The following is a 144,179-nucleotide window of genomic DNA, read 5'->3' on the forward strand; positions in this document are numbered from 1 at the left end:
GGCATATTCTGGGGCAATGCTCCGAGTTTACCCCTGGAGCACAGAAGGCTCATGCATCAGCAGTGGTATTTGCCAGTTAACACTCTCACTGAGACTCTCCAATCCATGAACTGCTTGCTTGCTCTCCCTCCCTTCTCTCTCCCTCTACAGCTGGCTGAGATTGAGAACTGGAGGCACAAAAGGTAAAGGTCACAGGTTGGGATAAGAGCAATTTACTGGAAGCAGCAATGAGATGGGAAAATGAATAGCAATGGCAACACTACTAATGACAGAGGGTGCAAGAAAGAGGCAAAGGATTCACAGGGCAACATCTCAACAATACCTGACTGCTCCCCGCACCAAACCATGCCAACCTGGTAGGGACCCTTTCTCCTGGGAACAGACCCCCAAATCCTCCTGCCTGGGAATGACATGAGGTGGTATAGAATAATCTCCAGGTTCTATCTATGCCTCCTCTTGGCTACTGCAAAAAATTAAACCCATCCTGCTGGAAATAGGATAAAAGCTCTATCAACATATGATTTAACTTTGGGATTAGGTCTTAAAGGCAAGTTTTTGGAGAGAGTCTGCCTCTTCTTTTGTGTTATTCCAGCACTCAGCTTCATGCATCTGTGACCCCAGTGAAGTCTGGGAACAGGAGCAGCCTCTCCGCTTATTTTATCCACTCAGTAAAGTAATTATGTATCTTGAACCATGGCTCATGTTCAAGGGGTTTTTTGATCAGTACTTCTGCACATCTGTGTCAAAAGATTCTGAAATTACACTCGTTTTTTTGCTGATTGGTTTGGCTCTCAACTATCTTCATGGATACATGAAAAGGCGGGAAACAAAGGCAATTTTTTAGACTTTTCTGTGGCTCTTGAAGGTGTAGACATTCAAGCTGTTGGAGGCCTTTTAAGGTGTACTGGGAACAAAAGACCATTCCAGTAGTAGAAGATGAAAGTCGTGAGTTCTGTTTAATTTTTCCTGCTGCATCCACTCTGGGGAATTTTTAGGACCTCACTACACTTCCCATCTCCAACCTCTTATGAGAGAATGACATGCACATTGGTTTCACCAGTGACCGCATGAGACACTCTGATGTCCAGTGAGATCAGATAACATGAGAGACAGGCCAGGTGTTTCCAGAGCCTTTCATGCATCAGGATTGGAGGCAGCCAATACAAAATCCAGATTTTTGCCAAAGATGACAATAATGTACCTGATGCTGCCCATGCTGTCTACCCCTGAGACTACTCTCAAAAAGCATGGCACTGGCAGCCCTGTTAGCCTACCACATGCTGCAGCGGTGAACATAACACAGCTGAAGCAATGGCATGCAGTTCCCGATCTCCCATGGTACCAAACCCTCCAGCTTGGTTGTGAGTCCTGAGAGCATGACAGTCTCTGGCATCTCCACTGAAGCCTTTGGTTTCAAAGCTGTGTGCACACTCTGCATACTTGATCTCGCAGTAGATTACAGAGACTTCTCATGAATGTTCTATGTGTGGCCAGGAGGTTCCATGAAGATGCTGAATAATGAAGCAGACTCCAGCATGCTCTTTCCCCAGCTCTTGATTTGCCTTATCCTGTATAATACAAATGGTGGGAGACTGAGACCACAAATTTGAGAAAATATTTTGGAGATAATTTAAAAGTGGGACAAATAATGGAAAATGGTTATGATAAAAAAACCCTGAAATGTTTTGCAAAAATCAGTGCCACAGTATGAAAGGACTCACTAGAGTGCTACTCCTTCTTTGCTGAGGAACAGAAGAAAAAAATACCACCAGCTTTAGTGGGACCCAGTCTTCTGAAATAAGAGGCATTGTAGGATTTTTTTCTGGATAGACATCAGGTCTCTATCCAGGGTGTACTTCATTTGCAGAATTCTTGCAGTGGCAGAGAAATATAAAACCATATATGTGAAGGATAAAACTAGATGTCTGAGGAAAAGCCACAGTGAATGCAACAGATACTTTGCAAAAATAAGAAGTATCTGTAAGCAAGATATGCACTTTCTTCAAGACATGGAAAATAATTTCTTCAAATGCTTTTTTGACAGGCTGCAAAAGGTATATAACTCAATGACTTAACTCTGCCTTTATATTTTACTTCAAAATATCACATTTTCCTAATCACTGGCCTCAATTCTACTTTCCCTTACTCAGCAAAACAAATAAATGCATGTTTAATTTCAACCATGTGCTCAGATGCTTTGCTGGAGAAGTACAGACTGTTATCTCAAGATATGAAGAAGATATGAAGAGAGAAGCTGACCTTTGCAGGAGCTGCTGTGACACCCCAGTACTTAGAGAGCTGGCAAGTCTTATCCCACAGGCTTTTGCAGGGCTGGGAGTTTGCTCAATTACCCCATGGGAATCTCTCTGTATGTGAGGGGTCAAGCTCATCTCTTTAATAGAAAATGGGAGATGAAATGTGGCTCTCTGCCCATTTGGTTCCCGAGGGAAGCTTTTGTGCATCCTTGTTGTGTGTCCTTTGCCAGATCTTCTTCTTTTCTCTCAGCAAAGCTGTAGGTCCATGAACCTCTTGGTGATATTACATCCCTGAACTTTGCAAATGCTTTTTTTTAATTTTTTTTTTCTTTTATTATTTTTTCTTTTTTTCTTTTTTTCTTTTTCCTTGCCCAATTGTCAGGAGGAGGAATGTATACTCTAGGAGGTATGTAAAATTTTTGTAGGAAAGATAAAGGGTCAGGTGTTGCAATATATATTCTATTTAAGACTGTATTGGTAACAGGTTACTTTTAATTAAAGAACTTAAGAAAGAATGGGTAGAGGCAAGGGTCCTTAGAGGACAACTTGGTGTCACTCAAGCCTTATGTCTTCATTCTGCATCAGTAATGTGCACTGACTTCCAAAACAAAATAAACTGGTCTTCAGCCAGTGTTTTTCTCCTAATTAAATCCTCCTAATTAAATCTACAGAGTGTAGAGGCATTGTAGGATTTTTTTCAGAAATAGAATCTCCAAAGGCCTGTGCTGGGTTTCTGAAATGTTTTCATTACAGGTCATCATCTGTGTGTATGTAATTTATAAAGTCTTCTACTTTGTCAGTTGGCAAAAACTCAGGAAGGTACATGCACCCTGCCTACCCTTTCATTCACATGCATCTGGTCAAGTTCTTTCCAATTCGCCTTTTTTCCAGTGAAGATGCCACATTAATTTCTGGCTGAGGTCCTGCTACAGGTGTGAGAGAAACTCTCCCCTAAAGACATGATCTTTCTGCATTACTCAGTGCAAAAAAAAGTGCCTTTCTCTGTCCAGTGCATAAAGCACTGAAACTCCTGCAGTCAGCACTGTGAGAAGAACAAAGGTCTTGCAGTCCTTGTTCACCAGGTCCTGTCTGTGGTCAGGTGGTGGCTGTCATGCAAGAGAAGGGTTGCAGCCTTTGCGACATTACATGCCTCAAACAATGGGGCAATGTCTTTTGAGCAGAGAAGTGCATCTCCCAGAGGGGAACGTGTTTCATGCCATAGAAGATGGGAGCTTCTTACAGAGCCTTGGCTGTAGAGGTGCTCGTGTTTGCAGCTCTGGATGTTCTCTGTTCCTCAGCTCCCTAGCCAAGGGAGACTTACGAATAAACAATTAAACAATATTGTTGGGACGAATTTTCCAGGAGTTCCATAAAACAGTGTGGGCAGTTGAAAACAAAACAAGTCCTAATCCCTGGCAGGAGATGTTCAGGACTTTGGAGGATTGAACTTGAGCTGAGCCAAAATAAATCCCAAGGGGAAACAATAAGTCAGCAACCTCCATTCCAAAAAAGAGTTTCCTTAAGATTATCCACTCCTGTTTTGTCAGTGCTTTAGTGTCAAGGTCCTGAAGAAAACATTCTCTGAGGCCAGAGGTCAGAAAAGATTCTACAAAAGTAGCAGACACCTCTTCACCTCTCACAGTGTTCTGGACCACACACTACTACAAGTTATGGGCATGCCTCCAAAGAGAGGAGAGGAAACTTTGGCAACGCTGACTATACCATTCAAAACTTTGCTGCTATTACCTTAAGAAAATAAGTAGTAAATGCCCCCTCTGCAAGCTGTACAGACTGCCCCAAGCCAGTACTTTTGGAAGACTGTCTGCAACCCCATTGCAAATCCCCTCAATATGAGGGCATAGATAGTCTGTCCACAAACAAATCTGCAAAATGATGACTTTTGGTGTCAGGGAAATTTCTGTCTGTCACTGCAGACTATCCCAGAGGTGCCATTGATGCAGGGTAGTGAAAAGAAGTCAGTTTAAAACCACAGATTGGGCCTTTTAAGGCAGCTTGCAAAACCTGGCCGTTCAGTTCTCTGTAGGCTATGGGGGACCTGAGTGGTCAGGGATTAATTGGTGTAGGACAAAAAGCAGGTGAAAGAGTAACACAAAGTAACCTCCCCATCTAGTTTCAAACACAAGCATCCCAGTTTATTCAATTGCAGATTACAAATTCTGCAAATGATGGTTTCAAGTCTGAGTCTAGACATATGCTCTGAACTTTTCTGTAGCTGATAGGAATATACTGGAAAAACTCTAGAGGCGGGACAAGCAAAACTGCCCTAAAGGCATTGTTTTAAACTATAAATAGCTCCTAATGCAATGCCACAACTTTTGGATGCTTGAGTCTAGAGTTATTGCTAAGCTTTGGTACCAAAGCAATGCACACATTCATGCGTCTTCAAACAATATGTAACAAGCATGGGCTTTGTTGCTCAGAGGTTGTGCTCCCCATCAAACCTCTGACATAACCAGAGACATAGCTGTACACCATATGGTTTCAATGCAGAGTTTCACACCACAGATTTTTAATGTCTCCATATAGTTGGTTGATCTCACGGTTTGAGTATACTGTTACACAATAATTCATTACACACGAAGAATTATGTCAAAACAGCCATCCATATGAAATTACAAAATGCTGAAGAAAGAGGCTGCCAAAGATCCAAAAAAAAGAGGTGACATAACTACTTTGTGACAGAACAGAAAAAACACTTATGTATGCATTTATTTTCTTATCAGATGATTAAGTGAATCAGAAATGATATTAAGTTAATGTCAACATTTAATATTATATATTATTTAAAAAGATGTAACAAGGTCACATGCTCAAAGGCAACCTGAATTGCTGGATTTACATAGCATGATTGTATTAAAATGAAACAAAAGTAAAAAGCAAAAAGTATGAAAGAAGTCCTTAGAGCTGCTGCAGAAAATCCTGAAGGGCTGAAATTTTGTTCTTTCCAGAAAGGTACAGAAATGAGTGTGCTTGATCTCTGTGTGTCATTGTTGGCTTCACAAAAACTAGGAATATCGTAGAGACCTACTATTTCAGTTTATTTAATTCCATGAATAAAAAGATAATAATAAAAGGTAAACTGACTATTTTTAATCCTGATTTTAATGAAGATCTGAAGATGCTGAAAATGTTGGTGCAGTGCCAGAAGGGTTCTTATTTCAGCAAAAGGGACTGGTCAAGACCTGACTGTAAGGTCTTGGGGCCTAAACCTGTTGCTAATTAGAAAGAAAGTGTCTAATATTTGTTAAGAGCAAACAGGTAATTTCATGGCAAGAGTGTGAAGAGAGGTGAAAAATAACAGGGCAAGTTCCTGGTGAAAAGGAAAATGGCTGAACCCTGTGTGCACATATCAAATGAGTATCTTATTTTTTCTCTTCTCTGCTTCTTGCCTAAGGACAAAAATATTTCAATGATCCAACTAACAAGTGGATCCCTGCTGTCTTACAGTGACAAAAAACACAGACATCTTTGTCCAGATGGTCTGACTTAAAAAAAAGATAAGCCAGTCAGGGACAGTTTTTGAAGACTGTGTTGCAAAATAATCAAATTAATGTATTAAACACCTTGAGAAAATTCAGAACTGTCAAACTTCACACAGGCACTCACCATATGTTTTCAAAGGCAAAAAAAAAAAAAAAAGTGCACATATCTTCCTTCATGAAAGCCAGCAGCTTTATTGCCACCTGTCTGCATTGCACCAAGTCTGCATGAGAATGAGTCACAGCCACTCTTCTACTCCCTTTGCTTTGCACTGTGTTTCTCCTGCTCAACACAAAAATTAAACAAGAAAAGTGAAATTCAGAGATAAAAGCAAGGAGAGGCAACATATATAAAATACATGGAACAAAAACAGTCTGAAAGGGCAAATAGCAGGGCTGTCCTGTTCCACTGGGCACTGTAACATGGCAAATGGCTCAGGATTTCTATTAGTTTATTACAAGCAGACCACATGCAGGGGCTGGATCATCTATCCTGGGCAACCTGATGCTTCATGCTTTTTTGGCCTTTTTTTTGGTAAAAAGTTTTTTTTTTTCCTCTTTAGGGCTCCTCCTTTTGCTTTTGCTTTTGCTGGTGTAGTTCAGTTTCAGAAAGCAACAGGAAACATGCTAGTACATGGCATTTAACCATAGTGGAAGCTAGATCTCCACCCAAAAGATTTAGAAAGTGGCTTTTTGGCAAAATACCAGCTTTCTCAAGACATAAGTCACACCAATCTACATACTTTTCCTGCTGATATGGATGGAGCAGCATCTATGGGGAAAGAAGAAAAGGGAGAAGGCACTACTATTTCTGAGTTCTCCAAGCCTTGAAATACTATACTAAGAAAAATTTAACTGACAAAAAAAAAAAAAAAACCAACAAAAAATAAACCCAAAGGTAACCAAAACATCAAAATCCAACGTGAATTTCTATGGATCAACATGTATCTCCATGATTTCCAGATGCTGATCCATTAAAAAGCCTATGAAGACTATAGGGTGATATGTGACCAGGTGGGGCTGTGGGAAGTGGCAGGGACAACGCGAAGCCAACAGGTCAGAGACTCGTTTTTTGAGGTCCTTAGGTAGAGATGGCCCAGCTATGGATCATGAGTGACACACAGTGGAGGGGTCTCTGAGCAGAGAGGGGATGCAGCTGAATAAAATCAGAAAAGCATGCAAAAGCAGAGAAAAACCATGCTGAGCAGGACCTCTCCTCAGCAATGCACCCACATAGTGCTCCTGGGCTTTCATAAGGGGACTGTAAATAAAGGAGAAGGAAACAGAAAGGGAAGAAAACCCAACACCTTTCTCAAGGGAAATTTTAGCTGAGGAAAAACAATATAGTAAAACAGGCACTCCTCTCTTTACTCTACAGCTGAACACAAGGCAAGTTGGAGGAAAAAACCTTCCCTTTCGTGCTCCTTTAAGAGCACCAAGCACACACCTTCCAAGTTTCAGCCCTTGTGCCAACCTTTGCTATTAACCTCTCCCTGTCCAAAGTGATCTCTGAAGATCCTCCCTTGCCAGCTGTGTCCTCAGTACTCTGCTGTGTTAATTCTAGATGATTAGGCCTTAAAAACTCTGCCCAGCTGTACAGAGAAAAAAATGGAAACTCGTTTATCCCCAAACACCTCTTCATGAGGTTTCCACAGAATGTTTTCTAATAATCTGAACTGGCTTGCAGAAAATGTGACTTTCTAATTGTGTGATGGGGTTTTTCCTAGCTTTGTGAGCCAAGCTATTAAAACCACCTTTTTGCCTTCTTTTATGCTCTTTCCTTCTGTGAAAGCAAACAGGCGGTTTTTACTTTACTGCAGAACAGCTAGGAAAAGGCAGGGTAAGTTCAAAGTTAGTCAGAGTACAGATGCATTTTCCAGGGCCAGGACAGGTGGTTTTGTCATGTGGAGGAGTGTATTATCTGCTGCTCCTGTGTGCATGGCAGACACAGGGCCTCACCCATCCTGGCCCTCACTTCTGCATTGCAACTGTTTAAAAACATCTCACACTTGCTATCTCTCCATGAATCTGCAGCCATTTTTCTTCTTAATGGAAAAATATTTTACTTTTAGAACAACAGGGAGTATGAGATCAATTCTGCCTTTGATCAATGTGAGATGTACTCCACTTGCAGAACATCTCCTTTGAAATCAGCGAATCACGTCACATGCCTCAGGGGAGACAAAGAGTTACATTGTCCCACCCCAAACCCCTTGTGAAGGGCGGCCCAGGAGTTCCGATTGAGTTTGAGTCCCTGGGGGGTTTCTCTCTTGCTGTGTTTCTAGTGGTCCCTGACCCTGAACTCCACCCTCAAGGGTGGAGACCCTCAAGAGTTCTGTCTCTCAAAAACCCCTGCTTGGCCTCTGTTTGGGGCTCTCTGTTCTGGACCTGAGTTTGTTCCCATGCTGAATAAATGGTTTCATGAACTGGGAGGCTGTCTCGTTGGTGTTCCATGCTGGTCCCCAGAACCCTGTGACTTCTCTGGATGAGATCCTGAAGTCGCTGACTGCAACAATGCCATGAGCTCCAATGGAAGCAGCAATTACTTGCAAAACAGGGACTTTTGTACATGAAGTAGAATTTGAAATTAAACATAGATAATAGTTTTCATGGAGGCATTTATAAAAATGGCTTAAAAAGTTTATTAATAGGTGCTTAATAAATTGCTTTAATGACTGGTAATCAATTTTTTAGGAGTCTAAAGGGCTTTAGTTACCTTTAGCCTTTACATATTTCAGAGTTACTTGAAATCCTTCATGACACACATTGAACATGAAACATTTGAAATCTTGCATTAACCTATTATAAATCTTTTCCAACATAATTTCCATCTGAATTATAACTGAAGTTTCTCTGCAGTGCGTGATGCCCTTCCTGTCTGGTGGGTGGATATTTAAAGTCCTGTAGAATAGATCTGTGCTACTAGGATGACTTGCCTTTCCTGTATTCTTCTGCAGGATAAAACTTTAGGTTTCAAAAACTGATGAGTGACTTTGATGGGGCTGTGCTGATTAATAGGAAATGTGGTCGTAGCTCTGGAGCAGTTTTTCATTAAAAGTAATGGGAATTATTACCAAACCTGCTAATGATTTCCTATAGTTTTAATTTCAAGGCATGTGACTGCAAGGAGAGATTTGGTATGAGGTAATTTTATTTTTTCCCTTCTTTAGAGTCACTTTGGGAATAATTTTTCATCTTTGCGTATGGCTGTACCTCTGCAACGTGATAAAATTCCCATGCCAGTTCTTTGCTCAGAAAATTTATTTCTTACTAACAGGCCTCTGTGACTAGCCAAAAATTCATCCCAGGACAGTTTCATGGAAAAAGTTGCCAGCTCAAAGAATTTTGATTCATTAAACAGACTGCTGATAGGAACAGGCTGAGAATAGTCTTGAATGAGTTGTATGAAGTAATCCTCAGACTTTCCCTATGATTCAAACAGTCTCTGTTTGCACGCAGGCACTCATGCCTGCAACTACAGGAGTGACCCCATACTCTGGCAACAGGGACAAGCTGGGACTCCTTGCCCAGGTCACAGCTAACTGTCCATTCAGTCCCACTGAAATCAATAGAATTGGTGGTCACAGATCAATGGCTCTAATAAATGAGAAGATATTTATATTACCATTTATGCATCTATTTTTATTCTTGCTGCAGCATGTTTGTTAATAGCATACAGCTACAGAAGAGGAATGCTTATGCAATACAAAAGGGAGAAATTCTAATACATACAAAAAAGAGAACAAAGTACTGTGAAAAAGTGAGCGGGGGTGGGGGTGGGCGGTGGGGGGTGAGAAATGTCCAGGAAATGCAAATCTATCCTGTAGCTTTCCAAAATCATGGTAATTGCTCCCCAAAGTTCAGACTTCGATTTCTCCAGCAAGATTATTTAAAGTTGTGGAATCCGGAGAGCATCAGAAAATATCTTGACTCATTCATACCTTTGCTGATCCAAAAGACAGTTTTATAATTGAATCAGAGTCCTTGGAGGAGTAACCGTCTATTTGTTCGAAAGCATTTTAAAGAGCTTAGCAACAGAGTGAGACTGAATCTCACATATGACACTCCACACCAACAAGTATGCAGCTTGTGAGTTTAGCATGCCATTTGTCTGACAGCACAAATTTTCTGTTGCTTTAGCATGCAAGGATAGGCAGAAAAGTCTCCCAGATATTTCTTTCTGTGGGGTGGGCTCATTTAGGATAAAAACCAGTATAATTTTGCAATGATCATTGTACATATAAAATGCCATACCTTTTATTTTTTCCTGCTGGAACAAATCCTCAAAACATATCCTTTGACCCTAACTTAAGGGGTTTAAATTTGCTGCAAAAATCTTGGTGATATCCGAGGGCTCTCTGTAAAGTTAGGACTTTATGGTGCTAGGTGTTACCGAAGCATTCAGGAAATAGAATAATTTTGTCCTTATATTTATGAAAACATGCAACAGATGGGGGAAACAAGAGGCCAGAGAGAGGAAAGAGTAAACTAGGAAAATAAGCATATTTTCAGATAGACAAGTGCAGCTAATTTTTTGAGAACTGTCATTGGAAGACCACCTTCTGGAGATGTTTTTCTTGCTAGATTGCGTAAACTGTTTTTGCTCTTCTTACAGCACATGGACACAAAGAAATGCTGAGGTTGGATATTCCTGAAGAATTGTTCTAGGGACATCCAGAGCTACATATGAGAGGTTTTTTCATGAGACTAACAGTTGAGCTCAAACCAGAGGGATGTCTACCTTAAATTAAAGTTCTGGAAGATAGAAAGATTGAGTTCATCTTCAGGTTCTGCTCTTGCAGATAGTATGACCCAGAAATAGAGGAAATTTTCTAGTAAAAAATAATCTGAAGGAGTCCTGGTCAAAGCAAGTAATCAACAGGGAGTAGCAGCTGACTGGCAGAGCATCGCTAAGTTAGGAAGTACTTGGAAGATGAGGAGCATGGTAAAAGAAAAGTGAGGGGATGGAGAGGGGAAAGAGGGAAAAGCCCTGGTATGTGGCTACAGATCAGAAGCAGTCAACATCTCCAGCTGGTGGGGAATGAAGAACTCCACTTTGTTTTTAAGGAAGACACTTTTCTTGTGCAGTAGTCAAACTAAGTTTTAGCAGCCTGGAGTTATTACAGGCAGTTAGATTTTTCTAGACCACCTCTAGACTTTTATAGGATAAAGGTCACTCAATACACCATTTCTTGCGAGAATCCATCCCACAAGAATTTCCACTAATCCTTTGGCCATGACATTGCTGAAATATATATTTTCCAGCTGCAGGAAGAGACTTGTCAGTATGAGCAGCCCCAAATACTGGGATTTTTTACAGCACAGCTCACATGCCTATGGTGCTTTGTGCAGTTTCTTCAGGAGCACATGTTTTGATTCATTTTAAGATAGTTTACAAGACAGACTAGATGATTAATCTGCCTGTTCTGGATGCAGAGCTAAGTGTGCAATGACAATGGATTTCCATATTCCCATTTCACCACACAGAGATGACAGCTGTGGATGAAGAGTTCCTCCTGTTGCCGATACACAAGGTTTGATCTGTTTCTCCCAAGGTCCACAGTCATCCTGGGGGGTGGAATCAGTACAGATGTTCTGTAAAGTGCTTTGAGGCCCTCTGGCATGCAAGGACTATTCAGTGGAAGATGGCAACATTTTCTACTTGCTGCATCAATGTTTATTTTTTCCTCTCCGGTGCCTCAGGACAGATGCTTGCCTTTCCCTCTCTCAGGTCTGCTGGTAGCTCAGATTTCAGCTGGGTTCATAAGCATTTCTTTGCCGCTGGTGTTTGGGTTCTGTCAGTATAAGAGTTAAAAGCTGTTTCCATCCCATAGTAGTTGATTAATGATACTCTAAACAAACAAATTCTTTGTACTGGTTTTGCTGTTTTCCTCACCTAGTGGCATTCTAGCACCAAATTCAGAAACAGGGTAGTGCCAAATCTCATGAAAAAAGATACCTCTGAAAACATGAGGCAGTTGTTTTAAACAACTATATGAAAGAGACATTTTCATGGGTGAAAACTGTGTGCACTGGATTGGAATATCCAAAGCAGTAGTTCTCAAACTACCTTGTAGTGACACCACTGCCTGGACCAGAGAGAAAACCTTCCATCTGTGCAGGCTGTGCTTTCAGTTTCCATTTCCTCTTTATAGGTCCTACACTTCTTTTTTCCAAAAATTTCTCCCTTCCTGCTGTTAACACCTCTTCGTACTGTGAATGTTGTCATGACATCCCTTTCCTAGAGACATCATTCAGCTAAGTTCTCTCCTTACTGCAACAAGTGCTCATTCACAAAATAATAGGAAATGTAGTCAGTGCTCCTGACATGTCTGTGTTAATGTATGATGGATCATTTCTGCAAAGACCTCCAGCAGCCTGTCCTCATTCAACTGCATTATTTCTGTTTACTCTGTCAGTGTTTGCTGGTTTTTACTTAAGAGTTTGTTGAGGGCAAATCATTACAGAGCAGCTCTGGCTCCTCAGCCCTTCTGCTGCAGCTGGAGATGGGAGAGGCCCATTCTGGGATTTACAAGGGCTGGTGATGTACTGCAACCAGCCTTCTAACTCCCACAAACAATTATTGGAGGCCAGAAATTCTAGGTATTTTCTAAAGATGGCTCATCTTTATGCCTGAAGCGGTGAACATTCTTCGGCTGATTAAGATCATTCTTTTGGCCAATAAAGCATATGCCAAAAGTATTCTTCAACCAGACTCTCCTATACATTCCCTAAGCTTTCCTCTCTCCACACCACCCCATGACCTCTGTTTATAATAAACATCACAACACAGTGAGGATTTTCGCAAGAGAGTGAGGTGCCCCTCAGCAGATATACAATCTTTGGAAATGCCTCCTGAGAACAGCTCACCACATGGTCAAACTGAGGTGAAGAAGGAACTTATGTGCCAAACACCTTTATTTCTGGTTGTCCTTCTTTTCAGCTTACTTTTGGATGTCAAGTTATTTGGTAAAAAATAAATACCTTAACGAAAATTGCTGTATACCAGTGCAAAATTTATTCTAGGTGACTGGCTATCTGACTATGTAGCAGATGGAAACAGTGAATATCAAACTAAATGGTAAATAGTGTTATCCTCAGGTATTTTTTAGATTTCTAGAAGAACAATGGGTAGACACATAGTTTTGAAAAACTGAAAAGTAAATATGTTTCTATGGTTAGGTTCTGTGAACACAAGGTTTTAAAAGTCTACAATACATGAAAACAATTACAGGAAAAGCAGGTTATTCCACTTACTCTGAAACTTACCTTTGATAATACCAACAGTGCTTCTGTCTCTTGCCAAATGTGCCACCATGTTATTCCCAGTGGATGCTTGCTTCCCCAAAGAGTGTGTACCAGGGAACAGGCAGTATCCCCCCACTGGATGTTGATCACTACCTGATTTCAGAGCTCCAGCTTTTTGACAAGCACTCCTGACTCTGAAAAGTCTCCAAAATATGTATGCTGTGGATAGCCCACAATTTGTAGTGGCAGTTTTGTAGGAGATTGTGAAGTGGGGTGGAAATGTTTCTCTGAAACACATTTGCACTCTTGATTTAAGATTCTCACTGGTTATGACAAGGTTAGCACTAATTCTTTCTAAAATGATGTCGAAAGGTTTTCTTTGGAAATCTCAGCCACTGCATTTGTATTATTTCAAACTACAAACTTCATCTTTACCTTTAAAAAAACCCCAAAATATTATGAGGATAATGATTAGGATGGTAGGAAATCCAGGATCCAGGCCAACACTCACCCAGCTACTTCGAGTGATCCACAGCCATGATTGTGCCTTCCACAGCCTGATTGCTTGGTGTCACAGAGACAGCTCAGAGTCCTAATAATAGTCTTTGGTACAGGGAAACTTTGCCCTTGTCCTGAATATTGGTATGGACTTTGGCCTTTGTTTTTATTTTCATGAGTTTTCAGAGATTATATCAAAGACAGGTATAACTCCTACTTGAAAAAGTGTAGAAGGCAGTGCCCAGGTTTTGATCTTGGGCTTAGAGACATACACCTGGATTTGATTTTCTGATTGCAATAGGATCATCTGGCATTTCCAGAAAAACAAGACAAGACCATGACTGCCTGGGAAACAGTAACACCACTTCCTGTATTTCATCTCATGTGGTTCTGCAAATAGTTTAAAATACCTGTTTTCATAGGAATTTAAACCTGTGACAATTGATTTTGCCAGGGTATGTCATATGGAAAACTGTGCAAACAAGATGATGTCATTGACAAAGTAGTTCCCACCTGTGCACTGAACATTGCAATAAATTTGATGGAGAATTCATAAAATAGGAATACTATTTTTCTTCCTAAAAGGGGCCACTAGCCTGCCTGAAGAGGATTTCTTTGACCTAATGGACAAATGTGCATATAAAGTAGGAGTAGGCATGAATGGTTGGTATTGTGCATTCCAGTTAAACCTCTGGTGTTGTGCCTTCTTTTCTGCTTCCAGGGAGATGTCCAAGAATGGAGTGGATGCTGACATCCTGAGCATCCTGAACATACCATATAGACACTTGGTGTTAGGCAATATGGGAAACTCTGTGCTGGCTTCAGACACTGGAACCATTGGTGAGATTCCTGCTTCCTTCCGCGGCAGGGATATTCCCACCCAAAAGTCTCTGAAGCCAGCAAGACTTTTATTGCATCAGTTTTAGTGTCCTGCGAGAAGGTAGCAGACCTCTGAACTCAATGATCCTGCTAAACAACTTAAATGAGAAGGCTTTCATGTGCCCTGAGACCATCAGAATTTCATAATTTCAGTTATGCTAGAAGGAAATCCCTTCCAATAGTACCAGCCTTGTCTGTCTTGGATGCCTCATTCACATTCAGTTATGTTTGCACTTGCAGGGGAAAATCCTTTCTGCCTTTTGGTCTGTCTTTACAGAGAGACATAAGCACTCTGTCATGAGGCTTATTTTGAACAACTGTACTACCTTCCTTCTGAACTTAAGTGTTACAACAAAATTCAGCAGGAGAGTGTCATGTTGATTGTTTCAGCAAAACATAGCTGTGGCCATGGCCTTGGCTCTGGTGTGGGAAGCAAGGAGCACGTTTCCAGCCATCACAAAGGGAAGGAAAGAAGTAAGTCCAACTGAACTAAACACAACAGGAAATGGGCTGGCAGCTGGATGGCTTGGCCTTCATCCTTCAAAGAGTGTAGTGGAAATCAGTCCCAGTGTGCTTGCAGCTGCCACACAGAGGGTCAGTTTGACATGGTCATCAGAGCCCTTTTCCACCCCCAATTCATCTTAGTATTTATGAATGAAAATTCTTGGTTGCCCCTGGGGAATCGCCATGCTGAAAGGACCATAGCCCCAGGGGAGAAAACCAGGGAAAATCCAGGTCATGTTTTTTCATAGAGTGTTGTGGGTTCATGCTCCCATCCAGCAGCCATCTCACCCGCTAGTGAGTTTGATGCTGTAGGTCCCAGCCAAGATCCTCCATAATGGATCTCTTGTTACCTACGTCTGCTCTAACAAATGCTGCTCTGTGTTTTAGTCATATTTTGGAGCTGAATGTCTCTGCTCCCTGTTTTTCAGGCAAAATCCATTCCTTTATTTCTCTCCTCCGAAACACCACTTCAACATGACTCCACAGGCCTACATGGTCCCACTGATTTTCCATAACGCTCCTCAGCAGCTGTAAGGGTCTGGGTTTGTTTAAATGATAAAACTGCTGACTAATGCAACCCTTCCAGGTTTTCAGGAAATTCAGCCATTTCCTGATGGACTCTACTTCAGCATCCTACTTTTCAGCAGGTCCTTTGACAGCTTCCTTATTTCCAGGCCTGCAGAGAATCAAGCTTAGCAGCCCATTAGTTTTCTGTCTGTGGTTCAGCAAAGCTTAATCACAAGGCATTTTTCACCTCTTCATTTAATCCATTAATTTTCTTTTTTTTTCCTACAATTCTCCTTTTAGTTTATAATCCCTGAACATTTGGGTTTTTTTTCTTTCTTCCTTTATTACTACTTTTTGGTGTGCAACTGCATTCTTATGTAATTCTCTCTTTCTTGTCCAAACTCTCCTCCAAGAATGAGGTAAAAAGATTATCAACCAGCTCACACCCGAGTTGACACTGAGTCAGCTGGGTGACAGAGTTGTTTAACAAAGTGACTTGAGTCCTGATGTAAAAATGGCCTCATTTGCTGTTGGAAATGTTTTCACATGAATACATTAATTTATTGCTCTGGATACTGCAAAAACACATTACAAAGAGGTATTTCCCATACTGTAGAACTCATGGTGGAAGGGGAGCAGAGGGCATAAACCTAATACTCCTTACTGAAATGGAATACTTAAATACTGAGGGCTAATTGCCTAGTTGTGTGCAAAGTGTGGCAGAGACACGCATAATTTCTTTGCTTGGATTCTTGGCACAATATTTTATTCATCTGGCTGAATTTCCTCTTTCTTTTGATTATTCCTTGCATTTGTTGACCTTGTCCTGGGTCTCTGGATTAGAGGCAGACCAGAAGGGAAGGCATGGGGTGGCACAGTGTCTGGACTGCCGCATCGTATCATAGCCTTCTGCATCAGCACCAAGCCCCAGGAGAGGGGCAAGCCCTGGGACCTGAGCCACAGCCCTCCTCCAGTGCTCCACTGCTGACTGTGGGGGCAAATCCAGCCACAAATGGGCTGGGCATGATTAGAGAGGAGGAGGAGGCAGGAACCCACCCAGGCTGGTAGTAGGATTGCAGAGGCTCAGGAGCTTTATTGATGGACAATTCTTTGATGAATGACTTGATCGGCTTTGTTTTTCATTGTATGCTTGGCTTGCACACAGTGCTAACTAATGAAATTATGGGGTTTCTTACTAAAATCACATTTTAGTATGTATGTCACTGCTAGTTCATAGCAAACAACGTGGCTTCATTGTAAATGTATACGCTGTGTAATTTATTTTATTTTTTTTTTCACTCTTAATGGAAAACACACTGTTTTGTTTGGACCATCTCCAGGCGTTTCAGCTATGGAGTTACTCACTGAAGGTGAAGCATGTGGGAGGTTGCTCTAAGCAACATTACTAGTAAAGCCACTTACTCTGAATATTGGCTGCTCTTTTACTTTGTTTGGATGAAGAGCAATATTTTCAAAAGTGTCTGAGCTACTTAGGAGTCCATGGCTTACACCAGAAAAATTTCACTGGCACACGTTGGACTGGATGTGATGTTTTCCTTCAATGCTTGTAACTTCAGATAGAAATACAAGACACTGGAACAAAGGTGCCTTTTACTAATGCAGCTTTAGTTCCTGAACCAGATTAACCTGGACTGGCACAAGCAGTAGGAGACTAACACAGATATCTTGACACAAGCTGAGTTATGTCTCTTCTATCAAACTCAGTAGAATGAATGCAGCCACTCTTGCACGTATTTAAGGCACTTGTGAAGAAAACTGGTTTTGACTTTTTAAGAGCCAAATTACTCTAATAAAACTTGATGATTCTTCAGCTATGCAAATGCTTTTTGAAAATGTTAGCCTTGCAAGTAAAAGAACAGAGCACAGACATTAAGAAAAAAACCCAACAATGGTATAAAGACTTCCTTTTATACCACTGTTCATTGGAACATGAGTAGAAAAAGGAAGAACTTAAATTTTGCATAGATGACTTAGATACTTTTTCTTTCACCACTGCCTAGAGCTCACTAATGAATAAAATGTCTACCTTGGCTGTTACTGTGATGCAAGAAATTTTTAAAATGCTACTCAAATGCTAGACAGGAAGAAAATCCCACACCGTGTTTCTATGTGCAGGGTACATGCATCCTGCTGGCTGTATCTGCTGTGGGATGGATTCTGCTGCCAGAGGACAGCCTTTGTGCTAGGCAATGCAAGCCAGAGCTGTCTGCTGTTCAGTACTCACTGGAGAGGCAGGGGGGCCAGCAGGCTGCCATTTTTAACACCCCTGGAAGGATCCTCTCATATTTTCAAAGCCATATATGTTGTCTGACCTGTCCTTTTTGGCTGAGTTATAGACATGAAGCACAATTTAAGGACAGTGCAGAGGATCCCATCCTGAGTTCACTGTGTAGCACTGTGATACCTCCTGACAACAACCCTCATCCCAGACAAAATTTATATCCTTCCTCTCTGGGCCAGGTCTTGAATTCTTACAATCCATTTTGTGGTTTCATTATAACCAACCATATAGTTAATTCAGTCCCTATTTAGTGGTGCTCTATGTATCCTCACAGGGTTTCCATCTCTTTGTAAAGTCCTAGAGGCAGACAAGAGGGTAGTCCAGCTTGTCTTCATTTCATATAACTACTTGCAAACATTTTTTGCCATGTTCCTCTTGCAATGTGGCCCTGTGGCTCGCTTCTGGCTGCTGCTCTTGGTGGGGCTGCCCTGGCACAGCTGCCACCTGGGCTGACTTCACACCTCAGAGTGAAGTGACTGCCCCCTCCACAGCCCCTTTGGTCTCCCTGCTGCCCACTACACTATGCAGCCATGGCAGGAGGATGAACAAAACCTCCCTGACTGCTCCCCCTTCTCTGAGCTCACAGGGTGCAGGTCAGGTTCAGAAGCTAGGAGCATTTTCAAGCACAGTAAGCTTCCTACAGCAGGTAGGTTAAACACGATTTGCTCGAAAAAGGAAGTTGTTAGCTATGGATTGCTATTAAAAAGAAGTAATTTCTCCCTTTAGTCTTGTTCTTTGTGCTTTCCCAGGATTTTGGAAGTCTTACTTTGACTCAGGGTACGTTCTGCTTACAAAAATAGATAAGTAATGCTACCCACTGTTTTCCAGTTTTCTGCACAGAAGTAAAAAATAGAAATCAAAAAATACATCCTTCAACTACAATCCTGCAAGTTTTCATGGAGTTTGGCTAAGCAAAATCATTGCCTGTCACAATTGTGTTTTATGTGTGTCCTTAGAGTAAGTCATTAAACATGTCTGGTGTTCTCAAACTAAAAGAGACATCAAAACACAGACTGTGCATATATCCAGCTGTCAAGAAAAGATGTCTGACAGTCAAGATCTCATAGTTGCCACTCTCCTGTGCACTCTCTCTGGTAGATCAGGTGTGGATGCCTTGTGCTTTTAAGCATGTAGACTGAAAAACAACTTTTCCACTTTATAGAAAATATGCAGGCTTTTTCAGGAGCGCAAACAGGAGTGTGCATATGTCTGAATAGTATGAAAAAGGACAGATGATCTCAAGCCTAAACAACAGCTCACCTCTATCACCTCTAAGCATGTACCTGGAAAGATGTAGGAATGAAGTTTAAAAAAAAAAAAACAAAAACCAAAAAGGTCAGTCACCTTTTCAAGCCCTTAGCCCTTAACCCAGTCCAGCTCAGGAAAGTCTGTTTTCCTGATGAGTCTCTTTAAGAAACACCATATGGGTAGCCAACTTGGCTGAAGAACATTGCATTAGCTGTAGAAACATACATACGATACTGACATTTTCCCTGACACAAGAATTTCTAAACAAAATAATTGTCACTTGTTAGCATATATTTGTGGCTCAAAATCAGAGCTCACTGTGATCAGGCAGGAGAGGAGTCTGGAAGGCAGTAGCAGCTGGAGTAGCTCAAATCAGGAACATTTTTGAGTAACTCCCTTGAACTAAGGAGTGTTTACATATTTTGAAAAGCAGGATTGCAAAGAGACACTTGAGGACAAGAAGAATGTACAAACTTAAAAATCTGTGGCAGAATAAGGAGCAAAATATCCAGATATCATGAACTTTTGAAGAACAGAGAAATAGAGAAACCCCAACCTATTTCAGTGATCCTTGAAGCGTCCTTCAATCTTTTGAGTGGTAAAACACCATTTACATAAAAACAGTTTAATTTTGTGCTCAGTGTGGGTGGTAAATGGGAAGGCTTCTCCTTGTTTCAATTGGCCTTTTAATCTCTTAATAAATTAGATACACCTAAAACAACAAAGTTTTTCATCAGAAATGAAAAAAGTAATGTCATGGAAGGGGACATTCCCATTGTTCTTTCCTCTTGAACAAAAGCCACAACCGAGAATTCTTTCCTGAACTTTCTAGAAAGCCTTTGAAAGGGTTAATAAACCAAACTCTGCACAGAAGGTAGGGGAGTCTCTTCTGCATTGTCCCTTTTCACAATTTTTCACTTCCTTTTTCTCTATATATTGCATTTTTTTATTTCCCATAGAATTATAGAATAGTTCTGGTTATAAAAGATCTTTAAGACCTTCAACTGTTAACATATCAGTGTCAGGCCCAGCAGCAATCCATGATCCTAAGTGCCACATCTACGCATCTTTTAAATATCTCCAGGGATAGTGACACCCTTCAGACATCATTGATAAAGATATTAAACCAAGCTGGCTCCAAAACTGGGCCCTGGGGAACACCACTTGTGACAGGCCACCTACTGAGCTGAACTCCTTTTCCAGAACCCTGTCCTCCAGAGAATCACAAAGGAATTGCATCTGTGGTGTAAATCACCTGGCTGTCACCTTGAAGCTTGCCACAATGGTTTAGGCTTTCTGGAGGAGGCGCAGAGAAAGGCAACACAAATGGGAAACTGGAAGGACTCTGAGGGGTGCCAAGAATGTTCAGCAAGAGGTTGGGCATGCAAGGACTGGGGAAGGGAGCAGCAGATCTGTAACTGTGTGAAGCCTAAGCAGCTAAGGGGAGAAAGGCTTTAGATAAACGTGAAAGAGGGTGACTTGCACTTGCTCCGGCTGGGTCCAGCTCATGAAGGCAGTGCAGCCCACCCAGACACACCTGTTCTGAAGGGGCACAAAAAGGCACAAAGCAGGAAGGGAGTGTTGGCTCAGGCAATGCAGGGAAGCGCACTGCAGGCCCTGGGCATTGTGATCTCAAATCTGCTGGCTCTCTGCTCTCAGAGCTCCTGCTCTGTGCCTCTCCTACTGTGTGCTGAGGTTGCGAGCTGTGGCGTTGCACGTGTTGTGTATTTAATGTTAACAGATCGCCATATAAACAGTCTCGCTTTCCCAGCAAATGGTGATCCAGGGCTTAAGCATAAAATCCCAGAGGTATTGCAGCGCATTTTCATGAGATGTGATTTATTTTGCAATTGTGTGTTTTGGCTTTCTGCTCATTATGTCCAGCAATCAAGCTCTGTGGAGCTGCTTTACATCGCACATGCCATGCCATGGAAAGCCCGGCACCAAGGCATTAGTCATGAATCACCAGGATCTGGGGAGATGAAAAAACTTGAACTCTTCTCATTTTTTATTTTTGTACTTAATAATGCTTAGAGTGATTAGGAACACCAGCTTCTTTTTCTGTCATTTTGCGGAAGCAGACACCTGGCTTCCATCAGTGTGTAAGTGATTGGCTTCTCTAACAAAAGGCAGGGGGCTAATGAATCCTTTACATAAGTCCTCTTTTCTTCAAAATATGAAATAAGATTTAGCAGAAAAATAGAGTCCTAAAGAGCTATACTCAAACAGCACTGAAAGAATAATTTTATTTCACTTCTGCTTCCTTCCTATGGCTATGCAGATCTATGTGTGGACACATCCATTTCTATACATAAGCTAACCAGATTTGGTTTAGTTAACCTATGATTAAATCAAAACTGCAGACACATTGGACACATTGGAGGAGAAACATGTCCATGCGGAAAAAAAAAAAAAAAAAAAAGGAAGGTGACGAGCAAAAGGTAAAAGGACAGGGAAAGAGAGCAGAGGGAGAAAGGAAGGAATAGGAAGAGGGACAAGAAGCAGTAAGTTTGTTTTTCTGTTCAGGAAATGTTTTCTCTATAGCAACAAGATGAGGTCTGAGGTTAAATGGTGCAAATGTGGACTTCACAGAAAGGAAGGTGGGCATATAAGAATCACAATCAGGATTAAGTGATTTACTGGAAATAACCTGTCCCTTTGCTGTCCCTGTGTTTTAGCTCTATGCTATCTTCTGGAAGAGAAAAGCCTGTGCCTTGATAGAGTTTTTGATTAATTCCCCTCCACATCCAAAAATACCAGCTCTCCCGAAAAAGGGTATTTCTTTCACACTCCATATTACACATGCCATATACTTTATTGTACTAGATACAACCTCTAAACATTTACAGTAAGTGCACTTAGTAACAAAATTGTTTGCCAAAGCTCATTGGCTCTCCCAATACTTTTGAATTACAAACACGGCATTATTTAAACAGGAAAAATTAACAGAGTCCTGAGTCTCCCACATACACTTCTGGTTATCAGAATTTTATCACAGGCAAATGGGAACATTTCACGGAGGCTCTTGTTAAAATGCTGGCAGCTGGCAGTGTGTTGCATTTCCATGTACCACAGAAGACAGCAGCATAGTTTAATATCCTTGTGCTCTGTGTTTTTCTTGTGGTTTAAGTTTGTTTTGTGAGGTTTTTGTTGTATTTTTTTTGTTTTGGTTTGGGTGTTTTGTTTGTTTTCTTTAAATATCAACCTCTTTTTTTCTTCTTGATAGATTTAGAAAAGAGGAGCTGGATGAACAGCTTCTTAGAAAATCTTCTAAGAGAGAAAAATGGAAGGAAAGATAAGGGCACATTTTCCTAAGGAGCTGTGGCTGGACAGGTGTGGGTGTCAGTACCTTTTAAGCTAACTCTCTATTGGAAGTGCCCTGTCCAATCAAATAGTAAAGCCCAAACAATTTGTCTGAACAAATGAGACTGCAGTTGCAAATCCCCTCCTTGCAGACATCAGGGTATAGCACAGACTGATGCCTCAGAGCAAGAACTGGTTTGGAAGGACATGACAGGTACACTTGCAATAACAGGAAAGCCCTTAACAGGACCAGAAAAGGAAAAGCCTGTATTTACCTCTGCAGCAAGTGGAAAAAAAGACCCAGTTTGCTAAGACTGACCTCTGCCAGCTACATCCAGCCTCACAGTCAGAAGGTACCCAGAACAATGACAGGGACACGAGGGGTGGGGTCACGCCTCCACACAGGGTGGGGACAATGCCCTAGAGAAATGGCTTTCCCCACTCTGCTTTGCATCACCGTGATTCACACAGGCAGAAAGACAGACTAGGGGCTTTGCATCAAAGCCTCTCCATCTTGAGGTGTTCTTTTTAATCCTACCTAGGAAGAGCAGTCTTCAGGGTGGACTTCTATTTCTTTCACAGAAACAGCTGCATGTTTTTTGTCTGTGGATACCCACTGCAGACAGATCTGGCTGCAGCAGCTTCACAAACACAAACCCCAGATGGCTTTACAGTAGTTAAGCATGGTATCTGGTAGCATACTCCTGGGGCAACACAAAGGTCAGAAAAAGCTACAAAACCAGTTTCAGAAGCAGAGCTCACTTGAGTTTCCCCTGCTCCTGGGACCCAGACTGGCCATGGTTAAACCACTGCCCACCACACCAGTACAGATCAAAAGATAGTCCACGGAGTGACCCAGAAAGTTTCATTTCAGTGCAATCCCACACTGAGACAAATTTATGTTGATATTGAGAAGTTACTCAGCAGAGGAAGGAGAACTAAAACACTGGACATAAGACATGTCCTTTCCTCTCTGACATGCAAGTTACCCAGGCTTAATTTTCTCCATGAAGATAGCAGGCCTGCCTTTTCCTTTTTGCCAAGTGGCCCACTCCAAGCCTTTGTTGCCTGCTTGTTTAAATGCTGTTACAGCTGTGACTATCTGGCAGAGTTAAAAAACAACAATGGTGAATCTTGTGGCAACTCTGTAAAAAAACTGTTACTGGTGCACTAGGGACAGAGAGATATGTTTAATTTTAGGAATCACTGAAAAAGCCTTTTTTTGGTCTGCCCTCTCTTCTATCTGCTCAGCTTTTAGTATCTCATTCAGAAGCCTGAGCTGCCTGAAGCTGCCATGGGATGCCAGAAAACTCAGAAAAAAAAGGGTGCTGACAAGAAAACCAATGTGTCAAACATACATAGAATATATTTTCAATCTTTTATAAGAAAGTTTTTTTTTTAATAAAAAAAAGTGCTTTTTCTGACCAATGGGTTACCTAGCCTCTCTATATATGACAGCAACAGGAAATTAAAATTCAAAGGCCATCTTTTTAATTAGTTTTCATATTTATACTGCCACTGAAAATACATGAAGTAGAAAAACACATTTTCCTTGATCTGCAAATGATACTCCTTTTAATACACAGTTCCCCACCACTACAATTGCTGACACAAACACCATTACATTTGAACTTCAAGAGGATTTGCTTGGACCAGAGGCAATCAGCAACAAAAGAATTTTAATGACTGTGGGAGGATCGTTGGTATTTTAAGAAGTCTTCTAAAACCTTTTGAAGAATTTGAGATAAGTAAAAATAAGTGGGGTAATCTTTTTCCCTAAGTACATTGCACCATGTTTTCACATAGCAGAAGTGAGTTCTACAACTGCACAATGAGGCTGGAAAATCTGAATAGAAGAGCAAAACTTAAAAAAATTCTGAGATGAAAACAAATAGCTGGGAACCATTCTAAGGAACATAGCAAATAAATCCTTCTATTCCAGGCTCTGGTTTTTATTCTCTTTGCTCACTGAAGCTTTAATTTCATTAGCTTGCAAAGAACTACTCAATTCACAGATCAGATTTCTTAAGGATATATGAACAACATGTCAACAACACAAAGCACTAATCAAATTTTTATACAGCAGCCATATGCTCAGTGAGTTCCTCTAGAAGAATTGCACAAGCAATGTTCCTCCTGTTCCATTTGATCTGAAACATTGCACTTCACCTTTTAGAAGAAAATCCACCAGTTGCCAGACATGCTCCTGGATTAATATACGTGACAACTGAAGTTTAGCTGATGCTAGGAATTCAAGAGGTTCAGCCTCTTGAATTGCTGAGTGCCTCGTTGGGTTGATCAATGTACCTGGACAACAACTGCCATCTGTCACAATCACAATGACAACACAAAACTTCATTGGGCATCTGTCTTCACAAGAGGCCTCTGGACCCACCCATGTCTCAAACATGAAGCTTGAAAATACCCCTGCTTCCAAGTTATTCACTCATAGCTTCTCAAAACCCACCAGACTTCCAGCAGGTTAAACTAGGGTGACTGATTTGCTGCTATTTTGCAACACCATCCTCCCACCCTATCCAGATGAATTCAGTAAAAAGCAAGCAAACATCAGTGAAAAGAACACTTGGCAAGGGCAACCCCTCAGCCCAAAACCACCCAAAGCCTAGAATATAGTGTCTATGGTTTTCTACTTTTGTGGGGATGTTAGGGACAGGAAAAAGTGCTCTTGCTGGATCCAAGGAAGAAAGGAATTCCAAGAACTCTTGAGAAAAGGAAACTGTTTTTCAGTCAGATGTCCTCTGCCTTTGGAGGCAGTTTACCTGCACTAGTTCAAGTATCAAGCAGGCACTAAGAAAAAATTATGAGTGGATTAGCAAGCAGATGCTTTTAAATTAAAAAGCTCATGCAGCCTATTCTTCTGTTTCTCAGTACAGCTCTGTGAATAAAACCAAATCAACCTGCACATTCACTTGCTCTCCAAATACAGTCAGAAAAAAAGACCAGTTTTGTTCGAAGCAAGTGGGTATATTCAAAACCTTGGTCAACTGGCAGTCAATGTTATGTTTATTCTCTCTGCCTACTCCAACTTCTGCAGTGTCCACACAAAACTAGCTCGACAGTTCAGGTGCATTTCAGTTTTACTGAAAGCAGTGTCAAAACTCTCACTGTATTCAGAGGAGGCAGGTTTTGTTCACTTGTTTCTCTTCTCTCTCCCAGCAAGGGACTGCCTATTCTAAGCAATTTTATGTTTGGAAGCATAAAATCCAAGCATCTCCTCAAAGCAAGAGATGCTGAAAACACTGCACTTTGCTGTGTTGACCCTCTACCCTCCATTTTTTCCCTGTCCAAATGGGAGAATACCATCCCTTAAGTTACATCCCAGGATGGTACAATGAAGGATATATATTGCTGGGTTTTTTTGTCTTGTTTTGAGGGGGTTATATTTAGTGTGTGGTTTTTTTTTCTTGTCTTTTTGGTTTTTGGTTTTTTTTTTTTTTTTTTTTCTTTTGCTATAGAGACAAATTACAATGATGAAAACAGCATCAGGAATTTACTGTTGATATATATTTCACATTGTTAGGAGAACACACAGCTTCCTGGAAAGATGTCCCAAGTTTTTATCAGCAAGATCCCACCTTTGCTCACATTTACCCCTGTTAATGAGTTTTGTTTACTATCAGTGATTCTTGATATTCACATGAGTGACATTTCTCTTCAAAACAGTCTCATATGAAAATAAACACCTGTAAGCTTAGGTATTTATAACAGTGTACATGTGTGGCTACTATCTGAATAAGGTCCAGCCATTTGCAATGGATGAATACCTTGTAAAGTGTTGACTTTACAAAATAAAATTGTGTCTTGGTTCTTAGTAGCCCACTGCTTTTGAAACTTCTTTTGAAACCATCATTTGAATGGTACCCTAGAAATACTTCTCAGTGCAAAAATACAGGTGTTTTGCTTTCAATTACAAGAAAGAATCCATAAAAACATACCTTTTTTTTTTCCCCATTAAAAATGTGTATGCTTTTTGACATGAACAAGAAAACCATTCCAAGAATATGCCATAAATAAAATTTTTGCACACTAACAATCTGACTGTAGCCCTTTAAGAGCCTTAGGGATGTATCCTACTTTAAGAACTTATCCATAAAAAACTTGGTTCCCCTCACATGTTACAAATTTCATACTGCACTTCAAAGAAGAACCTTATATACATTGTGACTAAAGTACTGTTTATTTCATAATCTAAACAAACACTGGAATACAGTCTATGTTTTTCTACTTTCCGGCAGACTTTACAAAGAACTTTTTTTTTTTTTTCATGATTAAAACAATCTGCATACACACAGAACATGCATTCTCTAACGCCAATAATGAAGGTAAGAAGAGTCAGTTTCCCTCATCTTTCTGTTGCCTGTGTTAAAAAAAATACTTTTCTTTTTACTGTAGTTATGACAGTGTGGCTAAGGATACAAAGACTAGAGCACAGTTTTACTCCCTGCACAGAAAATGTTCATCACAAGCATGCTGATGTTGATACATATTACATGTCTATTAAATGATAGGCATATTTTTATCCCCTTTACTCCCTTTTTAAAAATACTAAGTGGCTACATGTAAATGCAGTGAAGCAGGTATAAGCTTAATTAATCAGAGTTGATTCAGACTGGCACCAAGATGCAGCAAAGTCCAACAAAGTCTCAGCAAGGCTTTCCATGACCTCCTCTGCAAAGCAACGATGTTCCCCTTTTTCAAAGTAGAAATCAAAGGCTTTGCAGCATGGCCAGTCCTGAGGACAGGGCAGTCTGCACTGGCATGTCAGGCCCCCTGGAAAAGATGCACTTGTAGTCCATTAGTGTTTGAGAAAACGTGAGTGGGTTACCTTCCCTAGGGCTATGCACCTGCCCCGTCCCACAGCGCTGCCTGCTGCTCTTTGTCGGGCACAGGGCTGGCTGTGGTTTCACACCACGGAGTGGTCATTGCTGTGGACGCCAGCCAAGATGGTGTGGTTGAGGGAGGATGCTGAGCGATCCGAGCCTTCGGCGGGGCCGTTGGTGCTCTCACTGCGCTGGCAGCAGAGGATCTGCTTGAACGTCGCACTCATTTCCTTGTCCCGGTAGGAGTAGATGATGGGGTTCATGGCAGAGTTGAACTCTGCCAGGAGCAGGAAGAATTTTTCATAGGCCAGGACATTGCACTGGGGACAGCAAACATCGAGGAGCAGCAAGACTAATCCTGGGGTCCAGCAGATTATGAAAGCACCTAGAAAGAGAAAGAATGGACAAAACACAAAGTCTACAAACATACTAATGCACCATTACTCATCAAAACACCACAAGAACCATCCAGACAGAAGCAGCAATGGTTAATTTGCTCTTTCAAGAGCATTGTTCCCACAATTTCTTTTCACTGACCCGATGACAGGGATGCCTTTCAAAGATCTGTAAATGGTTATGGGCAGCACATCAAAAGAGCAAGACACACCCCCAAGCCCCAGCCCCCCACCGTCTGAAACTCTGCTTGGCAAATACATTTACATTTAAAGATGATAATGAGGAACATTTTTGCCCTTCAGAAAAGTTAGAGAACTCTGACTAATCAATCTCTTGATCAGAAGAAACAATACTGCAATTTACTTCTCAAACTAATAATAACAAAGAAAACCTTTCTGTGAGTGCTGTGACTGAAGCATCAGTAATAGAAAAAGAGTGGTGCAGGCAGCAATTCTCAAGAAAAAGAAAGCCTGGGTCTTGTTAACCCATTTCAGCTCCATTATGTAATGGAAAGTCCTAAACACACATCCTTCTTCCACTCAAATGCTGTCCTTCAACGGATCTACATCTTTTCTTAGGGCTCTATTCAGTCGAAATTCAGAGGCTCATCAGGCTTCAATAGTGTCAGAGCCAAAGTCTTACACTGATTAAAATGCTTCCCCCCTTCTTTCTCTGTTTTCCAAAGCTCTGAGGAGAACAAAGCTCAGAACAAAATTCAGAGCTCAATGCAGAAATTAAATCAAATGCCTTGTACTTTATTGGGAATACTGAATTAAAGGAAGATTGCAGGGTTAGAGAGGCTTTAAATATAAGCACTGCTGGGGAAACCCTTACACACCAATCATGTCAGAACAAAGACAGGGCTCCTGAGATTTTCCAGGCTGCTTTACTGAGGTGGAAACCAATTTCTTATCATCACTGAGCAGAGTTAGCACAGGCAGCAGCAATAAGGGCTTCCCAGCAGTGAGTGCTGTTTTCAAACCGCTTCTCCTGTCACTGTGGTATTTATTTGTTTATATACTGCTCCCTTTTTTTCTTCAGTGATGGTGTCTTGCAGGACTAGCAGCTAAGTCAGTTCCCACAGCATGCAGACTTTTTGCCATGCCTGCTAAGAAGGTGCCAGCAATTTCCAGCTTGGGCAGTGCCAACTGTAAGCTGTGCAAACACCTTTCTGTTTGGACAGCAAACCCACCTAGATCAAACAGAAGATTTTTCCGAAGGGGTCTGCAAGCCTGCAATATAAGCCAGGTGACAGGCACTGGTTACCACACACACAGGCTTTTTACACACCAAAAAGCATCCCTAAACAGAATTTGCTTGCAGCTAATGGTGCCACTCAATGCCTGTCGCTTTGCTGACCAACAAAGCTTGCCAATGGAAAGAAGCTGAGGGGTGAATTACCAGCTGCCAGTAGCCATCAAGCCCTTTCACCAAATGACTTTGTCAGGGTCTCTGGCAGCAATTTGACAGCATGGGGATGAAACTCTCCCACGGTGAGGTGGTATCAAACACATGAACCCACTTCATAGCTTTTTTGTCTGGAGCTCTTTTGGATTCCAGCAGTCCTAGTTAAGAGTATTTGAAGCCCCTGCAGAAGGCTACAGGTTTTTGTCCCTTCTTTGTACCTGCTGCTGTAAAAGTAGAAAACGGTGTCTCTTTATTTGTAGTATTGTCCATGCTGATAGAATCTGCCCCCTGCAGACAAAAGCTCTGCTGACCTGGTTTTTACAGAAACCAAGTCAATAACTTGGTTCTAATTCAACCACTCACTATTGAAACTGTGCATGTTGTGTTCAGCCTCCTAGCTAGTAAGGCAGCAGTGGACTTTGTCCTAACTTAAGCATGTATTTTCTTCACTATAGGCTGCCTTGGGAGAACAACATCAGAGATGGGAATACTGCAAGTCATGGGATCTACAGGGAAGGACAAAAGACAATGACAGCATCCTCACCAGGCCTGTAGCAGCAAAGTCCAATGTGGAAACAATGGAGCTAGCAGGAAAGCTCTCACAGCATTGTTTAAAGTTGCAATTGAAAGCTTTCAATTGTCAATTTTATTTTATTAAAAATCTGTTGCTGAGGAACAACAGAACATTCTGTTGGCATAATTTTTGATACGTTAGAAACAGCAACAAGAAGCTCTATGGTGAAGCAGATAGGAATTTGCTCCTGAGAAACCCCCAAAGTCATCCACAAAAATCCACATGCAGCTCACTGCACTGAACACTTTTCTCTCTGGGCACCTCAGTATCTCAGACAGGTCTGATAACATACTTGCTGAGGCTGCACTCAGGAAAAAGTGGACTGTGGTTGAGCAACCGAGTAATTGCACTGTGCAGCTCAAGCTACACTGAAAAATGGTAAAAACAAAGGTTGCCTTTCCACTCAGCTCTGGAAGGAAATCACTATTGTGCAAGTTGTCACCCTTCTGCTCCTAGCAAAACATCCCCCTATGCTAATGGCTCTGGCACCTTATTAAGTGCTTGTAAATGGTGACACAAAAATGCCTCAGATTTGCTAATTTTTATTTAACTGTTAGTACCCTGGAAAATACTAAGAAACATCTCTCACTACAAAGGGAAACATAAATGTCAGGCTCTTAATACTTCAGATTTAGGAAACTTTACCTGTTAAACATGGAATTCTTTTTCTGGAAGGAAAACAAGGACTGAATTTTTTTTTTTTTTTTCCCTCTTACTTAGAATATTTGTTGAAGTAAACTGGAAGTGAGATTAAATTCTTCCCCTCCCAGGAATCTGTTGTGAATTGACTTCACCAAGAATGAAGATCTAAAAATACCACATTTAATAAAACAGTGACATCCAAAAGCTTCCTGCTGCCATATGCTGGAAAGCCTTAAGCATACGGCAAAATATTGATGTTTTTCTGCTCAGAACCAGAACTGAGAGCAGTCGAAAGTACAGCATTGGTAATTTCTAGGCGCATCTTAACATTTTACGAACTTGATCAAAACTAAATTACAATGACATACAAAGCAGATCTTTTGCATTCAGTGGCTTGAACCATTGTGGATATGCCACAGTCATACCACTATGGCACTAGGAGAGCCCAGCATACTTGGAAAAAAGTGCAGGCTTTATGTCCTTGGGTGGCCGAAGAGCACTGTTGCCTGGACAGAGAGTACCTTGGGATATTACCTCCAGCCCTGGCAGTCCTTCAAACGCAATGGCCACTGCAAGAAGCTAAATGAGCTCTTCAGTTGCAGCAGAAGGAACATTCCCATGGAACATGGCCAAGGTCTGTCCTGAGGGCCAGGCCACAGAGAGCTGGGTGAAGATGAAATGCCCGTCAGGCTGAGGGGTGAATGGCTAACCATTAGACAGGAAAGCTTGAGGGAACCAGAGAAATAGCACATCATAGAAGATTGAACGGTCCCTACAGACTGAGAAGCATGTTTTACAGCAGGAAATATGTATTACAAAATAGTTTTTATGGCCCAATCGAACTGTCTGATGCTGTGTGATACCTCTCATACCAATAAGAAATGAAACTCCAACTCCTTTTACATTGTCTGTCTTGCAGAGCTGTGGTACAAGTCCACTGGTGGCTCTCCAATGACCATGATATGACTACTTCACATCTGTCTTGAACCCTTGTCTGGTGCATCAGTGCAGATTATGTTTCCATGGTAGCTGGATGTTGGAAACTCTTGGGTAAACAAGACAAGGCCTCACAGCAAGGTTTGATTGCAAGAGAGTAAAAACTCATGTAGGCAGTAGGCATATGAAACCAGCCATGATAATCACACAAAAATCTGTGTGTACAAGAACAAAAGAGAAAACAACTCCAAAAACCAGAAGCAGAAAAGAAATAAGCTACACAAGAATAAACACTAATGAACTAGTCACTCATTACTAGGATACCAGACTGGATGGCTACTCATGAAACTTCTTGTGTTAGCAGACAAAGTGTTTCCTAAGCAGCACTCTTTCTTTTTTTTTTTTTTTCTTTTGTCTTTTGCGTTGGAGAGCCTATGTCTGTGTTTATTCTGCGAACATTTGTTTTCCTCCAACTCAAAAGAGCAAAATAAAAGAAGCACTTCTGCTTCTGCCAAGTCACACACTGCTGTGCTTCAGAGGCTCTAGAGGGATGTAGCTCTTGTCAATACACACCTATTCTGAGACACCCTTCTTCTCTGCCTTAACCACACTGTGTCCCTTTCATGTGCTCTCATCTATTCATCTTGTGTGTTAACTCTGATATCTGGCACGGGCTCACACTCACCCTGCAAATTCCTCAGTCTATGTGCAGAGGAAAAATATTGAAAGGGCCTCTTTTAGGGAGTGGAGAAGTAAAAAAAAGATCTCTCCTGTGTTTGCAGTTTTTTTAAGATTACAGGAATAGGATAAGGAACAAAGACAGAAAATATCAATTCCAGCTGAACTGCAGGAACATTTATAATCTGCTGCTGTTGCCCCCCTACTCTTGTCCACCCACTGTCCTCTTGAAATCCCCTCCTGCCCTCAGAATGGCACTTGTGACAGGCAGCTGCACCCCCCTTCCTCTGGGACAGCAGTGACTGAGAGAAGAGAGGGCATTGAATATCACTGCTATCACTGTTATCACAGCCACCAACAGGGAGAAGAGTCCTTCTGCACTTGGTGCAGGCTGAAAGCAATGATCTGGGAGAATGATTTGTTTTAATTAACAAAACCATAGCCAAAAAGGGCTGCAGAAGTGCCTGGCATTTTCCACATTCTGATATAATCCCACCCTCAGCAGGGAAAGCCACTTGCAATGCTAGCTGAGGTGCAAGCTCGTCAGCTGCAACACAACTGTGCTTCTTCATCTGTAAACTGTATCAATGATCCTCCTTATCACACTGAGCATTATCTTGTGCAAATCATGGACAGAGATAAGTACTGCAAGCAATAGTGCTTATTTACAGCTATGTATTGTTTTCCCTGACACATATATGACAGCATGAAATCTAAAATGAATGAATGATATAGATGCCAAAGAGCACTTATCATTCTGTAAATATAGAGAGTGTAGGAGCGATTCTTCTAATTCTAGTCTGACCTAATTTTCCCCAATTTTGACACAACATTATTACAATATAGCTACTAATAGTTCTCAGTGGATGAAAAGAATGTTGTTCTTGTTGTTTTCATTTTCTGCTAGAAATAATTAACATAGGAGTAATGTTTGCTTCCACCCATGGAATTTTTGTATGAAGAAATAAAATGTGACTACCACATTTGGATCTGATTAATAAATTTAAAATAATTGTATGCTAAATTTGGCAAATTCTGAAGAACTTTCTATATGAACGGCTTGCCTCTCCATCCACAGACTCCAAAAGATTTCAGGAGAAGGATGACAGTGAAGGAAAGTCCCTGAAAAATACCTCAGGTTGGGGAGAGCTGCCTACAGAGTACCAGTAAGAATAGCCATGTTCAAAAAGTGCTATCAGAATAGCTTCGTTTATTCAAGGTGTCTTTATTTAAGAAAGCTATATGAATTCTGAAAGAGTGAGAGATTCATAACACACTCCTGCAGTTTTTGATTAATTGTAATATGCTGCCTTCTCCTATGTGCCTCTGCAAGCCTTTAACACTATGGGTACCTTTGTGCTTCAAGCCAAATATTTATCTGGTGGGGCTGTGTGTGAAAGAAAGAGGAGACATCTCCAGAAAGAAAGAGGGGATAGCAGCATGAAACAGGAAATGAGAAACTACACAAAGGTAAATAAAATCTACATTCATATTCATGCAACACTATCTTATACCTACTTCTCTAAGACGATTTGAAGCAAGAGGATGTGAGCACATAAGAGAGAGTACACAACTAGAGAGCATATGAAAGGAGTTGGGTGACACAAGCCACCAGCTTGTCTTTCATATATGCCCCATTCCTAGGGATCTGTGTACTAGTCTGGGAGCTGAGCAGCTCTAAATGTGCAAGTTATCGATAAAACCCTATCCTCAATTTCATCAAATATCTTAACTCCATGTGAATTGTGTAACTGACAGGTTTGGGAGATTTTTCAGTCTGCTGTACCCATGGTTTGTAAAGGGATTTTAGAATAAGCTGGTTCTGCTAGTATTGCATCAGACCTCTGATTTCCTACTTTTTCCACAGCTACCTGCACATGCACAATCCAACCTCTTGCTGAATCTTGTTCTGGGAATTTCAGCTAGCAAGTTAGGCCAGACATTGTACAAAATAATGGGTGGATTGTGTAGGAACAGAGAAATCATGTCTTGCTCAAAAATGTGTTTCCTCTTCTCAGCAGGAACTCAGAATGTGTCTGCTCCAAACATCTGTCTTCACCTTTGAAGGTGCACAGAATTGTTTTGGTGTTTAAGGCATGGCTATCTTCGTCAACAAACCATCCCTTCTCTGAGGAGCCCATTTGCTTCCATCTTCAGACATTTGTCTGGTTTAAAACTTGTTAATGACTTAATGTGAAAGCAGCCTTGGGGCTCTGCATGTGTTCTGGCTGGACTGGGAGGAGCAGCAAGCCTTGACCCCAAAGAGTGAACTTCTGTGTATCTTAGCATCACTTCTTTCTGGGCCTTAATATTTAGTATTTCATGTGTGTCTGTTGATCCATCCAATCCTCATCCCTTCCTTTCATTTCAGAAAAAATAAAGTAAAACCTCTTTCTAAGGGGACACATCATCTTGACTATCAATGATATTTCTGCTGGCACCTAGACTCCTTTGCTACAGGCTGGCCTCTGCTCTACCTGTTCTCTTCCAGCACTCACATCTCCACATTGGCCCTGTCAATTCATCATTGGAACACAAATATCCTGGTGAAATCTTTAAGTCAAAGCCTTTTTTTTAAAACCACACACACTTTGGCAGCTGTACCTGCTACACAAAGGGTCAGCTGAAGAAACATCTGACCTATCATGGTTTCACAGGGAGTTGACAACAACCACTAGCCAACAATTCCATTGGCACCACTAGCAGCATGACCACCGTCTCTGAGCATGGAGATATTCAGACACAAAATGCCTACTTTGGCCAGTATGGCTGTGTCTACAGTGATCATACCTTCCTTTTTCTCAGGGTGGGCCAACACTTTTCATCCTCTTTTCCTGCTTCACTTTGCGAGTCCAGACCAGAGGTGATGAAGAGCAGTTTTCCCTCAGCCAGACTCACAAGCTGTGAGACTCTGTAATTCCCAGCTGTGGGCTGGCTCTCTGCAGCACCTTGTGCTTGCTGCCCCAAGTGCTTACTGCCATGTGCTGGAGGCAGGGTACGCTGACACTCAGACTCCTGGCTTTCCTTCTGCAGGTCCTATCTGCTGCATGTCTTCCCACCCAGACACCACCAGGCGGCCTTTCCTGGCACCAGATGTGGGTGTTTCCAATACCACATGGTCTCCAAGCACTTTCGTATCCCTGTAGCATCTAAAGCTTTGGAAGTTTGAAACAGCAGACAGAAAAGCCTGGGGATGACCAATAACAAAATAAGACTAACTGAAGAGAAATGAAACTGGGCAGTAGTAAGCCACCAGAACTGACCAGCTTATTTCATGGGTGCTCACCAAACTCTAGCCCAGGTTAACACTTGATCTAATTCCCTGCCTGGTGCTTGCAGTCTTACAAATGACTGTACTGGTTTTTGGCCAGCTGATCCAGCTGTCTTCAAGTATTCCACAGCTGACATCTCTGAAGGAGAACTCCAATGCAAATGGAGGAGACCAGGACAGTTTCTCAATTGACATCTGCAGACCTCAGGTGTTTGAATAATCCGCTTCTAGAACACACTTGTAATGGTTTTAAAGAACAACTTGAAAGAGGAATGTGAATAACGCATTCCAAAAATAAAAGCAGAATCTTAATCCTGTTGCAATTTATCTGTATCTATTTGAATCCCTCAAAACAAGAAAAATAGAATTTGCTCCTGATCTAGTAACTGCAGGAGAGAGATGGTACACTGCCCCTCTGCAAAGGGAGAAATTAAGGCTTTTATCTATAGAAAACATTTTAGACAAAAACAGGAAGTCATTAAATGCCAGTGGTCAGCATTCCAACTGATTTCTAAATTCATAAAGATATGTGAAGCTCATGTCTGAATAAAAGCTTGGCTGTTGCCAAAGGTGTCTGATAACTGATCTCTGTGTAAAGACAAACCATAGTCCTTGTGGAGTTTCTCTGCTGCCAAAAGATCTGACACACAGAGGAAATTTTGGTGTCTTTTTCAATTTTTGGGTGTTCTAGACAAGCCTTTATGCTCTGACTTGAAAACAAATACTCCAACAGTCCCAAATACGTGCTGGTAGCTTGGCTGGAAAATGAACACATAAGCCCAGCTGATAAGAGAGAGGCTCTTGGTACTGGTCTCCCTGGGTCACAGGACAAACTAAAGCAGGCAAGATATGTCTGGGGAAAACTGGAAACAAGAATCATAGAATCCTAGAAATACTTGGGTTGGAAGGGACCTTAAACACCATCCACTTCTAACCCTTTGCCATGACAAGGGATGCCACTCACCTCATCAGGTTGCACAGGGCTCTGTCCTTGGATACTTCAAGTGATGGGACAGCCACAACTTCTCTGGGCAACCTTTCAAGTGCCTCACCACCCTCATGATAAAAAAATTCTTCCTAATTTCTAATCTTAATCTACTCCTTTTCCACTGAAAGCCATTCCCACTTGTTCTGTCACTCCATGCCCTTGTAAACAGTCCTTCTTCAGTGCTCTTGAAGGTCCCTTTCTGGTACTGAGAGCTTCTTTACGTTCTTCCCAGAGCCTTTTCTTCTTCAGGCTGAACAAGCCCACTGCTCTCAGCCTCTGCTCCAGCCCTCTGATCATCTTGGCCCTCCTCTGAATCTGTTCTAATGAGTCCAAGAAACAACCTTTAGCTCATACCTGGCAACCTGTTTTCATCCCTTAGTCCAAACTATGCTGTGATTCTCTTTAGGGGTTCTGACTGCTCATCATGAATTGGGACTTCAGGTGGGGGACAGAAGTCTCCTTGACCAGCAAGAGGACTCTGTCTGAAGGGTATGGGTGAGGCTTTCAGGTCTCAGATGTGGGGCAGCTGGAGGTCACCAGGTCTCCTGAAATGTGAACATGCTTCTGCAGAAATGAAGGCTCACTGCAAGAGATGCTGTGAGGAAGGAGTAGGACAGCTGGCACCCAACAAGCAGGGCTTGCAGACTGGACTCTGTCTGCTTCTGTGAGGTATGTTTAGTGTGCTTGGGACTTGGGTGTTTTGCTGCTTTTCTAGCAGCTGCAGTTTCCAATCACAGAAAAATAATTCACAGCCATGTGGAAAAAGCCCTGTTCGGCCCACATTTCCTACAGAAATATACCTGTATAAGTCCATATACCTTCTGCAGTACTCTGATACTTTCCCAGGCATTGTCAGAATGCCATGTGCAAACCATGCAGCGTGTTTAACAGATATCAAACAACTTTGCTACGTGAGACTGTTTAATTGCATTTTCCTCTGCTATTAAAGACATTTAAGTGTTACTGGTATTATGTTTGGATAAGGCCCAGCTGCAACACAAGATTCCAAATGAAGCCTGGGTGGATGCAATTTAATATGTAAAGGACTGCCTTGATTCTTACATAAGATTAAACTAATAATATTAATAGAAAAATATTAGCCTCTGTCAGTTTCCTTAATAGGAATAAAACTCTCTCATGCTAATACCAGACCCTGAGTAAGTGAAAGTGTTACCAAGTGTTACCAGCTCCACCTCAACTGCAAGAAAACTTTGTGTGCTTTTAATTTATATAGCCATACTAACGTTAATCTGATTATAGATATCTGGTTAAGCTATGGTAGAAATCCTTTGAGGGAATTGCATTAAGATTAGTCACACAAAACAGTTTTAAGAACAGGAATCCATGCTGACATGCTGTGAATCTCTGAGAAAACGAGGAACACAAGCTCCAAAGTGAAGTGGGCAACAGGGTAAGCTCCTATGGATAAGGGAATGCCATTCTAGGATAAATCTGCTTGGAAAACTCTGCCTGTCTTTGGACAAGTTAGCACAGACAAGTTAGAAAAGCGTTTCTACTCCTCACCTGAATATAACACATCAAACTACTGCCTTAAGGCAGAATCAGTCTTGGACAGACCACATGAATGGCACTATGCTGAATTGCCTGCACACCTCACTGCTCCAGCATTGTTAAGGTCATTCAGACATTACTCAGGCTATCAGGGAGGCACCTACAAATGGCACTGCTAAAACAGAAGGTTGCAGACACGTGTGACATTGCACAGGAGAAGCACCGAGTGAAGAATCACCCATGTTTTGATTGTGGTAAGTAATACTTACAGATTATGAAAAAGGGTAAATTCTAGGTTTTGGCACTTAATTCTATGTGTACCTGTTAAAAATTATCCAGATGAGAGTGGTATCTAGGGAAGAAAAATACAGGCTTTGTTCTGCATTTCCACACTGTAAAGATGAGACATTGTTCAAAGGGATGCAGCTACCTTTTGGCTCTCACAGATTCCTCTGAATTCCTCTTTAGGATGCTTGCTGTCTTGCTGAATATAATTTCATTGTTGCAACAACAGTATTTTCGATATTTCAAATGAGAAAGTCAGTGAACAGGACTGGAAATGCTTCACTGCTGCTGATGGATTCCAGGGGCAGCTTCTCTGTAATTTTTTTTTTTTTTTTTAAATTTACCATAGCAGAATCTAGATTGATTGAAAGTTTTCATGCAAACACAGAAGAGAGCTCTAATAAAATCTAGCCTCTCTTTCAAGTTACATCATCAAGAATCAAATTGCCAAATCATGCATTATCTGAGGGGGAAAAGGTGCATCTTCAGCTACTTCTTTCTCTCAGCAGTACACACTGGTGTAAAACCATGGAAATGTAGCTACACCCTCATGACTACAAATGAGGGCATCCCAGTCTCATCTGCCTAGAGGATTAGTCATTAAAACTGTTCCTGGGTTGGACAAGTGATGTGTCTTCTCCCTGTGACTTCTCCCTTCGACTAAGCTTCCCCAAAACCACTGCATTTGTTGGAGATGTGAGCTTGATTTGGCACACAGAACAGATCCTTGTGTTTCCATTGGCTTACAGGAACACTCTTCTACCTTTGGCAGTCTGCTCTCCTGTTCTAATTTAACCTCTGCTAAGAAAAGCATAGCACCTAAAAGCACCCAAGAATAGTGCTTGGACCGTGCTAGCACCATATCCTTGGTCACTTGGCTTAAAGATTGACATATAAATAGCCTCTGAAACCACAAAAAAGCACACTATTATGCTATTTTGAAGGTTACTCAATCTGCATATTTCTGAGGATGTGACTCCTTTGACCTCTGGCAGACAGTCTGCTCTAGTGTCCCTATAAAAGACTGTAGGTTTTGGCTATATATAACAAGGGACAACAATGATGAAGTTAAAAAAAAAAAAAAGGTGCTAAGTCTCTTAACTTTTAGTTCCCTTGCTCCCACCCTCCCATGAAAGAACAACTGAACAGCAGCAGAAATCTGAAATAACTGTCTGTGACAAAACTGGGCTGACTCCCAGCCACATTCATCTCTTTCAGGGGTGTTCATGAGAAGTGCCAGACAAAGGTCATTTAGATCCAGCCCCTATCTACAATGCAAGGAAAGCAGAGGTGTTAACATTGGTGCTTTCTGGGTAGCCTGCCTTACCTGCTGCTTGGCTTTGTCCTGGGTTTTCTGCTGCTGGGCAGGAGCACCAGCTGAACTCTTGGCCTCTCTAGTGAGACTGTCAAAGGCAACAGCAATCATTCTCTTTGGTCACCTGTCTTCAGCCTAAGGGCAATGGCAACTTGTTTCTTACAGTGACACAGAGACGAGAAGCTGCTGCCAGGGCAGAGCTCATGGCTGTGCTCACACAGGGGCTCCCCATGGAGCTGACATGAATGTGCTGCTTCTGCAGGGCAAGAACTTGAAAACTCTTCCCTTTCAGCATTCTCTGCTTGCCATGGACTTCAGTCCACAAGCAATAAGGGATCTATATGCTATCCAATGTAAAATCTTTGCCAGTGGAAAATTAAACAATCTAGAATTTTTCAAAACAGAAAAGACATTTTAAGCAATTCTTTAAGATGCAGACCAAGGTGATCTGGTAAAAATGCTCATCACCATTATGTACAGCAGGGTAGAACTCTACTTTAAAAAGTTAAGTCCTAATAACAGTGCCATCACATGTGGCAGATAACAATGTACAATACAGATCACATCTATGGCTGCCAGAGACAGAAAATACTTGTGAAAGCATTTGCTTCACACGTGGAATGCCTGAAACTTCATGCAGACAATGATGAAGCATCCAGAAAGCAAGCCTAATTTATTCTGTCTCATCTGATGGCCTTTATAGCTGTCTAATCCCCTCTGACTGGTCCTGTGCCATCACCAGGCGTATCTGTGGAGCACCCTGCCCCGACCCCTCCGTGCAAACAGGCTCTAGGTGCAGGGCTGGGAGGTCTGCTCCAAGGGAGGGGACAGCATGCAAGCAGGGAGCCAGCCATCAAAGAAACTGTACTCCACTAACTCCCACAAGCAATTGCAAAAACAAACAGTTGCAGTTCGCTGCAGCTGCATTGAAAACTAGCCTCTGAAAGGAAAACAAAAGAGTCCTCCACACTCTGCGGAAACCCATAAGAAGTTTTGGCAAAGTTATCAGTCCTCAGAAGAAGGTCATATTATACCTAGGCCATATATTGTATTGTGTCCTCCTGCTTTAAACAATGCAGAGGATGCAGGATTGTGAAATAGAAAACTGAACTAAAGCAACATCAGCTGCTCTTGCATCTTGCCTGATGCAAGAGTAACCAAAGGACCAATACTGCTACCAAACCACAAAGACAATTTCCACTTGTATGACATGCAGCAGCTGCACATGTCTGCAGCTCACCTATGGGGCTGAGGAGGCAGTAAATTGACAGTCTGGCAGAAGGGGTGAAACAGGGCTGAGAGGATCAAAAAAAGACACCTCCTTAAATCCATGCTCCCAGCTTTTGTATTGCTCCATGTTAGAAAAAATGTACCACACCAAGCAGAAAGGCTGTGCCCACCAGCACTGCTCAATATTACCAGCACATGCACTGGAGGTAGAGTCTGGGGATGCAGGAAATTTGTTTTATTGCAATATTAACTAATCAAACCACTTCCACTTCCACTTCCTTCTCCAGTACAGCCCCCCACCCCACCCCACCCCCCCCCCCAAAAAAAAACCACCATAGTACCTGCGGGATCATCCTGATGTTTTAGTTCATCATTGCTCACAGTAGTTCAAGTCAGATTATTTTGGGACAGACATACTGATATATGAATCTGAAAAACTTTTCCAGAATTGTGTTTTTTGTTTTTTGTTTTTTGTTTTTTTTTTTTTAGCAGATACTTGTAGTCTTGTGCCTAAAGCAAACAGGAAACTACATGAGATAAAATGAGACCTTCCAGGCAAAAAGGCCCACCACTGAGGAATTTTTGGGTTTAAAAAAAGGAGATAAACACGCAATTAGTACATTGTAAGAAAATCGATTGCAAAATCCTTCTACTCAGCAAATTAATTGCTTCTAAGTAGTACCTCTGCTGTTTTAAATTAGATACAAAGCTTCTTCCCTTTTTCAGAAAACATTAAAACTCTCCTAACTACTCAGCAAGACACTGAAGGATACAACTCAGAGATGACTATATTTTATTTTAAAAATGTTTTAACAATGGAATATTCAAGCAACACTGAAGTAAACTCCAACACAGCAGCAGTGTGTATGGAAGATGCATAAAGAAAAAGCCCTGAGGCAAACTCAGATCAGCTTTTGCTGGACTTCATTTGAAGTTCCTGGTGATACTTGCTGGCTTCTCCTCATTTTTCTACAGAGCTCAGAGCAGCAGCCATACCAAAGTCAGGCTAGCTAAATGAAGGACAAATGCAAGGCCATTTCAGTGCTGTGAGAAAAGCTCATGCTTCCAGCTCCTTCTCTTAAACTTTATAGCCTGGAGATTGATCACAGCTGTGCCTTAAAAAATGATCTAAACCAACTACCACTGCAAGTTTTCTATCTGCTAGGCTCTAACAGTTTGAAGACCACGAGGGGAGAAAAAGAGCAGAGATTTCTCTGTCCCTGGTATGTTCTAGGAGACGCAAGCAACAAGGGATGGGCCCACTTATTTGCCCCTCAAAATAATGCACATTCAGTTTCCTTAGGCATCCAGTGACACCACAAGCATTTTACTGGCTCTGGTGTTCTTGCTGTTGTACTGCCATCCACACCCTGATATTGTAATTGTGCTCATTAATTATCTATAAGCATGAGAATACATAGCTATGAATAGACTGACCGACCGCGAATTTGTTGATTTCACAATATTTCCAGCACATATTTTCTATTGTCTGTCCTCTTGTCTTTAATTGCATTTATTAGAGAAGGCTCATTCAAGTTTCACCAGCTTGAATCCCTTTAAGAATGCAGCATCAGTGGCTAAGCTACAGGTGTGGGACAAGTAACGTGGCCTGTGCAGGACAGTTTTCACACCCTGCTACTTTAATACATGTGTGAAGCTGGCTGAGTGAGCATTTTGTGAAGCCTGCAGTGTTGGGATGCCATATGAGTCTCTTGGATTGGCGAGTTCCCTGCTCCACTACCCGAGATATAATCCTGGTTACAATCCAGCCACCTTTCCCCATCACTGACATGGCTTTCATGTGAACTTTGCTCTCCTCCCACCTGACCCATGGCTGGGGAAGCTTGCATCAGTACCTGAGGCATGGGGTTTTGTAAAACTCAAGCTATGTGTGCCTGGGGAAGGGAATGAATGAATGAGAATGGGGAGAAGCAATATTGCTGGACCCCTCTTACCCTCCCCAAACAGTAAAGTTTTGATCTAGTAAGTTATAAACAGTGCTACTCTCTCAGATGGTGCTGGATCTCATGTGTTCTCTGTCAGCCAGGGGAGCTCTCTTGAGATTAAAACTGCAGCTGTTGAAATCCACCTTTTTGATGTTCAGTGACTTTGATGTGTTCTATGTTTGTGCAATTATGCCAGCTTGTTACTGCAGTTATGGCTGTATGTTTCATTCATAAAAGGAACAAACAAAAAACCAACAAAAAAGACACTTGTAACTGATGCACAGCCTGGATGCTCTTAATCTCTTCCTTCTTATTCTGCATGACAGACAAATTCCCTTTTTCATAAAGGTTACTTTGTGCAGGAGTTCAGGGTTGATGGGAGAGGGCTGAATGCAGAGATCTCCCAAGGCTCAGTTGTGACTGTAAAAAACTGCTGCTAGTCGTGAAGTCTGAGCTGGAATGTTGCTGCAATGCACACTTTTTTGAGTGGAAAGCTCAGATGTTCACAGTAGATGGTGCAGTGCACAGGCAAGAGCAAACTCATCAATAAATAAGGAAATGAGCTGGTTTGCTAATTGCAGCAGACATTATCAGGAGGCTTTGAGAAAAGCAGTGATATGACCATATACAGGGCTGGCCATATGAGTGCTGCCCATGAGCACAGGGAAAGGGAGAGGCAGAGGTAGCAATGCCTGCAAAAACACTGCAACAGACACATGTAAAAGTTTATAGCCACAACTTAAAATTCAGAGAAATGTTGCATTGAGATGTGTCAGCCAGGTGGAAAGGGACAACTCCAAGAGCAGTTTCATGGCAGAAAGCCATATGCAACTTGCCACCTCGCTATCTTTATTCCTAGCTGTCCTTTCTCAATGTATCCAGGGATGCTCAATGGCTGTATACATCTCCTCACCCGCAGGAACATCTGTTGGGTCAAACTCAGCTGTACTAAGTGTTATACTACGGGAAATTCAGAAATCTAGTTTATGGCGTCATCACACTTTGAGTGTATATTCCATCTTGCAAGTTAATGCATTTTTGTCATCTGCATTGGTCATCTTTTGTATTTTAAATATTCACAGATGCTTTCACAGAGAGCGTATTAATCATAAGCAATCCAAGAAGAACTCACATCTCTGTTGCTCATGAAATGACACTATTTTGTACCAGGCTGTGAGAGCTACTGAAAGCCATCAAACCTTTTCATTCTGTCTGTGAGGGTTCACTGGGCACAATTTGGCTAACAGTGTATTGTATTGTTCTACCTGTGCACCTGTAATCTGAGTAGTTCTTATTGAACATGTCTGGATTTAAGAGTGCTTCATTGCCTCTGTATTTCTGCTACTTAGTGTGGAATTGTCTATGACCCAGAATCGAAGCCCATCCGCCACCAGCCCCTTTGATATCTGAGTGCCAGCTGCAACACAAGGCCGTTTATTTTCCTGCTGAATTACTCTTCATGTGTCAGAAAGGTCTGCCTTACTCTTAATATGAGAGCATCACGGAGGTGTCTTTATCAGCTCTTGAGTGCTCTGAACTCTTAAGCAAGTCCTGGAGCCAGGAGACACTGCCACAAAGAGGCAGCTGTGGTCGCAGCAACAAGGGGTCCCCTGGAAAACCCTCACACCAAGGGCACAAACTGCAATATGCATACACACCCTTTAATCCAAAAGGGTGAAAATATTCCGGCACAAGTTCTCCATCTAAATTAAAGAACAATTCATACATGAACTGAGCTACTGAATCATTAAATACTTCCAGATATTTCTACTACCGATACCTCTCACGTTGCTTCATTGTGTTTCCAAATCTACTCTAGCCTAACAACCCTTTTCACAGGTCTTTAAAAAGCTGGCAACGTGCCTGGTGTTTCCAAGAACTTGGTGTTTTATTTTTCTGAGGTGTGAGAAAAATAGATGTTTAAACAACAAAAAAGTACAATACCCATCTTCCAAATATGTGGACTTTTCTCATTTTTTTGAAAGCAGTCAGTTTGTGTCACAGAAGTGGAAGCCATGGTTTCAAGATGTGGTAACAAACATCTCTTACTATCTCAGATTTCAGCAGACACAGAAGTCCACTATAATACACTGCTGCAAAATGTTGCCTTCAAAATTGCATATATGCAGATATTTAAGCAATTCTATCAGGGTACTAGAGCCTGTGCACTGTACTAATACTACTTTCTATTAAAAAAAAATCCAACTTAACTCTTTACAATAGTATCAGAATCTTTCTGCTTGGGCTGGCATTTTTATTTGTTGTGCTTTCTGCTTTCTTACATACATCTGAGGAGATGCTCAGTGAAAATGCTGCATCTGTTAGACATTTATCTCTTCTGTTTCACAGCAACTGCAGCAAAAAGAGGCAATGAACTTAAATTTCGAATGAAAAGCATGTCAAGGCTCTCTAATAAAGCCTCTGGCAATTATAATATTTTCCTTGTTATTTTGGGGGAAATCTGTACTCAACAGTGCAATATGCCATGGAGACATCCCATAAGAGACACTTTGCAAGATTCCCTGCACTGTAGGAGTCAAGGGTAATTCTTCAAAGCCTGTGGATGCAGAGTCTGCTCTGCAACTTTGGGAAGAAAGGTGAGTTGTTTTTAAATGAAGTACACAAACTACAAAGCTTATAAATACTTTGTGGTCAAGGCCAAGTTTGAAATCTGGTTCATGTCCCTGCAAGATTTCGGCTGTGGGGAAATCCTTGTGTTTATAGAGACAAATGCAGAACTTTTGCTAAGGCCAGTTCTCTCAACTCATTTGAAATGCAGGATATTTTGGAATTTAAAGCACTGTTGTATGCACTGTATCCTAGAAAATTGGTACATCTGTGGCTGTACATCCCTCCCCATGGTAAATACTCAAACAGGTGCAATTTCCTTATGGGTCAAACCTTAACTGGTCATTATTTCTGTGCAATCTACTTTTTCAGTAACTGATGATCAATGGAGTCTTGAACTTAGGAACTGGAAGTACAAGACAACTACAAAAATAAAATAAAATAAAATACCAAAATAAAATAAAATATAAAATAGTATATTTTTTAATGTTGAGTTTCCCAGAGCATTGAGGAGAGGTTATAGCCTTGGAAAGTCATCTATCTCCTGCACCTTTAACCAGAGGATGTGTCTCAGCCCTGGTTGGTTTCTGTGAGCTCTCGTGGATGCAGAGGGAGCTACCCAAGGAAAGAAACCCAGCCCCTAGACCCCCAAAATCTCAGCAGCAATAGTAAATTGACCTGTGCCTGGCTAATGGCCAAAGACAGCAGGCTCTTTTGCATTCTGGTGCCCCCTTTTCTTGGGTCAGCACAGTCAGGGAAGCTAGGAAGCAAATGGCTGCCTACCCAGCAGGCAAAGTATTCAACACTCCTCCCACTGAGGTACTTCTCTCCTTCAATCAGAGAGATAAATCAATCAGAGGCTTAAACCGTGAACTGGCAGGGTAAAAATGGAACAGATGGGCCTGTCAGTTCACAACCTGGTTCCAATAATTCAGGAAAAAAGAATTTGTTCTTCTTTCTTACTTTATAGAGTAAATCTCTATACACTGGATATTTATGCCTATGAGAGTGGTTTGCGGGAAGGTGACCACACTTTGTTTTCTGGAAATAGGCCTGGAACTGCTTTTCTATGCCATGCCACAAGCAGGACAGTCTGGCAGCCCAGTCCAGCTCAGAGGCATGTGAGCTGGGGCCACCGGTGCTCCAGGACAGGGTGGTCTCTACTGTGAAGGCCCCAGAACATCTTTTGACACCTCAGGCTCCCAGGAATTATCTTGGCAGCTGGGCTGTCAGAGGTGCTGCTCCTCCCTGCAGCCCAACCCCTGTTGGGCATGCAGAGAAAGTTATAAATAGAGTGAAGAGATAGGAATAGAGGGAAAGAAGAGGCAGGAAGGTGAAGAATCAAAAAACAAACAAAAAAAAATTTAAATAAAAGGAAAATCTCATGGAAAACAGCATCAATCAGTACTGTGTTCTCTGGAATGCACTTAAAAGCTTGTATTTCTGGAGTGCCTGCATATGGCTTTATCCACACCTCCCACCCTACTTGCTGTGGCAAGGCCAGTGTACCTGAAAACCTTCTGCTTTATAAAAGGACTACACATGGTGAGTGCAGCACTCAGGAATTTGATGGGTGAATCGGCTGAAAGTTCATCTAAAAAATGCTATATTACTTATTTCAGGCCTTTGTTTCTCTACTTAAATTGTTCCCTCCTCCCCACAGAGTGAACCAAGCCAAGCTTTTCTGATGGAAAGACAGAAACCCACACAACTCATTTGGTGCAGAACTCTGGCTAAATAAGCAAGGATCAGGTGCAGATCATCTTCAATGAAGGACTATTTTCAGTCCCCATGGCCTAGAGGACCATTAAAGTCTATTAACCAATATGCATTCACTTTCTCTTTTTTTTTGTGTGTGTGTGACAACAGGAAAAAATTTAAGCTACAATGTACTTTGATATTACTCTCTCCTTGCTGAAGGAGGGTAAATACAAATTGCAAATGGTAGGCCAAGTGTGTTCACGAGGCTGAGTATCGGGCAACAAGCAGGCCACAAGTGATGATCCCTGGACTCCCAGCACCCTTAGAGCTGTGTCCTACAACATGACATCTATCCAGTTTCCAATTTTAGTCTGCTTAAACAAAAGTTGCAACCATTCTACAAAAACATAATAATTTTTTTTACTCTCTATATACCAAGCTTTTGCTTAGAAAATTAATCTCTAAATTACTCTTTGTACTCCTTTAGAAAAGTAAAAATTGAGCACCTTAAAGCAACATAAAACAAGGGAAAATGAGAATTATCAATGCCATATGTCAGAACAAGTTCTTTCTGAGGTTATATCAATACCAGAAGATGTGAAACAGCTCCCTCAAAACTGCTTTAAGAAGAACAAGAAAGGTACTGAATCCAGGGGAGCTTGGCAGCTTTTCCTCCTTTTAACAGCTAAATCCCCTCCCCTTTCTTTGGAAGATGACTTCTTTCATGAAGGAAGATATTTCAAAAATCCTAACTGTTCTCGCATAGCTATGGTTATATTAACAAACTTGTAATCAGATACCAAGTACTTTATTAAAACAGAAAGACCCACGTGGATAGCTCTTACTCAAATTAAAAAAAAAAGACAGAATTACTCTCTTACTCCTTTCAAGCATGTCTCAACCTTTTTTCTTTACAGTAATCTCACAGGCTTTTAATGCCAACATCAAGGAATTAATTACTTCAACCTCTGCACCACACAAGAGGCTACTCTCCTAACAGCAGCAGATGGCCACCCCCATGGCAGGTATGTCTGGGGCAGTTTTACAGACCAAGTTCTCACTCTCCCAGTTGCAAAACTTGAGATCACCCTATCCACAAACTTCAAAGCAATCATCCCTCTTTGCTGGTGGGTTTGGAAATTAAGGATTTCCACTTAGAGTGATTCTCTTTGCTCCTTTAGCATGTCACTAAATAGCGCAGACTGACGGACAACACCAGAGCACGGAAATTAAATACCTCAGATTTACAAACAATGTCATAGCTTCCAAAGTCTTATGGCCTTTCATGTAAGTTCTGAGCCCTTCCTGCTCTCTAGGCATTGATGGGGAAGGATATGTGTCCAGCAGTGGACCTGTCATGTTACACAAGCAGCACACTTGGGCATACTATCAGCATTTCTCCATATGGATAGAGGAAAATGAACTTCAGAGACATTTTCTTATTCTGAAGAAAGTATGACACAGTTTTCCCAAACGAGAACTACAAAAGGGATGGGGATCTTCTGCTGCTTCCAGCTTTGAAAAAGTGTAACAAATGTGTGAGAAAAACTTATGCTGGACTGTCTGGGGGCGGAGGGAAGGAAGGCGGAAGAAAAAAGATCTGTGAAAGAAAAAAAAGAAAAAAAAAGTAGTCCATAATTGAGCTCAGTGACAGTATCCCCATGAGTATGAAATGCAGGAATGGGAAGCTGTTCTGCTGCCACAAGAAGAAATTAAAATCGTATTTTCTTTTCACATTCAGGTTCTGAATATATTCATTAAAAAAATGCAGAAACTAAGACTTTTTGGGGAACATTCTGTTTATGCTGAGGCTAGAAGGATGGGAGCATGGCTGCTGTCTGAAAGCTATCAATCACTGCTGACTATTTCCCGCTGCACTGACTGGTTACTGTACCTCAGATGTCTCAGCAAGCTTTGCTGACAGCAGTAACCCTCTGATTTGATGTTAAGAGCCATAGTTTCATTGACACTATAAAGACAAAAATAATTTGATATTGACAATTGTTATTCTTCTGTTTCTATGGATTATCCCAGAAAGAAACAAACCCAGAATACTTAATCACACTGCTCATGTGCAATGAAGCAATGAAGAAGAAGCACCACTGCTTTTCTTGCACAAAACAGTCTGTTGTTGTTAGTGCTTTCCACTGGTGGAAACAAACAATAGTTCAGTGCCTCATTGAATGCAGTTTTACAATGAGACAAGCTGGCATTTTAACAACTGGCATTTTTGTTCACGTAATTTCTGAAGCTGAGGTCTGGCTGTAAATTTGACTTAGCACTTGAGAGGTGTTTGCTGAAACACAGGAAAGACAAATGGTATCACAAAGGTGAGAACAAAAGCCAGTGGCTGGACACAGACCTTACCCTGTACCTTCAGACTGCAAATTTAAAGAATTGCCAAGGATGTATCAGTTTAGCTGAGGGGGCAAGAAATATAAACAGGAAAGTCAGTGAACAAAGTAAGCAAAACATTTAGAAGCAAATTCAAAAATTCATGCAAGTATGTGCTTTCTAGAGGACAAAAATATTATGTTGTGGGCAGCCATTTTGTAAAAGCACTATTGTTGCCTCTTCTAAAGAAACAATGGGTTCCCATCTTCTCTTCCAAAATATTCAAAATTCTCAAATTCTGAGAGATCAGTAGGACTTGGTCATGTGCTGGCATTTTGCAGTAAGCCTTCTGTACATGCTAATTTTTAAAATTTCTTCTTGGTAACAATTTCTGCCCTGGGTATTCAGCAAAGTTTACCAAGGCCTCTGTTTTGGAGCAATTGTCCCACAAAACATGCCCATCTGCATTGTTTAGGAGAAGCCCAGGTTGATGAGTACTCACTCGTGGATGTTGCACTGTTTAGTGGAGTCTGATCTCAGAGCAAGATATGTTGCCAATTAATTTTGATTTGGTGTGGATTTTCAATAAGTGAATATCATTCCTTAGTCAGAATTTTACCTGGATTTACCTGGATCCAAGTGAAAATCTTGGATTCAATTTTTCAAGGTCAAGGTGTGCTTTCTAAATCCTAATATTAAATTAAAGGTAAATAAAAATCAATTCTCTGGGCCTGTTGAGAAATTTATCTACTTTTGCCATTGCAATAAATTTTTAGAAGTGCCTTGGAGAAAGGATGAAACCTATGCAAGCAACAAGAATTATTTTTTGTTTATTAATTTTTTTTAATCAAAAGGTGAAGTGCAAGAACTACTTAAGGTTTACCCCTTTCTGGCCATTCCTGGAAAAATGAAGAGAGCTTTCATCTGCCCTTTAAATTTATTGTTTCCCTGAAAAGGTAATAAATTATACTGAAGTCAGGCGAAAGACTTTTATTAAACAAGGCCTCATTTTCATCATACTTAAAGGAATGTATTTACTAGAGACATTTTTCCCTCTCAAGAATAAAATACAATAAAACCACATTCCTGTCTTGGGAAATGATGGGAAGGTCCTCAAAGTGCATTTTCAAACGATCCTGAATGAAAATAAATAATTCTTACTCTTAAATGAAGGGGTTTGAAAGAAGGAGAAAACTTTTAAATGGATTCCCCAGGGTGGGAATGGCATGCCATAGGGACACCTGGAATACTTTAGAGAAAAGACAGTTACCAGCGGTTTGTCAGCTTTAACTGTGGATGCAACAAAATTAACTGGGACAGTCAGTGAAGAAATTAAGCAAAACATTTAGAATGAGACTTTCTACACATCCAGCCATACTCAGGGTTCAGAGAGAGTTGCCTGGAAAGAAGGCACCAGTAATTTCTGCTGCATCAAGTGGAGCTTGCATGGGCTTGTTTTGGAAAAGAAAGCTACTTATGAAGTTTATCACACAAACTGTCCACACTGTAATTTCCAGATGCTATGCTTCCTTATTATTTTTGCTTTCAGCATCCTCACCAGCCAACCAGTAACAGGAAGCGGTTTAGTTTGGGACTACTAGAAAAAATTCAAGATCCATCAGAATTTATTTGCAGGACTATAAATGATGATAAAAATGATCAGTGGCTGAGATTTTGAGACAGAGCAAACACAACACTGCTTTTACTGGCAGCATAAATGTCATGGAGTTACTTTACCTTTAAGGAAGTTTAAGTTGCTGGGATCTGCCTGGCGTCTTTTCTCCTGACCAATTATCGGTCATTGCTGAGAATTGACAGCAGTTTAGGCCATTGAAAAGTGGGATCAACTTGTGAACCCTACCTTAAAGTGTAAAACCAGAGCTCTCTTGGCTCTCTTTGTTTCCTGGCTGGGAAGGGTGGCGGAGCTCCAGGCCTCCCGTTCCCTGCCCAGGCCATGCGGCCGGGCGGGGACTGGGCTGGGCCCAGCGTCTCCCGGCCAGGAGATGCGGGCCCTGAGGAAAAAGTTTTCTCCGGGCTCCGGCTGGGCCGGGCTGAGCCGATCTCTGGCTCGGCTGCAGGTTTTTTGCTGTAACTAAATTCAGAAAAGAAACTGCTGAGTGAAGAAGGAGAGAGGCTCTGGACCTGCAGCGGGCTGGGCGCGGCGCCTACACTCTCCAGAGCAGCCATGAAGAACTTTACATCGCAGACGGCTCCAGCTCCTGCACCGGCCGGGGCCACAGAACTACCTACAACAGCCTGGGCAAGATTTTAACTCTTTCATTTCCCAGATGAGACTTGCGGATTAATCTTTTTATCCAGACAGAGAAAAAGAGAGTGATCAACATGAAAAGAGACTTTATAAACTACCAGTGACAGGAAAGAAAAGAAGCTTCAGAAAAGGTAGAGAATTAAGAAGATGCTTTAATTAAGCTGAAATATCTTTCTGTTAAAACTATGGAAATGGACAATAAGGTCTTGAAAACACTCCTTTAATTCATGACAGTAAATAGGGAGGAATAGAGTGTTCAAAGTGTAAATTTTGAGTAAAAAAGTAGAGTAATTATGGTACAGTGAAGTGCTGGAAGATTTGAAGCCTTGAGAGGCAATGAGAAAACTGTTTTCTAGTGAAGCTCACAGAAACAGATGAAGAAGACTTTTTGCCTTTGAATAACTTATCCTTAAAAATCCCATCCCTAGACTCATGGCCCATACACACTTAAGAGTGATGTGAAAAATGGGAGGAGTGGGCTCTAATAACAGCAGCTCTGGGCAGCTAACATTAGAGCAATGGAAAACTATAACAAAAAATAGTTTTTCTTGTGAGAAACTCCATAAATTAACAGGAAGAAACTTCTGTTTCTCTATAAAGACTGGTGAAAAGACTGTAGCAAGAATTGGGACTGTTTTAACCATCAAAGTTCCAAAGTTTTTGTCTCTTTTGTCATGTGAACAAGGGAATAGTGGGTAGACAGGGGATGAAAAGGTTTTTCTGGAAGTTTATTCTGGTGTTCTTATTGTAGTTTGTCAATAAACTTTCTTTTTTTTTTCCTTTTAAGTTTTATGCCTGTTTTGCTCTTGTTCTAATCCATATCTCACAGCAAGAAATAAGTAATTTTCTTAGTTATTGGTTTAAAACCACGACAATGAAGTATAACAAGCAATCAAGAAACATCCTACAAAGGGTGTTAAATTTAAAACACATTACAATCACTGCATAATTACATACATATTGTGTCTAGATCCTTGTCAAGCTTTCATGCCTCCATTATTTTAACTAGAAAAAGAAAACCTAACTGATTTTTAATAATGCTCTGTGAAAATTTGTCTTCCTGTTAGAAAACAGTGCTAAGACCTGTCCAATATAGTGATCAAGCTGTATTTATCAAGAAAATAGAGAATACAGACATTTACACTGACAAACATAAAAAAATTATTATACTTGTTATGAATCACTGACTGAAAGTTAAAGTTCTTGTTATTAAATCTGAATGATTTTGCAATTAAACCTTCTAACAAATAATATACGCAATAATATGACGACTTTCATTACGCTTCATCTACTGGCAAGCTAAAAGCACACTGTTATTTAAGTCCATCTAAAATGTCATTAAGATGCACATGGAAAAACAAAAAACAAAAAACAATGAAACCAAAAAGATAATTCATAATACACAATAAGTGGAAATGGCAAGGCCTGGAAACCACTGACTCCCTAAACTGCAACTTTTTTCCTGCAAGGAAGCTTTTGAGGAGAAATCAGAACTAGTCCTGAGGGAAGAGAGGCAGGAAAGACCCAAATCTAAGGAGAGGAGAGGCAGGAATCGAAGTCATCCAAAATCCAGTGGGATAGATAAGGTGTGCTATAAATAATAATTTTTATCAAAATTTCACTTTTTCATGCAAATATTTGATGATACAGCTTGAAAGTACTGATGTCACACTGCATCTCTGAAAACATATATTACAAACCTTCGCCCTCCATACAACGTGATAAGATTTTATCCCTTAAACTCTATGAGCTCTCCATTTAGACTAAGTCATCAGCAACAATTTCCCAGTTTACTTGACTGTAGGGTTAAATTTACAGTTTATGCCACTGAGACTGCACATAACTGCAACCTGTTTGCTAAAAGAGAAAGTCATTGAAGCTCAGACTTGTAGTGCCCACACCAATTACAGAATTTATTGCCCTGTTTTTCTGTTAGGATTAAATCAATACAAAAACAACATTTCTGTGACGTGGGGTCCAGCAGGGTTGGTGACTCTGAACTGGCTCCCTGTGCAGAGCACAGGCTAACACAGTAATTATGGCTTCACACTGCACCACTTCCAGAGAAGCAGCTGTGAAAAATGCTGCTCTCATCTGAACTCCAGGCTGATGTTACTGCCAGTCCAACTCTCTATGGAAAATGTAATAATTACAAGGAAAAGCCACCTTGGGTTAGATGCTGCTCCTCTCCCCATGAGGCCACTGCTACCTAGTGGAAGGACATCCCCAAGCTAAGACAACATCTTCAATTTCAGTCATCTCAGGAAAAGTGCTGCTGCAAAGCTCATCACTCTCGACAGCAGCAGTACTCCTCAAGAAAAAGGTAAATAGGTGAAGCTGTCCTCCTACAGTCACTGGGCTCAGAGTTAAACCCTGGCTTCTCCAAAAGATCATCTTATAAGTTGCATTGTGCTAAGAGGGCTGATACTTCCTTTGGCCTGCAGGAATAAAGTTTCATGAGCAGGAAAGGTCTGTCAAAGTTTGAGCGATGCCATAACCAAGCTCTGTCTAGACATGACCATCTTCATCTCAGTCCAGGACCACAGCCTTGGTAACTGATGAAATATATTTCATATTGTTTAAGCCTTAAGGCCAACAAAGATAAGCCATTCCAGTTAATTACCTGATGCTGCATGAGGGATATGGAGATAAAGACATGCCTCTGTCAAGACACGTGTCAATCAGGTTGTAGCATTATTTCACAGTCTTTTTATATTGTACTGGTAATCAAATGCTTTTACTGTATGAGAAGAAAAAGATGCAGACTGCATGTCAAAACAACCACTCAGAAAGGTTAAAGTTATCAGTAATGCACTTTATTTGCTTTGCAGTGGAGCTACAGTATATGTGAACACTCATGGGCATTAACAGTTTTTTGCTGTTTTCCAACCCTATTTGGTACCTTGATGTGAAAGAAAAGCTACAAAAGTACAAAAATAAGTCTTATGCAATTCATAACTGCAGCAGAGAGGGCAGGAAAAAAGCTGTTGCTGAGCAGTTTTACCCTTCCAGATGTTTATACTGAACTTCTAGATGTTTTTCTTACATTTATTTCTTCATTATAGTAAGTAAAGGACTGTCTTCAAACACAGTGAGACTCCTTTAAATAAAAATTTATACAAACTCAAAGTTTATACAAAAAGAACCTTCACCTTTTTTATCTGTGCCCACATTAATTTCCCAGTCTTACAGAGTAAACCACATTCCTGCAAACAAAGTGGATGATTCTACAGGCAGGAAAGTCCTAAGCATCCTTTTACTTCCCAGGAACATAAAGGGTAAACAATTACGAATTCATTGTTTGGTCTCCCTACATCCTGGGGGCTAGCTGTGGTTTTTGGCTCAAAAGGCATGCCTAGTTTTGGCCAAACAACATTGAGAACTCACCCAGCATAGAAGGCTAATCAGGATTAGTAAAATACAAATAAGAAGGGTTGTTGGTATTGTGCTTATTTGAAATTCAGTTATAAACCCTCAGTATCACAATCTCAGTCTAAATTCTAAACAGAGAGGAATGCCCAAAGATTCATATAGAGGTATATGGCAGAGTTATCCACACTGTAAAAATATAAAGTGACAAATCAGAATGGCTATTTAATGGGCTTTTAGGCAGGAGAAATCTAGGCTAACTTTCCAACAGTAACATTCTAAGACAGTACTTCTCTACAAATGCAGGGATGTACCTGAAAATACTTGAAAGACCCTAGCCTTTCATGACTGATTGATTCCAGGCCAAGGAAATCCAGACCAGAGCTAGTTTATCCAGGCCTGAGCTCTGAAATCATTAATTTGGTGCTTTCAATATTTCTTAAAACAATAGCTAGATATTGTCATCCATTTTTGGGCCAAACCTACAACTGGCCTGGACAAATGGTTTCAGAGTCTAACATTCCCAGCAGAAAAACAGTTTAGTTTTGTCTTTAAATGTAACATGAGAAAAAGTGGAGAACAGAAGAGAGGAAGCCAAGTTTCAGCTGATGTATCTGCTCAGTTTCTGCCTGTTCCCTGATTGCTCATTTAAAGGGAACACATGGTGGTGGTGAAAGGCAAAGTGTTACTGAGCTGCAAGCCAAGTGAGACATGATTTTATGGCTATGTGCAGTACACAGATCAGTCCTTCCTTAGTTCCAGTGCAAAGGAAAGGCGTGGTTTAGAGAAAGAGCTTTATGTTCCTTGTTACTTTTGAAAGATTTCAAAAGCAGCCTTGTTAAAAGAAAAAAAGGGCTCAGCTATGAAATCACTTCCTTCTGTTTAAACTATTTTACTCAAGGAAAAAAACAAGAGGGCATGAAAAAAAAAAAAAAAAAAAAATCTGTTCTCTGCTTTTGACTTGTTCCTAGGATCCAGCATCCCACCCGCTCTGTGGGATGACGCAGTGTGCCAGATCCCGACCGCTCCAGTCAGTGCGTCAAGCGGCCATAGCCCTCCCCACACAATCACCCTCTTGTCAGAGGCAGCTGGCACCCTCCCCGCACATGCTGACAGCATCACTGCCTGGAGGACTGCACCCCTTTGGGCCAGCTCTTCTCCTCTAGGAGCAAGGCAGCAAGGCATGAGGAGGGCAGGCAGTGTTAGGCAGCTACCAAACAAGAAGCTCTTGTGTTATTCCCTCCCCCTCCTGCCCACCAAACACAGTGAGAATGCAGACAGGGGAAAAGATGCTCTTCTGCTTGCAGCAGCAGCATGGCTCTGCCTGGGAGTACAGCCAGCAGGACAACTCCAGGACACCCGTTTATGGAAGTTTAAAAGTCAAATAACAGTTCACTGCTGCCCAATTCACAATGGGGTTACTTACGGCTGAGCAGAATTTTAACAAAGATTCTAAGATGAGGAATGGTTTGCCTCTCTCTGCCAATGCTCACAGGTTTACCCAGAGCCCCAGTTCTGTTTTCCTTTCAATCCCAGGGCACCCTCCCTCTCCTCCAAAATGAATTATCTTCTCTTGTGTAAAGTAAGCTGACTCAAACCAGCTCCCTTCCCCACTCAGCTGTGGGGTAGGAGAGGAGGGAGAGGGATCTTCAGAATAAACTGCTTTCTTTCCCATCTTCACTTCCTGAAAAAAGTTGGTTTCTGCCTGAAACCAGAGCATTGAGTAATGTATTATTACCCTGATTTCCACCACTAAGAAAGGCAGGGGTTATTTTCCTCCATGTTTTTGAGGTTCACTGATGTAGAAAAAGCCAGATAACATGAGATAAATGTTCAGCAAATTGCTCCATACAGCCTAAGACACTCATCTTTTCTGCCCTTCCCAGTAGATAAATAGCTCCAGTAGATAAACTTGCAGCACCACCTTTTCAAGAAGGCACTCAGGAAGTAAGAGCCTTGAAATTAAATCTTCTGCTTAAGAAAACTTTAAGCCAGACTTACAAGTAGACTGTAAACAGTGACAGAGCACCAGCACACCTGCCTGATCAATATGCTGACCACACTGTTTGCTTGAGAGATATCTGCTGATATCTGAGATATCTGCTGCCCAGAAGTGCTTTAAAGTGACACTTAGCTTTTCTTCTTTAGAACCACTAAACAATCTTCCCTTGAAGTGCAAATTCAGCAACATGGGATGGTACTCCCCAGCTGATGGCAACTAATGAACATTTCTCATGGTGCACCTAGCAGTCTAGTAACACATATTTACAAATATTTAACTCCCCAAAAATCTCTGTGGTTATCCCAAAGCCTAATTCTCGACTTCAGTCATTTATTTCTTTTCTTATTTCTTAAATAAAAAGAATTTACACAACAAACCAAACCCATCTTTATGCCTCCCAACCACCTTTATCTTCCAATTGTGCCTCACAGGTGGTAAGGAAGTGAAAGCATTGCTGCTTCTTTGCACTACAGGCCTATGACTGATCTCTAGCTTTCCTTAAAGAGGACTGCAAAACCCAAATTTTCTTAGGATGCTTAACCTCATCTTGCCTTCTGCCATGAAAATCATGGAGATGGGGAGGGACAGATTTTTGAACCACCAGGAAATCAGGAGAGGTTTTAACAACTGCTACAGTCTCTCTAGCAAAACTATGGAAGTTCTTTCTTTCCCTGAAGAGAAGAGCAGGACATGGAGGAATACATCTTTTCAAAGGCTTAACAGGTTAGTTAACTTCACAATTCACATTCTGGTTAAAAAACAAATCACTAGGTCAGAGTGCAACATGTAAATTCTTAAATAACAAGTGAGTTGACACATTGACTCACACCGAATCTGTGCAACCATTCTGCCACTTCTGTGACAGAAAGTGCAAGCTGCAGCATAAACCTATGAGAACCATAATGTCAAGGAGAGAAATGGGGCTAAGTTTTGGGCTTTCTGGACTGCATAACAATTGCATTTATGGACTACTAGAACAACCATCTGATGCAACAGGGTACTAGAACACCTGGAGACCCATGTACTGTACTACTGGAACACCTAACAGGTGAGAACACATACTGGGACAAGGAGAAAACCTGCACCATCCTTGCTGCCTTTAGCTCACCATCATCTGCACCAACAAAAACCAGAACAAACAGCAAAGAACATCACCAGGGAACAGTACTCAGCATTTAGGCTGTGCTTTGGCATAAGGAAACTGGGAGCCCCAGACAACACCCAAGTAAAATCACGATCGGTCACAAAATGACAAGAACCCCCTGAATCCAAAGTGTGTTATGATATTTCCTTATGCCAAGCTCTGAAGCTTAGGCACCTTCTGAGCAGTGTGCTGCAGCACACCAGTATCTCAAAAGCTACTTTCTTGTATTAGCAAGTGGTCAGATACTGATACATACCAAACACTATAGGACTGAGGACATGCAGTCCTGCTTAACACACAGTCTTTTTGTGAATAACCTGTAGCCCCTCACTGTTCTCCATATACTGGAATTTCTCATGAATACACACAACACCTTTTGGCTGGCAAAAAGGATACAACAGGTACTTCAGTGGAATACCGAGCCTTGCCTGTACTATTTTGAGTTTGAAGCCATTTGGCATATTCAAAGGCAAAAGAACAAACACTGCATATAATAGGTTGCTACAAAAAGTTTTAAACATTCATTGCTGCAAAAAAACCACCACATCACGTCTGGATTTTCACCAGTTTCACGTTACAGGGCTGAATGACATGTTACATCAACTTCCATAAATAAACTTGATAGCCCCAGTAGTGAACTCAGGGTGTTCTTACTGTCTGCACCTCTTCTAGTGTCTTCCAAATTCTGCTGACCATGCATTACTGATATCACCTGATAAGAAACAGAGCAGGGAGAAGAGGGTGGGCAAAGTAAGCACTTACCAAGCACAATGACCACAGTCTTCAGGAGGCTCATCATGGTGTCCCGATTCCTGCGGGGTCCAGAACTGTGTCTGGACATTCTCATAGTCCTTTGGCGAACGTACCCAAAGATGTGAGCATATAGGACCACCATGACTACAAAAGTGACCAGGTTGAAAATAGCCCAGAAGACCAGGTAGGAGTCACTATAGAGCGGTGCCATGTTGGAGCAGTGAGTGATATCACAAATACAGTTCCATCCGACACTTGGTATGGCACCCATGACGATGGCCATAGTCCAGATAACAACAATCACAACGACCACTCGGCGGTTGCTCATCCGAGTATGGAGCTGCATTCGGAAAACTGTAATGTGCCGCTCAATAGCAATAGCCAACAAATTGGCTACAGAGGCTGTCAGACTCGTGTCAATGAGACCCTGACGGAGAAGCCAGGTGCTTACAGTCAGTCTTCTAGTGTTGGGTCCTGTGTTGAACATTAAGTAAAAGTAGGCCAGCCCTGCAAAAAAGTCCGCAGCTGCTAAGTTGGCCATTAAGTAATAAATAGGAAAGTGGAATCGGCGATTGACATAAATAGCCACCATAACCAAGAGGTTGGCCAGCATTATGAAGATGCAGACGGTAATCCCCAGTCCCATTACAAGCTTGCTGACAGTGTTCCATTCAGTGGCTAGATATTTTCCACTTCTGTTATAAAAGAAGGCAATGGTTTCATTGTAGTAGCACTGTGGTTCACTCACGGCTGTGGACTGAAAGAAGAGGGGGGGAAAAAAAAGAGAAAAAAAAACAAAACAGAATGACATCAGAACTGAAAACATATGATTGCCTTCATGGATGAGACATACACAGAGAGAGGGGAGAGGCACAGGAAAGGAACACACTTCAGAACAAATTTATTTTTTCAGACCGAATGGCATTCCACAACTCATAAGCAATTGCTCTGAGGAATCTAGTAATGGCAACCAGGTTAGCAACAACCAGAAATGGTTCCATCTGCTCTGGGAGCCAGCATGATTTCTGATGTAGTTGTAAATTGCATAGAAAATGAGCTTCTGGCCAAGCAGACCTGCTGAGAGATTCAGTTAAAGGGAAAGACTGCAATTCATAATTAAGAAAAATTAACTCTGCTAGACACCTTATTTATGTTATCAATGCACAAAACTGTTGTTTGACTGTAGTGGAAGAATAGCTCTTCAAAGAGGAAGAAATGTCTATTACATTTCTGAGCAGGTTTTAACTCATTCCATTTTCCATCATAGGTATTCCTTCTTGTCCAGTCTTAACACATGGGAAGAACACCCTAAATAAAGGTTGTCAGTATGCTCTGAGACCATGAATTACCAAGGATGACATATGTCCATAAAAAGTGCTTTTATGAACAATAAAGTAAGCATGACATAGCATTTCTATGAGCACCAGCCACGTTTCTAGAAATGGTTTGAAATACAGGGTGCTTTTAAATATAACTCCCAGTACTGTCTTATTCCAATTTGAAATAAGAGTGAGCCAAGAATAGTAGTATTTGGCTTAACTAGAGTTAAAAGCATCCAACCTTATTTCCTGCATTAAATATTGTCATGGTTATGTCAGAGAACACGACTAATTTTCTTTGTACTCTGCTGAGGACAGCCAGGGGGGCAACAAACAAGCCCATATTCCACCAGAATGTAGAACTTTTGAATAAAATTGTTGGCTTATAAGAAAATGCCTAATGAGTCTTCTTTCTCAGTTCCATTCAATTACTCAAGGTGCAATTCCCAAAAGGCAAACCTTAGGAAAAGAAGCCATCTGAATAACATCCTGGTTCCTCGTTTAGCATGGGTAGGCAACAAAGATGTAATATAATAATTAAAAAAAAAAAAAATCAAATCAAGAAACACATGTCAAAAAAGCCTCTTTCTATAAGACCTGCCTTTGCCTCTCTGCTTTTATCGCTCTGGAACTCTATCAACTAAACTTGAATTTTTACAAAAACAAGACCACAGTTTTAGCAATGCAGGTAAGAAGCCAAATCAAGGAATATATCAACAACACTAAAAGATGGTAATTTCTTCCTATTAAAAGTAAACCGTATGTTTTGGACAGCTCCAGTTACTACACTGCAGGAAGTGCTACAGCTAACCTAACCTTCTTGTTGAAAACAAAAATGTACAGAACTGGGAAACAGAATTCGTAACTTGACTCAAGTGAACATAGTATCTAATAAAGATCTCCTTAGAATTACCCAAAGTTGTTTCTGTTTCTTTTAATTTCTACGTTTGTCAATGCAATTAAGCCAATTCCAATAAAGCAATATACAAAACCTTCCACCTATATCCCAAATGGACTACATGACATTTAAATTTATGTTAAAGAAAAAGGTCTTTCTAGAAGGATTTTACCTCCAGCCTAAACATTGACCAGAAACATTTACAGGTCTAGGATAATAAAAAGTTAGAGTAAATACCATTTCTCAGCACAGAGAGTATAATACTTTTATTATTCCTCTAGGATACATCAACTTTTGGGTTTAAAGCCTTTTAGCCATAATTATTTAAGAAATTTTAAAAATTCTCATATTGGATCTGTTGCATATAAAGAAAAAAAATATTTATAAGGGACATTTAATAAAAGGAGACCTAGCTACAAGACATCTGGCTTTAATTCTTTGGTTAAAGACCTTGTAGTAATAACAGGTCAAATATAAGAACCCTTGGGGGAGAAAGGAAGTCATATGAATGAATTAGTGGCCCTTATAAAAGCTTGCCAACATCTGCATTAATTATGTAATGAACAGGACTTTTAGTGTCTGTAGGAATGTTTGGATGCAGGATCTAGTAGATATTTGTGATCTTGAATAAATTCTCTTTGCCTGTGTATTTGTCACTCTGTTTTTTCTTTCAGATGTCTGCTGCCCACACGTAATGTTCCTGCTCAACTGTTGCTCCTGTGGAAAGAGGTCTGCTACACCTGGAAAGCCATATATTTTTTAATTCAGAAATTTAAAATGTGGTAGGTATTATGCTTTTACTTTCTTTTTCCTTCTTTTTTTCTTTGCATTTTGGTTTTGTACATGGGCTTAAAATGTGAATTATTCCCTGATTGTCCAATATTCTTCCCTGGCTTTTCATTTGAAATCTGAAAAAAAAATGACAAAAAATATGACTTAGTCACAAAATTCCAAGCTAAGGTGGAATGTATGTATACACACAAGAATATGTAAAATACTGCAGAACCAGGCTTGTTCAGTTTAAAACCATGACAGCACTTGAGCAACCTCAGAGAAGTTAGTATGAGGCTCACTTTTTTAAGACAGAAAAACAAAATGCTGTGTTCATGTATGGGATTTTGGATAAGTTTTTGAAAAGATTTTGTTTTTAAGGCATTCTAATCTAAAACCTGGGATCTCCTGTAAAAGCAATCTTTTCACTCTCCACCCCCTCACCCCTCCAAAGGGAAAGAAGAGAAGAAGCTGAGTTAGTTTGCTGGCGAAAGTTCAAACAGGGGACTTCCAGATTATCAGCTTTCTTGGATGCCAATGTATATCTTAAAGGAAGGTTTTGACCTCCCAGGTCACAAACATAAAAATCCCAAGGCATCACATTTAGCTCTGATGCTGACTGGAAAGTCTCAAGCAGGAGAGAAATGTACTTTTCCGCTCAGTACTCAAAGTGTTAACATACCACAAAGGCACATGCAAGCAGGCAGACCCCATCCCCTCTCCTGCCCCTGCAGGAAAAGGGGCAGGGAAGTTTATATTTTAATTTCCTGCAGTTTAACTCAGTGTGTTTCACTGCCTGTGTAAGCCAGATGTGTGGTGCCCAGAGATTTACCTCATCTGTTCAGTATATCTCAACAGAAGTTTAAAACAAGCCAAGCTGCAAATTGCCCATGTTAACTAAACCTCTAGGACGTGTCTGTGTGGAAGAAGTAAACATTGAGTTGTAAGTCAGCAAGACAGATAAGGAAAAATGGAGTAAAAGCAGGCTAAAAGCAAAGTCTCCTATCACCAGATGAAGATGACCTGAGACACAGTTGTCCCAAATCAAAGAAGAAAATTGAAAGTACATGGAATTAAATCTCTTAATATTATGAGACATAGTTATAACCACAACACAGTGCACACAGACCAGGAAATTTGCCACCAGGACTTAATAAACAAAACTCACTCTTCTTCAGCAATTAGTGATTCAATTCATCTTGGCACTGGCCCTTTCAGGCACTATCTGCCTGGTTGTCTCCCTTCCTCTGGTTGTATGGGATCACACCACAGGGGTGCCAGGGGGAACACTGGGAAGAAGAGCCCATGTAAGCTTTCCTATATTTTGTGCCTGATTTATCTTGCTTCTGTCCCACCTCTGCATCACACCCTAAAGAACAGGGTAGGATTTGGATCCATAGCAGCTTGACCATTGTGTGTCCTTGGGAGAGAAGCCCACTACTACCTGTCCCTCCTAGGTCAGAGATAGGAGTGGAGAACACACTGTCTGCCTAGAGCAGAAGATGAGAGGGGGTCTCTGGATCCTGCCAGCTCCATGTTCAGTGACAGCTCACTTGGTGAGGGCTGTGTATGGAGAGATGCTTAGGGTAGAAAACAAACATCAAAAGTTTTAAAACAGCATTGATTGATCCTGCCTAAACAAAGCATTAATTAGCACAAGGTGCCTGAGGGGAAGATGGTCAGTTTACAAACCCCTCTGCAATCTCAGAGTTTGTAGAGTTCCTTGATACACAAAACAAAAGAAGGCAGACCACTGTCTCCCATGGGTACATCTATTTCTTGTCAAGAGAAACAGAGCAGAACATTCTCTGAACACTAAGGTCTGACTTTTACAGCACTTTTCAAACTTGTAAGCCACAAAAAAGTCCATATCCAGTAAATCTCTTAAAAATATCTTAACCCTAAACTCTCCTAACACTGCTCCTCTCTTTTTTGTCTTTTGCTGAATTAACCTCCACATCCTGCTGTTTTTTAACTCAGAACACAGAGGAGAAAAAAGCAATGAATTTTTCCAATACTGGTGTGGTAAACTAAGACTACTAAACCATAATAACTGTCTTATATCTTTACATTTAGTGCAGCAGTGAATGGAAATCAATACCATTGCTTTCAGCTTAGGTAAATATCTTAAGTTTACCAACATACCAGAAAGGGGTCAAGCTGAAAAACCTCAGGGAACTATCAACTTCAAAATCCCCAAAGAAGAGTATAAAGTAAGATTATCTTTAAAATAAGGATAAACAAGTAAGTATAGGCATAATTAAATCAATATGTAAATACTTCGTCAACCCACAACTGCTAAACATGGGGTTTACAAAAGTAAAGTTGTAACAGATGAGGAAAAAAAAAAATCCAATTTGCAAAAACAGTTGTCCATTACCTAATGCAAAACATAGACTACTTTTCAAACTGTAGAACATTTTCATGCTTTAAAATAAAAAAAGCTTTAAAATAAAGTGGAAAAGATGTGTTTCCTTTAAAGATAAAAGTAGAAGTAAAAAAAAAAAAATAAATCATGAAGTCACAAGACAAGGGTCCTGATTCATTATAGCCTTATACACAGATATATTTTTTGTCTGAACAATGAAAGGAAGAAACTCTATCACCAACATAGAATGACACCTCCTCTTCAGAATTTCATCTCCCGAAGTAACCATTCAATGAACTTAAAGATAAACCAGTATAATAAGATAGGGTGGTTCTGTCACAGCAGGTTACTTCATTTCACTACATCATTTTGCCCTTCACAAAGCTGGCAAGACAGGAGGAAATTAATCTCACTGCAAGGGGATCCCTTTAATGCTATTAAAACATCCTAAAGCATAAAGTTACTTAAGGATCATGTGGCAACAGCTAGAGCATCCAATAATTTTTAGGATGCTTTTGTAGCAGACTGAATTGCTACAGAGTCTCAGATCTGACAAACCTCCCAGCTACCAGAAACTGAACTGAGAACTTCTCTGTATCCTACAGTTTATACCTGGAAATGCAGCTCAGCATACCTAGGCACTCCATGTATTAAAGAAACCAGTTAACAGCAACAGCATGAAAAAATGTTTTACTCTTGGAAGGTATAATACACAAGTAATACAGATCCCATTGATTAATAATGATTATAACCTCCACAGATTGGCTACAAGACCAGGGAGGTTGTTGACCTTCCAAAATTCTGCAAGCAAAATGGGATTTAAGAAATTAAAAGCTAGAAGAATTGAAAAAAAAAAAAAAGACAGTGACCTCATCCATCCACAACTTAGCCAGCAATTCATACATTGTTGTATTGTTGCTCCTTTTCCACAGATCCAGCATAAATGTTCATAGAAAGTTTTCCAGTAGAGGAAGAAATGAAGACTGTTTGAATCAGGGCATAGTTCTACATCATCACATCCTCACATTCCTAGAATGGCCTACATACGTTGATTAGTAAGGATTTATTTTTTTCTCTGCCTTCCCAGCTCCTCTCAAAGGGAGATCTGTGGAATTATTGTAGAAATTAAGTAATTGGCTGTGGTTCAGGTAGAGCATATTGAGCCCAAATTGGGTACTTAAGCCCAATAGTGGTGTTACATACAAAGTACAGAAAGGGCTTCTGCAAAACTCTTAAAACTTATTTTCCTTTGGGGTAGCTTTCATGACAAGCTCAGCTTCACAAGCACTAGCCAAACATGGGTACAGGCTCAACACTTTGTGGCATTGTAGGAGACACAGGAATATTCCATCATCTCATTTAGTAACTAAAATATTCCACCTCTTATGCCTTCAGAAAATGTCTCTGCCATGATGCTGTTTGGGCTGCTCCACTGTCTTGCTCAGTTCACCCCCAGTTGCCCACCTTCCTTACCCTCAGCCTGAGCATCACAGACACCCAAACTGCTGTGAGTCCCTGAATGCTGCTGTGAGGATAAGTGCATGCTGGACAGACTTTTATCAAAGTCACCCCCACCTTAGGAGGAGCTCTCTGGAGAGAGGTGCAGCACACAGAGTCCTATCTGTGCATTTCAAAAGCCAGAGTGGAAGCAGTTGGAGGGGAAAATAAATCTGCACCTATAACATCCCAAATGAGTTTTCATGCATAATGATTTACAACGTCCATCCTTTAGACCCAGTTAGTAAACCAAGCTGGGAGTTAATTATTGTCTACAGAAGCTCAAAGATTGCAATTTTATGCTGAAAAAATGCTGTGGGCTACACTAGCACTGCTTCCACCTCCAGGGCACACCTCCCATTGCTCCTCACCAAGCAAACCAGCAAATCAAACACCTGGGAGAGTTTAGCCTACAAGCAAAAGGCTTATGTCAATGAGCATAGCAAATTTCATTTTGTGACTGGAAACAGAGATTTACAGATGGAAGAAGAATATCTTGCTTTTACAATAGCAGATACATTTTTTTACATTAAATATATGTTAGACAATTTGGGTTTCTTTTGCTTTAATATATTGAAATATTTGTGAAATATATAAACAGAATGTAGATAAAAAATCTTTATCTCAGAGCTTTAGAAACAATGGGGTTTCTATAATTAACTTGCTCACACATTTCTGAGCAGTTGCCTTTAAGGCAGTATTGGTCTACTTTAAACAAAATGGAGATGCATTTTGATCCTTCAGTAATCTCGTCTAGTAAAATAATTTTTTTAAAAAAGTGTACTGGTATTTTAAGTTTCCTCTATGATGTCTGCAACTGGGTGGATATACTTCTCATCACAAATTGCTTTTTCCAGACTCACCATTTCCTTTTGTTCTCTTGTTTGCTGTTTTTACCATGACCAGAGGCCTGTTTTGGTAACAAGGCTAATTTGTTTATTTAGCTCAAGGTGGGACAGAAACATCCAGAAACTTGTTGACTGCAGAAACTTGGGCACCAAATCCAAAATGCAAATTGTGTTGTGTTTAGCTGGGGGAAGAGATGACAACAGCTGTTCCAGCCCACAGCAGCCTGTCCTCAAGCATATTATGAAAAGGATAACCATCTTGTGGCCATGATAGCTTAAATCCCTTCCACTCCAATTCAAACAAAATGAGGAGAAAATAGAAATGTATTCAATGGCACAGAGTGAGAGAAGTGGTTTTTGGCTCTGGCTGTGAAAGGGCACTCTAATGGAAACTGCTCTGGATTTCTCTTTGGAACAGCTGCAAGGCAGTTATTTAAACATACTCATTTGTTTCTTGTATTTGGCTGGTAGGATCCACTGCTGGTTAAAGCAAAGAGAGAATGATGAATTTTTGTTGCTTTCTTGTTTTAAGCATTTCTGAGGCACTGTTGGAAGCCTCTGGTTCATTAAGTAACTGGAACTCAAACATTACTTATTCAAAGCTTTTACTGCAGAATTCATCTCATGCCATTCACAAAGAGAGAAAATACTAATCACTTGAGAGAATACTTTCATCAGTATGGGTCACCACTTGTGATTTTTTTTTTTTCAAACAGCCCTCTTGGATGCTAAATGCTTCTTACAGAATTATTTAACTTTATTTAATGCATTAGCAGACTAGTCAGGTTTCTGTGAGATCATTTTACTCATCCATATTTGAGGTATGAAGTCATAGCATGTATACAAAATATCTCCAAATTAAAAATCAAAAAGTTCTGTTACATTTTATTTCTCTCTTAGAACAGAACAGCTTATCTAATCAGAAATCACTAGATTGTGATTTATGTAATTAATTTGAGATCTTTTTTGCCTTAAAATGAAATTCCATGGCAAAAAGCTCAGAGCATATTTGGGGAATTTTTTGTTTCACTGACTTCTTTGATGTTCTGTGAATGCTGCCCCTAACTATTTTCTATTTCAGATCACAGCTACGGACAGGTAAGCTACCTTGAAACTTGACTTATCCTTCACCTTTGCATGTGACCAGGATGCCCATGCTCCTAATCACCACTTCTTGTGCCTGGTAACAAGATATTGGGGTGGGAAAGAAGAGGGGAGATTTGAATAAATTAGTGTGTTGGGAGGCAAGTTTGACTCTGGCAAATGTGTTGCTTCAATTGAGGGTTGTAGGGAAGCATCAGAAGCTGGTCCTGTGTTGACATACTAGCCGCAGAAATATTTAAGACAGTATTAGCAATTTCACATCTGGTACCCAGTTTCAACAACTTTCTATTTAAGCCTTTTGTTACCTGACTCAGAGGATGAATCTTGGGAAAACACCATTTGCCACTAAATTAACAGTAACTTATTGTGGTGGCACAATGAGCAGTTGTAAGATTGAAGCCCAAGCAGAAAACTATCAGAAGGAGCTATGACTTAACAAAAAGGCCATTTTCAGATCTCTGAGATTCTCTCCCAGGGGAAATAAGCTTGTTTGCCTGGTGCAGTTAAATGATAAGCAGAGGTGCATTTTTCACTACAATGTATAAACATGCATGCATATACATATATAGATATACAAAATAGATAGTATTTATTTTTGAGTGCAACTTGACCAAATGTGAATGAAGCCAACTATTCTGGCAATGCCAAAGGAAAGTTTAAAGATAAGGACTAAAAAAAACAAAAAACCCAAATTTAAAGTAACGTAGCAAAACTCTTCTTTTTGCAAATAAGATGCCATCTAGCTCATGCAAAAGGCATGCAAGGTTACTTCCAAGTTTAAAAAAAAAAATCTATCCTTAAAACAGTAGCCACTAAATTACTTCTGCAGTGCACCGTGGCATGTCCTCAATATTGAAAGGCAGAATAATGTCCTCTGGGGGGCAAAAAAAAAATGTAATCAACATTATTTTTTAAACTATCCTAAATTAATTCCAAACATGAAAGGCAAAAGCCCATGCAGTCCAAGTATGAAAAGTGCTTTCCTTCTAAATTTAATCTAGTGATTGTCTCTTGACATACAGATCTCACTATGTCCTTGCCTGTTAAAAAGGTGTTCCTTACTCTCAGAAACACAGAGATGTCTCCCAGCAGATTGTCTGGAGATGTTATTATTTATATATGATTGAACACTTTTATGAACTATCATATCCACAATGATTTACTGAAATCTGTGAGAATTCATGCAAGCATTTATTCTTCATACTTTTACAACATGAGGATGACAGAATGGTCTTTTTTCTACCATAATCTCCTGCACTGAGATACCAGTCTTTGCTTCTTGTGGGCATTTCTTTTTGGCTCCAAAGTCAAATCTCATTGAAACACAGTTTCCGTTCACAGTAGAGACAGACCTCTAGATTACTAATCAATGACCAGAATAATCTATTTATTTCTAGTCTTTGGCCTAGTGCTATAAAGTCCAGGCAGAATTTATTCAGTGAAAACTCCCTGCAGACCCAGGATATGTGCATTTATTCAATACAACATAAAAGTGACCATGCTGATCATCAAGTCCTTTACAAGTGATAGCTTTTCTTCTGCTCATTCTCACACTACAGCTGTTCTTATTCTCCTTTTGAGAAGGTATTTGTCCTGAGCAACAATCCTTAGGTACACACAAATATGAAGCATGCTGCTATCAAGCAAACCACATGAGTGAAATCTCCCTGGAATAGAGGGTGGTGGCTGGGTTTCCAATATGGTGAGGGTTGGCAAATTGACTACATTGGACCACTGCCACAAACACACCAAAGCAAGAGCTACATACTCACCGTGGTAGAGGCAACAACTGTCTGGCTGGAAACATACTCTGTAAACAATTGCCACTGCTTGGAACACCATCTCAGGCCTTGAGAGACACATTTTGTAGCAGTATGCCACAGGGAATCGAACCAGACAATGGGACTAATTTTCAAAATAACCTCACGAAGAGGCTCTGGTCAAAGAAACACAGCATTGAGTGGATATATAACACCCCTTACCACCCATGAGCCTCTGGGAAGACTCAGAGGAATAATGGACTGCTGAAGACGACCATGTTAAGAGGATTAGGTAATGGGGCATGGAAGCACTGGGATGCAAATTTAACAGAGGCCATTTGGCTGGTTAACACTAGGGGGATCTGCTCCTACCCAAACAAAATCCCTTCACACTGTGGGAGGAGATATGGTCCCTGCACTACACAGGGAAGCAGCTGGGGAAGTCAGTGTGGGTTTTTCCTCCCACTAAGACAAATCCATTTGTGGGATTGTCTTTGCCCAAGGACCTGACCTAGGTGTACTTGGTGGGTAATGCTGAAGGATGGTGTGTGCCTCAAGGAGATTTAATGCTGGGGGAAAACTATACTGTGGTGTAAATTGTATGTTGCAGGAAGTAAAGTAGCAGGAGTGACATGAACTGATGAAGAATGAATTTTGTGAGGAGCAAGGAGAATGTAAGGAGGTGACAACCCAAGATGGGTGTTGGTGGCCAATGGTCAGGTATGCCACTTCTGCTGTCCTGATCACTCAGCCTGGTGGACTGGAGATCTGGAGGGATGAAGGAAGCCCATGAAACAGGAAAATAATATCTCTCTGTGAAGGAGCAGGGGACCCTGGTTAATGAAAATGTATGTTTTGTAGAGAGATGGTTTAGGGATGTAGTTTAAGTTGTACGTGTGGGTAAGAAAGGGTTCAAATAATGAGAAATAAATACAAAGGAACAGTCAGATGATGCATGAATTATGTGGGATCCAAGTGTGACAGAAATGGTATGGAATAAGGGGTGGATATTATATTGTGTCTGGCTGAGCTGGAGTTCATTTCCCCCACAGCAGCCCTCACCTTGCTGCACTTTGCATCGATGGCTGGAAAGGTGCTGGTAACACACCAGTGTTTTGGCTATTGCTGAGCAGCGCTGGCACAGCATCAGCGCTGTCTCTCCAACATTCCTTCCTCCTTCAAGGGGGCTGGGGCTGGGCAAGATCCTGGGAGGGGACGAAACCAGACCAGCTGAGCCAAACTGACCAAAGTAAAATTCCGTGGCATATGATGTCAGCTCAGATACAAAAGCTGAGGGAGAGCAGGAGGAGGAATGGGAAGCATTAGTTATTTTATAGTGTTTGCCTTCAGAGCAGCCACTTGACATACTGAAGCCCTGCTTCCTGGGAAGTGGCTGAGCATCACTCACTGACGGGAAGCAGAGATTATTTTATTTTTCCCTTCACTTATACACACACAAACTTTCACTTTTTTCTTGCCTTATCTCAATCTTCAAGTTATTTTCCATATTATTTATCTCTTCCCTGTTCCACTGGGAAGGGGATTGATAGAGCAGCTTGATGGGCAGCTGGTGCTCAGCCACAGTCGACCCACTGCAGTCATACACAAAGAGGGCTCTGAAGAGGCAACCCACAAAGACAGGGGTGCAAATGTGTGGTGATGGCCTGCAGAAATCTTTCCCCAAAAGGGAGAGGAGTCTGGAAGTAGCTATGCAGCCTGGGGCACAAGTATGCAGCATTCACCTCCTGCCAGGTATTCTGCTGTGCTGTAAAGAAACAAAATTCTTCTGGAATCTTAACAGAGACTCAAAAAGCAACAAAATACACTAATTCTCCATCTGAAACACAGGAGGAATAGTAGCGTTAGGAAGCTTCTCAAAACCAGACTTTGGATTTATCTCATTTCATATCATCACCCAGTAATGGACATGTTTTACCCTAAATTCACAGAATCTAGGGATCTTTGAAATATAACACTTCCCAGAGCATATTGCTGAGAGATATAGTCTCCTGAGCCAAAGAACCTACAGCAAACAAGAATAACAAAAAATAAGCAAAATAAATATTGGATGTTCAATTTTCTGATATCTATCTTAATTATTATGGTGCCTTTTTCTGTAAAAGTCTCATCCTTATACGTTTTAAGTTGTAACAGACACTTCAGTCTCTGTGAAGTCAAAAGGACTTTGAAACTGCTTTTCTGAAATGAAATCTTGACTGTTATGAGCACCTCCTTTTCTGTTTGTAATTTTTACTTTATCAGAACACTCAAGTACTTGGTGTTCAGCACATGAAGCTAAGAAATCACTTTTATAAATGAGTCAAACACACAGTAGTTTCATGAAAGCAAGATTAGTGTGTTAGTAATGCTAAATGTGTTATTAATTACTGCTTTTCACTTAAGACTTTTCTGATAAGAACACTGAACCTGAAATTTCCTTTGGTATTTTTCCAACTTATCCACATTACAGACTCTATTCTGTATTTAATAAACAGAGTAAAAATCAAGTTGTAGTGCAGTGATCACCTACATGAAGTCAATAAAGATCATATTTTGCCATATATTTTATTCTACAAACACTACTATAACACAGCAACGTCATGTGTCAAAGTACAACAACACTCTTAGTAAGTGATGAGTGTCTTTAATATACTAGTTCAAAAAAATTCCCCAGATGACTCAAAACGAGAGAGGAGAAAAATATAGGATTCAATGAGGAAATAAGAAAGATGTTTAATCAGTTCACCTGCTAGAGTTTCATCGTGGTCTACTCACCTCAATCACCTCAGGCTGGGACATCATGGATGATGGCACCAAATCAGTGGGGATATCCATGGTAGCTCAAAATGCCCCTGGTGTCCTTGCACTGTTCCTCTGCACCAGCAAGCTCTTGCTAGGAACACAGAAGCCCTTCCTCAGACTCTAGTCATACTGATATTTACTCCTAACAGGAAAGAAAGAAAGAAAACCTGTTGAGAAAAATAAGAGAACTGGGTAGGCAGTCAACAGCAAGACCCTGGGCTGCTGAAAAGCCAATCTTTGTGCAGCTCTGCTTGCTGACATGACCACTCACATTTTTTTTTTTTTCAGGAGAAATTTCAAAAGCCATACTGGAATTTGATCCAGAACAGGAAAAAAATTCACTTGACAACACAAACTAGACTCACACAAACTGAAATCAATAGGAAGGCTAGCACATAGACTGCTTTTCTTTTGCAAGGAAATATGGTCACCTACAGAACATTGCAACTGTGTTGACTTTTTTCCCCCTGCAACAAAAGAAAAAATAAAAATCCCCACAAAAGAATACTCATAGAATTACTTGCTGGAATTCAGGACACGTTTATTCCCTCAGTTCAGTGATCACATGAACTTTCCTTCTTTGTTAAGAAAAACAGCTTACACATTATGACTTAGAAACATGACACCCTTTTTTCCAGTCATAGATTTGCAGCATATGAATATACCTATCTGTAAAATTTAATCAGCTGATTCAATAGAATGAAGTTATCTCCATAGCTATTGTGTTTATCAAGGTCAGTCCAGCTGCCACAGATATGTTCTTTTCTTTTTCTACTCTTGTGTGCAAACAAACAAGCAAACAAAAGTGAGAAACTCCTGTAAAAGTCCAAGATATCAATCCCATTTAAAAATTCTAGACTAAGACTACTGCTAAATTTTTCCCTTAGTGAGACCAGACATATACAACACAACCCACAAATTAGTCATCACAGAAAGGATTTTGGAGAGACACCCGTTGCTGTCTTCATCTATCACTTCCTATTCTGCAAGCCATAGCAAAAATCTACTCATGCAAAGTGTAATCAGCATCCAATAAACATACCAAAAATTGCTCCAAACTTCAGTGGTATTTTTCAAACTGAGGCCATGCTATAGTTACAGAGACAATACCAGTAACTTTCCTGGCCATAAGTTCATTTTTTCAAAGGCAACACTTACCAAGCCAAGAAAGAATAGATAAGTGCTGTAGGAAAGTTGTGCTCCACATGCTTTTCTGATTCAGTTACGTCTTTTTTTTTGGTCATGTTAATTTAAACTCAGCTTCTGCGCTCCACTGTGGAAATTATTCCTCCTTCTTAAAAAGCATCATCTTGAAATGCCTGCTTCACATTTCAACACATCCCCACATGCCTTACGTCACATGTAGCTGTATCATCTTCCAAGCTCTAGGATCACTTTTTCCATCTTTATATAGCTTTCCAGTGACCCCTATTCTTTCCTACTCAGTTCTTACTAGCAAACTTTAATTCTTTCCACTCCCTGCTCCAAATTTCTTCTCCTATACTCACGGGGCGGGCAGAAAACGGAGACGTAGCATCTCTCCAAGAGAGTCTTCACAAAGTGAAAGAACAAACACAGCCTTCAGGCTTCCTGTTTTCTTTCAAAAATGAGAGTTGAAATAATTTTCTGAAATTCGCTAATTGTTCTATGGTCAGATGAGGGAAACAGCATCAACCCGGAATTCTGAATTAGGGAAGCTTCTGCAACTTGGCAATGATTTTCAGTAAAACTCTATGAACAGCCTGAGAATCCTCAACCAGCATATCTCATCAATGTCTTGTGAGTTGTTGCAACTGTAACTTCAATAAGATCTCAAGACATTTTTTTCTGTTCTTCTCATGACGTGCTCAAAAGCAGCAGTTTCGCTGCACCTACTTCATAGCACATCACTGTTAGTTTCTTTTAAAATCTTTTCTCTTAATCCTGAAATGCTGCCACTTTTGGATAATGAAGGTGAGAAAAAAATTACAGTTGAAGCTGACTTTAGGGAGTACTGTCTAAATCAAAACCAAAGGTATGCTTAGAATCCTGTCTGTCAAACAAAAGGGTGAGAAAAGAAACATTTTTACTAAGGAGCATCAAAGAAATAAATCCTGAAAAAGTAAGAAAAAAATCCAAAGTCTGTTCAGCTTACAGTGTAAAGTACTAATTGATGCCAGATGGAGAGGTCCATCTGTAAACTCAACAAAGAAAATTAAACATTTGAACACCATGTAAAAAGGTGAGAAAGTAAGAAAGATCTCACACAAATGTCACACTTCCAGATGTCACATCTGAATTTTTGCTATCTGAAAGTATTCATTTGTCATCACTCACCTCTGGCAGCCTTCACTAAACAATCCTGTTTGAAATGAATTAATTTAGCTCACTAATAAATGCATCACACCACCATGGCAACCTTACCAGTCACAAAGAAAAATCAATGCCATCCGGAGAAGAGCAACAACAATGACTTGTCCTGCCTAACATTTCATTTTACTACTTCTTGAAGTGACTGGTAGCACAACAGGTGGTTTTCTGCTGTCCCAGGTTAAGAACAATTTACTGGAAACAGCAACAAGATTAGAACACTAACAGCAACAGCAACAATATTATTAACATAAATATGCATAAAGAAGGTGATTTACATACAAAGGTGCTCAAAAAATCAACCTAGTGCCATGCTGCCCCTGAGACAATGAACCATTCACAGACCCTCTGTGCCCATGTTTTCCTTCCCAACTGGAAGCCCCCTCCGCTTTCTTGGAAACAAGATTCCCTTATTTCCAGCCCCCTGTGGTGATGGCTGTGGCACAGAACAATCACCTAGGCATACCCACAGGGCTCCAGCTCTGACCCTTCATGGCACTGTGAGAAAATTAACTCCATCCTGGTCAAAAAACAAGTGCTATGCACCCTTTATTCTATGCCATCTACATCATGCCCCAATCCTACACCTTCCAACTTTACACACATACATATATAGATACACACAAACACGAGCATCATTTCCATAGTCAGCGGGCATCCCTCCAAGATGTCTGTTGTGGTCACTTAGTCCATGACTGTGGGCTCTACGAGGAGCTCATAACTGGTGTATCTGGAACATCCATACTCATTCTCCTTGGTAGTTATGGCATATAGTGGCAGTGTCATTCAGCAACCAGTATTATTTAATTCAACATTACACACTCTTCTCACCCAAAAAGAAAATCCCTTTGAGGTACACACCATGTTTCCCCATCCCTCTGCATTACCCACCAAGTGCACTCAGGTCCTTGAACAGCAACTTATAGCAACTCCTCTACCCAGGCAGAGATGTCTTGCCACAATTCAGAAGTCCAGATGTGTTTCCTGCTGTGCTGCCAATTGCCTTTTTTTCCATTATTCCAGTCATCCCCACATTTGCTTTTGTACCAGTCCATGGTGACTTCTGGTGATTTTGATTAAATATTTGAGTCTTCTGTGTGATCAAGCAAAACCCACTTACTCCACGTAGCATCAATGGCATGAAGTGTGGAAGGGACTTTCCCTCTGAATATCCAGCCTCATGCTGGGCAGCCAGGAGGAGCTATACATTGGTGCCATTCACTTCTGAAGCAGATTGATGCCCTTCATAAGCTGCCAGATATGCTTTTTCAGCCAGGGTGTAGGATCGTAGCCTTGGATCCCTTCTATTGCTGGTTTCAGAACCCCAGGGGTTGTCCTTGAGTCTCTCCAGGTACTTCTCATGAGAGACTGCAGGAAGGTCCATTCTCCCTGGCTGCAGTGTAAAGCACACTTTTTATATCCTGTCCCATCCTGACTGGCCCAAGGGCTACTGCATGAACAATCTATTGTTTAATTTGTCCAAAAGCTTGTTGTTGTCCAGGATCCCACTTGAAATCATTCCCCTTCCATGCCACCTGATAGAGAGGGCTTACAATCTGTCTATACTGTGGAATATGGATCCTCCAAAAAACCGCAGTGCCTAGGAAAGTCTGTGTTTCCTACTTGCTGGCTGGTGGGGAAATAGCTGCTATTTTGTTGATTTCATCCTCTGGAAACTGACAACATCCATCTTGTCATTTTACTCCTAAAAACTTAATTTCCTGGGCAGATTCCTTGATCTTATTTCACCAAGAATCAGGACACCACCAAAGCATACAGACAAGCCAAACTAATTTAAGTTGTTTTGAGGAATATAATTAATACAGATTCTTAGTTCAGTGTACTCAGGTTGCAAGCAGAGCTACCTGCATTTAGTGGACCTCAGTGGAAGTGGTTATAATCTTTACAATCTCCTCCCAACTCTGCCCTCTCTCTGTTCCATGGGGCGTTATGTATGCAGATGAGGAAAACCCTCTGCACTCTGATCAGTACTTATAAAAGCTGAAAGAAGATAATAGCTGTGATTCAGTATTGGGCAAAAGAAGCAGAAATTAAATAAAAGAGGAGATTTCCAGACAGATGGTGCAGCCCATGTTGTACTCCTGCCCTAAAGTTCTTCTGAACAACAGTGAGCAATTTTTTTCCATTTAATGAGACTCCCATCTCCCCATCAAATTTCTGATTTCTCTTGCCTCGGCAGATGCACTAACAGTCTGGAAGCTAGCACAAAATTAACAGTCCCAGTCAAACTTTTGATTTGAATACACATATTTTACAGAGCAAATTCTGCAATTTGGTTGGTCTCAGCCAGGCTCCATTACCTGACACCCCTCTCCAGAAAGCAGGATAAAGAGTGTCATCACATCCACTATCTACTATTATGGTAATAAGTACTGAAATAGATCTAATATATGGCATTGATTAAACACATGTAATAGTGGTGACTGCAGCTGATCAGCACACCTTCAGACCAACTACTGTCTAAGGTTACAACATAAGATGTATCCAAAAGTATGTATTCCATCACCATTTTCATAAGCTGATAAAACCAGATGGGGCAGTGTTCTTTATCCCATCCATGACATATCTCTTATAACTCCCTCCAAGGGATAGCATCTGCTAATGGGCCATCACCATCACGGCATGACTCATTAAGTTACATCATTCCACTGGGAGGTGCTCCACCCAGGGGGAGGAATCAAGCATTCCTACCCGAATATAATCTGAGGCTTGGAACACCAGAGTATCTACCACAGGATTCCCAGAGGATAAGAGCTTGACAGCCACCACTGGAGAAGGACCAGACTACAGACTTCAACAGAACTACATCCAACATTTAATTAGACTGCTATCACCACCCTGACCAACAAGGTGTCAGACTGAATTCTTACTCTGTCCGTTTAAGCCAGTGCTTTCTGCCTTTATTTCAATTTTCCTGTTAAATTGTAGTTCTGACTTGGAATTTCTCAGTGGTTTGCTATCGAACTGTTACAACTACCAACGAAATGCATAAGTTATCCCTGTTCTTACAGCACATGCAACACCTCCACCATCACAGTGAAGACCAGTTCTACAAATACATCCACACCCAAAACCTTCCTGGCTGCTGTTCCTAATCACTGGCCAGACTGCTTGAAAAAGCTACAGAGCCATAGCTTCTCACCCATTTGTAAGCTCTTCATAAGAATGAATAAATTCACTGTGAAAATGGATTTGTGAAGCATTACTGGGGGGTCGTGGAAGTCTGGAAGGGGAGTACCAAAAACAAGGCACAAGCTCACCATGTTTCCTGTGCTGGCTGCACCCTCAACCCCCCTGGAAACACAGTCCCTGCCAGTAAAGCCAGATATTTCTTGATAAGTTCACTGTCTAGAAAAACAGAATGGAATTTGCTAACATATGAAAAGGTTCAGACACAACAATAGGAAATCTCTACCTTGCAAATATGGAAATAAAAACAAAACAAAACCAAAACCCACAGTAAAACATACCTGAGTCAGCCCTTTCCCTCTATCAAGAATGACAAAAGTTACAAAATTAACAAAATAATATCCAGCCCTAAGAAATTGGCCAGATTTTAAGGTTTATGAATCGAGATCAAAGACAGACTGAAGGTACAATAAAACTGAGCTTATTCGTTCACTTCTGCAGAAGAAACTGAGATCCTCACAGGACAAAAGGTGAATTTTTCATGCTGCTGTTGGACTAGCAGAGGCAAAAGGTCTTACATATGTACTGAAGACAGGCAATAACTACACAGAATAAAAGATGCTTATATAAGTAATACCTCATCCCCAAAATACAGCATACATATTTACCCAAACCACAAGTGGAAATCAATTGATATCTAGAAGCATTTTTCCATCAAATCCCTGTCTCTGTGGAGGAATCTCCTATGGACCTAGTAATTTCTTTTCAGAGGTCAATGGTTAATTCACTTTGACATTAAATGTCAATTCCTTGCAGGTATTACTTAAGAGATAAGCATTCTCTCTCACAGTCTGAGACTGTTAATCCAACAGCATCAATTTCTATCCAGGCCACTTCTGCTCACAGAACTCCTGTTGATGTTGATGAATGCTGATGAATCACTGTGCTGTTTGAGCATGAACATATCCAGAGCAATTATTAAAAAGGATCATTTTCCAATCTGACACAATAATTGAACAACACAGAAACTGGCTGAACAAAGTATCATTAAGGCTTAGAAGGGAGGGAAGGAAAGGGAACGAAACCCGCAACAAGAATAATGTAGTGTTTTAAATATTTCACTGTCATCAAAAGTGGCTAATCTAATAAATAAACTAGAAACTACAATGGATAGTTGAGTTGGTTGGCCCAAACCCCAGAACTGGTTGTTACTGAACCCTCTCTTCCTCCTTGGCTGTATGCAACATAAGATTTTGTAGCAGACCTGCAGAAGCACCATCAGAGCTGCATCCACAGGATGTCCTGTGTGACAGGGATGGATCACAGGAGGGTTGTCAGTGTGGCTGGCTGAGACAGCCTCCTGCCTAGGCACTGAGAGAGAGCAGGAGAACAGTCTACTAGACTGTCATTAGACAGCAAGTGCCATCACTACCCACCATTTAATCTCCAGCATGCTGGAGATCCCCCCAAAATCTCAGAGGAACCAGGGTAAAATGGCATGGACAGCCCAGCAGATCGGATCACAAAAATTATCCTCTTCCAGTCATTGAAAACTTTTATCCCATGCATGTAAAGTTGTTTTCTGGCTTTTCTCAAGGTTTTTTTTTGGGTTTTTTTGGTGGTTTATTTTTTTAGTTTTTAGGGGGTTTTTTGTGTGTATATGTTTTTGTAGGATTTTTTTTTTCTTTGTTTTCAGAAATATGAGCACTAGGGACTTTGACAACCGGAAAAAAAGGACAAAAATCTCTCCCAATTACAGATCAAACCCAACCACTGAACATGTGAAAATAGGTAATGCCTACACCACTGCTGGCCCTTCAGAATGACAGCGCCCTAAACAATTGTCTTGGAAGTGATTCAGTGTTACAAATAAATAACAAAGAATCAGGGATTTTACTACTGCTATGGGTCCATGTAAGTAATACATCTACTTTTGTGTTGATTTGATGTCTGCTTTGATTGTAATTTGTCAGCCAAAGCATACATTCAGCTTAATGTTAAGTGCAACCACCTCTTTAGCTGTGACCAGCATTAAAAGCAGGACAGCAGCATGTTTAGCTGTGTGTCAGCTTGCAGATTGCTTCAGTGAAACAGCTGGCCAGAGCACTCAGCTTTTATTTGAGTAAATCAAAACAAAATAAGAGACAACACCTTGGAAAATCTAAGTTCAAGATGCCCAGGTACCTGAAAAGTGTCTGACAAAAAACCTCAAACCAAAATAAACATGACAAACACGAGAGCTCACTTAAAGATCAAACTAAAATGCAGAAGTCCAAAAGTATATTACTAACCAGAAAAAAAGGAAAAAAAGAAACGAATGTTTTGTATCTTCCCTTCTGCCTTCCACCAAATCACACCTGTACACCTCAAAGACGCTTAGGCTTTTTGAAACTGCTGCAGGGAAGTTTGCAACTTCCTGGGGCTAAAAGAGACTTCCAGTTTCCATTACCTCAGTCTACTTTCAAAATACAGCTGGTTAGCCTTTCTTAGGTAAGGAAAAAAGGTGAAGATTTCAGTAGTGATCTGAGGCTAGAAATTTCATTCTGTACAAATTTTAAAATCTGTCCTTAGGTTCAGTAGGACCCTTCCACAATACAAGGTTCCACAGAGAATCTCAAATCTAAGTCATATGCATTCACAGTGCAGTCTGTGCTTCAAAAAAAAAAATAGTTGTGTCAGTCAAACCCTTTTGAATAGAAGCTCTGTGGCCAGTCTGGGGGAGATCACTGTTCTGGCCTAATAATGAGTACTAGAATTTTGCTGCCAAGGCTTCCCATGACAGAATAGAACCTGCAATTTCAGCAAGGATGCCCCAGGTGGAGCCTCCTAAACCAAGCTAAATAGTTTCATGAACTCTGCAGAGGAAGTACTCTGTGAAACTGTCCTCTTTCCCCACTGTAAGATTAGGGACATGATCTGTCACCTTAGTCATTTATCACACGCTGAATTTATTTACAACAATAAAATATTATCATCATGCAGTTTCACTCCCTCAGAGAAATCATCTGCTGTCACCAAGAGCATGGGTCAGCAAAGATACCTTCACAGTGATCCCACCAGGGCAATGTTAGAGACCCTGCTCACACCTCCAAAGAAAAGCAGAAGAGAAGTTTGAACATATAGAAGGACAAAAACCTCTCTTCACAGATTTTCAGTGAAAATAACCAAATGAACCTGTAGATTGTATAATATCCTCAAGCCTTTATCTCGTAGGGAAGTCTTCTCCACATGCCGCTGCATTTTGCCTCATACCCCTTCTGAGGATGATGAAAGCAGACTGACCATGGTCATGCACAGGGTTTCACCAAAGGGCAGAAAATTCAAGAGTCTGTAATTAAACTACACATGTCTACCTTTCTCCTTTACTTGCTTTGAAGTTCAGCCCTAGAAAGGACCTCCAGATGATCTTAAGTGAGTAGATTATCCCCAAAATTACAAGTTGTTCATTCTTTAAGGAATTGTTTTTGTCTTGGACTTGGGTATTTTGTTATTTTGGGGTTTTTGGAGGGAGAAGAAAATGTCACATTTTATTAAGTGACAGAAAGCATACTTTGAAAGGACAAACCCATAGGATTTGGCACTGTAACATCATGAGCATATTCACCCCAAGTCATGTCAGTTATAACACAAACTGGACTCACATCAGCAGCAGGCTAAGCCATGAGGGATGGAGCAGCACACCAGGTTTCTTTCCATACTGATGAAAAAAAATTTACCAAAATAAGAAAAAAATAGAAAAAAAGAGACACACTCCTAATTTTCTATTAACATCTCAACCTTTTTTTTTTTCCTGAAACTGTGCTCTCCAAAACTGAATCATACTCCTTTTCCTTGCTAAACACAGGATACCGTTTACTCTGCTACAGATTGAGGCACTTAATCTCATTAGCAGTCAGACAAAACTTCCACTTATTTTTTGTAGTTGTCCTTTTCCAGAATCCTTTCCATACTTCCCTGACCTAGGTCAGCTTGCACTATCCTGTGCAATTCTCTCACTTGCTAAACTTCTTTTCCTGATTATTTCCATATTGTATCTACTCCACACCCATCTATTGGGGAGCATTTTGTTGCTGCTTTTTAAACCCAGAGTTATACCTCATCTTCTCTTGAAGCTTTCTACTTCTCTGAAAAATGGAACTTTGTCTGAAAACTCAAAAAATTCTGCATGGCTTCCTCAGTTTTCTCATTTTCCTGCAGTTTGCCCTTTAAAGCCAGCATATCAGTTTGCCTTCCCATTACTATCCAGCACCTCTAGAATTATTTCACCCATTATCTAGCTTCTCCTAATGACTTCTGTAAGAGCTTGCTTGTTAGAAATTGCTTAGAGATGAGCGTTCCTCTGCCACTCGTTAAGGCTGGAGAACCTCTTCCCACTCTCTGGGGGACAAGAGAGAGCATCTGCCTTAATGCAAGGGATGCTGGCAGGTAGATGCAAGTCTCTTGGGATGCATTAGGAGCTTCTTCAGCACAAGGAGCAGGTCCAGTGTAAAATAAACACACCAAACATACAGACATGCAAAAATTGCTTTAAAACATCTCTGCTATCCACAGCACCATCTTCAAGAAACAACTGCAGCAGCAGCTCCACAATGTTTTTTTAATTGTTAAGTACTGGAACAGTAAGATATCCCTGAAAGTGAATTTTTAATTTCTGCATTTCAAGTAAAAGCAACATGAACTAGGAAAACTCCAGAGTAATAATTCATGCAATCATCTAATTTCAACATTAACGTCACTACTTTAAACTTCCAGGATCACAAGAAAATAAAGAAGAAAAATACAGCTAGACACCAGCTCCAGGAAAACAATGCCAATTTGCTCAGGCTTACATAAACTAGTTACTACAATATGGATGGTCTCTCATAGCACAGCCACAAAGAAACTGCTGTCATATGACTGTATTTTCAAAATATACTCTTTCATCATACTGACCTCTATAGTACCAAATACTTCTAAAAGAAGTAATTTCAAAACAGTTTCTGAAACTCTTTTAAAATAAATAATTTTATTTTATATTTCAATAATTATATTTCAATAATACTGACAGACAAGAAATTTGAAGTAGTTAACTAAGAGGCAGGAAAGTTCAAAATAATCATGGATAACTCATCATTTAAGATACATTATTAACTGTTGCCAGCATTGTGTGCACATGTGTGTATAAAAGAAGCAAGTATGGTGCATGCTTTTACCCTCTTCTGTCTCTTCTGATATTAAAAAAAAAGAGAGAGAGAGAGAGACAGAGCAAGGAGCTGCTCATTAAAATTATTCTGAACACTGGAACTGCATGGATAGCAGACAGAATTTAGCTACAAATACATTCTCATTACTATTTTGCTTACTAATCAATATCATTAAAGAAGATAACAGTGATTAAAGACTTTTGTATCAACTTTATTAATGACATAACCACAGGGATAGCGTGCACCCTCAGTAAAATTTGCAGACAACACCAAGTTCAGTGCTGCTGTTGACACACCTGAAGGTCAGGATGCCATCCAGAGGGACCTGCAGAAGCTCAAGAAGTGAGCCCATGGGAATCTCAAGAGGTTTAACAAGACCAGGCGCTAGGGGCTGCATCTGGGCCAGGACACTCCCAGTATCAGCACTGGGATGAACAGGTGGAGAGCAGCCCAGTGAGAAGGGCTTGGGGGGCTGGGGGTGAGAGGCTGGACATGGCTCAGCCATGAGCACTCACAACCCAGAAAGCCAAACGTGTCCTGGGCTGCATACAGAGCAGTGTGGGCAGCAGGGGAGTGGGGGATTCTGCTTCACCTGAAACTCTGCATCCAGCTCTGGGGTCCCAGCACAAGAAGGACATTGACCTGTTAGACTGACCCCAGAGGAGGCCACCAAGATGTTTAGAGGACTGGAGCACCTCTCCTGGGAGAAAAGGCTGAGGGAATTGGGATTGCTCAGCCCAGAAAAGAGGAGGCTTCACGGTGACCTAATTGCAGCCTACCAGCACATGAAGGGACCCTACAAGAAACACAGAGAGGGATTTTTGACAAGAGCATGTAGAGACAGGACAAGGGGAAATGCCTTCAAACTGAAAGAAAGTAGATTTAGATTTTATATTAGGAAGAAATCCTTTACTGTGAGGGTGGTAAGACGTTGGCACAGGTTTCCCAGGGAAGGTGTGGATGCCCCATGCCTTTAAGTGTTTGAGGTCAGGTTGGATGGGGCCTTGAGCAGCCTGGTTTAGGGAAAGTGCCCCTGTCCAGGGCAGGGGGCCGGGAACTAGATGGTCATTAAGGTCCCTTCTAAGCCATTACAAGATTATGCTTCCAGCAAGCTATAAATCACTATATCAGAAATCACAATCCTTTTCTCCAACTATCACTCACTCCTCAACAGAAAAAGCTACAAGAAGGAAATCTTCTCAAGAACTTACAAAAAGAATTTTCATATTTGTTTTCAAGAAGAAATAACAAAGCGATACAATTCAACACTTCCACGGATCAGCACCAGAGACTCCATTTGTAAACTCCACCTTTTGTTTTAAACTCAGAAAAGTAGTAATAGGCTGGCACTCTTCTGAAACAAGTTTGAATTTAAACATTCAGGCAATATCCTTTTGCTAGATAAAAAAAAAACAACAACATCTGGATTGTAACAAAATGTCACAATTCTCAAAGCAGCTTTGAGGGGGGGCCAGCCTTAAAAGGAATACTTCCTTTTTACCCTGCATCCACAAAACAGATGTTCAATCTTCAGGCAGAATAAACCACCATAAAATACAATAATCTGGAAATGCTGAAGCCAAGGAAGTTCACAATTAAGCATGCCAAACCCCAAATCCCAAATTACAAAGGCACCACCTCAGTATAGATCTACATGCACCATGACCAATGATACATAAACAGGAGTTTAATTTAGTTTATCTGAAATAGAAATTTGCCAGCTATTCCCCCGACTCCTGAAAATACATTGAAGACTGTAAGGCAATAGCTAAACGTGGTTCAGGCCACCACCAGTGCAGACACAGGAACTATTTATCAACCCCTCAAACCAGAAATAACACTCATGCTCCTTCAGAAATATTTATGCAACATCTGCATTGGCTCAACTGACTGTTCTCCTAACACTTTCTGCAGTGATGTATTTTGCAAAGTTAATCTGAATGAAGCTTGAAAGAACTTAGAATTAACAATAAGAAAGAATTATCTTAATGACAGGATTTAAATTCCCTATTCTCATGTCACTGCTCTTTCCCAAGGCCACAAACAAACTTATCTGATGGACAGCAGTGACCCAGAAATAAGATCTTACCTTTGATCTTGTCAAAATGGAGGGGGAGCAAACCCAGTAGCTCAAGACAACAAAAATCCTCATGTTGATGAATGGAAAGGAATTACTTCTTGTCCATCATGCAAGTATCTGGTGTGCTCAGAACAATACACTGAGAATTTGTGAATCCCTGCTGTAAAACTTGGGCTGGTTACTAGTTTCTTGGCAGAGGTCAACAGGACTTCCTAGTCCTCACAGTCTGCATCATGCTCCCTGCCATCTACAGTATGCTAACTCAACTGGTTGGACTTTTTGTGGAACAATTTTTATGGATAATCAAGAAGTAACACACTCCCCAAAATAGCCTGGGAGCAGCAGCTGTCAGGGATGCTTAGTAGAGAACTGCAGCAGAGTACTGGCTTTTGGCCTTGGGCAGCTTATGCTGATCATTCTATGAATTCAAGATTTATAAATGGAAAGCACTACTGATATATGCCCTGAAAGTAGAGATATGAAGAAAACAACAAGACTTCATCACCTTTCCCTCTGATCCTTCTTCTTTCAACTATCAAGTGAAGTTTAAAGCAACTTAGGCTGCTGCCTATCTGAACAAGCAGGTAAATACAGAGGATTAGCTCACAGCTTGACTAATTCACTCTAAGAATTGACTTGGATTAACTCTGAGTTGTCTTTAGCAGACAGGCTCTTACTGCATACAAGAGGTCACATGAATTAAGTAGGCTGTTGTAAATTCACACCATACTTCAGTGATTATTCAGCTTCTCTGACTAGGTCCTTAATATATACAATGCCCAACAGAAACAACAAGATTTCAATCAGAATATTTGGGAGATGCCATAATTTTAAGTGAAAACAGAAAATCAGGAGGCATAATGGAAGCTGATGTAAAAAAGAGAGCAAAATAAAAAATTCTTCTGACTCATATGATACAGAAAGGTTAGTGTCCAAGTCTCTCTCAACTACTGTCTAGTCTCTCTCAACATTTTTCAGATAAACTCCTTTTGAACCTCTTTTAAAGACAAAGAAAGGTGAAAAAACAATTCTATTGGACAAAAGAACAACTGAGTATCAATGGATTATTCTTAATAAATAAGAAAACAAAAACTAACTAGTAGTTTGCCTCCAGCTCTTCCGTTGAAACTTGGTGCACATTAGCATGGGTACAAACTTTAAACACATACACACTTCAAAGCCTCCTTCAGACAGTTTTGTAACAAAAGCATAAGCCATAAAACATTACTTGGGAACCACGAAGACTTTTTTTGTGACCGCACAAATAAACTAAGAAGTTCAAGGCATCCAGGCCACAAAAGGAGAATGCACTGAAATCCACTCACAAACCAGAGTTTTTAGGCATCCCACAATTGCACACACCAGCTGTGTCCATGACACCAAAGCTTGAGGCCCATGCACAGCTACTCTCATCCCTGACACAGCCCACTTAGGCATGCTGGGTCTGACTTTCAGCCTCCTGCTTTGAGCAGCTTCTCTTAGGTCAACCAACCTTATACTCCCTCCCCCTCTACTCCACTCTCAGCAGATCCCACCTGGAGTACTGCACCCAGCTCTGGATCTCTAAACAGAAGAAAGAATGAGTGCAGAGTGGGCCACAGAAATGAGCAGAGGGCTGAAACACCTCTCCTTGTGAAGACAGGCTGAGAAAGTGCAGCTCTTCAGCCTGGAGAAGTCAAGGTTCTGGGAAGGCCTTACAGCACCTTCCCGTACCTAAAGAGAGCTTATAAAAAAAGCTGTAGTGATGTAAATGATGATATAAAAAAAAGATGTAGTGATAGGAGAGGGGTAATCGACCCAGAAAGAGGTCATAATATATTGATTAGTATCAGGAATAAATTACTTACTGTGAAAGTAATGAGACACTGTAACAGGCTGTCCAGAGAAGCTATGGATACCTCAATCCCTGGAACTGTTCAAGGTTATGCTGCACAGTGTTTTGAACAACCTGGTCCAGAGGAAAGTGTTCCTGTCTGTGGCAGGGGCTTGGGACCAAGCTGATCCTTAATGTCCCTTCCAACCCAAATAATTCTATGATTCTATGCAAAAATGTACTATGGCATGCTGGAACTGACAGTTTTGGAGAAACCCAATGCCTACTGCTTGGTCAGCTGCTGCCTTCATTCTTGCAGCAGCCTTCTTCCAAGGACACTCTACTTAACCCTACAAGGTGCACCACTGCCAGGCAAGAAGGAAGAGTAAAGCACCATAACTTACCAAATGCTCAAAGTTTCCCACTACAGCAATACTGGCACCCCCCTCTAGTGGAGACACAGCTTATACAAGCAGATGGCACTTGCAGGGTCTTGTTAAGTTAATCAAACCACAAGAGGAACAGTCAGAGGGATATTCAGAGCACAGAATGACTTCTGGAACAATTGCAGGAGGCAGATGCATGGCGAGTGCACATTCGGGTTTCCTACCAACCAAGAAATGTCACCTCATCTTGGAAACTCCAAGAAAAGTCATTTTTTTTCCCTGCTCCTTTCTCACGTGAAGCACAAAGGAGCAGGGTGTGGCTTGTATGCCAAAGCTGTTCCTGCACTTTTGTGCCACTCTTCTGAGGGAAAAAGTAACTGTTTTAACACAAAAATTGTACCAAAGATTCCCTCACAGAGTATTCATAGAATATTAAGAACGATTTAGAAAGAAGAACCAAAGAAGTTGTAAACTAATCTCTCAAACAGAAATTTGTCATAAAAATCTGGGCAACTGATTGCAAGAAACTTTGTGGAAGAGGTCTTGGGGACGGAAATATGCAGGATCATGGCATAAGCATTTGCTCAGACATATTATTTTTAAGGCATTTATGTTTTCTACAATCATGTAATTCCCTCCTGTCATCAGATTGTCATCAGCTTGCACATCTCCCCCTGAATTTTTTCCTCTAGGCTGAACCTCCTAGGATGCTTTTGCATGCGAATCTTAAGCAATCCAAGGCAGGAAGCAGAAACACTTCTTGGGTAAGGAGGCACTAACCTGTGCTATTCCTATCAACTGTTTGCAAAATTGATTAATTCTAGAGATCTATTTTTAGTCTATTCACTAAATACCAGAATTGTTCTGATTATAGTAGCACCCTGAAGTCTCAGTCAGTTTCCAGTCCCACTAGCATGGGCTTTTGAAATAGGACACTATAACTACTGTACACAAGAAGCTTAAAGACTAGGGGAGCAAACACTAATTCAGAAAAGTCTTTTGTTTGCAAGATTTCTGTAGAGGGAAATACACTGCTCCGAGTGCATTTCTGTAGTTCCATCTAAAGCTTTAGGAGGAGCAAAATGATCCTGGTGTGTTGCTAGTCACATTGGGACAGCTCTCAAAGCCCTGTGCAGAAACCATGCCCAGGGCAGCTCAAGGTACCTGGCTCATTTCCACAGAATTACCCTCCATGTATGACTCATTTTGGGAGGGACAGCAAGGAAAAGGAAAGACAGCAAGACCAATAGACTTGATAGACATTTATAATGGTATCTTTCAAGTACAAGTCACATTCAGGATGATACTCCTTGAATACTAGGTACCTATCCACACATCCATTTCCCTGAAGTTGTTTGTCCTATCGCAGCATCTCAGGATAACAGTTGGTGAACGCCATTTCCTTGACAAGAGGAATGAAGGGACAACAACGTTTTGATGCACTGGGCTCGTGTCTGCAGGAATGTAGCAGCAAACAGGGAGAGACATGGAAAGAAATGGCTGAAAATCCCAATGAATTCTTCCCTGAAAGCCTAGGCTTTGCTCCTCAACCAAATCTAATGCTTATATGGATGGTTAACATATGCTCAAACACCACTCCTGGTACATCCTGGTGCTACTGTGGCATATAGGACAACATGTTACTCTCACTCATACACTGGTTCATCCTGAAGACAGAAATGCCTGGAGGCATTCTCGCATGGATGCAGGGAACTTTTTACTCTCCTGTACTGATAATTTGCCAATACAACACACAACACTTAAGCAGGGCTGTGCACACATTTGCAAAGACACCTTTGAAGTGCAATAGTCAGTGACATGCAACACAGTATTAACACAGACCTTACAGTGCTTTATTCTCCTTTGGGAATGACAAGCTTAGCATTACCAGTCTGAATCTATGCTTCTCTCTCTAACATTCCCCTACTAATTTCCCAAATGCTTTTTTACTTCAATAATTTGTTTTATATATTCAAAGTCAGCATGCAACTACAGAAAAGTGCTACAAGGTTTACTCCTATGAGCACAACCTTAGGCAAGGCACCCAAATTTTCCCTTTACATCCTACAACACAGCTTCACTACCACGTGAAACCCTTTCCGCTATAAGAGGACTGCACATATCTTGTAACACTACTGATCCAGTCTCTACAGACAATCACTGAAAACCCACCTGTCAGAATAGGCATTGAAACAACAACTCAACTATCCACAAAAGTGCACAATTTACTTCTATTGGAGCATCAATGAAAGAGCCCAGAAGTGTCTGGATAGACCAACGAGCACACGTACACACCATCACCCTTTGCTACTTCGTATTTGGTCACAAGTAACTGTGAAAATGGTTAGTAACACAACCATGAAACCTTGAAAGCTCTAAGACCCAAGAAGTGACACCACTGTTGCAGTAAGAGATTGTAAAAAACAGTAACTACAAGAAAACAAGTAACTACAAGAACCCATCCAGAGAGTCACTGAACACCTAATGCAGGCATACAAATAAAATAAAAAAAATACTGACCACAATAATGACCACCACAGTCCCACCCAGTGCAAGGCAACATCCAGGGGCAAGGTGACCTTCTCCTGACACTGCCACTGGCTTGAGGTGTAACCCACAGTTCTCCACTGGTCTCCTGCCACCAGCCATCCAACTGGCAGCAGCTGCAGCTGGTGCCACTGACAATTTACTTCTCCTTGATCCAAAGCAGCAGGAGGGTAGGGGTTCTCACCACTCGGTGGGCTCCTGTGCTGTGAGCTGCAGGGACAGTGACTGTTGCACTGGTAGCACCCCCAGAGCCTTCCACCCCTCCTTCAGCCCTTCCACCTCACTACTCAGAACTGAGCAGCAAACAAACCTGAGTTTTCTTCTGCACAAACACCCTGGCTGTGGACACCCCCATCCTGGCTCGGGAAGGCATGCTGCCCTCCACACACAGCAGATGTGCAATGCCACCCCACTTCCCTTGTTCTGTCACCAGCATCAGCTCAAGGCTTCAGGACATTGTCTGGCAGATCTAACAACCACAACAGGTCAAAAACAGACTGCACTATCAAAGACTAAACATTCAGTAAAATCCAGCAGCTACAGACCCTTTATCAATACCCCTTTGCAGCAGACGAAACAACACTTGCCACAGTTGAAAGCTACATAGCTATGAAAGCTTGAGAATTTATCAGTCTTTAAAAACAGGTGAGACTTGTACAGCATCTCTCTTGACTGCTTGGATTCCAGTAAGTCTTTGCTAGAGCTCATGTTCAGCTCACAGCTATTAAATAATCACCCACTTACTCAAAGATACAAATTTCTCTATGCTGTAAACATTCAATACTCATCCAACATTTATTGCTGCAGCTAACTTCTCCTTAATAAAAAATGGATACTACTATAGCTATATTTTTCCACCCAAGGTGAAAACAATCATCCTCAAATGGCAAAAAAAACCCAAACAACTTCTAAGAAAAACTTCTGCTTCTGTAAATAATGTACCAGCATCATTTCATGTTTGCCACACACACCCTAAAAAGACAGGGAGGAGGGAGGGAAAGGGGCTTGCAATGAAAAACAGTATGCATTTCTTTTGCCAGATTTTTACCACTCTTACAATCTCCAGCATTCTGTACAGAAAGATCTTGCCTTTGATGTCAATCCAATGCTTTCAGGCTTGCTCCTGCAAGCACTGCAATATGCAATACATTTTCTAGCTGGCAAAGAAATGGATGTACTGCATAAAGTGCCTGTGAAATCCATCCTACTCCAAAGGTCACTGTGGCATGCAAATTCCTACAGAAAAGCCAGAATGGTCTGTAATATGGCAACACTAGGCCTACACCAAACTAAGGATTATCATATATGACCATCAAACTCACAGACATTTTTTTCAGCAGTTTCAAAAATCCAGTTCAAGAGGTATTTTCCTCTCAGTCACAGTCAGAAGAAAAACCAGAAGGATAATATTGGGGTTTTATATTTATCATATTTGTATTTTTAAAAAGAAAATGAGAGGACCTCTAAATTTTATCTAGAGTATATCACATGGAAGCAAAAAAAAAAAAAAAAAAAAAAGCAGTTCCAATGCCTCTATGCCTCTCAAGTTAAAGAAATCTAAAATAAAGATAATTCAGTTGGCACAAAAGTCTGCATACGGTTCTCAGCAGTACAGTATCTGTACTCCCAAAACATGTTTCCTTCTAAAAAACATCCAACCTCCATACTTTTGCAACTGAAGGCATTTCTTGTGACACTAATCCACACCACCTACTATCACTTCAGCAGCAGACCACATTGCAATGTATGAGAGGGAAACTGCAAGGCACAACACTTTGCTCCTGTTTCCCCAGCAGGACCAGCAGCCAGGCCATTATCCATCACAAAGTCCACCAGCACAAATCTTCAAGGCACTTGGAAAGCAAAACACTGCACACACCCCAGGCCAGAACCCTGTCCAGGCTATTTATCCTGGGAGTGGCTTGAGGAGGAGGGATGTGACTCCCCCTCTCTGGCTGTGCTGCTGGCAGGGGCAGGCATGCCTTACCCAGACTCCTTGAACCACAGCAGCCCCGCAAGTCTGTGGCTGTTTTTGGCTGCCAGAAGCCAAGGGAGAAGAATCGCTTTCTTTTTAAGAAGAACTACTTTACTTCTGGGTAAGTGCACCAGTGCTTCCTCTTTATGTGCACTAACCTAACTGCCTACAGTTACCTGAGTCAAGAAGGAGCCAGATCCAGGAGGAAATTGGTACAGGAATGAAAAAAAAAATGGTCAACAAACTATTCCAGGCTGTGCCTATCAGGAAATTCTGGATACTTTGCACTAATCCAAGCAAGGCTATTGTTCCTCTGTAGAGAAATGTGATGTCTTAACCACCTCAAAGTTCTTTGTCAATAGCTTGTAAGAGAAATGCCATGGCCACGGAGCTGCCATGTGAGAAGGGGGCACAGATAAATTACCTAAACCAGCATCAGCATAGAGGCTCTTTTCTGGTGCTCACTGTTGCACAAATAGAAACAGTACTTTCAACAGCTGGAAACACTGGTCATTAAAAAATTAAAATTGATCCTAGAGTGCAACCTTCAGCCAAAAAATTACCAAGATTTTGCAAACCAGGTGTGCTGTTAAACAGTTTGGGAGGATGGACAGAGTGTCAGGCAGTCAAGAAACACCAATGGAGGAGAGGTCTGGGTACACAAAGACAGGCACTTCTCAGAATTCTCCTCTACTTTCAACAAAAAATAAATCGAGGCACCAGACATTCAGATATTCCCTGTCATGTGTACCAATACATCAATGAAAGTGCAAGAATGCACAGGCAATGCTTCTACGTGTTTTAAAGAAACTAAGCTTGAAACATAAAGGAAGAAAACTAAAATTCAAGTTCCCTGATGTGTAAGTAGAACAGCAGCTCACATTTCCTTAAGAGAGCTTTCTTCTGCTCCGGGAATAATTTTGTATTTCTATCAAAGCAACTCAACAGCCTCACACCTGATGATCCAAAGTCATTCAGTGCCAACACAGATTTTGCCATTGACATCTATGGATGAAGCCTTAAGCTTCTGCATTAGCGATGAAGAAAATCACATGGGGGAAAACATGAAGTGTGTAAGTTCAGCCCTAATGCAGCACTGCTGAGTGCCACATCTCTACAGCATCATCTTGTGACACCTGGAAAAGTCAGAAAAGTATCAGATGCTACATAACCACTGCCAGTTGAAACTATTAGTTCTCAACACCCTCATGATTAAGCATTTCTGCAGAGCAGCATTCTCCATTCAAATTAGCAAAACTCCTAAGGTAACAAATGAGATATACCCAAATTGAAAGCAATCTTAAAGAAAAGGACATGGGAAGATGGAAAAAGAAAAAAGAGAAAACACATTTTATTTTCTCAAAAGTTGGTTTTCTTTTCACCCTACTAAAGAGATAGAGAAAATAATACAGCCTATTGTGAAAGCTGAAGCATTAAAATGCACAGCATATAAAGAACTAATCCAGTAACTAAAGATGCTGGAGGGATCAAATATTGATTGCTCTATCCGTCCGTCAGTGAAACAGTTGTATGCATCTTTCCCCTGGCATTATGTGTAGCAGTCACTCTTCAAATATCTCATTTATGGATTTAAGCTGAATTTAAGTGTCCCTTAAATTACATGCACTTTTCTGTCTGAAAAGGAGGAAATTGCACTTATGTAGCAAATTCTAATTTTGTAAGGGAAATAGTAGTGAAAAGGACAACCACCACACAGTACCTGTTCCCACTCTCAAATTCTGCCACACATCCTTGAGCATCACCAAGACCATAAGTGACGGCCTGTGAAAAGTTCCCCACTCAGCCGTTATGAGAGGCAAAAGAGCTGCACTCAATTTTCCTCTGCATCCATATGATAAAACAAAAACAAACCAGATACACAGCAGCAGTGCTCAGTAAGTGCTGGCAGGTCACCACCTAGAGGTGCTCCAAGCCAGCTCTTCTGCCATCTGGAGAAGGCAGCTCACCTCAGAGTGCTTAAAATGCTCAGTACTCAAAGGGAAGATGGTGGTGGTCTCCCAAAGGAAAAAAGCTGCTCAGAAGAAGTACTTGTCTTTTGATTTAAACCTCTGAATATGAGACAAAGCAAGCTCAACATGGAGGGGCCACTGAGAAACAACTAACTATCCATTAAGGTTATTAAGGGTACATCACAGTTTTATCAAAGTGAATTCCATGTAAGTACAGAGCAGAGCAAAACACTTTCTTCAACAGCCTCTCCTGGATTCCCCAAATAGCTTAACTGCATGACACTGTAAGACCAAGTTAAAGACAGATTTTTATTTTTTCCCATTTTTAAGCAGAGAAAGAATTGTATTTTAGTTACAGTCTTCTAGAGCCACTGATGAGAACCACATGACCATAAAGTATTTGCTCACAGTGATAAGATGGTCTGTTACTCACACGTGGAGCTCACATATTAAAGCTGGGTGGGTACGCAGAGTAGTCTTACTTTAATTTTGCATTTTCCATGTGTTTCAGCTCAAAAGCTGTTTAACCTTTCGACCCTCAATATTTGTTTTGAAGAGCAGAGGAAGAGAAAGCAGACACCAGCCAATGTTTTCCTCTCTTCAACCAGCACAGCTACTGCTAAGTTCTCAGAACAAGGTTTATTGCAGCCAAGGGTCTAACTACTGCAATCTGTAACGGGGAGTGATAAAGACAACACCACACTGATCATGCAGCAGTACTTCTTAGTACTCCTAAAAAACATTTCCTTGGTTATTTGCCGTACAAAAAAGGAAAACCACCGTTCATGTACAGCTGCACAGGATGAGACAGTATCAATCTATTCTGGAGCAAAACAGCATTTAATTTTGTGTGGTTAATATTTAATAAAAACAACAGTAAAACACAGGCCTATCAAGTTGCTTTTAAGTCCGAGCACATATCAGTTAAGGAAAAACAGGCGGCACGCCTATAGCCAGTAATAGCAAGCTGCAGGGCAGAGCTTCACTTACGCCTGTGCACACAGAGTATTGCTTCAGTCCACTGCTGAAATTGCCAGAAATATTATTTTAGTGCTGTGTAGCCCATCCTCGCGCAAGAGTAACACACAGCCCAGGCCGCCAAATTGAAACATGACTCCCTGACCTGAGAGTGATTCATTTTAGACCAAATGGTACAACACACCAAACCTGACCTAGCATGCAAAAACTTTCTTTGAAAAGATAAGAGTTGCAGCAGTTCTTAGTAGTAAAAAGATTGCAGCTACCCCAATTCCCCCACACTTTGAGAACACAAGTTACCTACAGGGTCTCCCCCAAATTATTTTGCCTTGCAACTTCAGAAAACCCCAACCAAACAAAAAAACAGCCAAACAAGCAAACAACAACAATTAAAAAAAAAAACCAAACCAAAACCACAGAAAACCAGCGCAAAACTAGAGCAAATAAGGATGGAAAAGAAATAAAAAAGAAGAAAGGGAGGATTTAGGCAGCTTCTAACATTCACAGACAACTGAAATCATGAAGGTGTGAGCTCGTTTCACAGAGTTATCCCCAACAAAATTAAATTTAGACATTCCAACATTTTTGTGATAATGAAAACTTTTCACATATTTCCATAGGAAGCAGTTTTTTGGGATGGTTCCCACTGTGGAGCTATTTAAAAAGAACATAGGAAAAGAAGTTAGAGGAAGAAACTTGGTCCCTCTGGTTCCACCTCTGTCTTCTCACTTCAGTTTGCTAGCAGCTTTTGTCCTCTAGTTTCCCTCCGGTTTCCCCCACTCCCGGCCTTTCTCTAATAAATCACACCCCTATGCTTGTCATTCATCTTCTCCCTGTCCTTTACCTTTGTAAACACCGTGGATACACCGACACTGCTCCCATCGGACTTGAGCAGGCTCTTCCGATGGACTGAGGAAGTCAGAAGACAGAGGGGGCAACCATTCTTTATCTAGGACTTTTTCCACTGCCTTAATTTGGTATAAATAAATCCAAAGAGTTTTCGAATGGGAGGGGGGGGGGGGGGGGGGGGGGGGGGGGGGGGGGGGGGGGGGGGGGGGAGGGGCGGCTAGGAGGAATGGGTGAGGAAAGGAAAAAAAAAAAATATATATAGAAAAAGAAAAAAAGAAAAATATGGGTGCAGACCCTAAGTCCTGTTAGTGTTCCTTAATCAAACAAGTACCCATCACTTATTCCAGGCCAGCCCCGGAGATGTTAGTCCGGCAGGAATAGCAGCCTGACCCGACGCCTCAAACCCCTCGATCCCATTCCGCAGGAGCGGGAGAGGGCCCCCGACAAGGCGCGCTGCCCGCACCCCACTGCGCGCCGCGGGACTCAGACCAGGTTCGGAAACACGAGAGAAAAAGCCAAAGAGAGGAGGCGAAGGGCGCCGCGGGCACGGAGCCCTCGGGCAATGGGAAGGGGGCACCTTTTTTCAGGCGAGAGGGGCGGGCCCCCCGCCCCGCTCCGGGGCCCGCCGCGCTGCGCTTACCTGCGGGGGCTGCGCGGGCGCGGCTGGAGGGAGCGCGGCGCCGCCGCCGCCGGCGCGCACAGAGGGAGGGAGGGAGGAGGGAGGAGGGGAGAGAAGGAGAGAGAGAGGGAGGGAGGGAGGAATGAGGGGTGGGACGGGGAGGGACAGAGCAGAGCGGAGCAGAGCGGGACGGGACGGGACGGGACAGGCTCCCTCCGCCCCCGCTCCGCCTGCGCGCCACCGCCGGGCGGGGCCCAGGTGTGCCCGCCCCGCCTGCCCCGCGCACCCCACGCGTGCCCGGCTTGCGGCCGCTCGCTCCGCGACAGACCCTGCCCGCCGCCGAGCACACCTCGGAAAAGGGCGGCGGGTTCGGGCTGCGTGGCGGTGGTATGCAGGTGTTTCGGGAGCAGCCACAGTTCTCGTCCTGGGAAACTTTCCAGTATCTTGCTGTCGTCGGCAAGAGCCGTTTGGGAGCCCCAGTCATAGGAATAGTCAACTTGCAGGTTCACCGAGCAGTCATCCTTGGAAGGGGACACGGTTGCACAACAGGTAGTTTTCCAGATTAGAAGAACTATTTTGTTATGCAAAACCAGGTTCAAATTACTTCTTCCCCACCTCCTGCCCCATAAGTTTTTCCAGGGAAATAGTCTGATTTCATTGGATTGCTGGAGCATCTAGAGGCCACTTTTGCATATACATGCATCAAGTGAAAACATGTATGTTGCACAACACTTAGAGTTCAGTGGCTGAAATGGCCAAGCATTTCTAACCCCTGAAGTGAGATTTCTAGAGAGGTTACCTATAGCTGTATAAGCCATCAGTGCCTCCAGCAGCACAAAATCCTATAATGAAGCACCAAGCCCACTTAAAGCATTCATATTTTTCAAGGAACCAGAAAGCAGCACAGAAAATTCTGAAGTCTGATCTTTGCTTGTGTGCCATCAGCACAGCGATGACACTGTCTACTATAGCTACTGGCAATATCTGCTTCACCACAGGTATGGTTATTAACAACGTTTTTGGCATCAGTGAAAGCATGTCTCTTGCTGTCATGGCTGGTGAGATGCTTTCTCTTTTGGAAGAAGTCATCACACAGACTTTGCTTTTGTACTCAGCATTGTAATTTTGCTTTTGAACTAGACTTCAACATGCTGAAAAGTTTTGTTAAGTATTCTGCAGGCTATTAACTTTGGAAAGTGCTGGGATTTCATCTTCTACCTGTTCAAAGCAGGCTACCAAGTGTTTACAAGAGGTGACCAAAAAGCGTGTTCTGTTACAAGCTCTAATAGATGGTTTAGCATCTACACACCAAGTATGGTGGCATGTCTTAGTAGTTTTCTCACTTATGCACAGGCCACATCCTTGCTGGACAACTGCAGTCTTGAAGCAGTGTGCTCAAACTGCAGGTGTCCTCCCCTCCCCTGGTGGTAGAAAAGGGATGACATACACGAGTCGCTGATTAGAGAGTGGGTCTTCAACGTAAAATTGATTCTTCCAGCCCTGTGGCACTATATCTGCTGTAGCATCATTATAAACCAGATTCTACTCATCTTTTTGGGACACAAACTGCCTGTATATGTCTACAAAACATGTCCTGTCCTCAGCCAGTTGCCCAGATACCACTATAAGAACCAAGATTAACTTGAAAGCAATCAAAGCTTCAGGCAAAAGGTGGTCTGAGTAGATTTACCTCTCTGTGGGTGAGACTTACACCCCTCAGGCATGCAGGAGTCTCCTTCAGTAGGACAGTGCTTGCTGCCAAGAACTACTACATCTACAAATTGGAAATCACCACTGCTTAGCATCCCTATGGTTACTCAAAAACTGCTGGTTAGGATGTCCTCTACAGCAGCTCTAGCTACTGATCCCTGAAGGAAAACAGCAGAAAATAACAGTCCTGAGATAATGGGAAAAGGCTGATCTGCACATGAGATGGAATGACATGAAGGTAAAATTATTGCAAGCATTTTAAAGAAAACTATTTTTGAGTCCACTTTAAGCAAACTGATATAGTTAAAGAATCAATGTTTTTTCAGTTCTTTTGTTTTCTGTTAGTGACTTCAGGCATGCTTGCTCAGCCCTGAAACATTGACTTCTCATTTGTTCAAGGATAATGTCATTAATTCTCAGTCAGCCACTCTTACTCTAAATAGAAAATATAGGGAATATTCAGTAAATCTTACAAACAGGCAAATATTGAAGGTCCAGGGAAGATCACATGGCCTGACGTTTAATGAATGTAACTGCTATGAGACTTGGCTGTGGTGCTTTGTGGTCTGAGACGTGTTTATGTAATCACACACAGATGTACTGAATTGCATTAGATAGGAAAGTAGTTTTCACATCCTTCAGTCTGGAAAAACTTCTGTTTCCAGAACAAACCATGTAAGTTCCGTTTGCTCAATTTAGTGAATTGATTCAAATCATAAGTATGCTTAACATATGCAGACGTTGATATATTTAATTCTCAGCATTCATACAGTTTCAACTGAGTGGCTGCAAGGTTAGTCATACAAACCCAGAAAAGTTAAACATCTAATTCCTCTTCAGTCTGGGCCTGGAAAGTACCTCTGGTGTTTTCAATTAAAAAAAAATAAAAAAATCTGGGAATTTACATGTAAGATGTCTCTTCACTCTGTCACTTCTCTATGCAGCATACTCTGGTGTGGGTAGCAATGGGTAATTTCATTTTGGATTGGAAATGTGCTGAAATTTTCAGTGCAGTGGATGCTTTGAATGAAACATTTAATGAGATCACTACTAATTCCTGTGGAAAAAAATTGCATGCTTCAGCACAATCAGAGATAGGAATAATTAGAGACCTTGAACAGTATTTTCACTTTTTATTGATCAGCTTTCATTTCTTGGAGTCCCACCATTTGTAGTAGATTGCTAAAGCATGTGTACATCACAAAGAACGGCTCCAACAATTCACAAAGAATAAAGCACTATTTGGAGTTTGACTTTTTGCTCATTTGTTACATATATACTGTCTGAAACCCCAGTGCTCACATGCTAGGGATCTCCGTTCAGAACAGGATGCAGAGGAATCTGAGCAAATAACATTACCTGCAGTCAGAAAACATGCTGTTTTCCAGAGAAACATCTCACAGAAAGAAAGCAACCCAATCCAAAAAAGCTATGTCATCTTTGTTATGTGGCAGTCCTGCCTTGGTGCAGTCTCCTCAGTGCTCCTGCTATGATGCAGCAGCAGTGCCTGATGTTCTGTGAGCACAAACTCCTCTAAAACTTCTGAGTTCTCAAGGCAAAAGAGCCACTTTTTCCATGGAAACTCACTCTCCCTGGTTCAGCCTCCTGTTGTCCAGACCTGAGTATATCCTAATCCTTCTGAAGTGTAGCAGATTGCTGAAAAGCGAATGTGACCATAGTGCTCCTGGAAGCCAAGCTTTGGCTCTCCATGGCTTTCTGCCTGTGCCCTAACAGCAGGACTGCAAGGCCAGGATTGAAGGAAAAATGAGTGTGCATAAGTGCCTGAGCATGGTGAGGATTAGGAATATATCCACAAAAGAAGAGGAGATGGTTGATTCTCATAGCCTCTATGTCAAAATCTAGATCAGATCAGGCTGTTTAGACAATGCCTGTGCCAGAAATAAGAGCGGTGTCTGTCCAAGTGACCAGGGCTCAATGCTCTTTGTGAAAGAAGGTTTGGATTTGTCCTGGCACTTGCAATATCCATGTTGCCCTGAGATGAGTGGACTAGGGTTTGCAAAATGCTTCAGGTAATTACTGCCAGAGCTGCAAAGGAGTTCCATGCATTAGTGACCAATCCATTAGCAGCTCATATAGAACGATAAACCTCTGTGTTACTGTTTAGGAGTCTTATGAATCACATGCTGTGAGATGCACAGATGGCTGTGTGAAGCATACAGTGTTTGTCTGGGGCAGGCACAGGGCTGAAGGTTTCCAGGAGGCTCCTGGATGGGAGGCCAGGAGGCTGATGGTGGTGGCTTCACTGTGGTGAGGAAGGCGAGACAGTGAGGAGGAGCTAGGGTTTTGTGAGTGCAGGCTCAGGGGTGGCTGCAGGCTCCGTGGAGGGAAGGCAGCAGGGAAGGCTGGGCAGGCATCTCCCATGGGATGGCTGCAGCATTGAACAATTCCACGTGTCCTTCAGCTCTACAGAACACCTGCACTGGAGTCTGGGGCTGGGTCACCACCCCTGTTTCAGGGAAGCTCTGCGTTTATGCTGCCTGAACACTGCTACTCATTCAGCCTTTTGTTTCCAGGTTGTTGAAAAAACATTTGTTTGTAGGGTGCTAAGGGATTTGTTCTGATTTGTCTTTTCATCAAGCACACGGCTCTGGTCTGCCATGAGATGACTAGAATCCCCCTTCTCATGAGGATACTGGGAAATGAGGAAAGCTTTACCTCCAGCAAGTGCAGCGGCAGCTGTTGGGTTCATCACTCCAGCACCTACCCCTTTGGCTATAACTGCAAGGTCCCATGAATATAAAATCCTCCTCCAACAGTGATCCTTAGTCAACAGACACATCTAAAATCCGTAATTTAGCCTGTGCCTTTTCATCTTGAACTGGATGATATTTGTTCAGCAATAAATTGAATGCCATACTCTGTCATAGGATTAAAAAAATAAATTGCTCAGAAAACGTCACATGGATGCTTCTGTACTCTAGATAACTTTGCACATCAGTTTGGTCTGTTTAAGTGCCAGGTCTTACATGGAGCTCCTGGACTGAGTCCAGCAGAGGACAACAAAGGGGCTGGAACATCTCTCATATAAAACAAATGAGGAAAATTAAATGGGTAAATAATGAGGGAGCTGGGCCTGTTCGGCCTCAAGAACTGACAACTGAGAGGGGACCTCTTCAGCATCTATAAATATCTGAAGGGATGGTGCCAAGAGGAAGGAGGCAGGCTCTTCTTAGTGGTGGCAGTGGTGCCAAGCCATAGGACAAGAGTCAATGTACAGAAACCGATGGTCAGGAATTTCCACCTGAACTTTATGAAGAACTTCTTTACTCTGTGGGTGACTAAGAACTGGAACAAGCTGCTTGGAGAGGTTGTGGACTCTCCCTTACTGGAGATATTCATGAAGTGTCTGGACACAATCCCATGTTATGTGCTCTGGGATGACCCTGCTTGAGCAGAGATGCTGGACCACATGATCTGCTGTGGTTCTTTCCAATCTTACCCATTCTGTGATTCTCTGGGCTTTGAAAAGCTGCTGGAGCTATTGTTTGAAGAAAGTAAATAATGCCAAGTGAAAAACTCAATGCTACATTAGAATTTTTTCTTCATGAGACAGTATTTCTTACTAGTGTCTTAATCTGTTTATTTTTACTGAAATAATAATTGACCCCTTCTCTCTCTTCTTGATCTTCATCAGCAGAAGTCACTAGAAGTTTTCCAAGAGGTGCCATGTCCACAATGGGATGGGTAACACACATGCACAAAGGGGAAATACTGTGGGACTGAAGCTTCAACTGACCAAAACTGAAGCAAAACCCCAAAAACCCAGCTTTCCAAAACACAGGATAAGGCCTGTAATATTAGCTGCACAGTAAAGAATATGGATATATTTAGTTAATGAAAGCTCTTGCTGGAAGGTAAGATTGGGTCATTTTTGTCTGCACAATAGCAGCCCCAGTGTAGAACATATGAATACCAGATGGCTGGAACTGTTCCATTAATGAACTGATGCATTCATTGTTCTGAATTTGATTTTGTAGCTTTTTGCTTATAATGATTTGATTGCACCATTAAAAACCTTCAATAACCTCAGGATTCCTCAGAAATCAAAAGAGGAGATGCCTCTGTCCTCACTTTCCACTGACCTGCAGGTGTGCAACCCCTCTGTCAGTCAAGCTGATGAATACATTTCATGCTGTTTTCTTAGTTCCTCCATTTAAATAATGTATGCAGGATCCATCCACAATATATTCTTCCAAGGCACAGGAAAATTCATTCCAGGTGACACGCTGTTATAGTCAACAGGGTTATCCTGTGATGGATATGTAGGACAAAAGAAAATCATAGCTGTAGGTATGTAGGAAGAAATGCCTTCCAGATATGTGCAAATACAGGAACAATGTCAGGCACTAGGAGATATACTTTTCCTCCAGAGCAGATGCCTCCTTTATTAAACATAATTCCTATTGCAATAATCTTTCCGGTCTCCAAGCTTAATTAATGAACAGTCTGGGAACCCGCTTCTTGTGTATGTTACCACAGGCAGATTAATTTTTCTGGTCAACACAACTCCTCTGTAAACTTTCCCTCTGCTCCAATACTCATCTCCAACGTTGCCTCTGTCTTCACCGTGGCTCTGCAGAGACTTTTTGTCACAAAAAGGCCTGGTGCAGTTAGGTGACAAACATATTTCTGTCCTTTGTGGTTTATCTCTGATGCTCATGTCTGAACAGATCTAATGGACAGGGAAAAAAAAAATAAAATCTAGAATATTAGAATATAGCAGTGAGCAAAGGCTTTCTGTAAGAGCAGGGCTTCTGCAATACACCTGTCTTTGAGAAGCTGGAAAGACTCCAATCCCTAGAGTCAGAAGTGACACCAGGTCTCTTTATTTCTTATTTTACTTCCATTTCAGTCCATTTGAGGTTGCACTTATGAAGAAAGATAAAATTAGAGAAAAAAATAAATAAAAAACCCCAAAAACAATGAAGAACAGGAGGGAAAAAAATGGAAGTAGACAAGTGTGGACGCAAACTGCTTACAAGAGCCTTGGAGGCAAGTTCATATCTTCCCTGGGACTCCTCTGCCTCCTTTTTCACCTAGTTCCTCCAAACCCCTGCTGGTGTTGGTAGAGATTAGTTATCTCTGATACTGCTTTTTGGGGCAGGGCCATGCCTAGAAAGAAGCAGAGGTCAGGTGGCAGGGGGAAATTTTAATGTAAACTCTCCTTAACATAAAGGCAGGAGATATGGATACCAGAACGCATATCTGGAAGCCCATTTTTCAAGGAACTCCATTTCTCTAAGAAGACCATCCCAGGTTTTTCCTGGGATGCTCTGTGAGGTTTGCTTCTCCTGAATTTTGGCATCATGTCTCAGGGACACTAAGGACAGAGAATGATCTCCAGCTATAAGAATGATATTCACACCATCTCATTACTTGTTCCACAGACACTGTTAGGGTTATCTAACACCCATCCTGTAGGTGTTGGGCACAGAAGGAAGCAGTGGAAAACCTTACTGTGTCTTTCAGGAGTAAAGGGAGAGGACATTGGGGCATCCAGATGGAAAGAGATGTGTAGATTTGGATTCATTTCCCCACCCAGAGAGAGTAAGTTAGGATGGTCAAGATACCTGAAGGCTTTTCTCAGCTCCATAGGAGCAAAGCCCGTGTAATCCAGCTGCTGCACCCTTAGGAGTGCTCTGCTGGCTGGCTGCCACAGCACTGCTTTCTCAATCACACTGATGCTGTGCACTCGGTGAAATGCCCCTGCTCTGCCTCACAAGGAAAACCCTGGGGTCAGTCCCGCCTTGTTAGTTAATAATTGAAGGCCTGGTTGCCTGCTACTCCCTTTGCCATTTAGGGCTGAATTACTGCTTGTGTTTACAATCCCACATGTAGTATTTACAGCGTTTGTTTGCAATTGTTCTTGTTCCTTTGTGTTTCTTTCACCGGGCAGGCAGGGTAAGGGCTACAATGGAAAACAAGTACAAAGCCATGTATTTAGTGCCAGCAAAGTAGGGGACAGAGTCCCTGACCTCATCAACTAATGCCACTTTAAATCTGATGTAAGTCTAACCCCATATATTTAAAAGATGAGCATGCCTTTCTTGGTGGCACATGTACTTTTTTGACCAGCTGCCAGAAGTTGACTGTCTTGGACTGTGATTTCCCAAGATTTCTAGATGCCCAGCTCTCCTTTCTTTCAGTAGGAAAAAGGTGTTCAAAGTGCATGGTAATTTCCGTAGTAACTCTTCGGAGACATACTTGCCCTGATGGTGACCTCCTCAGCACTGGGAGAAACAAAAAATAGCTCCAGCTCTGGCTTTTGAGCAGTGCCATAAAACAAATCTGGGGCCCCATCAGATTTTGGTTTTTAATTTTTCCCTTCAGGAGTCTCTCAGGCAGCACAGAACAAAGAGTCACCCAGAAGGGACAGGGAGGAGGCTCAGGAGGGCACTCAGCCTGTGCAGGACCCTGTACTGGGGCAGTGAAGTTAGGAGTGAGAAAAACAAAAGTAAAGGCACAACAACCAAGTCCCCTGTGTCATCACCCACATGTCAGAAGGGGCTGAGTGCAACAAAGGGAGTAAAATGGGAGGAGGAGAGATGTCAGGTGCAAAGTTGAGAAGTTTCTCTATGTGTTTGTTTATTATTTCTCATTACAGAGTTGGAAACTAAGCAGCTTGTTTATTGGCAATAGAGTATGTTGGTTGAAATTTCCTGTCACAGAGCTGGGGTTTTTAGACCATGACAAAAATAGGCTGTTTGGTAGGCAAAAGAATATGGGTTGCTGATACCTACAGTTTTGTTGGCACTAGTAATGGATATCAGGTTGTTCACAACTAGTAATACTTGAATTCAAGTTCTTGCTCTACCATGGCTTAAGGTCTTCAAGACAAGAGCATGTATATATTTTTATGGAAAACATGTTTTATTGGTCATCAGTTTTGCACATGAAAAGCCAAGGCAGCCTCTGTGGCAGGTATTACACTTGTGGTCAGACTTAATTACTTTTCCCTGGGTCTTCAAATGTAGAAGTATGCAACATATTGAATGAAAAGGACCAGCTTGATTGTGCATCAGTCTGAACAAGAAACATCCTGCCTTCCAGAAAGTAATAACTGTGTTAAATGGAAGGGAAAAAGGTGTGCTGCATTACAGGAATGAGGCACTGACCTCTACAGAGGTTAACAGGCAATGTACCAAATGGAGATTTTTTGTTCATTAGGAAGAAACATGAGAGTATAATTAGAAACAGGCCATGCATGCTGTATGGTTTTTACCCACTACTACTATTCAACAGAGTAGAATAGACAAAGGTATTCCCTAGTTTTTGGATTGAATTAACAACCAGAAATTTAATGGTGAGTGATTAAAATGGAGATGAATTTTTTTCCCCATAGGAGTTAGGGAACAAACCTGTAATCGAGTATTTGAGTTTAACATCAGCAGAATAATGGTAATTTTTATGAACATGACTTTAAAATTGATTTTATAATTATTTTATAATTAATGAAGATGAACATGCATTGTTTGAATGATCATTAAGTGGATGCAACAATCAAATGCAATAGGAAATCTTTAATACACTGCCTGAAGACTGATCTCTTCAAGTTGTTCTGGAACCTGTCCACAGAAGATCCTGGGCCAAAATTCAGTCTTCAGATCATAAGTTGTGCATGAAGTCTGAAAACAAAGACCTTTTCTTTCTTTGAGGTAGGTGCACATGCCCTGTGGAGGTTAATAGGAACTGCAGAAACATTTGCCCTACAGGGAAGCGGAGTTAGAACTACACATTATTAAATTGCTCAACCAGAAATTTGGTCTTTAACAGTTACACAGATATATTGAAATTTGGGCTTTTCCTTTCTCAGCAAAAACTCTCAAAAAAAAAGTTGCAAAATGTTGAGGTTGAACGGGAAGAAATAGGTCAGGGTGCAAGGTTGTTTGTCTCTATACACTGGGAGCCTTACTGCTGAATTGCACACACTTGTGGCCACTTTCTTAGGCTCTATAACATCGAGGCTTCACAAATCTGCCCTGTTTGGACTGTTGTCTGTTGAACTTGTTCTAATTGGGAAAAACTGCTTAAGCCATGGATTTGACCCAATCTCTTGGTCAAAGAAATGACTCCTGACTCAGGTGGAGTAAGGTTTGAATCGCTGGAAATAGCAGTATCACTGTGCCTCTTTCCATTTGACTGGCATCTATTGGACAAGATTCATAACCTGAAAAAGAAATAAGCAGAAGAAATAAGAATAATCCTTCTTTTCAGACAAAATCCTCCAGGTACCATTTTGAGTCGTTGATCCATCGTCCCAGCAATGCATCTTACTTTCTGACTCTTAGTAAAAAATACATGTCTTTGAAAATTGAAATGACGAAAAAGAAGGATTCCCTTTATGTGACTGCAAAGAATCTACCTTTCTTCTTCAAGGTGTGTTTGAGGACTATGAGCAGCTGGATGAGTCAAGTGAAATCCACTTCTCTGGGTTCTCCCCAGACAAGGGTGAACACTGTTGCATGGTACTGAATCTTCTTGCAACTCACATAAGGTGAAGTTATGTGATCCTGTAAGCACTGAATAAGTGAAGTTACCTATTGTGTGAGACTGGAAAAATTCTGATGCAAAATTATTAAAAAAAAATTATGAGAAGACTGGCATTGTGTACATTCTCTAAATTTTAAATAACGATCTGTACAATGTGCTAAGTAAGCCTTTTGAGTACCATGACTTGTTTCACCTTCCTGAACTTTGCTAGGATAGCTTTTAAATTTGTCACATTAAGGAATATATTCTCAGCCAAACTGTTCTGGACCCTATTATTCTCTTTTGCCTTATTGAACAGTGACCAATTCTTTGTGCCTACTATGATTCAGCCAAACTTTTACCTACTACAGTAAGTGAAAGTTTAAATTTTTTGGAGAGGTAGTACCTAAGAAGAAGAAGGCCATGAAGTCATTCACACAGCTACACTCATAACTTGAGTGAACTCCAGGAATCAGTAACTACCACAAAGTACAAAGATCATATAGGCAATGATGAGTTAATGTTTGGGGTCAAAATCAAGTTCTCAGTGTCAGTAAAGGGCCAATGTAATTTAAGTGGCTTTTATATGATGGTGCTCATACCATTGTCTACATGTCTAGGTGGCTTGGCCTGTAACTCCCATTAGTACCTGAAAGGAGTGTGACAGAATATCCCTCATATTCAAAACAGGAATACAGCCTTGTATTTTAGCACATTCACAGGAAGCCTGGAGCAATGTGCTCCTTGTGACTCAGGACTGGTGGTTTCCAGATGCTCTTTTGGTCAGTCATTCAACCGAGGACTGTGCACAGTGCTGCTCCTCAAATTGCAAACCTCCTCACACTGCTCATTCAGCAGAACAAATACCCATGCTCCCTGGGATGAAGCCTGAGAATAAAAGGCAGCAGGACTTCCCTGTTCTGCTTCCTACTGAGTCAGGAGCTTGGGCTTTGTTACGCCAAAAATTCATTTGCTTTACATTGCTGGAAGTACAAAATACTCTGAGTATAAGAAATAGATTATCTCTCATAGTAAGTATGCTGCCTGTGCCAAGCACAAAAAGCTCCCTTCTGCATCCTTGGCATGATGAGAACATAATTCTCTGTGTCTGTACCATCCCATTCTAGTTTCCACCCTGCCTCCAAGAACAGTGAATCTGCTTCCCTTCTAGCTACATATGAATTTTATATGGAGGAGGATTATCTTCATGTAGGTAGTGAATGGTTGCCTGTAAAAATGTATCAATTTTCTAAAAAGTCACCATCCTTAGAAACTCTCATCAACATGGAGTAGTGGAGATTAGGCTGGAGGGAGGAGAAGTGGGAGCTCTGTGAGGAGATGTGCAGCTCTGGGACCCATCTGTGGGCTGGGCACCTGCTGCAGTCCAGAACAGCTCCCAGGATTTCTGGAGCATGCCAGCGTCAGAGGTTTCAAGAAGAGAGTCCCTCAGAATGCAGAATGGGGGGGGTAGTCTTGAAAACTCTGAAATTAAGAACTCCAGTCAAAAAGTATATAGTCTCATTTCAAATGCTCCATTTAAATGCATCAATGCAAAACTTGGTCAAAGCAACAGGAGGGATTTGTAAACTCTTTGAGGTAGAAACCAGGCTTTGACAGTCTCCAGAAGAGTGAAGCATCAGTTTTAAGTGGAACCCACAAGAACTATAGTTTAAAGTAAATAACAAAAATGCAGTTGGTGCACAGCCACTCCATACATCTTTAGCTGTTGGAAGCATGCGGCTCCTGGCTTGGGGTTTCAAATGACATAAAAGGTATGTTGGCATAGAGCATCCTTACTGCCTACCACATCTTGCTATGCACTGACACAGACATTGTCCTGGTTTCAGTCTGTGCTGCACACTTCCAGCTCTGTGTGAACTGCCATAATGACAAATAGGGTGTCACTGCCGTAATGACACAGACGTGAACTGGAGCTCCTTGCTGGCACCATAGCCATGACACTGGCCTTGCTCTACCAACTGGCAGAGGAAATGTCACACCTCACTCTCGGTGATACAGAACACAGGACGTGTGGTGCAGGGCCACAGAACACGGGGGAAAGAAAAACAGGGGCCTCTGTGACAAAAGGTGGCCAATCTCCAACAGCAAAACAAATCCTGCTCTGGGATTTTAAAATGGTCATGTCACAGCTTGGAGCCAGTCTGTAAAAGCTCCACCCACTGCTGAGCAAATGGCAGACTTGGTGGCTCACGGATGGCAGAACTGCAAAAAGCCAGGAAGCCATCAAATAAGCACAGCTGTGACCCATAAAGTCCCCCTGCCACCCTGCAGCAAGTCTGAAAGCAGCTAACTCTGAACATTCCTCCTCCTCTGGTCCGTGAAGCACTTGACGTATGGATAGCTTGGTGCTAGGAACACCACCAAAGATGCAAACCTGGCTATCAAACCCTCTTCTAACTCCACCACTGCCAGTGTGCTGCTGCCATTCAGAAAACTGTGCTAAGGAGATGCCTTTGGTTGAATTACATGGAGTGAAAAGACTCCTGTGTAATGTTCTGTGATTTTAGAGCAAAAATTTATTAGAAAGCAAGAAAACCGAAGCTGGCAAAACCAAATGTCTAGCATAATTATACTAATAATAATATTACTAATAATAACAATAAAAATGGCTTTTGTCTTCAGTATCCTCCTATGGGTTTCATTGTCTCCTTTTGCAAACAACATTATCTGGAGAACAGACAAAATTTCCATTTAGTCCAAGAACTGCGGTGCACTCCAGTCATCTATATGCTACAGGAATGTGGGGGCAGAACAAATGACTTGTGTGGTTTTTTTAAAAAAAGTTTTGATTATACCTGAAGACCTCACTTAAGACAAATGCTTTAAAAGCAAGCATATTTCTCTTCCATTTTTCCTAAAACTGGAGTCATCGGTGATGCCATAAATCTCTCCTGCCAGCAGTAAAAGACTTGTTTTGCCCTATAGGCATGACTTATTTTAGATTTCATGTTAAGATTTGATCAATACATGGTTTGTGTATTTGAACATTTCAGTGAAAAAAGGTAGGCTGGCTTTCAAAGGCAGAGGTAACTGCTTGAAGTAGAAACGTACATGCCAAAGGGCACACATTCCTCCTTCTCATTTGGGTCTCTTCCTTCCAAATACACTGACCTCCTTTATCTGTGTCTGCTTCAAAATGCCAGTCAGTTTAGTCTATGAAAGAGACATCTAAGCTAGGTCTAATAAACACCTCTGAATAACACATACTGAATATCTCTTGCAATAAAAGCCCTCCAGTATTGTTTACAGACAATACCACCTTCTTGTGTCTTTGAGAGGTGTGCTCTGAAGAGCAACTAGTACTGACCTTGGTAGAAGGGATCATTTATCAGTAGGAGTGGGAGAGCCAGAGCTATAAACATGCAAACACGACCAAACCATAGCAGTGTTAACAGGCTTGTGTCTATGTTGAAAAAAAACAAAAACCCAAACCCACCAAGAATTACACATCTCTGCTCTTTTGTTTAATCTTAAACTGTGTAGCCCTTGCCTTGTGCTGTTGGTGAGCCATAGGTTGCATGAAAGCTCTTGCAAGTCATGGCTAGTGAAGTCATGGCCTGTTTCTTGCTCACATACTTGCCTACCCTTCACTGCATCTTAGTGCCTTGTTAGTGGACCTGGAAGCTCTTTCTACTGCAGCAGCATCTCTCCTGCCTCTGAGGTTCCACCCAAGGGGATCAGGACTGTATTGTGCCAGATATGAACAGATATCCATACTTTCTAAAGCTTTCACTCTAAATAAACAGAGAGCAGGAGAGGTATATTCTCCATTAAGGAATGAGGGATTTAGTCGTTTGCTCAAAACTGTCCATGTAATGCTGTCAGAGCTAGAAATTAAAAACAGGATTTGGAGCTCCCAAGTGCCAGAATGAAGAAACTAGACTTGTCCAAAATTTGCCCACTCTGATTACAGAAAATGAAAATATACGTTAAAAATAATCTAAAATATTTTTAAGATTGATATGTATCAAAGTATGCACCAATAAAATCCCTTTTTTCTCAAATGAAGATTCTGTGTACAGACACACACGAAGAAGTCAGGGTTTAAGTGTGAATAATTCATCTGAAACTGCGCCTGTTTACATATGGCTGAATTAGAGGTGTTATATCTTTGAAAACATACTTCATGAATACTTTTGTACAAATGCATCTACACCACAATCTCCAACTCGTCTATTACTCTGTTTTTTTACTTGTTTAAACTTTTCACCTTCCTGCTGAGTTCCTAATGGAACTGTTTCCTAATGCTCTGGTTCTGGGGGACTGTTTTTGCTCTTTTTTATTTTTTTTTTTAAAGTTTGTGAAGATTGTCCAGAACTTTGAGCAAAAGCTTTAGTAATAAAAATATAACACTAGGACCAATCCCTTTTCCCTTCCTCATTCGGAGGTTCCTCTTTTAATTTCAAGAGCAGAATCAGATGAGCAAGATACTACTCAGCACAAATGAAATTGTCAGGAGGACCCACAAAGGAGAAACAGAACTCCTGTCCTTCAGCCAGAAGGCTTTATAATTTCTGTGACGAAGAAGATCATGTTGCACTTTTGTTCCTACTGTCACAGTAAGAGGAACAGTCAGTTCAGAAATACATGATTTTATTTTAAGGAGTGTTGCATGGTAGAGAGAGCTGAGCTAACACTGCAGCCAGGGTCTTGCAAAGAAAAATCAGATAATGGAAAATGCAGAGTAGATGCAGTAATATAAGGCAGAAGACGTACTGGAAAGAAAGACAGTGCAGCATGAAGCTCCTTCTTTACTGAGGAATGGGTTGAGAGAAAGGAGAAAAGGCACCCTGGAAGAAGAATTGGCATTATCTGGATACAGCAGACATCAAGTTGTATGTGGAACAACTGGATATCGATCTAGTGAGTAAGAACTGGAGAAACAGAGACATGTGGAAAACTTTTCAGGAAAGAAAAAAAATACAATGAAAATTCTTGCAAAGCTCACTGGAAAGCTCCAGGTGGGGGAGTGAGGTGCCTGAGGAAGCAGACAAATGCAAAGCAAAAGAAGTAAGCGAAGTAATGATGGAAGCAGAAACTACGGTGAAGTAGGTAAATGCAGAGCCTTCTCCCAAGTGACAATTTGAAAGAGAAGAAATGGGTAAATAGAAAGCAAAGGTGCAAAAACATCCTCAGATTTGGGTAGAACAACACAGAAAAAAAAAAAAAAGACATGGTACTTCCAAGCAGAGTTAGTTCCACCTTAATACAACATCCAGTGAAATGTGGGAACTTAGACAAGATCTCATTTATATCACTTTAATAGAAATGTCAGCAATACAAGCTGCAACTGAGAAGATGAAAAACAACAGAGAAGCAGTCAAAAAAGTCATAGCAGTAATGGTAAGGATACTTGACATCCACAACTTAAAAGAAACAATGGCAGAGCTCATCAGCGATGCCTGAGAAAGCGATCTCTCCAGCATACTGAAAACACAAAATTATTGTCACAATTCTCCAAAATGGGATTGCAAGAACCATGATGTGTGGAAACAAGTAGTGAACTCTATCAAATCTGAAAGGTTTTCTGCAGGTGCTGCATTTCATGAAGTAAAAGGAGCAATGGGTGGAAAGTTTTGTAAACAGTTTGTATATAGGCTTAGTCTTGTACAGACTAGATGCATCCACTTAGCCTACTGTAGATATATGCAAAATAAATAACTGGCTTTCAAAGCTTCCAAAATAGCTTGAAGAAATCTTTGTTATTGACTCTTTTGGTCCTAGAGAAGCTTGCCTGCTGTTATTCAAAACCATAAAGAAAAGTCAAGTGCTGCTGAGAAAGAGTAAACAGTGATTTAGCATAACACCTATTATAAATGTGGCTGCTTTTCCTTTCCATTGATATTAGTATTTGTCATGGATGAACAGCTGTCAGTGTGCACTGACAATACTAATTCTGTGTAAGTGTGAACACTGCCTGTACGCTTTTGACACAAATGTCACAAATAAGCACAAATGTCCTTAGGTACAACTCATTGCCACATTGTCACAGTGCCCAGGTTCTCCGGAGTGGTCATAAAAGAAGGGCTAGATCATAGAATCACTAAGGTGGGAGAACACCTGTAAAATCATCCAGCTGTAAAGGTGGAACCACCATCATGTTCACCACTAAACCATGTCCTTGAGTGCCATTACCACACATATTTTAAACATTTCTAGGGATGGTGACTTCATCATTTTCCTGGGCAACCTGTTCTGATGCTTTCCAACCCTTTCAGTGAAAAAAATTTTCCTAATATCCATCCTAAACATGGTGCAACTGCAAGCCATATCCTCTTGGACTGTCACTTGTTACCTGGGAGAAGAGACCAACCCTTGCCTGGCTAGATGCTCCATTCAGGTGGTTGCAGAGGGTGAAAGTTCTCCTCCAAGCATCTTCTTCTCCAAGCTAAACTGCCCCAGCTTCCTCAGCTGTTTTTCACCTGATCTGCGCTCCAAACACTTCCCCAGCTCCATTGTCCTTCTCTGAAAACATTCCAGCACCTCAGTGTCTTCTTTGTAGTGAAAGACCCAAAACTGGTGATGGAACTTGAGGTGTGACCTAACAAGGGCCAAATACAGAGGGGCAGTCTCTGCCCTGCTCCTGCTGCCACACTATTGCTGATACAGGCCAGGATGCCATTGTCCTTCTTGGCCACCTGGGCACACCCTGGCTCATGTTCAGGTGTTTGTGGCTCAGCAGCCTGAGGTCCTTCTCTGCTGAGCCACTTTCCAACCACTCTGCCACCAGTCTGGGTGGTATGAGGGTATGTATGGGGTTGTTGTGACCCAAGAGCAGGACTTGGCCCTCAGCCTTGTTGAACTCATTCATTCAGCAGGTCTCAGCAGCCTGTGTTTGCATGGCTGCCTAGAGTGCATGCATTCCACTCAGACAGTTTTTTGGAAGGATATATGCAAAATAATCACCCTAAAATTCCAGTGTTTCTGGCCAAGTGATGAAAGGCAGATGTTATGCCATGGCTGTGACCTGTGATCACACCTTTTTCATGTGCTCAACATCTAGCAGTTCCTTGAAGAGGTGGAGCATCATGCATCCTCAAGTTGACTGGGCTGCACATGTGCAGAGCTAAATTCCTGAATGCTTTCAAGAGCCTCTGGGAGAAGCTAAAAGGCAGACAACTGTCAGAATAACACATGCAAGTCACTTCTTACTGTCCTTGTCTTATCTATGCACCTGATCGTAGGCTGAATATCTTGTGGCAGCAGCACACATCTAGTTGCTATCACTGTAGTGAGTCCTATAACCCCCACTTATTCACTTATTATCATAGACTCTTTCTGGTTATAAAATATTATCAGATCCAAGTAAGGCTTAAATTTCAGCTATTGTTAGTTGACTGTGTTATCTGCATTCCTCTGCCAGAAACAGTGGAAGTGTGTTTATTCACTGTCATAAATGCACTTCCTGATTTCTTTGCCACAAGTCACTGACAGGTGAGCTGCCATAACTTCATGATGGCTCTTAAGGCTCTCCAGAGCATGTCATGTGCAGTTGTCATGGATGCAGTCCTTTTGCATCCATCCCACTCTTTTTCCCATCCATTTTGCAATGTGGCATTTCTGAACAGCTTTTTTATAAATTCACACAACAGGTGAGCGTGTATAGGATGTGATGGTCAGCTTCTTGTATTCATTTTGTGATCACTTTAGTGCAAGTTAGCTAACTCCTTGTTAACACACTGGTATTTGTATCGAGGTCCATAGTTTTGTGGAAAGGTTATCTCAGCCCTTCTGCTGGTGCTGCTTAACACTGGAGGTCTAAGTCAGTAGCAGGCAGAGATTCTTGCAGAGTTTGCAGGGTTTGACTCAAGGAAGTGAGAATTCATTGCCTCCTCCAATATGGACAGGAAACATTAACAGATGCTCCCAGCAGAGTCTTCAAAGGGTGAGGCAGGAAAACATGTGGTGAACATGTGGACTTCTGTGGGAGGTGGTTCTGCTTGATGGATATTTTTCCTCTGTCAGCTTGTGATACAGACAGCAGACCCTGAGGGAATAGTAGGGTCACACCTAGGACTGAAAGCTCTGCTTGTGCTGAGGCAACAGGCAGAGCTGCCATTGCAAGCATTTGTATTTCCAACACTTACACACTGCCAAACCACCGATTGGCTTTAGTGGGACAAATGTGGTATCACAAGGAAAAGTGAGCACATTCTGTAATGGACATTTCCTCAGCCTTGAGTCTTTTCATTTTGTGGAAGCTTGTCAGCAGAGGGAGAAAGAAAGGCAACTCCTCCTCCTGCTTTGCTTCACTGCTTTTTACCAACTAATTATCACTTATACGTTGCACTTGTACAACTGACTATCCCAAAATTAATTAAATCCTTCCAATCCTTAGGACTCCAAACAGTTGGGTTGCTGTTTTTAACCATTGTATTTAATCAGTCAGTAGTGGAAGGAAGCTCTTGTTTAGAGCAGAAAATGGTCTGAATTTTTCAGCCTCTCCTTGTATCTTCCAGAACTCAGATTCTTAAAGGAAAATCTCCTTACAAGTCCTTACAATCTCCTTCAGTTTGCAAACAGAAGTCATAAAAAGAAGCCTCCTGCTTGTTCTTCATGCAAATAATACCACAAGATCCCCCTCCTTTGTCACTTATGACCCTGCACTGAACATCGTGCTTTATGTCTCTGGCTCATCCCATGAAGAAACAGGACATTCTTTCCTTTCTGCCTCAATCTTCAGCCCAAAGAGCAAAGCTCTGCCTATTGTATGCATGCAGAACTATTTCTGATGTACTGGCATGACCTCAGCAGCTTCTGCACAACAGATTTGCAAGGAAACTTTGTACCATCAATTAATTGAATGAGGATTCCAAGACACTAGGAAAATGTGAAAACTGCTCATGTGCCTTAGCAATACTTTCTTTAGTTCATCAAAAACTGAGAAGGTTAGGATGTACCTGCCAGTTGTTAGCACAAGAAGTTTTTCACTCAGTGGAGTGCTTTATGTCCTCTATGACATATGTCAATTTGCTCCAGCAAAGAAGCCATCATTTCTTCTTCCTTTCAATAGCTAAGATGGGTAGAATCTTAGGAGCACATGCATCAGCCAAAATTTTATCAGTATTCTCAAAACTAAGAAGATGAAAACTAGCCCAAACTTTTTCATGCACAAAGAAGTTAGAAGTCTGTCTCCCTGGATATTTTTTGTCTCAATGATACAGCCACTTTGGTATTAATTTGATTAATTTAATGAACAGAGTAAAAAAATCACAACATCACAGAATATGCTGAGTTGGAAAGGACCCACAAGGATCATCAGGTTCAACTCTTAGCCCTGCACAGCACCACCCCCAAGAGTCACAGCATATTCCTGAGACCACCTACACTACAGCAAAGTAGAAAAAATAATTGAAGATGGCTCCTTCTCGGTTACCTTGGGTGGCTCATAGGTGCTGGATAGAATAAAAGCCAATGAAAAATAATAATTTTGTCACTAAAGCATCCTGACATGAGTCTAAGTCCAGAACAAGAACACAGAAGGGAGGAATGGAGATGACTTTCTTTCATGTTCCAGAGTAAAGTCACATTCCAAGCAAAGAAAGGAAGGGATAATCTCCAGACAAAGATTCATCAGTAAAGGATGAGATGCTATTCAGGAACTGTGATATTCCAATATTTTGCATCTGGTCAAAAATATATTTGATGTACTGGAAAAGTGAGACATGCATGAAAGTGAAATACAGGACAAAGACTCTTGCCACAGGAAAGGGTCATGAGTAAGAGTGAGATCTATGCCTTCAGCATGAATTATGGACAGGTCAGAGGTAACAAGTGTAACAAATCACAGTTCCACAAATGCTTTTCATGCCATTTAATGTCCTGCTGCTGCATAGTTCCATGAGGATATGGAACAGTTGCAAACATGTGAATGCAGCAAGTTTCCATCTGACTTCAGCAGAGATTTGTATATGGTCTGGAGTAATTTGCAGCCTCAATACATTTGAGCTTTGCTTGGAAAAGCAGTTAAATATACAGATGCCTAACAGAATCTCTTAGTCTGTGCAGCTGGGATAGGAGTGATGCAAACAAATCCTTCTTTATTGGGCTTTTCTATAAGACTAATTTGTCTGGAGGCACAAATTGCTCCTGTCTAATAGAAATTATTCCATTCTCTATCTTCATATCTACATCTTGAAATTACTCAAAAGACTAAGAAAACTGCAGGAGAATTCCAGAATTTCAGCATGGGAAGTTTCTGAAAATTAGTAAAATGAAGTAAATTTAGTTTCTTATTTCTGTTAGAAGTCCAAATCTCTGTAGTTCCCTGGGTCTTCTTCATCCAATATTAAAGTATTGCCCAGTCTGAGGTACCCTAGAATTGCAGCCTTTACCTAAGAAAAGAAAACTCTTTTAGAAAAAGAATGCTTAGAAAACTGTTGGTATCAAAAGAACAAACTCACAAATACAATCCACAAATGAGCAGCTTCATGACTAATATATTCTAGACTCTATCTCTGTGCTTCCCATTTAGCCCTAAAAGCTCATAGCCAGAGTTCTAGTCACATGAAATGCTTTTGCAAAAAAAAAGGGTGGTGGTTTTTAGAAAACAAAAATCTCTTCCATCCAAATTCTCTTCCCTGTGTGTATGGCACAAATATTTTCAACATAAATAGCTTCTACAGCAACAAACCCCCTTTGGACTTGTCTGGACTCAAGGGGATACTAGATGCAAACTGTAAGGGGAGCTTTGCATTAAATTGGATACACAGTCCTTCCATTCTAATCCCTAGGTGGAAGTTTTCTCTCAGTATCAGAAAAAAATTAATCTGAAGATGCGACCCACATTTCCCGTATCAAGAGTGGAATAAACAACACTAACAAAAAAAATTGTATTTTGCTTAATAAAGGCATTAGTTATATAATAAGGACTGGTTTCAGCTGATAAAGAGTTAAAATTTTTGCTTTTGCTATGAGAGAAAAAAATGGGCTTTGGGAATAAGAAAAACCTGTGCTTTTAACCTGCTGTGTCACATGGCAAAGAACATAATTGCTTGCAGAGTTATTGAGAATATGTAAATCCTGGTGCAACAGAGCTTCCAAGTCTTAGCTAAATATAAATGTAAGGTAACCTTTTGAAGTCACAGACTGGCAGAGAGGCAGCTAAGAGCAGTTTGCTCTGCAAATTGCATGCAGACACATCATAACCATCTTAATCATGTTTGCTTTGGAGTCAGAAGATAGCTTCAGGAAACATGAAGCAAACAGTAGATCCAGTCCTTTCAGGAATTTTGCCATTTTTTTTAATTATGAAACCGTGTAGCTTTTTCTGCTACTGAGGATACACGTCACCAATAGCAGGTTTTGTCCTTGTCAAGGTAGACATTGCTGTCCATCTGACTGCAGTACTGCTTTAAGGTCTAGAGACATGGTGTAGGGAGTTCTTTATGGGGGTTACATAGTTTGCCCATTTGGTGCTCCACAGTAGTCCATAGGAATAATCCATGTGTCCTAAATATGTTTTAAAAAAGAGAACTTTGCCACTTTGTGAGTTTTTACTTTCCTGGATTTCTTATGGCAAACATCTCATTCTCACACATAAATTCACTATCCTGGAAATGGCCACAGCTTAACTTTTGTGTCTGTCTTAGAACTTCTTCATGTTATATAGCTCAAATGGAAACACAAATTTCAACATATCATACTAAGAAAAAAATTTACTTTGAATGTCCTTTGAGGACTAGTCAACAAAAGGAGTTTGGTGTAGTCTTCTCTAGAGATCACTTAAATTTCTTAGCCCAAACTTTTAACTTAAGGTTCTGCCTTCCTGTGATGTCCTTAATATTGTTATTCTGATTGTTTAATGTACACAAACACTATATATAGACGCAGATGTAACACTGTGATGCCTAATGAAATTTGTATTTCTGTGTGTTGGAAGCAGAAGTCTACTGCTGTGGATTTACTGCTTTCTCCTTATTGCTGCCATCTTGTAAATTAAAAAATAAATCCTAAACTAAGTATTACACAAATTGAAATGGTATCCTGTAGAATGAGATTTCTACCTCTTCTACTTGAAAGATTGTCTTCAGGGTAATCCCAGACGTGAGTACAGACTGGGACAAGAATTCATTGAGAGCAGCCCGGTGAGCAGGACTGGGGGGTGCTGGAGGGGAGAAGCTGGACATGATCCAGCCATGGGCACTCCCAGCCCAGAGAGCCAAACGTGTCCTGGGCTGCATCCAAAGCAGCGTGGGCAGCAGGGGAGGGAGGGGATTCTGCCCCTCTGCTCTGCTCTGGTGAGACCCCACCTGGAACCCTGCATCCAGCTCTGGGGGCCCAGCACAGGAAGGACATGGAACTGCTGGATTGAGTCCAGAGGAGGACACCAAGGTGAGTAGAGAGATGGAGGGCCTCTGCTATGAGGAGGGCTCAGAGGGTCAGTGTTGTTCAGCCTGGAGATGAGAAGGCTCCAGGAAGTCCTTACAGCACCTTCTGACAGTACTTAAAGGGGGTTATAAAACACAGGGAGAGGGGCTTTTACAAGTGTTGAGAGTGTTAGGGCAGAACACAGTGAATGTATCCCTTTGCTTCGGCTTCACTGAATATAACCCTTATCTTAATCCTTGCCTGATTGCTGAAGAGAAGACTGAGAAGTTTCTCAGAAACTCTAGAAATCTACTGTCCCAAATTTTTTTGAGGAAGGGTGTGGGAACATAGCTGCTTTGTCAGGGATGTTCCAGAGCACGTTTCTCTGCACCACAGAGCCGATTGACAGACTTGTCATTTGTCAATTTCCCCAATCCATTTTCAAAACTTTCCTGTTTTCATTTGAGAAACCTTCCATTTCTTAAATGTCATGTTTTCCTTTCAAAAGCTTTTTAACTCTTACAGACTGTGAACGATGAAGGGTTTATTTTTCTTTGTTTTCTTTTGGAGCAGTGGTACAGAGCTCACTTTGGCTTCTAACTCCATACATTTCTGAAACCTTCCTGGCTGATTGTGGGCTTCTTTCGTCCCCTTTTACCCCCTTTTTCTTCCCCCCTCCCCCTTTCCCTTTCCCTTTCCCTTTCCCTTTCCCTTTCCCTTTCCCTTTCCCTTTCCCTTTCCCTTTCCCTTTCCCTTTCCCTTTCCCTTTCCCTTTCCCTTTCCCTTTCCCTTTCCCTTTCCCTTTCCCTTTCCCTTCCCCTTTCCCTTTCCCTTTCCCTTTCCCTTTCCCTTTCCCTTTCCCTTTCCCTTTCCCTTTCCCTTTCCCTTTCCCTTTCCCTTTCCCTTTCCTTCTTTTCTTTTCATTTCTTTTCTTGCCTTTCCTATTCTTGCCTCTTCTTGCCTTTTCTGCCTTAAATATTTTTCTTTGCTTTATAGTTTTATTAATTTTCTGCAATTTCTCTCTTAAAATGGTGCAGCTTTGTACTACATTTATTTGGCATGCTCTCTTCTTCTAGAAACTTAATGCTAGACCTTTCAAATGGAATTCCTATTTTTGTTATTGTAAGACCTAAGGCCTTGTTCTGTGAAGTCTATTGACTGGCATGATGATTACTTCTTCCTGAGGTCTCTTCCTAAATTTATGCTTGCTCTAGAGACAGAGGTACAAAATCTTTAATTTTTCATTGCAAAATCTAATGTCTGCTCTTGTAAACTTAATGTGGATCTGCTTTGCAGTGGCACACTTAATTTTGTTTTACAAATGACCTTCACAAATTGCAAATTAATCTTAATTCCATCCATAATTTCAGCAGTGACACCTTCCTTATTTCACTGATAAATCTAATTTTGGTTGTTCCAGAAATACACTATGATTACTTTCTAAAGAATTTACTTTGAAACATCTTTACAGGAAAAGATAATTGGGGAACACAACAGAATGATTACAGTTATTGAATACTAATATTTAATGAAAAAATAGCCAGAAAATATAATTTTATATACAAAAGGAATTGAAACTTAGTAATTAAATTCCTAGAAACTTTAAAATATGAAGAAAGATGACTATTCTATTTACCATTACATCTTTTTCTTTTTCTGAAAGGAAGCAGGGGTCTCAGTGTACCTGCTGGTGAGAAGCTCAGCATGCAGTGAACTTGAGGTCAGAAGAACATTTTTCCAGATGAGAGGAGGTTTTTCACTGTCTAATCATTATTAGATCATCATTATGATCTGTGTTATCATAAGCAGCTGTATTTAATAAGTTCCTCCTGTTTTTTTTGTCTTCCCCAGGAAGAATCTCTCTGTGTCTACCCCAATTTTTGGATTCTGCTAATCCTCACCAATACAGTTTGTTCTGTGGTAGTTGGGCAGCTCTTCTTGTTGCTCTGTCACCAAGCCTCAGCCTGTTGGTTACTATCTACATATCCTGTGGAAAAATAATTCCCATTTTCTTCCTAAGAAACCTCATGGGTACATTGCTCAATACATCCGAGGTCTCTTAGGTAACTGAAGTCCAGTTCTCACTATATAGCTTCTGCTTCACTAAGCTGTAAATATATTTTTTATTCATAAATGCTGCTCAACCTAAGGCAGATTTTCTTTCTTAATATCTTCAGGAAGTACTTTGTTCAAAACTACACTGGGATTTACTGCTGGCCCTTTACTTTGACCCAGACCTGCCATACTTTGGTGGCATTGTTCTCATGGGTGATGGTTGTTCCTGGTCTCTTCTCTGTGCTTCCACTGCTTCAGCACCTGAATATCTGGTGAGTTTATTCTCCTGCACTCTTATGAAACCCTGAACTGCTGTGTTGACCCCTGAGTTACCTTTCAGTGCTTACAATGGAGATTTTTGCCACTGCAAGTAATTGTTTCTGTCTTCTAGATCTGTGTGCTTCCTGCCTCGGACAATTAAATTCCTTTGAATGGCTTTCAGGGATGGCCCTCAGAAGGGACTCTGGTGGCCCCGTAGCTTTGTGATGAGGCACTGAGGAAGGATCCTCCAATAGCAACTTCTCCTCATAATTTTGTTTTTCTTTACCCAGTGCTTTCCTCTGTCAATCCACCATTAAATACTGCAGGAACCCTGTTCTTGCAGTCAGTTCCCTGCACCCAGGGAACCTTTACCTCAGTATTGCAGAGATATTCTCTGGACACCTTGATGATTGTGCCTTCATTTCAGAGTCTCCTCTGTATGGGAGTGCTATGGCTAAAGCTGACAGTTTTACATGGTGAAAGCCTAAACTGCCTTTGTCTTTGGCTTTTTAGCAGTGGTTGGTGTTCAGATAATAAAGCAATTTAGCTGTTGAGACAGAACATCGTCTTCACTGAAGCATTACCAATATGTCAAATAGAACACTGTTGAGTCAACTTCAGTTATCTTTTCCTGTTTGGTATTTAGTACTGATGGGCTCAGGGAGGCAGCTGCCTGCTCGGTGCTGTGCTTTGCCAAATAATCCTTTGGGAGAACACTAGCTAACAAACCCCTGACACTCTGTTGACTTTTCTAGTAGGACTTCAGGAAGGTAAATTTGACTAATTGTGAAGTGAAAGTAACTCAGTGCTTCCAGGAAGCAAATTCTCTAATATCACATGTATACTTACTTGCTGCCCGCTGAATGGGACTGGCAGTGGCCTGGGACTCCCCAGCTCTGCAGGACAAGTCACAGCATTCCTGTGAACACAAGTGCATTTCTGAATGCACACATATGTACACATATGTGTGCACAATACAGCACATTCACAATCTCCACCTTCAAACAAAACAAAAGCGTGACCAAACTTCCCACACTGATCTTCCCACTGAGTTACAACTCAGAATTAAGACTTGATATCACATGTCAAAGTGTATGTTGCTGCTTTGTTCCCTGCTTTGTATGGACAGATATGACACTGCCCATATCTAGGCAAGTTGCAGGCATTCTTTATTTACCACTGTCAGTCTCTGCAAGGTTAGATTTCCCCTAAGATTTTAAACTTAGCTGTCCTGTCTGAAGCACTGTGACCTCTCACTGCAGGGCTGGAGTGCTTTTATGCCTGCAGTGTCACTCCACTCACAATCCCACATGAACTGGAGCAGCACAACTGTCCCTCCTGCTCAGGCAAAAATGGGAATGTTGAATGGTAAGAGCCCTGCCAGACAAGTCCACAAAGTAGGTGAGCGTCATGCCCCTGTACAATCTTCATGCCATCCTCTCTTGGTACTGTATGGAGACTCAGGACCTCTACAGCAGAAAGCAGTGAACAGCACCATCAGGTCAAGTTTTGCTGCAGGGGCCAACCTTGGGAGTAGGGTGGCACTTGGCTGAAAAAACATGAAAGGGTTGATAGACAGTTCTTTTACCCTTCTTTCCAGGGACAAATAAAAGAAGGATAAGGAAAGACAGAACAGTGTGCTGGCAAGTCAGTTTAGGAGATATAAAAGGAGATCTTTGCAATTCAAGACCAATAGCATCCCCTTATCCCTTGCTTACTTGCATTTTTTTGCAAAACACTGGACTACTGAGAGGATGTGTGAACCAAATGTCCTCTTGCCCCAGCAAGTGGCCTCTTTAAGATATTCCTTATAATAAAATTTAAGGACAATTGAATGTCTTTCCAAACAACAAGGCAGCAGCCAAAGGCAAAGTTCCCTAGTGTCCAGCTCCAGTGTGAGCTTTCAGACTGAGCCCTGTCTTCTCCCTGAAGTTCTGGGTTTCTCCAGTGTCAGATTTTTTAAATTTTTTTTTTCTTTTTTTTTTTAAAGAGTGTTTAGTTCCTAACAAGCAAGCCATTTCATATTTACACAGTCAGACGTATCAGCTGTGACTGAAAACTGGAAAGTCCTACAGTGGGGGAGCTGACCAGTGCTTTCAACATGTTATTTAAAACCGGTATTTATTGTTTTTGTAGATTTTGGCTACATAGACAAAACACAGCCAGTTAAAAAAATAAAATAAAAAAAAAATCTGAAAAATGTCTCATGAGACTTAGATGCTTTCCCTTCTGTGCCTCTTTTCTCACTAACAGGACTAATTCACAAAGCATATGGCATCCTTTCTGCTCTGGACACCAGGAGGTACACCAATGACAATCTATCCCTGGGGGGTCTTCTAGGCCTCCAGACACATTTCTGTAGTTGTTCTGCTAATGCAATAAGTCGAATTTGTTCCAAATTGTGATCCTCTTAATGCTACTGACTTACTTTCTGCTTCTGTCATTACTGTACTCAGAAACCTTCAGGTCTGCACTAGTAGGGCCACCTTCCTCAAGACAGCCTGTCAGTTCTTTGGCCACATGAAACGTGAATATTATTTCAGCTGTCTCCTTCAGTATAATCATGGTGTTCCAATTCCATTCCAACCCTACAAGAACACTTGCTTAAAAAAAAAATAAAATAGATAATTATACAAACAAACAAATTATCCATTATAGGATTCAACAAAATTATTAGAGGTGAAGGCAGCCTATGTGGTTTTTTAAAAAAACAATTGAGGGTGCCTAGCTCAGCATTTTTATTCCACTGGCTATTCAATGGAGAGGCACAAATGCACTCAGAGAGGAAAAAGTACATGAAATCACATGTGTTAAGAATGAAACCTTTCTGTGTTTGTTTTTGTCTATTCCATCAGGTGTAATTGTAGGTCCTGTATTGTGGCATTGGGGGCAGGGGAGTTATGTTCTGGGGTACTTCAATGAGCTGGTCTGCAGAGCTGTTCTGTCTATTTATACTCCTGTAAATATCTCTCTGAAATGGTGCAGAGCTAGCTAAAATTAAAATCATATGTCTTTCCAGTTGTAGCCAGTCAATGAGGATAAAGGCATTCCTGTATCCCATTAGAGGATCCCTGTGGTATTTCAGACATCTTGAGGTTGCTGTCATCAGGCCTGTCCCTACTAAAGATCACTGTAGCCCTGTAAAAAGCTCACCCTTACAATTGTCATTACTACCATGCTAATTGCCTGAGGAGGCAGGCACTCTCTTGCTCCTACACAACGGAACAAAGGCTGTTCTCCTGCAAACAACCTCTACTGGAGGGCTCCTAGAACCAGGTAGGCAGTCCTGCTCCAGGAAAGGCTGCCATGTCCAGTCCTGTGCTCAGAAGAAAGCCTAAAGGGTGAAATACATCAGAAGGGACAGAGAAGCAAGAGGAGCAGGCAGAACTTCTGTGGGTTTGGGCAGACCAGCTTGGCATGTGATGTGAACCAGGGAAGTAAACTATGTGCAGGGTATTAGGTACATATAACCTCATATATTAACATTCATCACAAGAGAAGGCAGGAGGGAGGACAGGAGGGAGGAAGGGAGGAAGGGAGGAAGGAAGTGGTGGAAGTGGCGGAAGGAAGGAAGTGCCGGAAGGAAGTGGCGGAAGGAAGGAAGGAAGTGTCGGAAGGAAGGAAGTGTCGGAAGTGTCGGAAGTGTCGGAAGTGTCGGAAGTGTCGGAAGTGTCGGAAGGAAGGAAGGAAGGAAGGAAGGAAGGAAGGAAGGAAGGAAGGAAGGAAGGAAGGAAGGAAGGAAGGAAGGAAGGAAGGAAGGAAGGAAGGAAGGAAGGAAGGAAGGAAGGAAGGAAGGAAGTGGCGGAAGGAAGGAAGGAAGTGGCGGAAGGAAGGAAGGAAGTGGCGGAAGGAAGGAAGGAAGGAAGGAAGGAAGGAAGGAAGGAAGGAAGGAAGGAAGGAAGGAAGGAAGGAAGGAAGGAAGGAAGGAAGGAAGGAAGGAAGGAAGGAAGGAAGGAAGGAAGGAAGGAAGGAAGGAAGGAAGGAAGGAAGGAAGGAAGGAAGGAAGTGTCGGAAGGAAGGAAGGAAGTGTCGGAAGGAAGGAAGGAAGTGGCGGAAGGAAGGAAGGAAGGAAGGAAGGAAGGAAGGAAGGAAGGAAGGAAGGAAGGAAGGAAGGAAGGAAGGAAGGAAGGAAGGAAGGAAGGAAGGAAGGAAGGAAGGAAGGAAGGAAGGAAGGAAGTGGCAGAAGGAAGTGGCGGAAGGAAGTGGCGGAAGGAAGTGGCGGAAGGAAGTGGCGGAAGGAAGTGGCGGAAGGAAGTGGCGGAAGGAAGGAAGGAAGGAAGGAAGGAAGGAAGGAAGGAAGGAAGGAAGGAAGGAAGGAAGGAAGGAAGGAAGGAAGGAAGGAAGGAAGGAAGGAAGGAAGGAAGGAAGGAAGGAAGGAAGGAAGGAAGGAAGGAAGGAAGGAAGGAAGGAAGGAAGGAAGGAAGGAAGGAAGTGGCGGAAGGAAGTGGCGGAAGGAAGTGGCGGAAGGAAGGAAGGAAGTGTCGGAAGGAAGTGTCGGAAGGAAGTGTCGGAAGGAAGTGTCGGAAGGAAGTGTCGGAAGGAAGTGTCGGAAGGAAGGAAGGAAGTGTCGGAAGGAAGGAAGGAAGGAAGGAAGGAAGGAAGGAAGGAAGGAAGGAAGGAAGGAAGTGTCGGAAGGAAGGAAGGAAGGAAGGAAGTGTCGGAAGGAAGGAAGGAAGGAAGGAAGGAAGGAAGGAAGGAAGGAAGGAAGGAAGGAAGGAAGGAAGGAAGGAAGGAAGGAAGTGTCGGAAGGAAGTGTCGGAAGGAAGTGTCGGAAGGAAGTGTCGGAAGGAAGGAAGGAAGGAAGGAAGGAAGGAAGGAAGGAAGGAAGGAAGGAAGGAAGGAAGGAAGTGTCGGAAGGAAGTGGCGGAAGGAAGTGTCGGAAGGAAGTGTCGGAAGGAAGTGTCGGAAGGAAGGAAGGAAGTGTCGGAAGGAAGGAAGGAAGGAAGGAAGGAAGGAAGGAAGGAAGGAAGGAAGGAAGGAAGGAAGGAAGGAAGGAAGGAAGGAAGGAAGGAAGGAAGGAAGGAAGGAAGGAAGGAAGGAAGGAAGGAAGGAAGGAAGGAAGGAAGGAAGGAAGGAAGGAAGGAAGGAAGGAAGGAAGGAAGGAAGGAAGGAAGGAAGGAAGGAAGGAAGGAAGGAAGGAAGGAAGGAAGGAAGGAAGGGAGTGGCGGAAGGAAGGAAGGAAGGAAGGAAGGAAGGGAGTGGCGGAAGGAAGTGGCGGAAGGAAGTGGCGGAAGGAAGGAAGGAAGTGGCGGAAGGAAGTGGCGGAAGGAAGTGGCGGAAGGAAGTGGCGGAAGGAAGTGGCGGAAGTGGCGGAAGTGGCGGAAGTGGCGGAAGTGGCGGAAGTGGCGGAAGGAAGGAAGGAAGGAAGGAAGGAAGGAAGGAAGGAAGGAAGGAAGGAAGGAAGGAAGGAAGGAAGGAAGGAAGGAAGGAAGGAAGGAAGGAAGTGTCGGAAGGAAGGAAGGAAGTGTCGGAAGGAAGTGTCGGAAGGAAGTGTCGGAAGGAAGTGTCGGAAGGAAGTGTCGGAAGGAAGGAAGGAAGGAAGGAAGGAAGGAAGGAAGGAAGGAAGGAAGGAAGGAAGGAAGGAAGGAAGGAAGGAAGGAAGGAAGGAAGGAAGGAAGGAAGGAAGGAAGGAAGGAAGGAAGGAAGGAAGGAAGGAAGGAAGGAAGGAAGGAAGGAAGGAAGGAAGGAAGGAAGGAAGGAAGGAAGGAAGGAAGGAAGGAAGGAAGGAAGGAAGGAAGGAAGGAAGGAAGGAAGGAAGGAAGGAAGGAAGGAAGGAAGGAAGGAAGGAAGGAAGGAAGGAAGGAAGGAAGGAAGGAAGGAAGGAAGGAAGGAAGGAAGGAAGGAAGGAAGGAAGGAAGGAAGGAAGGAAGGAAGGAAGGAAGGAAGGAAGGAAGGAAGGAAGGAAGGAAGGAAGGAAGACTTTGAGACAGGAGGAGATAGAGACACATAATGTCATAAAACTCCCTCCTTCAGCCCCATTGCATGAAATTGGTAAGTTTTCTCAGACTGTATAAGACATTTCAAGTTTCTAAATGTATTAGCATCATCTGGTAGATCACCTGCCATTTCATTTGCTTGCTACTACTGGAGAACAAAAATGGCTTTCATCTGCAAAATTATGTATGACCAAGCAATTGCTTATGGTTATTACTTGGCAACTTCCCACACACAGAGCTGCACTGCAGCATGAGTCTTTGCACCACAAAAGGAAGTCCTGTGTATCTGAGACATCAACAGCTCATGTCACATTAGGTATCAATTCCTCTGCTAGTGTAGCTTCTGTGGCCTTTAATATCAGCAGAGATGTTTTCAGCTGCAGCCTTCGACCCTTGCTCTCAACTGTGCAGACAGGTAGACTAAACCAAGTGAGTCGATGTGGGCAAAGTGTTCTTGCACGTTCACCTCTGACTATAGTTTTTCTGGCAAAATTGGGGGATGCAGTCACTGAGATCCATAAACCATTGATAAGGATGGAGGGTATGTGGTGTGTGGGAGCAGTGCCTTCCCTGCCTCACTTTCCAAATAGCAGCTGCCCCCACAGCTGCAAAGTATTTCAAAAGAGGCAGTCCTCAGCTTGAACACCACTGCCAAGCAAGCTTGTCAGAAATAAGCTTTTAGTCATAGAAACAGAACTGAAGAACTTCTCTCCCAGTTTTCCTTCCAAAATGTATTGTTGAACCATAGTTCTCTGTTTATAGGTGAGGATAATGACTGCTGGTCTGATGTGCAGTGACTAGCTGCATGCAAGTAAGAAAAAACTGTTGTAAAATATAACAAAATAAGAACTTTTATTGAAGGGTGTGATGCTTCCTCCTCATTCTAACTGACAAATCCAGTTTATTTTCTAGAACAGAAAAATGTTCATTTCTATTCTTATTTAAGACACATTTTAGGCTTTTTTTTTAAATTTTCCTTCCTGTTTAAAGGCCTTTTCTTACCTCAGCTGCTGAAAGTATTCAGCTATTGATTTATTTCATCAGCCACCATTACCACAGGTAAACAGATGCAGCTAAGAATTCCACCAAATTAAAGTTGCAAAGAAAATGCATAGGTTCATCTTTCATCCCATATTTTGCCAAGCCTAAACAAGAGAGTGCTTTTGTGAAAGGAAGCCTGCAAGATTGAGATCACAGAGAAGGTAAAACCAAGAGCCACAGGGACTCTAGATTATATACAATATTAAGGATAACAACCAAACATTTAGAAAATTATGATAATTTTTAGAAATATAATTTACTTACAGACTCAGGTTTTTTTGAGGTGATACAAGTTATGTGTTACCCTTTGTGCATATTTTTTAACCAGATTATAGAAGAAATGTTTTTCAGGGAGCAGGGTGAGAGAATTTTCTCCCTTGTGAGGATCTTGGGCCTTTCTGAGATCATCAGTAGTCCTTGGGGGTAGAAATAACACCTTCTGTGGGGCTTTTTTTATTTTTCTGGTGCAAGGGTGACAGGGTCATCATCAGTAGGCAGGAGATGAAAGCAAAGATATATGGGGAAGGGGTCTCATGGGATTTCTCACACATGTATTTTAACTTTGCTTTCTGGAAGTATAGTTTGCATGAAAAATGCTTGTGCTCCTGTAGCACTTGCTTTGCACAGACACTATTTTCTGAAATGTAGCTCCTTCTTTGTTTTCTGACTTGTTAGGATCTAGGTGCTACAAGCACCATACTCCTGAAAGGTGGCATTGAAAAGTATGCTACACAAACCATATAATGGCATTATGTCCAAGAACTTAAAAATACATTACCTGTAATACGTGCTTAAAAAGTAAAATAAGGCTTTTCACTTCTCTGGAAACAAGGAACTGTACAGCTGAGAGAGATCTGGATGACAGGAATCAAGTTCAAACTGCAATATATCCAAAGGCTGGCGATGCTTGGATGAAGAACTTTTCATCAGAGCATTGCTGCTGCACTGAATACTGAATTTAGCACCATATGCAACACCAAACTCTCTCAAATCTCCTTTGGATGCAAAATCTTGGGCTGGGCACATTTCTGCTGAGGAGCTCTGGAAAAACCTGAGGATATAAAATTAATGCTTGGTGAACCTCATGTTGGTTTCTGCCCTCTACTGGAAGTGAATCCAGAGGCACTCACAGAGTAACAGCAAACTGGAAGTGCAGCTGGTGATAAAAAAAATACCTTCTTGCACACACACATGGATGATGCCATTTATTTTATGCTTTTGTGACAGCTGAACAGTTTCAGTGTTAAACTGCTAATTTGGATGATGACACAGGAAGTGAAATAGTTGTGGAATCACAGACCTAGAACGTTTTTGAAGAAAAAAAAGCAACCCAAAATATCACATTGTGACATTTTCACACTCAGTAATCTGTTTGTTTCTCTGGGGACTAAAGGGCCACAGAAGCAAGTACCTATCCTTTGCTGCTAGACTGGTGCTCAGAGGACAGCTATCACAGGCTTAACAGGGATTGCCAGATTTCTTCTGAGTTATGGCTCTTTTGGCTTGTTGGTTTGTTGTTCTGCTTGAAAACGGAAGACAGTGGTTTGTTGGAGAGCTCTGAAAAAAAAACAAGTAAATATTTTCAGGAATAAATAACTATCAGAATATAGATGAAATTATGAATGACATTGTAAACTTAAATATGAATTAATGGAGCTATTACAAGGAGAAAAAACTTGCATCAAAGGACAAGAAAGCATTGTATGGTGCAATATGTCCTCATAGTATAGGCAACTCACGTGAGAATCTCAGTCTCTTTCAAATTTTTCTGATGACCCCTTCTCTTTGACCATTAAAGGGTTTTGCATTGCAGTGAATCTAATTAAAGACTAGTATCCGTAACTCCTGGTTCTTTCTTCCTCTTTTCTGTATGTTTTGTCTACATGTAATCCTGGCCAGTGTTGCTTGGTGGGTATATTTATCTAATCAATTAAATCAATATAGAACCTCTGTAAGTGCCTAAATAAGAAGGATAGACAGTCTCTTCTAAACTTTCTAGTTCTCCTTTCACTGCTTGGAATAGCCCAAACAGGAGAAATGGGGCAAAACCAAGCGTCTGTTTGAATCTTGCTTTTTGTTTCTTTTTACTGTGGGGCTCAAGAACAAGTATTCACTGCAAGGAAATTTTCCCAATGTAAGGAGCTGCTGAAAGAACAAAAAGTTGTAATGCATTTTCCTATTTAGCGTCTAATCAACATTATGATTATTTACATATAAGAGGATTTGTGTCCTAATAAGCATGTAGTATGCTGGCAAATAGAAGAAAATAGCAGTTTTGCATTTGAAAGTTCGAGCTGGTGTCTTTCACGCTTTATGGAACCTTAGGGATTTCCTGTTAATTACCATGTCCCGCCTTGAACAAGCTGCACGTTTTCCCCATTTTGTTGGCCTGCCTGTCATTTTTTGTGGCTCCTCAGATTTCTTTCTATCAGTTCTTGCAGATGTGAACTCTCTTGCAGGAACAGTGGAGAATTTCAAAGCAATTAGGAGGTGTGTGGTTAACCTCCGGGAATCTTCACAACTGGTGTCACTTAACATTACTCTAAATAGCTTCAGGGTAATTAAGCCAGTACTTCTGTTTTTCTGGTTTTGCTTCTGCTGCATGTAAGTTTAAATCTTAATTGGGAGCTTTATATTTTCTGAGGTGGTAGCAGAATACACATTCAAGCTATCTATATGTGCAATGAGACAGCTGGAGAATTAGGCAGGGAAGCTGCTGAGATGGCTTGTGGAAAAATCTCCAGGCCCAACAGAAACCCACAGCATACTTTCCAAAAGCAAAACCCCAATAAAACCTCACTGGAGTCGTGGTCTCATTTAATTTCTTCCCCTGCAAGCTTCATGAAAGCAGGGGAGCTGGTGACTCAGTCTGCTGCTGCCTGCCGAGCTGTCCTGCAGCCCTCATGGTGGTGATGGGGAGGAGTTGGGTCTGAGTCACGCTCTGAGTTTCTTTGCAGCATCAAGCCGTGTTTCAGGAAGAGCCTTGTGCATCTCAGCTTCACTTCAAGTGTGTGTTCTCATCATTTGCAGTTGTGTCAAATGCCTTGTGCGAGCTGTAATTTTTACCCTGTTCCCAGGGAGGGAAGGAGGGAGGTGGCTGCATTACTACATCCAGACACAGCTTCACCACCTCTAGTGAGCGTAAATGAGGGGTCAGCCACAGTTTGTGTGAAACACCAGGGTTTCTGTCCCCCATTTTAGGCCAAGGAGGGTGTGTGCACATTTCACAACCCTGTGCCCAAACCTTTGGTCAGCAGCCAGCCCCCTTCTCACCAAACTGCAGAACATTTCTAGCTTATGCTCCCTGCACTTCAGCTGGCGCTCCACGAGTCCAGCATTCACACGACTGTCAGCTTAATCCTGAAGAGGCAAAGCTGCCTCATTTAACTTCAGCTGATTTCACTTTATCTAGAACAAGCACTGTCCTTGCCAGTTTGGTTTTTTTCCTCTCTCCACTCTTCACCTCATCCCAAAAAGGACTGGAGAGGAATTAATTTCCAGCTATGCAGGAAAAGAAAGAGGAAAAAGAGCAGAACAATATGCAATGCAGCCAAATTTCAACTGAAAGATGGCATTATCTTTACTGAGTTGTAAATACAGATGATGCTCTTTTATGAAGGAATAGGGAAAGAGAAAGCATAACTCCGTCTATATGAGTAAAGATATCAGCAATATAATGAATTTAACAGCATTTCACATTACAGTATGTAATTCTCCAGTATGGAGAATGCTTAGCCCAAGATCTAGAAGATGAAAGGACTGAAGCAGGAGGAAATTGCCTCTACTTCTGAAAAGATCACTACATTATTAATGGACTCCTGGGCAAAAGCTTCTCTATTGCACTGGGGTTAGAGGAAGTCCAGTATTAAGATGGGTCTCAGACAGTGACTCAGGATACAGCAGTGTCGTAAGAAAAGGGAGCTAGTGGAAAGGTGTATGCTGCTCATCAACAAGATGTGAGGCAACACTTCAGAAAACTGCTGTGCACTTACAGCTGTGATTTTGCCCTTGTGATAAATGTAACCTTGGATAAAAATTCGTGAAAGAATAAATAAAGATATAACTAGATTTATAACAATGTAAAAAGTATATAAAATATAGTGTGGCCGAAGAATTTCCCCAAACCCAGCAGTAACTACCCATTCAGGCGGTAACGACCCTAGGCGACGTTCATCAGCCTGAAAGAAAAAGCAGGACACGAACGGTTAAGCTAAACAAAGAAAAGAGCCAGGCCGAGATGGCTATCGACCCCACACCGCACCTGGGCACCCCTCCCTGCAAACCCCGACTGAAGATGCAAACAGGCCAGACAATAAGTGGAAGCCCAGCCGAGATATCTGTCGACTCCACACCGGACTTGGATACTTCACTCTGAGAGCCCAAACCGAAAATGAAATCAAAGAACACTCAGAACTTCTTTACATATGAGGAGACTCTGCCCGGACATCTATTTGACTCTATTCTCCAATGCCAGGAAATCAATTCATCCAACAATCAAGGACCCTTGGTGAATGGTGCCTACCTGGAATTTAGCCTCAGGACACAAAATCCCTATAAAAACCCCGGACAGTCTACCCTCCTTTGTGGATTTGGGAACACCTATACCTCTGGGTATAGACCCCTGTCCACCCAGCGCTGCGCTGTTTGTTTTATTGTGGTTTTTCCTCATTGTTTATTTTTTTATAAAAATTGTTTTATAATAAATTGTTCTTTTATTTAACCCAAATTTGCCTTTGCATTTATAACAGATTGGTGCCGTGAACTCGGATCGGAGAAACTGCGGGGAATCTCACTGCCCAGGACGGGTACCCCCGCTGATTTTGGCGGCCTGGTGAGTTGAGAGCCCCCGTAGTTCATTCCGACATCCGAACCAAATTTAGGCTGAGATAAAAACCACAATAAAAAGGAAAAGGATCCGGATCGGAGAGCTCGGGAAGGCACGGAGCCTTCGGGAAGCCGCGGCTTGTTTTGCTCGTAAAACGTCTATTGTGCACAAAGACACCCACGCAGGAAAATAGCTGTAAGTACTGCTGGTTGAGTGGGCGATCGGGCGAGTGTGTGAGACGTGATCTGATCACGAGGCGAGTGTGGACTTCAAGGCCGCGTTTCCATCCTCCCGCGAGGGAATTGGCCGGCCGCGAAGGAAGCGATACAGAGTGAAAGTTTTTTTCTCTCGACACACACTTGTAAAAACCTGAGGCCAAAGGGTGTCTCGGGGACTGATCGCAAGGAACTAAAAGGGGAAGGATACGTCCTGTCGAGCTCGGGAACTGGTAAACCCTTTTAGTTAACGGACCCCGGTAGAGGTCCAGAAGAGGATCAAAAGTACCGATTACAAGAGACCTCAGCTCAGCTCGCTGAAAGGTGAGTATCGGCAAATTTTGATTCCTAGAGTAAGTACACAACGCAGAAACAGATACCGACTCCCGGAGAAGTCGAAGAAAGGTAAGAAAATATATTTGCGAAGTATGGGGCAGAAAAAGAGTAAGCTTCAAAGAAGACGCACAGGGAAAGATTCCTCCGATCAGGGGGAGGAATCACCAGACATCCCACTGGAAAGTCCCTTGGGGTGGATGCTAAAACACTGGGAAGATTGTCCCCAGAGGAAGGGGAAATCAAAGGAAAAATTAATACATTATTGTATGGAGGTTTGGGGAGGACAGGAGTTGAGAAGTCACCTCACTTGGCCAGTGTTAGGCACATTTGAAAAATGGACGTGTAATAAGTTATTCTCCTATGTAGAGAACAAGGTCCCCTCAGATCCTGAGGAGAGGGAATACGCTAAGCTCTGGGTAAATGTCAGAGTAGGGCTATTCCCAATAAAACAAAAAGAAAAACGTGAGTCGAGAGCTGAGTCCTGGGAACCCCTCGATCACTTACCACCCCCATATTGTGGACCGGCGGGACCTTCCTCTGCAGATCAAGTGGTGCCTTCAGCACCCTTGGGCCCCCGAGACCAACCCACTGAGATACGTGTGTCTCAAGCGGGAGACTCGGGGCCAGCAGCGATGCCAGCAGCCCTTCCCCTTTCCCCGCCTGTAAACACCGTAACCACAGCAACCTCCTCGGAGGTTTTTCCTGCACAAGGCTGGGGATCACCCTATCCGTCCCTGCCGGTCCAGCCGCCACAACTGGGACCCTCCCATACAACGGAGGGGATTCCTCCCTTCAGCCGGGTGGCGGCAGAATTCCCACAATTGATAACAGGGAGGCAACCCACAATCACCAACTCCCCTCCCGCAAGTAGAACCCGTTTGAGAGTGAGAATGATGGATAATGAATGGGGAGAGAGTGAAGAGGGGCACCGGTTGTTCCCTCTTAGGGAAGTACCGACAGCCCCGGGAGTGATCGGTTTTGTGAATGTACCCCTTAACTCTGGAGATGTAAGAGCATTTAAAAAGAGATGGGGCGGTTGTTGAATGACCCTTTTAGTGTGGCTGAGAGGTTAGATGAATTTTTAGGGAGTAGTATCTATACCTTTGACGATCTTATGGCAATCCTGAGATCATTGTTTAATCAGGAGGAAAGAGAGATAATTAAACAAGCCAGTATCAGAGACTGGGACAGACGCAATCCACAGGGGACGCCAGGTAACCAGAAATGGCCTAGTGTAAGCCCGAGCTGGAATGCACAGATGGAGGAAGGCAGACGGAACATGATGGATTTAAGGAGCATAATTGTACAAGGTATAAGAGAAGCGGTCCCTAGGAGCCAGAATATTAGCAAAATTTTTAGAGAGTGTCAAGGGAAAGAGGAACCACCCACTGAATGGATCGAGAGATTACGGCGAAGTTTACAGATTTACTCTGAGACTGACCCGAACTCTCCTGTGGGGGAGGTTCTGTTAAAAACACAATTCGTTGCTAAATCTTGGGAGGACATTAGGAGAAAATTAGAAAAGATCGAGGAGTGGCAAGATAAAAGCCTCCAGGAGCTCCTAAGGGAAGCTCAAAAAGTATACATGAGGAGAGAAGATGAGAAGCAGAAATTGCAGGCTAAGGTTTTAGTAACTGCGGTGAAAGAGGTCCAGAAACAAGAACAGATGCAGGGTAAGTTTAAAACACTACCCGGAAAAAGTCGAGGTTCTCACTGGGCAGCCCCGGCCCCACGGAGAGAACCCCCTGAATGCTACTACTGTAAACAGGTAGGACACGTTCAGCAGAGTTGTAAACAAAGAATAAAAGATGAGAAAATTTTTCAGGAAGATTAGAGGTGTCAAGGGCTCTTTAATTTGGAGACCAGAACATCCAAGGAGCCCTTGATAAAATTGAAAGTGAGACCCCAACGACAAGAGGTAAGTTTTCTTGTGGATACTGAGGCAGAGAGAAGTACCCTGCAGAAATTGCCATACGGATGTGTGGCTAGCAGAGAAAAAGTTTTTGTAATCGGTGCAAAGGGAGACCCCTTTGAAGTGCCTGTAATAAAAGATGTGGAAATAGAATCTGAAAATAAAATTTGCTTAGGGAATTTACTATTAGTGGAAGAAGCAGATTACAATTTGTTGGGAAGAGACATGATTGTCGCTTTAAGAATTAATATCATGATTAAAAATTCTGAATTGGTGGTGAAAATATTTAAGTTGACTCCTAAAGATGAGGAGAAAATAAACCCTGAAGTATGGCATTCAAAGGGAGAGGTAGGAAAGCTAGATATCAAACCTATCAAAATAGAAATCGAGAACTCTGAGGACCCTATAAGGGTTAAACAATATCCCATCCCGATGGAGGGGAGAAGGGGGTTGAAACAAATAATTGATGACCTCCTAAAAGGGAGTACTTTAGAACCTTGCATGTCCCAACACAACACCCCCATCCTGGCTGTAAGGAAGACGGATGGTAGCTTCCGATTGGTCCAGGACCTACGAGCGGTAAACGCTAGGACCCGGACTAGATTCCCGGTGGTGGCCAATCCCTATACTTTACTAAACAGACTCACACCAGAAGATGTGTGGTATAGTGTAATTGATTTGAAAGATGCTTTTTGGACTTGCCCTCTGGATGAAAGGAGTAGAGATTATTTTGCATTTCAGTGGGAGGACCCAGATACAAACCGTAAGCAACAGCTAAGGTGGACGGTCCTCCCCCAGGGGTTCGTGGAGTCTCTGAACCTTTTCGGACAAGCTTTAGAACAAATGTTAACCCAATTTGCTCTTGAAGACAGGACAAAGCTTTTGCAGTATGTAGATGACTTGCTAATAGCTGGACCGACTGAAGAGAGCGTGAAGAAAAGCACGATTGCCTTGTTAAACTTTCTAGGAAAGAAAGGTTTGAAAGTATCAAAATCCAAGCTGCAATTCACAGAGCCTGAAATAAAATACCTCAGACATTGAATATCTCAAGGGAAAAAAAAAAAAAAAAAGAATTGGACCCAGAAAGAGTAGCAGGCATCCTTGCATTGCCTGCCCCAAAAACAAAAAGGCAAATTAGACAAATTCTAGGGCTCTTGAGACATTGCAGGCAGTAGATTGAGGGTTTCAGTGAAAAAGTAAAGTTCTTGTATGAAAGATTAAACACTGACAGGCTGAAGTGGACTGAACAGGATGAGTCTAATTTCCAGAAATTAAAAACTGTTCTTATGACTGCCCCGGTACTAACTCTACCAGATACGAATAAAGAATTCCAGTTGTTTGTGGATGTGAGTGGACAAACAGCACAAGGAGTCCTGACTCAGGAATGGGCAGACAAAAGGAAGCCTATAGGCTTCAAAGATCTTAGATCCAGTCAGTCGGGGTTGGCCTACGTGTTTACAAGCAATTGTAGCAGTGGCTCTGTTAGTGGGAGAAGCGAAGAAAATAACTTTTCCTCCCCTGGTAGTTTACACTCCCCACGACGTGAGAAACATATTGCAGCAAAAAAGCAGAGAAGTGGCTAACTGATTCCAGGCTTCTAAAATATGAAGCCATCTTAATCAGCTCACCCGGTTTAGAATTGAAAACCACTGCACAAAAATCCTGCTCAGTTTCTATTCAGAAAAATTAGTACATGATTGTTCTGAGATCGTAGAGCTGCAGACCAGATAAGTTACATCAACGCAAACTGTGATTGTTTTCCATTTATACATTTTAAATGTGCTTATTGTAAACAAATTTGAGTAACCCACTGTTGGGGAGAGTACAAACCTAAGGGATTGTGTACCAATTGTCTGACTAAAGAACAGGAGCTGACTAGCCGTTTCTTAATACTTGTCACCCGGGCGGGGTTTTTAGAACTTGACTCTCCTGAGTGGTACCTGCTTTTTCAAAAGGGGATTAGAGGTAAACTAGACTCCAAAGCAGAAACTTTAGAAATTGAGTGCCAAAAGACAGTCAAGGTACCGTGCAAGACAGACACAATTAAGTCGTCTCGGTGGGCTGCTTTCAAGAGAAAGTACGCCATAAGAACTACAAGGGCCCCTGAAGAATATCCTTGCTGCCGAGAAGATGGTAATCCCCGCCGTATATTTCTATACGGGCGAAGGGCAAGGCAGAGGGATACACCGGTGGGGAATCCTGACTGTCCTGAGTCTAGCCGTGTGCTTGGCCGAGGGAATGATTCCCGAGGTACCTCCGGGGGAGCGTCTCCTGGGGAAGTGTGAGCAGTGTCAGACTGCCACAGATACCAGACGAATAGTTAACTACTGTCCTCCGGAACGTTGTTTGTCTAACAGCACTCAGTATAATCTTTGTGAATTAAAGGGGGAGGTCTAGTGTTACCACTCAGGGGCAAGTTTTAAAGACGGGCAGTCTAAAACTCCTATGAGAAAAAAACTAAAGCTACCCACTTCAGGTATAGGAGAGAAGTGGGAATGCTCCCTCCAGTTCCAATCTGCAGCCAATGTAACAAAACTGTCTGGATAAGAGGAAAAAGACAATCCACCTTTTTAGCATATTATAAAGTTAACCCTTTATGTTACAATAAAGCAAACTTAAAAATGTGTACCATGGGGGAAAAGTGTATTGGGAAAGTAAAAATTTAAAACATGAAGAAAAAGCCTCTTTTAATAATGAACCGATAATTCTTGATTTGTTAAAAAGTGATGATGACCGAGTATGTTTGCAATTCGACCAAGTGTTCTGCTTCTCCAGAGATGAGGAAGGGATGGACCCTGAAAACAAAATAAACATAACCTGTCACAAGAATATTGTGAAAATTCGTTAACGGACTGGGAAGAAAATGAATGTGAGTGAAAATTATAGTCCTTCCCCCGTTGAATTGGATAAAATAACACGAATTTTTAATGTGATGGATTATTAGGCGGGGGACTGTGATAAATGTAACCTTGGATAAAAATTCGTGAAAGAATAAATAAAGATATAACTAGATTTATAACAATGTAAAAAGTATATAAAATATAGTGTGGCCGAAGAATTTCCCCAAACCCAGCAGTAACTACCCATTCAGGCGGTAACGACCCTAGGCGACATTCATCAGCCTGAAAGAAAAAGCAGGACACGAACGGTTAAGCTAAACAAAGAAAAGAGCCAGGCCGAGATGGCTATCGACCCCACACCGCACCTGGGCACCCCTCCCTGCAAGCCCCGACTGAAGATGCAAACAGGCCAGACAATAAGTGGAAGCCCAGCCGAGATATCTGTCGACTCCACACCGGACTTGGATACTTCACTCTGAGAGCCCAAACCGAAAATGAAATCAAAGAACACTCAGAACTTCTTTACATATGAGGAGACTCTGCCCGGACGTCTATTTGACTTTATTCTCCAATGCCAGGAAATCAATTCATCCAACAATCAAGGACCCTTGGTGAATGGTGCCTACCTGGAATTTAGCCTCAGGACACAAAATCCCTATAAAAACCCCGGACAGTCTACCCTCCTTTGTGGATTTGGGAACACCTATACCTCTGGGTATAGACCCCTGTCCACCCAGCGCTGCGCTGTTTGTTTTATTGTGGTTTTTCCTCATTGTTTATTTTTTTATAAAAATTGTTTTATAATAAATTGTTCTTTTATTTAACCCAAATTTGCCTTTGCATTTATAACACCCTGAATAAATGTAGAGCTTAATTTATTCTGATTTATACTGAGCTCTGCCTGACTAAAACTGATGCCATTTTTTTGTTTTTCCAAGTTTTAAACCATGAAAATTCAGAGTACAGTTAGCCTTTCAACCAGATAGTTCCCTCTACTCCTTTGTTAGGATCTACCCTAGCACAGAGGGTTCTTGGCTTAGGATTTACATGCCAAGTGGGGATTTTACCAGAGCTCAGATTCCTAGCCTGTGGTTCAAGGCAATATCCAGGACTTGAAGTGATATCATTTCAGCCAAAATGAAACTGTCTGTCCTTTCTGTCACTAAACTGGGACCATCATTCCTCACCTTTTTGCTGCTCTCAGACTAATGTTCCATGTGCTTTGTTGGTACCTATGTCCTGCTCAGACATCTCAATAACACAGGTGCAAGAAATGCTCATCGTTTTTTATGCTGAGGTCAGTGTGCAGGTGCAGACAGACCCTAATGCCAAGGCTTGACTGCGTAGTGGGAGCCAATGCATGGCTGTGCCACGCTGGCTCTGAGGGCCACCCTGCCTTTGGGCAGGAATTCCTTCTACCTGTGGGGGCAGATCTATGTCTCTGCTTCCAAACAAACTTCCTTTCTGTAAGACAGCCTAGTTGCCAGAAAACCACACGCGGCCGTGGCTGAAATACCAAGAGTGTGATTCTGTCTTAGGGATTTGCTGCCTTCACGCTGTGCTCCAGCTGTGCTTTCACGGCAGATGACATCAGCAGCACTCCTCAAGACCAGCCTATAATATTCTCACAGCAATGCAGAAACTAATTAATTCCAAGTAGGCCCTTAATCTCATAACACACCTTGTATATGCCTTTACATTTGCACATGCATGAACCAAGCCTTCTTTCTCCTCATCCTAAGTGGTCTTGAAGTAACTAACATTAAATAAACATGCAAGGTTGTATGTACTCCCTACAGACTGCATGGCATTTTTGCAATCTGGTTCTCATTAGGACCAAATGGGCTAAGGGAATAGCAAACCTGGCATTGAGTAATAAAACAATCATGACAGTCTTTGTGTAAGCCAAAGCTTTTAGAGAAATTTACCACCAAATTCAACATGTCAAAAAGTGTCCTTTATTTTCACATGTACAAATACAGGACTTCATTGATTCATGTCCTGACTATCTCAGACTGAATATAAACTAATAGGGGCACCAAAAAATCAGGAGACATCAGTCTCATCTCAGTCCTGCAGCTTTTTGGTCAAAACTCTCTGGAATTGGTAAGAAATATTTTCAGAGAATTCATCAATTCCTAGATCACGTCATAAAAAAGAATCACCGCTGAGACTACATCTCTTATAGGGTTTGTTTTAGGTCCAAATCCACTTGAACAACTCTTAGGAAAAGTTAAATATCTCACAAAGGTGTTGTATCTTTTGTGACACAGTAAGAAATGGATTTAGTTAGACTGATGCAATTTCACCAGAAGAACTCTGTGGTGCTGTGATCCTGAGCTGATTGCCTGCTGTCACAAACAGTAAGGTTCCCATGTTTTCCAGAGTACTGTACATGGCCCTGAGCCCATCTCCGCTCATGAAATTGTTTCTTGAAGTTCACAGGCAGCTGTAGTACAAGGCTGTGCATTGCTGCTGCCATCGTAGCCTTCATAATCATATGCAGCAGTGGGAAAAAGTGGTTAATAAATGTACTCCAAAATTCAAAGTGAAAATGGAAAGAAAAATAATGACATTATTGTTAGATTTTTTTCCCTGTGTTTTTTTTCTAGCAAATAGTTGTATTTCTCTAGTTCATCCTCTGTCTCATGAAGCTGTTTGCTTGAGGCTACACTGAATGAATGAACATGAATGAAGCCCCAGGAAATGCATTTTTACAAGGTTTCTACTGCTCACAGTGGTGAAAAAAAGCTTAAAAATGTGAGTAAAGCAATTCCTGTGGGGTTAGCAACTGTAAAATAAAGAGAAGGGAAGTCACTACATAGTACTAAAAGTTGTTGAGGATGTTTTCTTCTAATCTAGCTGTCCTGAGGCTTTGTCCAGGATTTTGTGTCTTGGAATGATGTCTGCTGCAGCAGGTTGGATAGAGTGACACTTGAAAAATCTGGGGAGACCAAAAGAACAGATCAACTGGCATCTACTTTACTTGACTTCTAGCTTTCCTGACTGCAGCCACTCAGTTACGAGGGTCCTTTGCATGAGGCCACTGATTCCCTTCCAGTGAAGAAATGGCTGGAAAGGCACCCATCCACATGGGCTCCTGCTAAGGGATGTGAGATGTGTGCTCCTGACCTGTTGCACAATTTAATTAGTAATGGGGTAATACTGGGGTAACCATTAGCACTGATTAAAGAGAAAGAACCTTGGGGCCATGGTGATGGTGTTGGACTGACATGCTGACACCACGACAGGTAACGTGCCCTGATGGCAGTGACCTTTTCAATAAAAGGTAAGTAATTGACAACCTCATCATCCAGCACTGGTCTGCAGTAATGAGGCACAGCTTCTTGGAAACTGCTGCAACTCTTGAATTCTTGGGGGGTTTTTGTTTTTTGTTTTTTGTTTTTTTTATTCCCAGTCTTTGTCATGATGGGCAATATAGGTTGCCAAGGACTTGTTCCATTTCCACCTTGGCTTGCGTGTATTTCCAGGCTGGGACTTTCCTTTGGTCATAGTGCCAAAAATGCCTTTGTTTGAATGGGAAATTACCACTGAGCACAGGGGAGTCTGATCCCACAACTGAAAAAGTTGGTTTTTTAAAAAGTTTTTAAAGTGTTTTTTTAAGTTTCTTTTAACCAGAAAAGTTAAAGTAACCCCAGGTACACCAAAGGCTTCTGTGTGAGGTAGTGCAGAAAGCCTCTCTCCTTTACACTGGATTTACCAATACCCTTGTAAAAAAACACTGACAGATGTTTTAACTTCAAGACACAGCCCAAAATCACATCTCTCATACCCAGGTAGGTGGTGTAGCATCTGTCAGCTTTGTAAGGCTCATGATCCAGCCCTGACGACAACCACGACCCTATTATCCATTTATGAAATGTTGCATCCAAAAGGACGATGAGCAGGACAAGTGGGAGCTATCTCACCTGTGGATCTGGAAGTGACCTCCCTGCTGATCTCAAGGAAGCAGCAGCAATGGTCTAAACATCTGACATACACAGCACAAAGCATAGCAGGGATTCAAGTGGGTAATAATATGGAAAATATGTTAAATATTTCTAGGCTCTTAGGGTACAGTGGATGCCTGTCTGGGTTTAATACAATTTAAGAGGCAGACACTCCATCCCTTTTATTTTTAACCACTCCCCTTTTTACCAATAAGGAGAGAGAGGAATGCAAGAAGATATAAGTAAAAAAAATAGCAAGTTTACTAAAATTCCGGAACAAATAACAAGCAAAATAACAGTAAACAGTCACTGGGCACAAAGTGGTGAGTTTTTGCGGGCTGCCCAGGAAGAAAGAAAACAAGGTGGCAGAGAAGCCCCTGCCCCAGTATGGCACAGCCAGCTTTCTGTGGAGTGAGAGAACAGAGAGAGCATGAACAACACAGCAGCTGAACCACTCCCATGACAAAAACCTCCACTTCCCCCAAACAACAAACAACTGGGACCAAACAAAAAGAAAACCTGGAGTCCAAAACCAGGGAAATGCCCCCTCAATCTCCCCAGTGGTGGCTGTTGTCTGCCAACCTCTTCATTGACAAAAACTGCCGACAGACTGGCCTCTGGAAGACAGGAACAGAGGAACTCATGGAATGTGCAGTGCCAACCTCTCTGCCTCTCTCTTGGCCTGCTCAACCCGCCGCTGCTGGCACCGCGGTTCCCGAGCTGCTGGTGTGCTGCAGGGGAAGGAAATGGAGGGAAATGGTCCCACCAAGCACTGAAGAACAGTGGCCTGGCCCCGAGCAGCCCCAGTTCCATCCAGGCTGCGGACAGGGACCGTGGAATCTGCTGGGAACAGTTCAGGATTGCAAAGCTCAGCCTCTTGGGTTGCTGCTCAGAGACCTGCCTGGAATAACCTGCTCGGGAGCCCAGGAGGAGAAGAAACAGGCTTGTGCCTTGCTCCATCCCAGCTAACTCACAACAATGAAAGATAAAAGCAAGAGAGCTCCTGCCTGAGCAACCCTGACCTTAAAAAAGGTCCTGGTATTTCCCGACTTCCACAATTCCCTTTCCAGCCAACAGATCTTAGCGTCAGTAACAATTTTTGACATATGACGTATCTCAGAGACATATGAAGTACAGTAACACTTTGAGTTATCCAGTACAATCACAAATTTGATAAAGTATTCATTGCATTCAGCAGTTCAAGTGCAGAGCTAAGTGATCTCCATGGGTTTATTTTACTTCTACCCTTATATCATCTTCTTATTCCAAACCCATTATTTTATGAAACTCTTAAACAGTTATTACACATAATACATTATCTTATGTTCAATCTTCCAGGATTGCAAACAAAGCCTAGGTTATGTTGTTTATTGAACTTCAGCTTCAGAGGCTTACCTCTTCTCCCTGTTTTGTTTTTGTTTTTGTTTTGTTTTTGGTTTTGTTTGTTTGTTTGTTTTTGGTTTTTTGTTTGTTTTTTTCCTTTGCTGATATTGCTGGTTTTGATTTTCTTTCCCTAGATCTTGTTATTTTTAATTAAAAGAAACAGCTTCAATGTGTTTTTTTTCTAAAATAATGCAGACTATCTAAAGAATGCTAGAGTAGTTATTTTCATTCACTTCCTTCTGAAATTTCCTTTGAACATGCTTTGAACCACTTCTGAAGTTCCTGTCTAGTGCTTTCCCCTTTGAATATTTTACACTATTTCTTTCATTGTTTCCTTCCTCAAGTGCTATCAGGCAGGCTTTTAAGTTAGAGGTTGCTGTAGATAAAATGTCTTGGTATTTCTCAAGGGAGGAGTGTGTGTTACCATGCTTGTTCTGCCCTTGTGCTGAGTTGAGCACTTGCGAGTGCTCAAGGGATCTCCTGTGGTGGGATGTGTCAGAGCTGAGATCAGGCTGAAGACTTTTCCTCTCATTAACATACACACACAATATCAAGATGCTGCTGACATAGACCTTTTAGGTCAACAGACTATCCCCATAGTTTTCTTCAAAGAGACATGCTATAAGGCACCCCAGAAAATATACTGATACAGCCTGCATCCCTCAGCCTGACAGATATTCTAAGTGATTTCGGTGGGCACTACTCATGTGCACTCTTCCATTTCTGGGAAATACCACTAACTCAGTAATAACATGTAAGTTCCATGTCAGCATCCCTCAGCACATTGACCACTGTTTCAAATTATTCCTGGCAGGTAAGTGCTTTACAAGCCCTCTACTCCTGTCATTGCCTATGGTTTCATCATCTGTTGCAGGCCAGCTATGGGCAGACCTCGGTGATACTGAAAAGATATTTGGGCCATCTAGAAACTGTGGTATTTGGTCTGATTCACTTCTTGCTTGGATGGTAGAAAATATTTGCAGGCCTCTGCTCTTCTGTGCTGGAATCACCTTCTGCCTTTTCCATAGGTATGAATTATTTTGTCCAAGGCGTGTGCAGTTGTCGTCTCTACACGCGAAACACACAAAGGCAATAGGTTCTAAAGCTCTGCAGAATTCATTTACAGAGTGATACCAATCTTTGAATTTTGGCTAAGTAAGAAATGCTTAAGGAAAAAAGCAGAGAAGATAAAAAAATACTCTGCATTTGAGCTGCCACAAAACC

The 144,179-nt window shown here is 41.6% G+C and overlaps 1 protein-coding gene across 3 annotated transcripts; it reads right to left on the reverse strand.

The window, feature by feature from the left end:
- Positions 1 to 21,737: 21,737 nt before the first annotated feature.
- LPAR1 (lysophosphatidic acid receptor 1) lies at positions 21,738 to 95,791 on the reverse strand. 3 transcript variants are annotated; one of them, XM_014259509.2, is made up of 4 exons: positions 95,693 to 95,791; positions 71,746 to 71,914; positions 58,415 to 59,162; positions 21,738 to 27,470 (listed from the first exon to the last, which is right to left on the reverse strand). In XM_014259509.2, exons 2-4 carry the CDS (start codon positions 71,803 to 71,805, stop codon positions 27,169 to 27,171), a joined length of 1,110 nt encoding a protein of 369 aa, XP_014114984.1. In that variant the 5' UTR covers positions 71,806 to 71,914; positions 95,693 to 95,791; the 3' UTR covers positions 21,738 to 27,168. The 3 variants fall into 3 exon arrangements, with proteins under 3 accessions (XP_014114984.1, XP_087910522.1, XP_087910521.1); XM_088054396.1 differs by lacking the exon at positions 95,693 to 95,791 and adding an exon at positions 95,048 to 95,167; XM_088054395.1 differs by lacking the exon at positions 95,693 to 95,791 and adding an exon at positions 72,931 to 73,038.
- Between the last annotated feature and the right edge of the window lie 48,388 nt (positions 95,792 to 144,179).

Source organism: Pseudopodoces humilis, chromosome 4 (genome assembly GCF_049639895.1).
Source record: "Pseudopodoces humilis isolate 2021_Gansu_Grassland_sample_001 chromosome 4, ASM4963989v1, whole genome shotgun sequence".
Taxonomy (NCBI): Eukaryota; Metazoa; Chordata; class Aves; order Passeriformes; family Paridae; genus Pseudopodoces; species Pseudopodoces humilis.

Bases quoted from the DNA above. Each gene is read 5' to 3' on its own strand.
- LPAR1 (XM_014259509.2), bottom strand. From the start codon at position 71,805: ATGGATATCCCCACTGATTTGGTGCCATCATCCATGATGTCCCAGCCT. The intron at 59,163-71,745 runs GTGAGTAGACCA...CTCTTCTTTCAG, and splicing joins CCCAGCCTGAGGTGATTGAG to TCCACAGCCGTGAGTGAACC. The intron at 27,471-58,414 runs GTAAGTGCTTAC...TTCTCTTTCTAG, and splicing joins GACTGTGGTCATTGTGCTTG to GTGCTTTCATAATCTGCTGG.